The sequence below is a fragment of the Tiliqua scincoides genome, chromosome 10 (assembly GCF_035046505.1).
Source record: "Tiliqua scincoides isolate rTilSci1 chromosome 10, rTilSci1.hap2, whole genome shotgun sequence".
Lineage (NCBI taxonomy): Eukaryota > Metazoa > Chordata > Lepidosauria > Squamata > Scincidae > Tiliqua > Tiliqua scincoides.
Window position 1 is genome coordinate 25,298,445 of NC_089830.1, and position 101,801 is coordinate 25,400,245.

General features: G+C 47.5%; 3 protein-coding genes and 2 pseudogenes across 4 annotated transcripts; 3 read left to right on the top strand and 2 right to left on the bottom strand.

The window, feature by feature from the left end:
• The first annotated feature begins 39,738 nt into the window (after positions 1–39,738).
• Positions 39,739–49,154, top strand: CNFN (cornifelin). 2 transcript variants are annotated; one of them, XM_066639070.1, is made up of 4 exons: positions 39,739–39,895; positions 46,478–46,609; positions 48,221–48,357; positions 48,830–49,154. In XM_066639070.1, the coding sequence occupies exons 1-4, from the start codon at positions 39,835–39,837 to the stop codon at positions 48,917–48,919; spliced, it is 420 nt and encodes a 139-aa protein (XP_066495167.1). In that variant the 5' UTR covers positions 39,739–39,834; the 3' UTR covers positions 48,920–49,154. The 2 variants fall into 2 exon arrangements, with proteins under 2 accessions (XP_066495167.1, XP_066495168.1); XM_066639071.1 differs by lacking the exon at positions 39,739–39,895 and adding an exon at positions 42,407–42,601.
• Positions 49,155–54,881: 5,727 nt separating this feature from the next.
• Positions 54,882–64,286, top strand: RABAC1 (Rab acceptor 1). Its single transcript, XM_066638707.1, has 6 exons — positions 54,882–54,947; positions 58,916–59,033; positions 59,548–59,760; positions 60,201–60,298; positions 62,345–62,446; positions 63,835–64,286. Exons 2-6 carry the CDS (start codon positions 58,954–58,956, stop codon positions 63,921–63,923), a joined length of 582 nt encoding a protein of 193 aa, XP_066494804.1. The 5' UTR covers positions 54,882–54,947; positions 58,916–58,953; the 3' UTR covers positions 63,924–64,286.
• Positions 64,287–65,693: 1,407 nt separating this feature from the next.
• On the bottom strand, positions 65,694–65,813 carry LOC136662083 (5S ribosomal RNA; annotated as a pseudogene).
• Positions 65,814–69,570: 3,757 nt separating this feature from the next.
• ATP1A3 (ATPase Na+/K+ transporting subunit alpha 3) lies at positions 69,571–90,897 on the bottom strand. The gene is made up of 19 exons (XM_066638163.1): positions 90,868–90,897; positions 89,608–89,742; positions 89,002–89,119; positions 88,450–88,718; positions 87,116–87,314; positions 86,778–86,887; positions 86,460–86,594; positions 83,619–83,811; positions 83,173–83,348; positions 82,392–82,528; positions 80,648–80,798; positions 77,223–77,391; positions 76,252–76,406; positions 75,288–75,411; positions 73,759–73,904; positions 71,784–71,914; positions 71,256–71,357; positions 70,356–70,447; positions 69,571–69,599 (listed from the first exon to the last, which is right to left on the bottom strand). Exons 1-19 carry the CDS (start codon positions 90,895–90,897, stop codon positions 69,571–69,573), a joined length of 2,601 nt encoding a protein of 866 aa, XP_066494260.1.
• Positions 84,135–84,254, top strand: LOC136662067 (5S ribosomal RNA; annotated as a pseudogene).
• Positions 90,898–101,801: the final 10,904 nt, after the last annotated feature.

Genomic DNA, 101,801 nt, shown 5'->3' on the forward strand with positions numbered 1-101,801 from the left:
CTACCTGTTCCATGCGCAGGACCAGCTAGGCAGGCGGAGATCAGGGGTCTCAATGCATGGATGAGACAGTGGTGTAGCGAGGAGGGGTTTAAATTTGTTAGGCACTGGGGAACGTTTTGGGTCAAGCAGGGCCTGTATAAGAGGGACGGGCTTCACTTGAACCAGAATGGAACCAGACTGTTGGCAGAGACGTTTTTAAACTGATCCCTGGGGGAAAGCCGACAGGAGCCGAGGGGCATCTGGTTCGGGACTTCTCATCCCTATGGGACAAGGATGGGGGGGTTAGAGAACAACAAGGAAAGGCAGAGTAGGAGAAGAAATTGGGAATGGTAGAGTGATGGGATGTGACAGACGGTTTGGCACAATGAGAGGATTCGGGGATAAAGGAGCTAATAAGCAGCCCATCCTGGGGCATTCCATGTACAATGCCTGAAGTCTCTGAGCAAAGATGGGAGAACTGGAATGTCTGGTGACTAGGGAAAACATTGACATAGTGGGCATAACGGAAACCTGGTGGAAGGCAGAGAATCAGTGGGATACCGCAATCCCGGACTATAAACTCTACAGGAGGGACAGGGAGGGGCGGGTTGGAGGTGGGGTGGCCATTTATGTTAAGGAAGGGATAGAATCCAGCAAAGTAGAGATTGAAGGTGGGTCCGACTTCACAGAATCTCTATGGGTTAAATTACCAGGCCTCAGGAGTGATGTAATACTTGAGGTGTACTATCGTCACCGGAAGGGGACCTTGAAATGAGGAAACAGATCAGGGAGGTGACAAGGAGGGACAGGGTTGTAATCATGGGGGACTTCAATTATCCTCATATTGACTGGGATAATTTGTGTTCTGGTCACGAAAAGGAGACCGGATTCCTTGACGTGCTAAATGACTGTGCCTTAGAGCAGCTAGGCATGGAGCTCACCAGAGGACAGTGACTCTGGATTTAATATTGTGCGGTACTCAGGACCTCGTTAGAGATGTCAGTGTTACTGAGCCGTTGGGGAACAGTGATCATGCTGTTCAGGATTCATGCTGTTCCAGGATTGGAACCTGGTTGAAGACCAGGAAACAGAGAGTGGGTGTCAATGGGCAATTTTCACAATGGAGAGAGGTGAAAAGCAGTGTGCCCCAAGGTTCTGTCCTGGGACCGGTGCTCTTCAACCTCTTCATAAATGACCTGGAGACAGGGTTGAACAGTGAGGTGACTAAGTTTGCAGACGACACCAAACTTTCCCAAGTGGTGAAGGCCAGAAGTGTTTGTGAGGAGCTCCAGAAGGATCTCTCCAATCTGGGAGAATGGGCAGCAAAATGGCAGATGCGTTTCAATGCCAGTAAGTGTAAAGTCATGCACATTGGGGCAGAAAATCAAAACTTCACATATAGGCTGATGGGTTCTGAGCTGTCTGTGACAGATCAGGAGAGAGATCTTGGGGTGGTGGTGGACAGGTTGATGAAAGTGTCGACCCAATGTGCGGCGGCAGTGAAGAAGGCCAATTCTATGCTTGGGATAATTAGAAAAGGTATTGAGAACAAAACGGCTAATATTATAATGCTGTTGTACAAATCGATGGTAAGGCCACACCTGGAGTATTGTGTCCAGTTCTGGTCGCCGCATCTCAAAAAGGATATAGTGGAAATGGAAAAGGTGCAAAAGAGGGCAACTAAGATGATTGCTGGGCTGGGGCACCTTCTTTATGAGGAAAGGCTACAGCGTTTGGGCCTCTTCAGCCTAGAAAAGAGACGCCTGAGGGGGGACATGATTGAGACATACAAAATTATGCAGGGGAAGGATAAAGTGGATAGAGAGGTGCTCTTTACACTCTCACATGACACCAGAACCAGGGGACACCCACTAAAATTGAATGTTGGGAGGGTTAGGACAGACAAAAGAAAATATTTCTTTACTTGGCTGTGGTCGGTCTGTGGAACTCCTTGCCACGGGATGTGGTGACGGCATCTGGCCTGGATGCCTTTAAAAGGGGATTGGACAAGTTTCTGGAGGAAAAATCCATTACGGGGTACAAGCCATGATGTTTATGTGCAACCTCCTGATTTTAGAAACAGACTATGTCAGATGCAAGGGAGGCAGGTCTCTTGTTATCTGGTGTGCTCCCTGGGGCATTTGGTGGGCCGCTGTGAGATACAGGAAGCTGGACTAGATGGGCCCATGGCCTGATCCAGTGGGGCTGTTCTTATGTTCTTAAACTACAATTCCCAGGAGGCCTTGCAGGTCTCTTGTTATCTGGTGTGCTCCCTGGGGCATTTGGTGGGTTGCTGTGAGATACAGGAAGCTGGACTAGATGGGCCCATGGCCTGATCCAGTGGGGCTGTTCTTATGTTCTTATGATAGACATGTTAGTCTGTAGGAGCAACAAAAAGGCTCTTGGCATCCTACAGATGAACTGAGGGCCAATCCTATCCAATTTTGTAGCATCGATGCAGCCCTGAGTTAATGGAACAAATGTTCCCATACCTTGAGGAGGCCTCCATGACTGCTTCCCCCCCCCCAACAGGGTGCAGTGCACACTCTATTGGCACAGCTGCATCTGCACTGAAAAGTTGGATAGGTTTGGGCTCAAAGTTAGTCTGCTCATTGGGTTGCTCTTTTCTAAACTTTGATCCAGTGCTATGATATTCTGGTCTTATTGCAAAACAAAAAAAAAAAAGGGGAGGGAATATCAGAGAGTGTGAAAAGGGACAGAAAACAGAAACTCAACTTATGCAAGGACTGGTGCATCTTTCTTGCAAGGAAGGGCTGCAACAAGGAAGGGCTGCAACATTTGCAACTACACGAGAAGACCATGAGGGAGGCTTGTAAAATGGTGAGTTGTCGGGAGAGCTTACATAGTTAGAAAGTGTTGTCTCCAGTGAAGGGTCAGGAAAGTGAAAAGGGTGTTTTTCTTCGTAGAACTTGTTGTATGTTTATGGAATTCATTCTCACAACAGGTGGCTGGAACCACAAGCCTGAACATAAACCTCTGAGTAATGGATGCTGAGATGAACAACAGGGGTGTCTATCACCTTCACAGGCTGTTCGTGAGTTTCTGGTTGGCATTCTTGGGAACAGGATGCCGCACTATCTTTGGCCAGATCCAGCAAAGCCTGTCTTCCTAAATACACTGGAGACCCATGGCCAAAGATATGACTAGCTTTCTTAATTCTGTACATCAGTGGTTCCCAACTTTTTGGAATGGTGACCACTAGGTGACCCTTGACCCTTGGCCATTGGTCACAATGCCCCATTAGGGTTACAATGCTATACAATGTATATCAGGTTGGGTGTTTGTGGGGAATCCACAGCTCCCCTGGATTTCTGCAGCTCCCTGGGGGACCATGGCTCATAGTTTGGGACCCACAGCCATATGTGAAAAACAACTCTTTTCCCAACTGCTTTTTGTGCTCTGGATGGCTCCTTTACAATCCCTTAACTCCCCAACTGCATGTCTAACCACTTCCTTCTTGATAACAAACTTTCCTGTTCCTAGGTCCTGTAAGAGCTTCCAGAGGGATCTGGCTGTCAGTTGTTGGAAGTAAATGATCTTTAAGGTGGTGTTTATGTTCTTAGCAATCTTGACTATTTTACCATAAGCAAAGATTGCAGGTTATCATGGCAACACAAAATATGAGAAACTGGGATGAGCAACAATGGAATTCTGACCAGCAATCTATACCCTTCACAGATTCATCAAACAATGGCTCTCCCTTTGATCTAACTCTCTCTATGAGCAGAATCAGAGCTACCACCAGTCTTTTGCTCGCTGACGAATTGCTTGTAATAACTCAGGCTCAAAAGTGTACACTTGTCAATCTGTATTGTGAAAGCACTGTTGTCATGAGTATAGAAACTCAGATTTTTCAGCCTAGATGGGCATGTTCAACAATGCACTCAAGGACTTCTGCCAGCTTGTTCTCTTAATTTTGTGCAGAGGAATTTCCACAGAAAATATGGTTGGCACTTCTAACATGTTATAGTTCCACATTGCCTTGTTCAATATTATCAAATTCCTATCTTTTAAGCAAAGGCTCTGGAGGTTTTCCTAGCAAGAATGTGCAGTTTTGGTTGCGGTTGTCCTTCATCATGGTTTTTGTGGTTTTTGTGGGTAGACACTATAGACCCAATTACTTAATCCCTTAATGCATGTATCACCAGAGTGCTGTAACTGGACTACTGGACCAGGTTCAGAGGCCAAATGTCTCTGAGTACCAGTTGCTAAGAAGAACTAGTGGGAGAGGTTATATGGTTACGTCCTATTTATGGATTTCCCAGAAGCCTCTGGTTGGCCACCATGGGAAACAGAATTCTGGACTAGATGGGCCTTTGGCCTGATCTAGCAGGAAAGTTCTTAGGTACTTATAGCTACTACAGCACTGCAAGGTGGACTTTATTTATTTAAAAACTTTTTGTTGTCAACTTTCCAAAACTCCAGGCAGTTTCCATACATAAAACCAAATTTTAAAACATCAAAAAGAGAAGATGATGACGAGAGCCAAGAAAGAACTACCCAAATGGAAGGGTTGCAGTTTGCCCCCCATCCGGAATGCAGAGAAGTGCAGAGGGGAGAGTTGTACAACATTGCCTCAAGGCAAAAAAAAACTTAAGTGATTTGACCTTAAATTATGCCATAACATGTTTTAAAGAGTCTTTTGTACTCACAGTCAGGATGGTTATAGACTGGTTCAAAGAAGATATAATCACCCCCCATCCTAAATGCATGATATGAGCGCTGGGAATTGTCTTGCGCAATCCAAGTGGGGGGGGAGGGAGATGGTCAAGCTTGCATACAGTCATCATGTGAACCCTCTCTAGTAGTGCAGTTTAAACTTGCTTACTCAGAAGTAAAGCCCCTTGAGAATCTCATAGGATTTCAGCTTTACAGTGCAATCCTTGCATGCACCTGGCTGTTCCAGAAGCCTTTTGTAAACCTTGCAGGAGTTATCTTGCAACAATCCTTCCACTAACTGAGTTTGTTTCTATTTGGGGTGATTGTTTTGGTCCTTGTTTGTTGCTTTTTGCTGCTCTGGTCTCCTCCTTTTATTGTTTGGTAATTTGTTTAATTTTATGATGTTTTCTTTTGTATTGATTTATTACATTTTGTAAGCCTCCTTGGGCTCGCTGTTTGGGTTAGGAAAGGTAGGATAAAACATCTTTTAAAATAAATACTGTATGTGTTCCAGTGCTGTGTAGACCCATCAGCTCTTAGGCTGAACTTGCTTTATTCCTGTGGAGATATATTATTGTCATTAGATTTATAGCCTGCCCTTTTTCCAAGTGCTCAGAGTGGCATCCCATTCATGGTCCCCTTCTTTATGTTACAACAGACCTGTAAGGTAAATTAAACTGCAAGTGATTTACCCAGGGGTCACAGCAGTGAATTTCGGATGGGGTGGGGGGGGGGTGGAATTCAAACCCAGCTCCACATCTCACCAGTCCTCACCTATCTAACAGCTACCCCACAATGGCTCTCAATAGAGATGCCACAGTTAGGTTACAACTAAGCCAGGACCTACCAGGATTTAATCCTGGATTCTGTTTCAAATACCATGCCCAGAATATTTACTCGCTTACAAGATTTCTGCCCTGCTTTTCATGAGATGACCAAACTGGCTAGTGGCAATTAGAAATAGACAATAAAAATATGTTTTTCTATCTAGAAAGCAGAAATAATATTAGGAATTCTCCCCTCGCCCCTGCCTCTGTCCCCGCCCCGACAAGCAGGCGCAAAATGGCTTTTCTGAAAAATGGCTTCTCTTCATTGCTACAAACAAAACCAGCTGCCAATCATACCTCTGAGATACGAGAGGAAGGCCTTTCATATAATTTAAATCTTAGCACCTGAACAGAGGCTCAGAGGAGGTAGGAGCTGGGTTTGATTTATGCCGAGGGATGACTCTCAGTGCCAGTAATCATCAATGATATGCTCAAAAGCGGGTTTCTGAACATATGCGGAGTGCCTTTCCCTTATTACCAAATACAGCCAGCTTCTGTCCTCAGACAGGTAGCATCAGGGATCAAGGATCCTAGAGCAGAATTTTGTGATGGTTTTGAAACATGCATGAACATAGAGTTTTTCCTTATATATTACATGCTGCTCACACATTCCTTATACATTACATGCTACTCATACTCAGCATATGTAGGGATGTAGGGCCCAGTCCTATCTAATTTTCCAGCACCTGTGCAGTTGTGCCAATGGGGGGGGGGGGTCATAGAGGCCTCCTCAAGGTATGGGAACCCTTGTTCCCTTGCCCTGGGGCTGCATTGCTGCTGCACCGGCGCTGGAAAGTTGGATAGGATTGGGCCCAGACTCCTTGGTTATTTTTGAAAGAAAAAAAGTGCGCAGGGGTTCAAGAATTTCTGCAGCCCAAAAGAATCTCTGTGCAGGCAGCTGGTATGCAGTTATTGTCAGCCATTTTCAGCCACTGTGCCATGGCACACTGGTGTGCCGTGAATGGTCTGCAGGTGTGCTGTGGGAGTTCGAGGGGAGGGTCATTTATTAGTAGGGCTATTGCGGCGTCTGAGCCCCCCCCCCACCAACAGCATGGCGTGCCTTGTCCATTGTCAAGAACTGATGGTGTGCCTTGACACTTTGGGCGCTTCGCCAGTGTGCCGTGAGATGAAAAGGGTGTGTGCCTTGTCCATTGTCCAAAAACCGGTGGTGCGCCTTGGCCATTTCAGCACCGTGTCAGTGCGCTGCAAGGCGAAAAAGGTTGAAAACCGCTGAGCGAGTCAGCAATGAAGGCGAAGGCACTCTGCACATGCTCAGAGGTGCTGTTTCTTGTTGTTAACGGTCCGAACTTCCAGGCTGGAGGGCAACATTTCCACCTTGGGCAAGGAAAAGGAGAAAGCTTCAGCGGGAGGACAGGGGTGGGAACCCCGGGGTGGCGGCGGGGGTCTGCCCCGGCCCGTCTGCAGCCGTGGGAGCCCCCTGTGGGGCCGGGGCGGGGGGCAGAAGGGGTGGGTGGGGGGCGCGCCGTGCGCCCGGCTCAGGCAGCGAAGTGGAGCCGACTCTGGAGTTGATCAATATTCGATTTAGGTGCTAATTCGCCGCTTTTCTGCAGCTGTCAGCGGGTGATGTATGGGGGAGGCGGCGGGGGTCGCCGGCAACCAGAGCCTTCTCCGCAACTTAACAATAGACCCGCTTGAATATTATTTATGGGCTCGGACTTTGGGCGCGGGGGGGGGGGAGATCGGAGATCTGGGGAGGTGGGTGGGGGGCGAGGGCGCCACTGGAGAGGAATGAAGTGGAGGGTTGTCTATTTGTGATGTCTCTTTGCCCGTGAATGACAACAACCCGCTGGCTAATTTAACAAACACTGGAGGAGACACAAGAAGACGCGCGGCAGAAAGCGGGGAGGGGGCCTGATCTCGCCCCGGCCCCCTCCGCAGCCCCCCAGCCCCAACCACCCAACGCCAGCCCAGCCTGACAACTTAATCCCCTCTCCATCGCGCTCCAGAGGCACCCAGGCAAAAGAATTGGGGTGTGTGTGTGTGATGGGTTGGGGGGGAAGAAAGACTGAGTGGAGATCACTACAATAAAACTGGGGGGGGGGGGAGGGAAGAAAGAAAACAGGGCGCTGGGGACGGGGTTGGGATGTTTCTCCAGGCTCAGTTGGGCAGATAGTCAAGATCCCCACGGAGGCTTTGGGGGGGACGGGACAAAGAGGTGGACAAACTGGGTGGTCTCCAAAGAGGTGGTGGAATGTTGCAAGGAAAGGGGGGGCAGGAGGAAGAGGAGGAGGGTTGATGAAAGCAGGGCAGGGAGAGGTGTCATGAAAGGGTTAAGGGGACAGCAGCAAGCAAAGCTGCCCAAATAGCAAGCCAAAGGAGGTTAACCAGAAAGGGGGCAACCAGCAAGCAACACTGTAAGCATCTCCCCCCCCTCCACCCCACAACTGTTTGTTGCTCTTAGAGAGCTTCAGGGGGTATTCATGTGGATAAGTGGTGGGCCCCCTCCTGTGCCAACCTCTGGTTGAAGGTTTGAAGGTTTCCCCTGCCTTCCTGTGAACCAGGGGAGAACCTAAAAAAAATGGTGCATCTCAGCCATGCTCCCCTGTAGTTCACCAGGATGTTTCCAAAATGCCCACTCTCTAAGATACAAGGGTATCCCCACCCACCCACCCCACAATACAGGGTAAGCTTACTGCCCCATATTTGGACCTCACTTTGTAAATGTTACAACTGATCCCATATATTCCCTTCTGTGTTGATGAGTAAGAGTGAGAAGTTGTATGGATATAAATGTGTGAGGGTGTCTTTTCCTGAAATCTCCCCCTCCCCCCCCAAAAACCCTCTATTTCAATATGTTATTTGCACATTCTTTTCCCAAACAGAAATCATATACACACACACAATATGGGGGTGCCAGGACAGAGGGAGGAAAAAGAGGCCCCTCTTGTAATGGATTTGGGGGAAAATAGGGCCCTGGTGGTTGTCAAGCAGGCAGGGATGCCAAAGGGGAAGAGACAATTAGGAGAAAAGGATCTTCCCCCACAAATAAATCTCTCCCCATCCTTTAAAAATAAATAGACAGTTTCCAATCAGAGCCACTGAAGGGAAGCCGCTCTAAAGAACAAAAAGAGAAGTGTGTGTGTGTGGGAGGGGGAGATTTACATAGTAGCATATAATCTTGCCAGTAATTTGTTTTAATTACTATTAAAATCTGCTCTAATCATACAAGTGGGGTTTTATTAGCCTTCCTGCTAGACGAAAGCTAAGTGACTGACTCTTGGCAGCCAACTCACTAGAATAAAATGAATTCTCAGGGGGTTCAGCTGAACCGAAGCTGAGCACTGGAATTTTGAATGCCAAATCCCTGGCTGGAGAAGCCCAAAAGGATGAAGAAAAGAGTTCTGAGGAACATGTACAGAGCACAGATGTCATTGTCATGATTGGGGGAGGGTAGGATCAATATATTTTGCCTTTTTTTTTTTTTTTTTTTTTTTTTGCAAAATGACAGCAGACAATGGGCCAAATTTAGGACAGCCTGAGGCATAACCAGTCTTTAGGTTTTCTTATGGTGCCAGAGTGACTGGATACAAGGGTGGACATGTTGCTTATACTTTAACCATTGTATAGAACAGGGGTGTCCAAACATTTTGGCATGAGGGCCACATCATCTCTCTGACACTGTATAGCCCCCCCCGGGGAAAAAAAGAATGAATTTACATTTAAAATTTGAATAAATTTACATAAATGAATTTATTAGAGATGGAACTTATATGACTGAATGAAGGTCTTGCAGTAGCTCAAGGCTTATAAAAGGCTTTGCACAAAGCAAGGCCAGCCTTTCCTTGGCTGCCACTGCTGCATCACAGATGTGAAACAGCAAGTAGTGGAGGGAGCCCTTGTCCCACAGCTCAGGTGAGAGGCTGAACAGTCGTCCTCTTGCTAAGAGCAGTTGTTTGGGGCCAGCACAGGCTCCAGCCAGTCTCCAGAGGGTCAGAAGGTCATTGGAGACTGGGGGCTCCCCAAGGGCCAAATTGGGAGCCTCCAAGGGCCACAAGTGGCCCCCGGGTCGGGGTTTGGGCACCCCTGGTATAGAAGAAGAATAAGGGCAGGCACAGTTCTTTAAACCCTTCCATGTTGAGCTGCACCTGTCAGTATTCCCTCTTTTAAACAATGGTTAAAGGTACAGGCACCCTCTCCTCCATTGTATCTGGTCACCCTGTATGGTGCCCAATACCCTTCCCTAGTGAGTCAACCTCGAGGCAAAATCCGGAGCCGGAGTCCCTGAGGCAGTTCGTGGCTGTACACAGTCACGCTCTGGCAACTCCTGCGACGCCACTGGAACCAACTGTATTGGCTTCTGCCTTTCCATTGGACCATTCCAGTGACGTGGAGAGGGGGGATTTGCTGCATGGGTCTATCAGTCTAGCCTCCATATCTACTTTTCCCAGGCTTCGTGCACTGGAGAGGACACTCCAACTTCACCATACGGCATCGGACACTAGACGCTGTTCCAGAACCACCATTCAGAGCGCGATGCCATGGTCTTTCGAGACTGAAGGTTGCCAACAACAGTGAGAGAAGTGAGCAGGTAGAGTCTTAAGGTTTAGCTGTAGTGAAGCAACATGGCCATAAATCGGCAACTTTCAAACATTTGTCCACTGACCAGCCAGCTCAGTATGGCACAACCCATTCTATCATTTCTATTGTATTCAAATCTGCCTGGACGCATATCTTCTTCTTCCTCCTCCTCCTCCTCCTGCTGTGCCCAGACAGAAAAGTCTGATGTCATTTCTGGAAGCTGCACAGCAGTGAACCTCAAGTGAAATCATAGGTTGCCTTAGTGGCTCGTGTGCACAAAGGATGTTCATGCATGTGTGTTGAAAGTGTTAAGGCTAGGCATGGTTTTACTGGCTTGATCTCAAAAAGTGGGAGAGTGGACAACATCTTCTTCAAATGTTCAGCAAACACCCCCCTGGGGTGGGGGGACACTGTGGCAAAGCAACCCCTTCCGCACTTACACTGAGAGTACATCTGTACACACCTACCTTGTTTGAACGCATTGCACAGCTGGCAGCATTGAAAAGGCTGTTTCAATCTATCTCAGGGCTGGTTCACACGTGGTGCAGCCATTGCTGGTTGAATTAGCGTGGAAGGGTGACTTGCGGGCCAAATCAGCCAAAACAAGCACCACAGTCAGAGCAGAGGCCAACCTGATCATTTCCAGCTGAGATCAATCACACATTCAGATGAAAATGATCAAATGTGCACTAATCCAATGAGGACTAAGGTTGATGCAGGTTCCACAGTAAATATTGAGGTGGAATGTGGGGAGGATGGAGCTTAAGCTGCACTTACAGGAGAGTACATCCCATTAGAATCATTGAGATCTACTTCTGAGTAAACCTACATGGGAGTGGGCTGCCCAGGCTGTGGCTGCAGTATGATACACACCTATCTGAGAATAAGACCAATTGAATGAAATGGGACTTACTTCTGAGTAGACATGCTGTGTACACTAACAGACACACACACAGAGCAAATAGACATATATATGTGTGCGTGTTTTCACATATATATAAGAACATAAGAACAGCCCCACTGGATCAGGCCATAGGCCCATCTAGTCCAACTTCCTGTATCTCACAGCGGCCCACCAAATGCCCCAGGGAGCACACCAGATAACAAGAGACCTGCATCCTTGTGCCCTCCCTTGCATCTGACATAGCCCATTTCTAAAATCAGGAGGTTGCACATACACATCATGGTTTGTAACTCATAATGGATTTTTCCTCCAGAAAGGAGGAAAAGGCATCCAGGCCAGATGCCATCACCACATCCTGTGGCAAAGAGTTCCACAGACCGACCACACGCTGAGTAAAGAAATATTTTCTTTTGACTGTCCTAACCCTCCCAACACTCAATTTTAGTGGATGTCTCCTGGTTCTGGTGTTATGTGAGAGTGTAAAGAGCATCTCTCTATCCACTTTATCTTTCCCATGCATAATTTTGTATGTCTCAAACATGTCCCCCCTCAGGTGTTACGTGAAAAACCCCTTTTCCCTTCCAGGTTGTGATTTTATATCTGGTTATGTATTTTGGACTAAAATATTATGTAGGCAAGACCTCAACATACAGGCCACAGCCAAGTCAAGTCACAAGCGCATGGCTACAGATCACCTAGTTCTACAGGGACAAGCAAATGTCTCCTATAATGTCCCCTAAAAATGTGTATTGTTTTAACCTGATCACTGTGCCTCCTGATCCAATCACTGCATATGCAAACACCTTAAGGGAGGAAGACTTTAGCAGCAAAGTCTAAATACCTAGCCTCCACCTAAATCGTTGCTTAAGTATCTCCTATTGTTAACTAAATCACAGCCATTATGCTACATCCTGACTCCAAAGTCCAGTAGCAACAGGAAGCAAGCTACCCCCCCTCCCCCCAGGGTCAGCATGGCTGATACCTGACTTCCCATTCATCATGTCTTTCTTGCATTGTTCCACGTGTACCACTGTGTGTATAGTGAGCATGTGCATCAGCTCTAGAGACACATCCGGGTCATTCTAGGTCAGCCACAACCCTTTAAGAGAAGCTCCGGCCACATGGTCTCTCTCTCTTGCTGCCCTCCAAGGCACAGGTCCTCCATAGGATGCTTCCCCCCCCCAACTACTCCTCAGGACAGGTAACTATATCTTGTGTCTGGAACTCTCTCCCTTCTATCCTACCTATTTCTCCCCTTCTCTCCCCATCTTAGTTAGCAACTGGGTTATGCAGACCAGGGACCCCTAAAATCCTTCCCTACAACCTATCCTTTTCTGATTCCTTCTCAGATGCACCAAACACACGGCACATGCAACCACCATAAAGCTAGGTACACTAGACACAAGTACTAGAAACCTATACTTATCAATTCTCCATGTGCATTATGTTTACCTATGCGTTTTTGTAATAAAAATATAATCGCTGATTGAAAGTTATCTTTCTCCCAGTCTCCTCTTTAAGCTACAAGGGATTATTTCTTTGCATTACGCTGTCTTGTTATCCAGCCTGCGATCCTAAGGTTTCCAAAAGGGTAATATAATAATTCCCCTTAAAACATAACAGCCCTTTTTGGTAACACAGGCGCCTCTTTTCTAGGCTGAAGAGGCCCAAACGCCAAAGCCTTTCCTCATAAGGAAGGTGCCCCAGCCCCATAATCATCTCAGTTGCTCTCTTTTGCACCTTTTCCATTTCCACTATGTCTTTTTTGAGATGTGGCAACCAGAACTGGACACAATACTCCAGGTGTGGCCTTACTGTGTGTGTATATATGCTGCATATGGTGTGTGTATGAATGTATATATACACACATACGTGTTCATTGCTGGTTGACAGTAGCATCAAATGATGTGTGTGCAAATGAGGCATTATAGATTAATTATCAAAGACAGAGCTTTCATAATTCACAATATCAACTCAAGGACAATATTTTTTTCAGTGGACTCAAAAACTTTCAGTATAGTCATCAAGGGTTCATGATCAAGAGATGAGGGACCAAGGACCAGCTATGTCCAGGTGAATCAGATGCCAAAGGCTTCCATGGGTTTGTGTACTCATTTACACACCCCTCTGTCAGACAAAATGGCAAGATTATGGTGAGTTTGTGAAGCCACAATTCATGCTTCTTGTTCACAGGGAACTTACCCATCCATATGTCAACAAGAGATGTAGATAAAACACAATTCCATTCATCTACTTTTCAGTTCACCAGACTTTTCCTATATAGACAGAAAACGATTTCCAGAATAAAAAAAACCATCCCATCCTACATCGGAAAGACTGGCAGAAATAGGAAAGAAAAGGCACTTTTGATCTGTTTAGAGTGTGTCTACACAGGGGGCTTAACGCAGATTAACAAAACCACATTAAATTCACCCCTTCAATACAGGTTAATTAACCTCCTTACAAACCTCACATGCGCCAGCCTTGATCAATCGAACTGCACAAGGCTTCCACGTAGTCACTTTCCTTAGTTAAATTTAACTACCGGTTGGCTCACATGAGCCAACCACCAGGGTCACACCCAGTGACAAATATCTTTTTCACCAAGGAAATGTAGCAGCAGCCCCCCTCCCCTTTGTGTACATCAGTTGCACAGACCTGGGTTCTCAGGGGCTGCACAGGCATAGCAATGCATGTGTTTGTGTGAACACGTGCATGTAATGCACACTCCATAATACTTCATCAGAGCTTTTGTATTTTTAGGTTCCCCTTCAAAACCATGAGAACTAGAAACATTACCTGTTAATAAAAAAATTAGGTGAAGAATGCCTGGATTCAGCAGAAGTGACATCATACAGATTCCTAGATCCTCTAGTCCAGTAGTTCCCAAACTGTGAGTCCAGGCTCCCTGGGGAGTTGCAGAAACCAGCCAGGATCCCCATGAAAAGCCTACTGCCCTATACGATGTATAAATTGTAGCCCTAATGGGGAGCTGTGGCCAATGGCCCACTAGGCCAAGGGAGCTGCCAGTCAAAAAAGTTTGGGAACCACTGCTCTAGTCTATGTTAGGTGTCCATGGCTCTGCACCATGTTTAGCATATAATTCTTGTGGATGTAGAACATGTTTGGCCTATATAGGGTTCCTACAGTGAGTGAGGTGCATTTTTCCATGAATCATGGGATCTATCTCAGGTATATATTTTGTGTGTACCCTGTGGAGGCAGAAAGGACAGAATGTGAAAACATATTCTTTCCTCTTGGGTGTTGGAGGTTACCCAGGGCTGGCTCAAGACCTCCTGACTCCTGAGGTGGTATGCCTTGGGTGGTATGCCTTGGGTGCCCTTTGGGGAGAAAGGCGGAGTATAAATCAAATAAATAAATAAAATAAATAAAATATGTCAAATGCTGCTCCCCTTACCTGATGATGTGTCAGCTCAGGGCTGACCCATCCATAAGCCCAACTGTGGGCCAAATCCTACCCAACTTTCCAGTGCTAGTGCAGCCATGCCAATGGGGCAGGCTCTGCATCCTGCAGTGGAGGGCCAGTCACAAAGGCCTCCTCCAGGTAAAGGAATGTTTATTCCCTTTCCTCAGGGTTCCATCTGCAAGAGGGATCTGAAGGCCTTAGGAGTGGACCTCAACAGGTGGGAAACCCTGGCCTCTGAGCGGCCCGCTTGGAGGCAGGCTGTGCAGCATGGCCTTTCCCAGTTTGAAGAGACACTTGGCCAACAGTCTGAGGCTAAGAGGCAAAGAAGGAAGGCCCATAGCCAGGGAGACAGACCAGGGACAGACTGCACTTGCTCCCAGTGTGGAAGGGATTGTCATTCCCGAATCGGCCTTTTCAGCCACACTAGTTGCTGTTCCAGAACCACCATTCAGAGTGCGATACCAGAGTCTTTTAAGACTGAAGGTTGCCAACAACATAGATTCCTCAGGGTTGAATTGTGGCTGCACCAGCACTGAAAACTTGGATAGGATTGGGCCCTGAAGCAGTCACCTCAGGCAGCAAATTGGGGGGGGGGCGGGTGCCCTTCTCTGTTGTCCTCATTGCATCCACTGCCCCACCTTCTCTTTCCACTCCCTGGATTGGAAAAAGAAGGAAAAAGAAGAGAAGAGGAAGCAGAAATTTGGAGGGGGGAAGAGTGCTAAGCTATTGGAGAGAGAGGAGTAGAGGCCGGCACATCACTGGTTAAGGGGGGGGGGGTGTCAGCATTTGGCATGTCACCATAGACACCAGATGGTCTTGGGACAGCCCAGTGCCAGCTTATGCTCCTCCCATTCCCCCCCCCCCCCCCAGATTGGAAAAGGAAGAAAGAGATGGAGCAGAAGAGCAAGTATGGAGGAGAGAAGAGTGTTAGGCTCTGCTGTTCTTTCCCACCTCCTCCTCCTCCTCCTCCTCCTCCTCTTCTTCTTCTTCTTCTTCTTCTGTTCCATTCCCCTCTTTGTTTTCAAACCCAGGAACTGAGAGGAGGAGTGGTGGAGGCAGAGACTGGCAGCCACAAGGTCAAAGCTAAACAAATCAATCCATGGTTCCCTGTCCCCAAAGGGCTCACAATCTAAAAAAGAAGCAGAACAGACACCAGCAGTGGCCACTGGAAAAGATGCCATGCTGGGGCAAAGAGGGGCAGCTATTCTTCCTTAAGAACGTACATAAGAACAGAATAAGAACACCATTGAGTCAGGCCCAAGGCCCATCTAGCCCAATTTCCTGTATCCCACCAGATGCCTCTGGGGACATACAAGACAACAAGAGACCTGTTTCCAATCCCTCACATCTGGTATTCAGGGATAGGCTACCTCTAAAACCCGCAGGTTCCATATACCCATCATGGCTGTAATGGACTTTTCTTCTAGAACTATCTCCAAACCACTTTTAAAGGCACCTCAGCCCCCTGCTCAATATGACAACACTGTAAAAGTTGCCTCTGTGCCCAGTTGGTAAGAGTTAAATAAAGGGATTACAGAGCTTGTGTCCTGAGTACATTTCTGTACTGCAGCGAGTCACGGACTCTTCGCTCACAACAGGAGAGGAAACTGAACGCATTCCACATGCGCTGCCTCCGACGCATCCTCGGCATCACCTGGCAGGACAAAGTTCCAAACAACACAGTCCTGGAACGAGCTGGAATCCCTAGCACGTATGCACTGCTGAAACAGAGACGCCTGCGTTGGCTTGGTCATGTCGTGAGAATGGGCAATGGCTGGATCCCAAAGGATCTCCTCTATGGAGAACTCGTGCAAGGAAAGCACCCTACAGGTAGACCACAGCTGCGATACAAGGACATCTGCAAGAGGGATCTGAAGGCCTTAGGAGTGGACCTCAACAGGTGGGAAACCCTGGCCTCTGAGCGGCCCGCTTGGAGGCAGGCTGTGCAGCATGGCCTTTCCCAGTTTGAAGAGACACTTGGCTAACAGTCTGAGGCTAAGAGGCAAAGAAGGAAGGCCCATAGCCAGGGAGACAGACCAGGGACAGACTGCACTTGCTCCCAGTGTGGAAAGGATTGTCACTCCCGAATTGGCCTTTTCAGCCACACTAGACGCTGTGCCAGAACCACCATTCAGAGCGCGATACCAGAGTCTTCCGAGACTGAAGGTTGCCAACAGAACCAGTGCCAATACAATATGTGCTCTTTGGTGCCCTGTCCGGACTGAGTCCAGGATAAGGGCTCCATCACCCCACCCTAGTGAAACTGCTGCATTGCCCCAAAGTCCCTCCTGGAGGAGAAAATGTCTTACATCCAGACCCAGGCTGGTGACTGCGAAGGGAGCTCAGAGCTCCGGATCTCATTCCCCAACTGGTTTATTTCTCCCTCCCAACTCCACTCTTTTAATTAAGTATCTGTCTGTGTTAATTGATCATTTCTTCTATTAAATTCCCACCTCCTCTAGCTGAGGCATTAATTGTATCTGGGAGGAGTGCGCCCCTTTACCTCGGGGCTCCAAAGGTTTGGCCTTGCTTCCTCCATGCCATCCCTCGGCTTTGCTGCTGTGACAGAGCAGCCCACGGATATTTGAAGATCCTCATTTATCAGGATTTCCTCATTATCTGTACCCTCATGTCATCCCCTGACAAGTTAACAGCAAGTCCAGTGGCTTTCAATTCAGGAGCTGAAATTTCACATCAGGGCATGTGTGGCCAGCCGCAACCAAAATGGTTGGGTGCTAGTCTGAGCCCAGGGGGCCCAAGCTGTCATGTGTACTGCTTGCATCTTTTCCAGGTGGCCCCCTCACAACAAAAGATCACAGTGACATGCCCGAGTGGGCTCTGTTCAAAGGGAGAACATGCCCCAGAAGACTCTGAGGTGTACTTCATCCCCACTGAGCAAACCAACAAGTGATCCTGCTTTATTACCAAGTCAGATCATTGGTCCACCTGCTTATCTACATCTGTTATATTTTATCTTGTCCTTCTTCCTCTGGGAAGCTCAAAGCTGGGTATATAGTTGACTTCAGTTTTCACGACAGCCCTGTGAGGTAGATTAGCTAAGTCTTAATGCAATATTTCCATGTGTGTGGTCTTAGCTGCTAAGAGATAGCAGTTGGCTCAAAGTTGCCCAATGGGCTTCATGGCTGAGTAGATACTGAACCTGCGCCTCCCTGGTCCTAATCCAATACTCTAACCACTACATCTCTAGGTCAGTGCTGTCTACTGGCAGCACCTACCCCAAAAGCATCAGGCCAAACACTGATTACCCAGACCTGCTACCAGAGGGCCATTTAAATAGGGACACTGAGGACTCAACCCGGGACCTCCAGCCGCATCACAGGGCCTAATGGCACCCAAGGTGGGGCAACACAGCATCATCATGTGACCCCCATGCATCATCATGTCACCCCGTACCTGTGCACTACACCCCCCTGCTGGAAAGGCTCCATTTAGGAGCCAAATGGACCATAGGGAGGACAAGTGGGTCCAACTTCAAGCATCAAGCACACACACACTGCAGAGAGCCCAGGAAACAACTGGAGTGCTGCAAATGGGGGGGTTACACTACTGCTGCTGCTGCTTGCCACCATGGTAAGTCTACACCTGGCACCCCCCTCAACTGGCCTGCAGGGTATCTGTCCACCTGCCCTCTACCGCTCTTCTTTCTAAAAAGGAAAAGGAAGTGGGGAATGGAATGGAAGAGAAACTGTGGAGGAGAGAAGAGTACTGGGCTAGAGAGCATCTCACATTCTAGCCCACCGCTTTCTTCTCCCCACTTCCTGTTCTCCTCCATTCCTCATTTCCTTTTCAGATCTAAGAAGCAGCAGTAGCAGTGGCTACTGTGCCACCCATGGAAAGGAGAACACCTGGTGCCAGGAGGCTTTGGGCCAACCTAGTTAAGATGACAACATCTATTATTAGGCAATGCAGCAAAAAAAAACCCGTGTGCCAAAACACACTTGGAGAAAACAACTGCAAAGCAACAACTTGAGAAAGCTGATGCAGTCGAAGGGCTGGAGGCCAAAACGGAACCAAAGTCTGAAGATGTTTTCCTTGGAAATTGGCGGCTCTGGGCTGAGAAAGAAGAACTGAAAGTGGGAGTCCACCTGTGATTTTACACAGGCCTGGAGAAAAAGTGTCCCCCTCTACAACACTCATGTTTACCTCCCTTACTCGCTTGCTACTTTCTCCTGTCCTTTCATCTTCCTTCCTTTCCCTCTTCTACTCTTCTGATTTTAAGCATCCCTACAATGCCGGTAAAAATGCCTTTCTTCCCCTTGCCCTGCCTCCAGGCCTTCTTCTCTTTCCCCCACTCCCGGCTTCCCTCTCCCTCCATCTGCCTTTCTCCCCCGGCAGTTTCCCTCCATCTCTCCCACCCGGCCACCCACCCCCACCGCTCCTCGACAGGCGAAAGTCCCAATCAATCAATGAGCCAAGGATGTTATCAATAACCCCGAAGATGGATAAAGCCGCACGTCTTGATTACAATCCCTGTCTGCCGCACTTTAATTAACACTTTAGTTAATTAGTTCGGGACCATTTACGAGTAAAATGTTTTTATTAGGGAATTTGCATGATGGTGCCACTTGATGAATTGATGTGTTACCCAAACTATCCGACTGTTCTTAATAGATAATAAACAGGAATCAATCAGCCAGCACTGACTGCACCTCCCACGATGGCGGCGCAGCGTCTCTGCTCATTAAGACAAGGCGACGAAGAAAGTTTCCTTCCTACTCAGCCTGTGGCAAAGAGTCCTCAGATCCTCACCCAGCGAGGACAGCAGTGGTTCTAGGGAAGGTTGTTTTCCTCCAGGCCTGTTGTGCTTGATCAGCAGCAACTCAGTCCTATGGAGTCTCCAAAGGGCATCTCCAAAGAACTGCCAAAGACCCATCTGTGTTGGTACCTAGATGTAGGCGAATCAACTTTCTGTTACTGGCTGTCCATTTGGGCTATGGTCATGGAGAAACCGTTTCAGGATTAACCCACATTCGTGGTGGTTGTGATGTTGCACTGGTGGAACATGGGAATCCTTGGAGCTGATTAGTACTTCCATGCCCACTACATGCCCTATCTCTACCCAACAGTGTAGCTAGAGGCCACAGTGCCAAAGGCGGTGAGGACATCATTTCCGGGTTCAATCTCCCAAGGAGGTGCTGGTGGTGGCAGATGGAGGAAGGGGCAAGCAGAGGGGGACTCTCACCACCACTGCTCCAAGGAGGAGGAGACAACTTGGGACCCAAGGGGGAGCACGGCCCACAACCCCACATATGGTGGTGGCTGGGGGGGAAGAGGGAGAGACTCACTGGCTCAGTGGCATCCCATTCATATGGTACCCAGGGCACATGCCCTACCTGCCATACCCTAGATATGGCACTGTCTCTATCCTCATCTGATTAATACAATTAAATTAAAAATTAAGAAATCATTGGGTCCAGATGCATCCACACAAAAGTTCTTAAGGAACTCAAATGAGAAATGGCTGATTTTGTAACAAAAATATGTGTCTTGTCCTGGAAGGTAGCCAATGTAACCCTGAGATTTCAAAAGGGATACAGGGAAGATGCAGGAAATTCCAGACCAGTCAGCATAGTCTGTGTTAGGCAACCTGATGGAAAGCACAGGATAAAATTATGAAGCATACAGAAGAATGAGCTTGACTGAAGGAGAATCAATGTGGCTTCTGCAAGGTAAGCCCTGCCTCACTAGCCTTCTAGAATTCTTTGAGGGTATCAACAGGCCTGCAAAGAGGTGATCCAGTTGATACTCTATACTTGGACTTTCAGAAAGCTTTTGACAAAATCCCTCACCAAAGGCTCCTGAGTCAGCTTAGCAATCACGGGATAAGAGGAGAGGTCATTTTATAGACTGGTTGAAGAACAGAAAGCGGAGAGTAGGAATAAGTGGGCAATTTGCACAGTGGAGAGAAATAAGGAGTGGGGTCCCCCATGGACTTGCCTTGGGACCGGTGCTTTTAACTTGTTCAAAAATGATCTGGAGTGAGAGGTGATCAGTGAGGTGGTCAAGTGGGGTAGACACAGTTCAGGGTGGTAAAGCTCGCATTCCAAAAGGACCTCTCCAAAATGTGTGAATGGGCACCCAAATGGCAAATGGTTCAGTGTCAGTAAGTGTGAAGTGACACACTTTGAGACAAAAAAAAAAAATTTCAGCTTCACATATACACTGCTGTGGGTCTATGCTGACAAACCAGGAAAGAGGGATAACTCAATGAAAACATCTAGAATGAGAGGTGATCCGATGAAGGTGGCGGATAAAAAGAGATACTTTTAAGATGGATAAAAACAGACACTTCTTAATAACACAACCCATAATTACAGTCAGAGCTGTAACTAGAGCAGAGCCTGAGGGGTAACAGCCCTGGGTGCCATACCAAGTGGAGGTGCATGACTGCCCCAAGGCTCTGCCCTAGTTATGGAGGTGATAACAGCTTTCTGTGCTCCTGTGGAGGTTGGGAACCTTCACAGGAGAAAGAATGGGGCATGTGAAGCCGCCAGCACCCCCGCCTGCAGGGAGGACCCAGAAGTGGCACAAGGCAGTCACTTCCGGGTTCTCCTTGGAGGAGGGGGTGCTGGCGGCTTCACACACCCCATTCCTCCTGTGGAGGCTCCAGCATCCAGGCATCCAGCCCCCCTTCCTAGGCATTTCGCTGACCTGTTTCACCCAACACAGTGGTGGCGGATAGTACGACCCTCCTCCCCTTCTGCTGCTCTTGCCCCAGCAAACACCAGTTCTGGAGCAATTTCGTTCTATAACACTGACCCATCTTCACTGCCTGGCTGTTTCAGCAGTCAGGGCTAGAGCTGGAGCCTGGCTCCAGTGCTACCTTCCTGTTTGGCTGCACAGCTCTTCCACCTCTCTTGCAAACCAACGATCTCAGACCCACCAACTCCTGTGTTAGGAGGAATGGGGCATCTACCACTATATATGTGAAAAATGTGCTGCCACAGTGTGCTCACTTTGCTCTTTTCTCAGTTTCTTGTGGTCTTGTGTACTCCCTGAGGCATCTGGTGGGCCACTGTGAGATACAGGAAGCTGGAGTCGATGACCCCCTTGGCCTGATCCAGCAGGGCTCTTCTTATGTTCTTATGCCGTCCATTGTCCTTTGTTCACACCCCCATTTGATCAAAATAATTCTCAAACCTCAGTCTGACTCTTTATAAAGAAAGTCCCTTCAGTGGCATGACTTGGAGGACCTCTGGCACCTTGAATGTTTGCTTGTAAAGAGCCATTTGCTTTTGGTTGCCAACTTCTTAACCAAAGCCTACAGCTGCGCCTTTAACAGCAGCAGCATCTGCAGCAATTAACCCCTGCCAATTGGGTAAGAGGCACTTTTTCAAGTGGGTGCTCCTTTTTTTAGCAGGGGGAGGGTAACTGGCCCACCTCACCCCAGCACTGTCTGTTCTAGTGGCTGTCTGCTGGTATTCATTTGCATCTTTTTAGATTGTGAGCCCTTTTGGGACAGGGAGCCATTTAGTTATTTGATTTTTCTCTGTAAACCTCTTTGTGAACTTTTAGTTGAAAAGCGGTATATAAATACTGTTAATAATAATAATAATAATAATAATAATAATAATAATAATAATAATAATAATAATAATAATAATAATAATAATAATAAATAGTGATTAGCCTTGGTGAGCTCCATGCCCCATGCCCTGAAAAGATCCACTTACAGATTTCTGTAGATCAAACTTACATTAAAAGCACAGGAGCAAGTCAAGCTGGTGTTTTCTAGTTAGTTGGCAATGCTAAACCCACTTGGTTATCTGTGGCAATAAGAATCACAGCTACATGATCAAGCTGCATCCCCTGGGGTATGGGGATAAGAATAGGCCCTCAGTTTGGCTGTACTTGTCATAAGAGGCGACTAAACAGCCACCGGGTAGATGGGACTCGTCAGCCTGGGAAGGCAGCTCATCTGAGAGAAGGAAAACACTTATCCTAAACCTCCACTGCCTTGTCATGGAAAAGGCTTCAGGAGTCAACCTAGAGGCAAAATCCGGAGCCGGAGTCCTGAGGCAGTTCATGGCGGAACACAGTCACGTTCTGGCAACTCCTGCGATGCCACTGGAACCAACCGTATTGGCTTCTGCCTTTCCATTGGACCATTTCAGCAACGTGGAGAGGGGGGATTTGCTGCATGGGTAACAGTCTATCCCCCATATCTACTTTACCCAGGCTTCGCGCACCGGAGAGGACACTCTGTTCCAGAACACTATTCAGAGCGCAATACCATAGTCTTCCGAGACTGAAGGATGCCAACAAAAGATCAAGCTGGGGAGCCTGGATTGTTGTCCCCTTTTAGGCCCTAGATTACACATGTATAGGCATGTTGTGGGCTAACAGATTTGTGCGCTGGTAACTTTATGTGGGCTTATTTAAAAAGCTGCTTTAATGGCTAGTCAAGGGAAGTCTGGGCTATGTTTACAGTGAGGTGGCAGAATCCTGACGGAAGGAATTGAATTACTTCAGAATGCAGTATTTTTGAATGCCCCTCCCCATGTGGGAAAGCTCCCTACGATAAAGACAACTAGCTTCTCTAGGAGGAAAATTCCAACCCAGGCGTCCTGTTGTGCTAGTTTTCTGCACTTGCAGAAGAGATTTTTGTTTGGTTTTGATTATAGGAAGCTTTCAGCAATATGACATGCACACCTTGAAGTCTGGATCTAGACAATGCCTGACCAGGAAACCACTTGAGAATCTGTGTCCTCTTGACTTCTATAATGAAAGGTGCTAAACAGGTAAGTCAGCTAGCTGCTGTAGCGGTGCCTTTTAAAAAGGAGGCCCCCATTTCCATAGATGGTATCTGCAGTTTCATGTATCCTCAGATATAGGTGGCCCCTCCCTCCACAACTCCCTTCCTCTGGAGATGAGGGGAGCTGTGCTCCCCTCACCTCCGGCAGGGCTTCTGAGCCTTGGCAGGCCTCAGAATGGCCGTTTTCAGCCAAAGTGACATTTTAATGCCCATAAAAGGCATTAAGAGGGCTGGGGAAGCCCTTCAGGAACATCAATGGCCTTGGCAGGGCTCAGAAATTCCTCTGGAGGGGACTTGAGCTACCCTCGCCTCCGGATGGTCCAGGCCATGGGGATGGGCGTTTGCCCGTATCCACGGTTTCAGCTATCTGCGGGGGGGGGGGGGGTCCACAATGGAATTCCTGTACATAAGGGACACACCTGTATTGGGTTGCTGTGCAGATTTAGTACAGCAATACTTTGCACTTTTGCCTGGCTAAGGAACAAAGCATGAATGAAAGTCCATCCAAAAATGAATGGAAGTCAAAACAGCCTTCATTGAGCTTGCAAACTTATTTTGGCCATTGGAAAAATGTAAATAACCAACTATATAACACACGCAAAAGCCCTAGAAACCTAAATAAACAGAAATAAAAGAAAAATAAAGATCAGTGTCAACGAATGTCATGGAAGGTTGAATGAAATCAGACAAAAGAAGAAAGCACAGGGGCAAAATTTGAAATTTAGTTACAGTTGAAAATGGCTGAAAGAGCAAAGCAATGAAAGTCAAGTTTTTGCTGTATATGGTAATACCACCATGATGTTAAAAGCTTCACATGCCGATTGTGCACATTAAGTTACAGTTAAAGGCACAAGAGCAAGCTAGATCTGTTTGGGGGTCAGTTGGCAAACTGCATCAAGTTGTTCTATCAGAAATATATTGGTCTCTGAAGCTTTGTACTTTGGGTTGCCAATAGAGCAGAAGAAAATAGTCTCCTGCTCCTCTTCCTTTAACAGAGGCTTGATATGTGAAAACTAGCAGGTGAAATGCCTATAACCTGAAGCTGAAGATTATCCCCTAATTGCTGCTGGTAAACTTCTGTTTAAGTTACAGGAGCAGAGCTGGTCCAAAAGTTAGCAACCCAACTTGCAATAGAGGTAAAGAAATCTTGATTCATTGTACCAAGCCAACATTTCTGCAGGGACAGCAAAGGGCCTTGCATCCCCTCCAGATCCAGCACCCAAGAGTCTTGCTGGCTCTTCTGAAACTTCTCCATTGTTACTTGTGAGCTGAGCTCCACCACGTGGCGATTGGTGGTTATTGCAAAGGGGAGCAGAAACACTGCTTCATTCCTTCAGGTTTCCAGCTGAACCAGGAGCTCATTCATCCCCATGAATGCCCCTAGACTGCTTGACCTGGGGTTACTTATGGTTGCAAATCCCCCCTTTATTGGGGATCTGATCCTATGCCTTCCACAGAAACAACATTAAAAAATTAGCAAATGAACTCTCTCTGCCCCTTCCACCTGGGTATATCACCACACCAAGGAAGAAAAAGCTTCACTGGCTACCTTTTTATACTGCATCATGAACCGGTTCAAGGAAGAGTAGCAGTGTGTGTGTGTGTGTAAACTCTCATTTTAAACTGAAAGCCCAAAGGGGAGGGAATAGACTTCCCATGAATTACTAAACAGTACAGACCAAATTCATTTTTATTTAGAAGTTATAATAAGTTGGCTTTTCAATATACTTTTATTGGAAAACAAATGATACGAAACATGATATCAGAAAAGGAGAATGTTCTAAGCTTAACTGATAAGGTGGATCTAATTGCTTAGCAAAAATGAAACTTGTGGACTGTTGGAAGGGGGGTCATGTAAATTTAGGCATCCATTTATGAGGACTTTTTAGTCACAGTATCTGTGGGCATTTGTAAGTTCCAGTCAATGACATCACTCAGGAGGTGTGGACTGCACAAGGTGACACCATGGGGGGGGGGGGTGACACCAAAAACTCACCCACCACTCTGGAACCCTTGTCTGTCCAGAGCCAGGCAGACCTAACTGCAGCCAGAAAAGTCTCTGAAGCCCAGGTCACAAGGCAGAGCCTGGTTTTACATGCCTGGTACACCTGGCCTCCCATTTGGCCCAGTCTGTATTTCACTTGCTGCATGACCAGATCTACAGGGCAGGTAGACCTGGGCTCCATGTTGGGAAGCCCAATAGACCTGGGCTCTGGAGACTTTTCCAGCCACAGATGGTGCAGGAGGAGGCCTATGGGGATGACACCATGAGTTACTCTACTGGTTGATGCCACTGGTACCGGTAGTTTATAAATGGGGTTCAAGTTTCCTGACATTCCTCTAATGTTTTCTTGATTACTATTCCAATATTTGTTTTGTTCGCATCATTTTGATCATGAGTATTGCATACAAGGATCCTCTCAATTACGATTGTACTTCTGAGGCCTGAAGTACAATCTCTACATCCTAGTAACAGTTATCCTTGCTGCCAAGATGAGATTTACAACAAAGTATTTGACTTCTCTTTTTGACACAGGATTGCCTGAACCCCAGGAGGTATAGAAATGGAGTTGCTGGGCTAACTCTGCTCTTCTTCCATCCATTCTCCTCTTCCTTTTTTTCCAGGTAGAGAGTGGGTAGAGGAAGAGGAGTAATGAATGTGGGCACCTCCTTGTTTTTCCACATCTGCTGCCCAGATGACTGGTTCCTTTGGCTTCATGTGTGGGTGGGCCTTGAGTCTCCTGGTCCTACAAAGGACTCTGCCTCTCCTCCTGGGTTGCCACCTGGGCCTAGAACTATCTCCCATAGCATGCCACCTCTCTTGCTTCCTTCAAAACCCGCCTTTTCTGTGAAATCTTTGCCATAACTCCTTTGACCCCTGGTGTAGCTTCAGTTCCCACATCCAGGGAAGTTTGCGAAACACCATTTTTAACTCCTAGGGGCCAGTCTCTGCACAACACTGTTTGGAGAGGGAATGAAGTCATCATTATTAAGAGCCACAGAGAGTCTTGTGACAATGAAAGACTAATCCAGCGTTTCTCAACCAGTTGAATGCATGCCGCCTTTAGTACTTGAAGTGGTGTCTGGTGGTATGTGCAGGGATCCCAAACTCCCACTGCCTGATATCAGTGACGTAACACAACAAGCAGCAGTAGGAGGCTTGGCTCAGCGGGCAGAGCTCCAGCGTGTATTTTTCGCATGCTCAAAAAAAAAAACAAAAATGCCTGCAGTTGAAGCAGCCCAGCTATTCTCAGCCCAGCTTCAGGAAGAACCTGAAAAACAGGGTAGGATAGGAATGAATGGAAACATTGGCAATATAGAGGCTTCCTTTAAAATTCAGCAGCTGGTTCCTTGTGTGAACTTGGTCAGGTGCTTTCTTAATGCAGCACCTCTTGACACCTGAGAGAAACACGGAGTAACCCCCAGGGGTTATCCAGCCTAGTGGTGTACACAAAAAAATGACTCTTATAGGGCACTTGTTGGTCTTGTAGCCACTTCCCTTCCTCTAACCACATCCTCTTAGCATACCTGTCTAGGTACACCCTTTTTTTCCAACAAGAAGTATGAATGGATGTTGTCTAATGTACTTCTGAGCATGTACAGAGCACTTTCCCTCTCGGCACTGAGCAACTGCAGCCTTTCCTTCTCCCCAAAACTTACAAGTTTTTTTTTTTTTTCCTTAGATATAATCTTTAGGGGAGAAATAAAAACTGAGGGAGAGGAATCAGACTTCCCTTCTCTCTTTTAAAAGCAAAAATATCCTAACCAGGCTATTTTTTCCATGGTCGATTGGTATCTCTAGGAGAGCTCTTTTTCATGGTTTTCAGAAGTAACACTCATTCGGCCCCTCTCACTGCTGGGGGGCATCTGCTGTTCCTGTTTTTTTTTCCAAGTGCTTCATTACTGTATGTGTTTTTTCAGGGCTTTAGATAAAATGCATGATAGAGCTTGCTAGTAAAACCAGCTGGCCCTAAGGCTTTTCTTTTTAAACATGCTGACTTCTTCACCACTTCTCTCTTATTTCATCTTCTGAAAAATTGGCTTCCCTCTTTTTCTGCCCCTCCTGCTGACACCTCAGGGAGATGCATCCCTTAAAGTTATTTACTGCTATCCTGCTTGATTTTATCCCACGCTGAAGTTTTAAAGGAGCATTTTTGTGGAAGCGTGTAAAATTGTTTGTAGTTATGCGTGGGCTTCAGATTTGTGTTCCAACTCCATCCCAGTGGATAATGCCAAAAGGGACTGCCTCTGAGCATGTACAGAATTCCAGTTTCTCAGTTCTCTACTTAGCAGGTTGTCAAGGCTCCCAGGGTGGAAGGAGTGTGATGAAGGCTGTGAGCTTTAAAAAAAATTAGTGTCTAAAATTCAATTTCTCCTCTTGTTGCAGAATTCAGAAACTTCACAGGCATTGCCCTCACAAATCTTCACAACACCAAGGACTAGAAACTTGGTTTTTTAAAACAAAACCTTAGATTCCCCCCCCCCCCAAGGAACCTGTCTTGTGGCATAAACGCAATCGTGATGGGTTTGATTTTTCAAGGAGATTTGAGTCTCCTTTTTTCTTTCTTTTCAAAATTAAGTACTGAAAAACAGACTGGCCCAGCTCAGTGCTATACATTATGGACAGAACACCATTCCTCCCTCCCCCCCCCCAAAGTTATTCTCTAGCATGGAATGTGACATGAGATTCTGCACATGGGCATTCAGGCTGGCCAGATTCTTTTACAGGCACATGCACTGGAGTCCTTTTACATTAAACCCCTTGGTGCTACTCTCACTGATTGCTCTGAAGTCTGGGAACAGAGCCCCCCAGCCAAGCAACCTATTGTTTCTTGAGTAGCTTCTCTCTTTGGGTCAATCAACTCTCTGGATTGTTTCTTGCAAACACTTTGTGTGCCTGTTGTCCCACATCCAGACCTAAAACCCTCCCATGTTCCTCTGTGTGTGCATGCATGTGCACTCATGTGCATCTGATGGGGAAACAGTTGTCCTCCAGGCAGCTCTTCCTCTCCCCCATGACTGCCCAGTGCGTAGCAGGTGAAGCCAAACTACAACTCCCAAGGAATAATAGCCTAAACTTTTATGCATACAGTACTCCTGGTGTACCTGCACCCACCTTCATGAGCTGAGAAAGAGCTCTTGGGATAAATAACCAAGAATTTCCCAAGGAAGCTCATAAAAACTGAACTGATTCTGATTTGAGCCAAAGAGAGTTTGCCAGTGCCACTGGACACATGACCTCAACTCCCCTGGACTCCTGCAATCAACTTGCAGCTCTTGATGGGGAGTAGAGAATCATGGGTACCATGGTGCAAAAGACTTGCAGCCATCAGAATTCATTTCTGAGTGCCAAGAATGAGTCAGTGCCTAGTGGTTGAGGTGCAGTTCTTGGGTCCCATTCCCAAAGCTGCCACTATCACGCAATATAGAACCACTACAGTATTCATTCCTTTCCACGGAAAGGGGTCCAATTTTGTGCCACCCAATGAAAGTCCTGAAAGTCTATCCTATCTTCATCTCTGCTCCCTTTTCCTTCCAGGTTGTCACCTTTTTGCCACTGCACCTTCTCTCATTCCTTTTAAGCCTAGACACACATTTTAGCAGGGGATGCATTTCCTGGCATGGAGGCAATGAGATGGGCAAAGCTTCACCAGTACTTTCTTCAGTGCTGGGCTGCTGTTAAAGCCACAGGGGCAGAACAGCAGTGGAAAAGATGGCAATGCTTTCTCCCAGCTGCTATCAGGACAGTCTGTGGGGGAGAAATCGCTCTGTTCGGGGGGGGGGGGAGAATTTAGACTGACACCTGCAAGAAAAATGAACCGTTGTTCTTGGAGCAAGGAGGAGGAGAGGAATGATAGAGTAGGGAACAAGGGCCGGGGACATTTGGTACATTACGGGGTCTGCTTAAAGGCCCATCCGTTTCTCTGATCCTGAGTGGATTTGAGCGATGGATGGAGAATTGAAGGGGGAGCAAATAGCTAGCAATAAGCCATTGATCAGCTACAGGCGGATTGGAGACAGGTCCCAGAAGGAGGCGGGGAAGCAGGGAGAGACTGTCCAGGTAGAAGAGGGAGAGAAATCAAAAGAATTTGGAGGGAGGGAGGGAATGAATGAAAGCAATTAGGGAAAGCAGGTAGGCCCAGGTGTACAATCTCCTTTCAAAAGCCAACTCTTGGCCCTGAAATATGCCAGGTAATGAGCATGTGTACAGTGATGACCTGAGCATGTGCAGAGTGACCAAAACCAATCCCCATCTACATTTGATTAGGAACGAGACTTTTAGGTTATGAGAGCAACACTTCCAGGCAGGCTTGGGTCCTGGCACCTCTAATTACAGGGAAGTAGGATACAGAGAGAATACCTTGGGAACCGCAGCAAGAGGAAAGAAAGTGCATCCCTTTGCAGGCTGGTGCATCTGAACTGAGCTAAAGGTTATGCAGAATGAGATGATAGAATTCGAAACTGCACCACTTAAGACTGCGGTGGGGGAGCACATTTGGAAAGCTCCCCCCTCCCCATAAGATGTGGTGTCATAACTTCTTCAGTGATGAATATTCCCCATGAAGGAAGTGGACAACTAAGTCAGCATCTTGCTGGCAGAAGCTGCTGACAAGCCAGCAGTGCCCCCTGCTGGTCAATGGTATCACCAGCTTATTTGTGCATGCCAAGCTCGCCAACCCTGCCTCTGAAACTGGCATGCATTACTTACTGGTGAGGATGTAGGCCCCCCCCCCCGCTCAGTGGCAATGGCTAATTACCACTTACCATCTCAACATCGGGTGAAAAACTCCCTGCATGCAGAAAATCAGCACTTCAGGGAGTGTAGATCTTTATTTCCCAATGTGCTATTTTGCTCTATGCAGGGAAGTGGTGTGAAGTTTGTTTTAAATGTAGGAGAGTGTTCAGTCTGTGGAAGGAGCCAAATTGTGGAAGTGGTACTGCCCAGAAGTCAGCTGCTTCACTCTGTGGGATGCACGCAGCAGAATGAGGTGGTTGAAGGTATCGTATTTGAATGTGTCCCCCCCCCCCCCATGTAGAAAAAGAACAGACTTACCAAGAGATAACAAATTTGCACATACTGTCCTTTTCTGCTGCACGTGCAGGCCATGCCCACATAGATCAGCTGTGAAAGTGTGTCCTAGAATTCATGTGAATTGTCACAGGGAACTTCTGCCTGGTCTGGCTGTGTCAGATAGAATTCAATGAGAAGAAGATGGTAGAGTCCTTGAGATGCTGGAATGGACTCTACCACTTCAGACTGGAGTTGGAGGAGGATCACACTTTTGGAACTCACCTGCATTTTTGAACACACTCTCCTCAAACTTGCATATCGGGGAACGGCCTGGGCGAGACCCTTACTTCCTGAAGTACCAGCTGTTTTATCTGCAGCGGGTTTTTAAAAAAATGTAACAGAGCATTCAAAATGACCCACCCCAGTCGCACAGTCCACTTTACTACCTTGGGCTCTCCCACCACCTCAGTCTGTCTCATGTGTAGACCAGACCTCTGGGGGCACATTTTCACTTGATGTCTTGGGCATGCCCAGTGCTCATTGGGAGCAAACATGGCAGTGCCAGCTGTAGGCAAGCTGCTTAGCACATCCAGGTGCTGACAATGCCCAGCCCTGCCCGCCCTACAAGAGCTACGGGTGGGTTATGGGTGGGTTCATTCTCTCTGCCTCTTTCATTTTGAAAGGAAAGTGGGCTAGTCAGTCAATGGGACTGCGACATTCCCCACAGCTCTCAATAAGCTACGTGACGAAGGGGGGTTTCGAACCTGATGTCCAAAGACACCACATGCGCTGTTGCAGCAAGAAAAATCACCCCACTTGCCCCTTCCCTGCATGCAAAACCCAACCTCTGATTTAAATCCCTCTTCCCTTTGGGGCCTGGTCTGCTCAGCCCATCTCTTGTCCTTTAACTCCGGCCTTTCCCTTCTCCTCCTCTATTTTTAGCCACAGTCTTTTGTTTTTATTTATTTATTTTTTATTTCCCTCTCCCCTCTTCTTTCTAAACACTTCCTCCCTCCTTTTGGGAGCGCCACACTCCCCCGAGCGTTATGACTTCATCCCGGCGCGGGCTGCAGGCAAGGAGAAATAAATCTTCATAAAGGCTGGGTTGTGATTAATCCGTGGGCCAAGGCTCGAGAGCGGGACCTTTCCCATTAGTGGATAATGGGAAGATGGAAAGCGCCTGTCGAAGGCACTAGCTGCCCGTCATTTGTTCCACTTTGCAGTCCATTTGGCGGGGAGAGTACAAGGCACTCCATCAAAAATATTTTCAGAGTTAATTTCCGTCCCTTAATCTGCTTGATTCTTATTTTGTATCGAATGGCAGAATCGATTTTCGTGGCGACTAAATTAAATAAGGGCTCTTTTCATGCATGGGGGAGCCCGGGAGCTAAGGGGAGAAGGGGGGCAGAGAGAGAGAGAGAGAGAGAGAGCAAGGAAGAATTAGAAAATAGGAGAAAGGGGAAGGAGGAAAAAAATGTGCAGACACGCAGATGGATAAATAGATAGGGCCCAAGGAGGGGGGAAGCCAGATTTCAAACCCATAAACCACTTTTTCCCCATCTGTCAACATCCACACACAAAGGTGGGCCCAGACAAATGCATTCACACAACCATCCTGGCTCTTAACCTTAACACACTGTGTTCTGTCACTCCTCCTGATGGCTTGACTATTGATTTTTTAAAAAAATTTAACAATGGGGGGGAGGGAAAGAAAGCAACTGCTTCCATCTTTTAAGAAATGATCCTCTGTTGTGTTATAAACTGCATTTAAAAAAAAACAAAAAACCCTTTTTAGTCACAAGGTGATCAACTGTTTCTACAGGTCCCGCTCCTCCTGCGGAGAATGAGCAATGAAGATTTCTGGAACCTGCCTTTTCCAGAGTCAGACTTGTGCTCCATCTTGGTCAGTATTGTCTACCCTGCAGGTTTTCAGCTGGAGAGATCTTTCTCCACCTTATCTGGAGGCGCCAAAGATGGAACCAGGGACCTTCTGCATTCAAGACAAGGAGGTTTGCCACTGAGGTACAGTCTCCATGGTCGTCTTTCCATGCTGCTGTGAGAAGCATGGGAGACGGGTCGATATAAAAGGGGACAACGACCCAACTTGGAGGAGAGCAGACACGTGTGCCCGCGTTCACTGGGAAACTCCCAGGTAAACTATGGGGAATTTGGCCAGAGCCTTTCTCTGTAGAGTATGTCTCATCCTGATTAATCCAGGCTGAACAGATGGAGAGTAAAATACATCCCAGCATGAATAGCCGCCCTGGGTCCCTTTGGGGAGAAGGGCGGGATAAAAATAAAGTTTATTATTATTATTATTATTATTATTATTATTATTATTATTATTATTATTATTATTATTATTATTATTATTATTATCCCAGCATGAATACAGAGAGAGAGGGAAGCCTTGGTCAAATAAAAAATATGGAAACAACCCAGGGAGGGGGGAGCACTTGATAAATACAAAATAGACATAAACACACACATCACACATACACAAAACTGCTGCCCTCTCTGTAAGCATCTGATTCAAGGGACATCAAGCATTCCTCTCCATCAGAGCCTTCTGTGTTCATTTCATCTGCCATTCTTCTTCTTCCCTTGTCAGATATGCTTGGACCCCCCCTCCCTCTGCCCACTCTGTGGACCGATGGGGGGCTGGGGGGATTGTTGCTCTTTCTCTTTGGATCACATAACCCTTTTGCCCACCAGAAGGGGAGAGTTCATTTTATTCACGCTAGAGCCCAGCAATCCATTTATCTCTTTTTGTATCTCTGACAGTTTGACGTGCCTTTGGTTCCCACCCACCCCCCAGCCCCACGCATCCTGCAAGCCTCTTTATCAGCTGTCCCATCCAACAAATGAGGACATCTAACAGGGGTCTCTGCAGAGCAGCAGTGACCCCAGACGGCAACACCCTTGCCTCCTTTTTGAAGGAACGGTTTTCTGCTGATTCTCCGGATGGCTCTACCTGTCCAAACTTTCCATCTCCTGGTGGCAACAGTCCATGTAAACAGTCCAGTAAAACATTCCAGTCCATGGCATCTTGAACATTAACCAGTACATTGTAGCTTAAGCATTTGTGGTTCTGAACATAAGAACATAAGAACAGCCCCACTGGATCAGGCCATAGGCCCATCTAGTCCAGCTTCCTGTATCTCACAGCGGCCCACCAAATGCCCCAGGGAGCACACCAGATAACAAGAGACCTCATCCTGGTGCCCTCCCTTGCATCTGGCATTCTGACATAACCCATTTCTAAAATCAGGAGGTTGCACATGCACATCATGGCTTGTACCCCGTAATGGATTTTTCCTCCAGAAACTTGTCCAATCCCCTTTTAAAGGCGTCTAGGCTAGACACCAGCACACATCCTGTGGCAAGGAGTTCCACAGACTGACCACACGCTGAGTAAAGAAATATTTTCTTTTGTCTGTCCTAACCCGCCCAACACTCAATTTTAGTGGATGTCCCCTAGTTCTGGTGTTATGTGAGAGTGTAAAGAGCATCTCCCTATCCACTCTGTCCATCCCCTGCATAATTTTGTATGTCTCAATCATGTCCCCCCTCAGGCGTCTCTTTTCTAGGCTGAAGAGGCCCAAACGCCGTAGCCTTTCCTCATAAGGAAGGTGCCCCAGCCCCGTAATCATTTTAGTCGCTCTCTTTTGCACCTTTTCCATTTCCACTATGTCTTTTTTGAGATGCGGCAACCAGAACTGAACACAATACTCCAGGTGTGGCCTTACCATAGATTCTGAGCCCACTTCCTCAGATGTACGCAGTGTTTTCCTAAGTTTGTGGATTGCAGAAGGGGGGGGGGAGTTTTACAAAGCAAAGCCAAAAGGCAGGCCACTCAAGAGATAACTGTAACAGGGTTGCCAACTGACCTGGACTGTTCCTGTGCCTCGAAGAGTAGCTCAGATCAGCACGTGAAGTTCCACACGGTATGATATCGTCTGCCATTGTCCATAGATCAAGGTTCTGTGAAAGGCACAGAAAGAGGGACCAGGAAGAAAGTTGGCAATTCTAATGAGGGAGGGATGCTTGAAGGATGGGGAAGTTAAAAAAGCTTAATCCAAGATATCTGAAATTCAGATTAGTATACCCAAACTTGTCTACAGATATACATACAGCAGCTTAGGTAGAGGGGGGCAAAGCGCTGTTTTGCAGGTGCCTGAATGTGCTGTGCAAGCAGCCCCTCCCCTTCTGAGCCATGCCAGGCAGTAGGAGCAAATGGGCGAATGTTGCTTGCACGGCACATTCAACCACCTGCAAAACTGAGTGCTTTGCACCCTCTCTAGCTACACCACTGTATACATATCCCATGGTAAAACATGATTTCAGTCTGACATTATGTTGAAGTATATCAGCAGCTCCCTAAACATACACCACTTTATAGAGTAAATGCTGCAAATATGCCCCCCCCCAACTACATTCCATCTCCAGAAGGATGTTCCATGTGCATTTTTTGGATCGGCTCTAACTTGGTATCCATCAACACAGGGACAAAATGATGTCAAAAAGGTTTACCCTTCATATCTACTCCCGAGAATTCAGTGAACTTTTAGGATTATGAAGATGCAAGAAAACCTCTCAGTAGTTGTAGAGGACTACAGTTCCCAAGATTCTTTCCAGGAGAAGCCATGACAGTTTAATGGATGATTTAAGTGTGTAACCCAGCCATGCTCTCAGACAAAATAGCTTTTCTTGACCTCCGCTTGGGAGCACTGACAGGCAGATCAATATGAAAGGGGAGGGAGAAGAGAGCCTCCTGACCTTGCCGCCCATGATTTAATGCATAGGGGAGCTGACTTTGGGTGACGCTCCACCAGTTGAATTCTTGACTGCCACCCAACTCTTAAAAGCACGTAAGATCTGCCAGAAATAAAGGCATGCAAAAGCCCTAAACCCATTCCTCTCTCAGTAGTAGGAACAGGTGTGATGATTCCCTCTTCCCAATAAATGAATTTGGGGAAAGGGGTATTGATTACTTGCATAGACTCCTCCACTTGCAATGGTTGTTAGTGTACCCGAAACCCCCAAGCCAGAAAACCAAAGGCTATTAGCCTTAGCTTAAATGAATCCTGAAAGAGGCCCTGTAGCTAAAGCTCAAGTTCAACAAAAGGTTGAAAATCACTGATCTAGGTCTAAAAATAGGCAGAAGTGGGCCCCAAGGAAATCCAAGGGTGACGTAACCAATGCCTGTTATCTAAATATGCAGAACAAGCTTCAAGTAAATCCCCCCCCATAGGACAAGCTGTTCGCAGACAATCTGAGGAAGTAGGGACTGCTGACCACAACATTTGGAATGTGCTTGTTTTCTATAGATAATGTTGCAACTGTCCCTCTCACCCCCTCCCCTATTGAAACTGGTCTATAAAGATGTAACTGATTCTAATGATCTTTGCTCACTTGCCCAGTGGTGAGCACACGTGCATGTGAATAAAGCTTTGTCTGAAGTCCTCAGCTTCTCCTGTGTATGTTGGCTCTCCAAGAACCCAGGGGTATCCTGTCCCTTTGGGAACATTAGGAACAGCCAAAATGACATTAGGTCTTGAGCAGCTAACTTGCAGGTTACAGGGAATCCTTAATTTAACTGATTAATGGGGAGGTATCTGTTAATGACGAAAGTCTGCTAAATGTGAATGCATTAAAATCAATTGAGACAGGCATGTCCGAAAGTACATGGCTAGTTTTTAATGAAGCAGAGAACATTAGTTTTTTCTGAGGTCTATTAAATCAAAGTCCATTAAATTGAGGGTTCCCTGTAATCAGAAGTATACATCAGGCTGGATGGTGAGAAAATCAGAAAGAGGTGGGAGGATGGTTTAGGGCCCCTATCACAAAGCTCAGTTCCCGCTCCCTTTTTCTCACCTTCCAGTTTGATGGAGTTCCAAAAAACTGGGGAGTTAGATGCTCAACTTTTAGGATTGTCTGCCTTTAAAAGAGATTACTGGAATGCAGTCTTAAGCTGTATATGGAACACCTTCTGAAACTTGCCACATCATTGACTTCCCTGTCATGTTGGACCTCTCTTCCTCTGGATACTCAACAAAGGCCAAGTTTGCAACTTTTCTAGAAGGAACCTGAGACCTTTTTGTTCCAATTAGATTTTGGTGGCCCAGGACAGGACAAGACTGGGAAGAAAGAAAGATTTTAGGGATAAAGTGCGGGAGCCGACACTAATGTGAAAGTTAGCCTCTCAGATAGTGGACTCTAAGGGCCCAATCCTATCCAACTTTCCAGCACTAGTGCAGTAGCCCGGAGATAAGGGAACAAATGTTCCCTTACCTTGAGGAGGCTTCTGTGACTGCCTCCCCACCAAAGGATGGAGCTCACATCCCACTGACACTATCCCTGGAAAATTGGATAGGATTCGGCCCTAAGATGTTAAGTGCCCAGACCTCAATAAACTCCAGAAATGTTGGTGTCTTTCTTTAAATGAATGATATGCCCAGTAAATTGTAAGATCCCTGTATAGAGTGGAATTTTATTTCTTTCTGATTCTTAATAGTCTCTTCATAGATAGGTTTCAGGTCTCTGTATGGGTGGTTGGCTCCCATTTTTGATACATTTGTTTATGAGCTATACAGGTTATTGATTTTCCCCCCGTTTTATTTTTGAGTCCTACTATGTGTTTGGAAGTGGATTTTTCTGCACGTATGAAAATCTGAATGAAAATATTGTTTAAAAGCAAGGAAATAGGCCCACCTGCTTCTCACAAACTTGCCCCCCGCTCTGTAAACGGTGTTTTCACAAGTGGTGCTCATAATCCCATCTGGTCTCCTTGCAATCACCTCTAAATGGTGATCAGAAAACATAAGGCAACATTTCTTCAATTAAATGTAAATTCTGATGTTTATGTTTATGGCTTCTTTGTTTATGTGTGCATCCAGTAGAAGTAAAAAAAAAATTTTTTTTTGTACCATTTGGGTAAATAGCCTATGCCCAATCCAGTCTCCCTGGCAATTTATTAGTTCAAAGTCCAAGATGGAAAAAAGACATGTCAAATATTTACCTCTCCAAGAGAACACAGGACTAGTGTGTTCTCATGCTCGTAAATCCATAGCATAGAAGCTAATGGTTCATAGTTGTGGCACAAGCTGTGTTGATGCAAACTTGCCCCCATGGCATGCTTTGCCTGCCCCTAATGGCACCATTAGCTACCACTGCCACTGGTACTGAGGGTTCAGAGGTTGGACTGGTCAGGGGCGGGGGAGAGTCTGACTATGGTGCAACCTGGTCGATTCCAGATAGCATTTCCAGGCATCCTTTGACTGGCACAGAGCACATGGATGGAAGGACAAACTTCTATGGAAGTCTAGAGGTAGGGGCTTTCCTCCTCCGGCTTTCCTTAAGCCAGTGACAATGCCCTGATCAAGTTGTGCACACAGCAGCAAGCTACATGCCCACGACTGCATACAAGGATTTTTTCCATGTGTGACTGAAATAGATGGTTGGCACTGGACTGGGCTGAGGTGCTCCAAAGGGAGCTTAGAAATAAGTTTAGAAAGGCGACCTAAGCTCAAAAGTGAGATATAAAGAGACAATTGGTGGCCCAGGCTGAATTAGACTTCCCACCTGGCCCCAGGTATTGTTGACATCCTTCAGTCTCAGAAGACTATGGTGTCACGCTCTGAATGGTGGTTCTGGAACAGAGTGTCCTCTCCAGTGCGCAAAGCCTGGGTAAAGTAGGTATGGAGGATAGGCTGTTACCCATGCAGCAAATCCCCCCTCTCCACGTCGCTGAAATGGTCCAATGGAAAGGCAGAGGCCAATACGGCTGGTTCCAGCGGCGTCGCAGGAGTTGCCAGAACGTGACTGTGTTCAGCCATGAACTGTCTCAGGGACTCCGGCTCCGGATTTTTCCTCGAGGTTGACTCCTGAAGCCTTTTCCATAACTGGATGTAGCCACAAGGCAGTGGAGGTTTGGGATCAGAGTTTTCCTTCTCTCAGATGAGCTGCCTTCCCAGGCTAACGAGTCCCATCTACCCGGTGGCTGTTTAGTCACCTCTTACGACAAGTACAGCCAAACTGAGGGCCTATTCTTATCCCCAGCCCCCAGGGGAAGGCCCCAGGTATATCCCCCAAACTTAAGGGTCCTTTCCCTTATTATGTGTCTCAGCTTGCCACTGTATGAGATAGTCAAGGGGGGATCTTTTAACTACCTCCCCCTGCAAAGTCTTCTATGAACAGCTTTCCCTTTTTAAAAAGCACGTCCCCAAATTGCACTCACCCCTTCTTTGATTCCATTTTCCTCTCAGGATGACTCATGACAAGTCTTCTCTTCCAACACCCTGTCCCCACCCAGTCTACTCCCTCATATCCACTCCCTCCCCAGAGATAGCCACTATTTCCCTGGCCTTCCCTGTGTGTGTATATAAGAGGCACAACCTCAGCCTCACCCATCCACTTTCTTTACCAAAAGGCATTTGGTCAACAGAGAACCTGAAGTTCCAGGGGAAAAAAACCAGGTAAGAGACAAGCACTTGCATAAGAATATTAGAAAACTCTCCTGTCACACCTGTTGGGGTGGGAGTGGCATGGGGGGGTTTATGACTTAAGTAGCAAAGGCTTTTTGGGAGGCCGACCCTTATGCTGCTCTCTGCAACTGTGTTTATACCCATGGCAAGTGCACCTTGATGCTGCTTCAAGATGTCTCGGTTGGTGGTCCTGCTAGTTCAGCACTGCAATCCACTGAGCTGTCATGCCTCTGCAGGGTTTCAGACTCTGCAGGGTCTTTCCTGCAGGGTCTTCCTGCAGAGTTCTTTCCCTGCAGGGTCTGCAGGGTACCATGCCTCTGCAGGGTCTTTCCCAGCCCTATTTGTAGATGCAGCCCGTGATGGAACCCTGAACCTTCTGCATGCAAGGAATATGCCACACTGCCGCCCCGCATTTTCTGTAGCCGCCGCACTGCCGCCCCGCATTTTCTGTAGCCCTGCTGGTTTCAGATTTTCTGCTTACGGGGAATTTTCTGCTTACGGGGAATCTGTTTCAAGTTGACCTGAAGAACTTTAATGTAGCTGCCACTGAATGTTTGCGCACTGCAGAGGACTCTGGGGACTAGTTTAGGTGACATATATAGTTCACTCAAAGTCAAACACATGAGATCAGGGTGGTTCCAAAAGGTAAACTGGGCACTGGCCAAAGAGTCACACCCATCAGAAAGCCCACCTGGGTAGGCTGACCCCCTGAAGCCCTCAATACTGGTGGCCCAGTGCACCACCAGAAGGCGAAGGGCGTCATGGGGGACCAGTGCATAATTTTGTCTGGGGATCCCCACCAACATGGCCCTGACAACGTCTAGAGTGAATAACAATCTGGCTGTCTTGTGGTGTGTACCGTATCTCTACTTTTCTGCAATCTCATGTGCGATGTGTGTTTTCTCTGTGCGCCCCAATCATGCCGTCGCTTGTCTTCACCAAGATTACGCATCCCAGAACATCTCTGTATGCATTTCAAAAGTCTTTGTGGTTAACTGTAAATTTAGCTGGTAGCCGATCACTCGATCTCATGATTGGAAAGTCGGGAGGGAACCAGATACTGAAGGCAGTGTGACCGGAACACATCTGGTGAAAGCAGAAGGGGGAAAAAGATTTGCAGGGTTTAAAAAAAGGAAACAGAAAGAAACATAGCTAGAAAAACAAGCATACGCGGTCCCCTCTGCTGCTGGCTGGGCACGTCGACATGGCACGGATGTCCTGGACCACACCCAGTGTTCCACTGTTGCTGCCCCACGCAAGGCAAGGTATGTGAGTAACCTGCCTTTAAGTTGTCTGCCATGACTGAAGGCCCAATGCAATGCTTCCAAGGTCTTCCTGGATACTGGAACATGGTCTGGAGCTGGTCTGCTTGCCCACAAGGCCCCACGTCTGCTGTGTTCAGGGACTTTCCTTTTTGTTTTCTTTTCCCTTTCCAGGTTGGGAAAAGTAATTCAACTGTGTGTAGTTGCTAAGTAGTCAGAGCCAACCACTCTTCCCAGACCCCAAATGCCAGAGCCAGGGGGGTGAAGAAGACAAGGGGGAATGCATTTGTGTGTGTGTGTGGGTGGGTGGGTGGGTGCGTGTGCTCCAGGGAAAATGTTTCTGTTGATTTATCAGACATTTGCCGCATCAGGTTGAGGTTTAGCCTGCGTGAGGGCCAGGATAGCATAGCGGTTTGGGACTCTGACTTAGACCTGGAAGATCCAGGTTCGTATCTCCACTCAGCCATGAAGCTTCCTGAGTGACCTTAGGCCAGCCACTACCTCTCAGCCTCACCTACCTCACAGGGTCGTTGTGAGGATAAATGGAGATGGCGAAAGGAGGTGTTTAGTGTGTGCACAGCTAAAGGTAGCTTGGAGGTAGGGAGTTATAAAAATGTGAAAAATGATATACGGGGACCCTGGCTATGCTATGGTTTTAGCGGCAAGGCTTGGTTTGGCTAGTAGGGGGCTGTGAAGCGGGTTTGAAATGCATTGGATGTACGGAGATAGCAGACATGTTGGGGGAAAGGAAAATAACAAGGTTATCCTGAACTGAAGTATAGGCTGTCCTGGTTCTTCCTCTGTGTCCTGATTTGCAGCATGACATGCAAACTAAACAAGTGAGGCTTTTCCTTGCATGTTGGGGGAAAGTTCTGCTGGCTTAATTTATTTGCCTCCAGCCACCAGTCACATCAGAGAAGTAGGTTGAAGGACAAAAGGTCACCTTTAACCTATGAATCACTGACTGTGTGCCTTGCACAAATCACACTCCAAACTCCATTCAGGGTGTTTGTCATATGGACAAACTCCCTTGAAGGTAAATTTTAAAGGTGCGTGAAGCTGCCTTATATGGCATCAGACCATTGGTCCAGTGGCATAGCTAGAGGGGGTGCAAAGCACTAAGTTTGCAGAGAGACTTATCATGGCATGCAAGCAGCCCCTCCTCTTTGGAGCCATTCCAGGCCATAAGAGCAAAACAGAAGCATATACTAGAGGGGTTGCAAAGCACTAAGTTTTGCAGAGAGCCTTATCTTGGCCATATCCTCTTTGGAGCCATTCAGGCCACAAGAGCAAAACAGAGGCATTTGCCTCAGTTTTGCTTTAGGGGCCCAGAATGCCTCCGAAGGAGAGGGGCTGCTTGCACGCCATGGTGAGGCTCCCTGCAAAACTTAGTGTTTTGCAACCCCTCTAGCTACCCCACTGCATTGGTCCATCAAATAGGCTCTCCTGGGCTTTGGGCATGAGTCTTTTCCCATTTCTCTCTGGTGACAGGGATTTAAGTTGGGACCTACTGGATGCAGCAAGCTGTGTGCTCTGAGCTATGAGCTATGATTCCCAAAACATATATCTCCACATCCATCTGCACCACCAAGGAAGTGCAGGGTGCACGGCAGAGAACTCAGAAGAGCGTTCAAAGCCAAGAGTCTAAGCACACACACATGTGGAAATAAGTGGTGCTGAAATCAATCGGATTTACTTTTAAATAAGTGTTTTTAGGATTGGACTTTTAAGCTCATTGATTTCAGTGGAACCTGAGCACAGTTAAGTGTTTAATTCCCATTGATTTCAGGAGGGCTTGCATTCACCATCTCTGGATTGCTCCAATAAGATTCGGTGGCACCTTGCAAGCTAACTTACCCCTTGCTGCCTGAGATTTTTCTTTCCTTAAGGAGACATATTTTCATGGATCCACAAAAATGAGGATGTGGGTGGGTAGAGGGTGGGTAGGAAATAGCTGTGTCTGTCTGACCCTCGGACAGAGATTTGATATGCAGAAATTAGTCAGTGAAACTTTTTGTGAGCTAGCAAGAAACATTGCCACCGACATGCAGCTGCAAATGAAGCATCAGTCAAAGGCACAGCTACAGTGTTCAGGTAAAAAGTTGGCAACCCTATTTAAACAGAATAGAATATCCTACAAAAGAAGTACGGTGATGCCTGTGGGTGTGTGTAGTTGTGTGTAATTTGACAATTCTTGGAATAAGTCAGTGATGTAGCAAGATAGTGTCATGTAGCATGGGTCAAGATTTGACCTTGCCAAAAATGTACTCTAGGCCCAAGGCTCCTTTGACAGCCTCCTTTATCTCTAGCCCTCACATGGTTTTCGTGTTCTGGGCCCAGCCCTAAATGTAGTCAACTTGAACAGCGGTTTCATTTGCTTATCAGCTCTGTGTGGACGAAACCCGATAAGGACTGTACCATATGCACTAACTATGTGTTCTGCCCAACTCCTCAGCCTGCCTTTGGGTTCCCTCTACTGCTCCTGAAGATTTCGGTCCAGGTGCCTCCACAGAATCCACCAGTAGCTGTCCCGCTCCCTGGTGGGACATTGGAATATTGATGGATGGATCAAGCAGGGCCCATCTTAGGTTTCCTTCAGAATCTTTAGAAACTAGGGGCCCAATCCTATCCAACTTTCCAGCGCTGATGCAGCCATGTCGGCGTGCACTGTATCCTGCCACAGGGGTGCAGTCGCTGGGCCTCCTCAAGGTAAGAGAACTTTTGTTCCCTTACCTCAGAGCTGCATTGTGATTGTATTAATGGTGGAAAGTTGGATAGGATTGGGCCCTGAGTCTCAGAAAGGGACTATGCACATGTCTTGTATCTAAGACATTTACATATCAATGCAAATGCACAAGGGCACAAACTCCCCTGTCACACAGTGGCAATGCTCTTTATTGATTTTATTTTGTGGCTACATTTTTGTTGAAAAACAGTATATAAATATTCTTAATAATAACCCCCCCACCCCAAAAAAAAATAAAAGTTGGTTTCAGAGTAGAACATTCAACTGTATGTAAGCAGGTTGGAGATCCTTAAGCAGTGGTTTTGGATCTAAAAAACTGGGGTATTACGCTTATTTATTATTAATCATATTAATACCAAATATTGGTATTTTCCCTGGCTGAAGTGGTGGAAGGAAAGCATGTGGTATGATCGCTACCCCCACCTCCAAGCTATGGCAGCTCATTCTTTTCACAGGAAACTATTTCCTCTTTTCTGCCTCCTTGCCTTCATAAATTTCAGCAGAAATATGTCTTCTCTGGACAGATTTATTTGCTAGGAGGAGGGCATGTGCTCGTCTTGCGCCAAGGCACTGTGTGCTCTTAAGGCGTTTCCCCTTCACGTACATCTTGCAGATTCAACCCTGCCTTGTTCAAAGAAGGGATTCCCTTTTGGTTTCTCATCCTGATATTCACACGAACTGAGAGCCGAAAGAATTCCATGCGGTCCTCGAAGAGGAGAACCCAGGAGCCTGTTCAGGTGAACTCCCCAACTTGGTCAAGCTGAAACGACTGTGTGAATGTGTCTGAATGGGGAGTCTGTGCCATAGCACAGCAGTCGTTGGAACATGGTCCTGTTGCCATGCCAACAGTGCAGGCCTACACCTTCCCTCCCATACCAAGAGGCTTTGAGCATTTGGGCTGCCCTTAAGCGTGGCCGAGTCAGAGACACATTGGAGGCGGACACACTATCCACCGAGAGGGTCTTCTGCACAAACCCTGCTAAATGAACAGGAGAAGCACAGGGTCAAATTCAGGAGCTCCTTCCCACCTACAGACAAGCAGTCCAACCCCCAGGACACCTGTGGCACCAAGAAGGCGAAATGGCACCTTTCCTTACCCTCTTTCCTTACCCCTTTGTCCCTGCTCCGCTGCTCTGCCCATTTCTTGCCTTCCAATTGGCCAGAACAGAGAGGAAGAGTTGGAGTGATGCACTGGCAGCCAACGGAAGACCAAAGGGCACAGCTACATGGCGGCGGCAGCAGCCCAGTGGCCCCCCAGGAAAACACCACCAGCGCTGCCAAAAGCTGGGGTGGCAGCCAGCAACAAATGGAACCGCAGCCGCACACCCAGCCCACCTGTGGTTGCCCGCCGAAGCAGTGACAACAGCAGTAGGAGGAGCAGTAGTGGTAGCCATATGCCACCTCCAATGGTCATCCGTACGGGCCAGGGGGGCAGTGGCAAGCCCCCCATCACAACTTCCCCCTCACGTGCCCTCTACCCACCAAAGGTCATCAGGGAAAGCGCCAGTGGCGGCTGGAATGGTGTGCTCGTGACTGCCCACCACCCGCGACGGTTTTGGGGTGGGCTGAATCAACAGAGTGAGTCTATGTGAGTTGAGGGCACTGTAGCCATAGATGGTTTCAGTAGTGCCACTCTACTGCCCCTTCACTGACCTTCCATACAGGTATTTGTCTCGTACCTGCTAGCTTCACCATGCCAGCCACCTAGCAAGTGGTTGGGTTGAACCGAAGCAGTGAGAACGTTTAAGGTTTAATTAAGCTAAGGTTTAATTAGCTTGACTCAAACATGGAGGTGAGACTTCAGACAAAACGGTTTTACCCAGCATGTAATTACCCAGTGTGTAATTTCTTTAGTGTTAATTAGTCTGTGGAACTCCATGCCACAGGATGTGGTGATGGCATCTGGCCTAGATGCTTTTAAAAGGGGATTGGACAGATTTATGGAGGAAAAGTCCATCATAGGTTACAAGCCATGATGGGTATGGGTATCCTGGTTTTAGAAATAGGTTATCTCAGAATGCTGGGTGCAAGGGAGGGCACCAGGATGCAGGTCTCTTGTTGCCTTGTGTGCTCCCTGAGGCAACTGGTGGGCCAATGTGAGATGCAGGAAGCTGGACTAGATGGGCCTTTTGCCTGATCAGAGCAGGGCTCTCTTATGTTCTTATATTCTTTTAGGCTGTTATGGCACTGAGGCTAATTGGAATACAAACCATAGATGTTTGTCCTATTAGTTGTTTCCCCCCCCCCCCAAGCTACAGTTAAACTGCCTCTGTTGGTTTTATTTTTTATGAGCAAAACTCTGAACTACTTCAAGGCCAGAGATTTCCGGCTTCAGCAGGAAACAAGTGAAAATTTTGATAGGACTGAGGCTGCTAGTGCTGCAGGCATCTTATCAAAACGTGCACACATGAACCCTGGCCACTTCAAACACTGGCAAGGTTCCTTTTGAACAGCTGCTAGCATACTGTAGGACCATTATGTGCCCCTCCCCACCTGCCCCAATCATATATTTAGCCAAAAGAGCAAGCAACCTCAAATTTCAAAGCTATGTGGGACCTTGCAGAGTAAGCAAATACGATAGGTGGACCTTAAGAACAGCCCCATGGGATCAGGCCATAGGCCCATCTAGTCCAGCTTCCTGTATCTCACAGCGGCCCACCAAATGCCCCAGGGAGCACACCAGATCACAAGAAACCTGCAAGGCTTCCTGGGAATTGTAGTTAAGAACATAAGAACAGCCCCGCTGGATCAGGCTATAGGCCCATCTAGTCCAGCTTCCTGTCTCTCACAGCGGCCCCACCAAATGCCCCAGGGAGCACACCAGATAACAAGAGACCTCATCCTGGTGCCCTCCCCTGCATCTGGCATTCTGACATAGCCCATTTCTAAAATCAGGAGGTTGCGTATACACATCATGGCTTGTACCCCGTAATGGATTTTTCCTCCAGAAACCTGTCCAATCCCCTTTTAAAGGCATCCAAGCCAGATGCCGTCACCACATCCTGTGGCAATGAGTTCCACAGACCGACCACACGCTGAGTAAAGAAATACTTTCTTTTGTCTGTCCTAACTCTCCCAACACTCAATTTTAGTGGGTGTCCCCTGGTTCTGGTGTTATGTGAGAGTGTAAAGAGCATCTCTCTATCCACTTTGTCCATCCCCTGCATAATTTTGTATGTCTCAGTCATGTCCCCCCTCAGGCGCCTCTTTTCTAGGCTGAAGAGGCCCAAACACCATAGCCTTTCCTCATAAGGAAGGTGCCCCAGCCCAGTAATCATCTTAGTCGCTCTCTGGAAGACCAGAGCCTTCCACAAATAATGCAGGTGGGGAGAGGGAAGCTCAGGCAATGATCCTTTGGTTGCTCTCCTTTCTGCCACCCTTTCTCTTCTGCTCTGCCCCCCCCCCCACTTTTTCCAATCCAGGGAGCAGGAGCAGTGGAAGTGGGCAGATCAGCTGACCTGAGGCAACAGCCTCAGCCAGCCACATAGATGATCCAGCCCTGAATTTAGTAATCAAGAAGAAAATGCAGCAGCAATGCTAGGATTATCACTAACATAATGAGCTATGATGTTTGCAATAGTTTTGCAGCAGTATAGTGAGCGGTAACAATGAACAAAGAGCTCTTGAATCTCAGCAAATGGGATGTTGCCAACCTGAAAGCTCTAAATTGCACCCCATTTTTTTTTAGTGGAAGAGGGTTCTGTTCAGATTTTCCACCACAGGTAGTACTAGGGTGGCCAGCTGACCAGAATTAAGTGGCCCGAACTGCTCTTGTGCCTTTACTGGATGTGAAGGTGGGAATAACTGGCATCCTTCATTCTCTCTTCTCTCCTTTCCAGACAATAACATGGCCTATCAAACAGAGGTGGTCATAGACTCCCAGCCACAAGGTGTAAGCACCAGCTACACTTTTAGCAACCAGGGGACCTGGAATTCAGACCTATGTGACTGCTGTGCTGATATGGGCATTTGTGAGTAACTGGGTATATGAATGGGAGAAGCATTGCGAATAAAACAACAATATTTTGACAAGCAACTGGTGCCATCTTCTGAAAAATCAATAAATTCAAGATTTTACCCTTGATCTTCCAGATTCTTCCAGGCATCACTCATTACCTGCCAGGTTCCACCAGATTTTATCCAGGCTCTGCTTAAGAATGTGAGGATAGCAAGACATAGCAGATCTTGTCCAGTAACTCAAAACTCGTTATTGCACACAACTCACTAGGAAAGTCCAGTGCATTCACTTACATTGCTTTTATTTTAAAGGCACAACTTATCTGCAGATGGCACAGTCTCTAGTTTCTAACCCAACTTGGTTTTCCAGATATGGAGCAGCAGATCCTACATGAGAGCCCAGTCCTGTCCAGTTTTCAAGGGCTGATGCAGTGGTGCCAACACGGAGTGTGTGGCATCCTTCTGTGGGGCTGTATTGGCACCAGAAAGTTGGATAGGATTAGGTCCCCAGTCCCTCACATGGCCTTGGGGGCCTTGCCTCTTGAAAAGACAGTTTACACCTGTCCAGGCTCCATTGGGTTTACAGGCTCTATCCCTGACTTAATTTTTCCTGTCTCACCCAGAAAGGAGATCAGAAGCTGGAGATTTTGGAGATCAGAAGCTGAAGGGAGGAGGACCTTTGTTCAGCAGCAAGAGTTTATAATAATAATAATAATAATAATAATAATAATAATAATAATAATAATACAGGTATTTATATACCGCTTTTCTTGGTCTTTATTCAAGACTTTATTCAAGGCGGTTTACATAGGCAGGCTATTTAAATCCCCATAGGGATTTTTACAATTGAAAGAAGGTTCTATCTTTCAAGAACCACAACAGTCCAGATGTTTCACTCTGATCTGGTTTCACATTCTGGCCTCCATCCTCCCACGCTCAGAGCAGATGGAATAACTCGGTTCAGCTTGTCAGCTGCTTCAAGGTCGCACGGTGCCGGTGGCCTCAAACTGGCGACCTGTGGCTGTTATCTTCAGGCAAATGGAGGCTCTACCCTCTAGACCAGACCTCCTGCCCTTTATTGTTTGTAGCTGTTATTAATAAGGCATTAAAATTGCTAGGCGCCATATAAAAATTAGAAAGAACACAGGCATAGCTTACAGTGCACAGGGAAAGGTATTAGGAAAGAAAGGGAAGGACCCAGGGCTGGAACCAGCTTACAACAGGCCCTTTGGCAAGGCAAGGTGTGTGTGCCCCTCCCCGCATGATGTGGCTTCACTCCTCAGCTTACCTGGCTGGCAGGCAAGGGCAGTTCCTCCCCTTCCCTTCCTTGGTGGGTGGAAAAGTAGGAGTTATTACCATCTTGGCTTGCTTTCATCTGTCCCCCCCCCCCCCCCCGTGATCTCACAGGGGTTACCATCAGGGAGCAAGCCCAGTTGGCCAGTGAGGAGAAAGATGTGCCCAAATGAGAGCTCACAACTGAGAGGTTTGGTAGGGAGTATGTAGACCAGGGAGTGGCTACTTGGAAGTGTAGAAGGGATGGGACCACAAGTTCTTTCTCTGGGGAGGCCAATTGCTTCTCAAGAGATTTGACTGCATGCAACGCTGTTTTTGTCCCCAACCCACAGGTCTCTGTGCCACTTTCGTTCCCTGCATCCTCGCCTGCCGGGTGTCAGAACAGGCAGGAGAGTGCTGCTGCCTCCCATACCTGCCTGGCACCCTCATCGCCTTGCGCACTGGTGTGCGGGAGAGATACCATATTGAGGTGAAACAAGGGAACACTCGGGGAAACCAAATGAAGATGGGATGTGGGGTCAGAGGGATCGTTACACATTGCTATACTGGTCCAAAAGTGAGGCCCAGTCTCTGTGGGTGGTTCTTAATTGACTTAGAATAGATTGGTGGTCTTCATGTGAAATGCACAGGAATGCACTGAACCAGTAGTGCTTTTCCCGGCATGGAGAAAATAGCAAGTGTTGCATTGCCGTCTCTTAGGCGTTTGTTAAAGGCACATGAAAACTACAGGGAGAAAAAAAAAATAGACAGGTATGTTGGACACACTTTACCCAGGACTGGGTGGTGGGCTCTATAATGACCTGGCTTAGCCAAGGAATGTCAAGAAGGTGTCTAATTGAATGGGTTGTAAGTCCATTGTCTTGTAGCCAAAACTGACGCGAAATTGTAGCTCAGATTTGACCTCCTATTCTAGGCATTTACTTGCCCTTTTTGCTATCTAGGGCTCCATCTGTGAGGACTGGATGGTGATGGCTTGCTGTCCGCTCTGTGGTCTCTGTCAACTTTCACGAGAACTGAATCACAGGACCTGAAGTAGAGGGAAAGGAAGAGATCCTTCACTCCTGCAAAAGAAGTAAACAAGCTGGATAAAGGGTGAAAGAGAAGATCAGTTTCTGAGCTACGCAAGCACATAATTGCTGTATACAAGACCTATCATCCTTGCAGGAGGAAACATGAAAGAGATGGGACCCCTCTCTTGAATCCCTGTGATTATTCCGCCTTGAAAACCATGTCCTAATAAAATAATGTACTAAGGCTCATTTAAAACTGTTTGTGTGTTTTGGGGTTCTTCTTGGAGGAAAAGGGGGACAAACAAGAAACCATGTGATCTATTGGACACATTATTAGGGCATATCCATGCATCCTGGAAAGGATCATGGGTGTTGTCGGCTTGTGAGGAATTTGAAACCAGTTTTAAATGTAGATGTACCCTTAGATTTGCATGAAGACGCTTGGCTTAAAAGACAAACAAAAATCATAGAATGAAAAAATTCCTCCTACGGGCTTTAAGACCACTTTCATCAAATTTAGCTCTTCCTCCTAATGTTTCACCCTTAACTTTGTTAGTGCATTGTCAAAGGACTAAAGTAGGGGTGTCCAAAGTTTTTGGCATAATCTCTCTGATTATGCCGCATAATCTCTCTGACACTGTGTCGGGGGCCAGGGGAAAAAAAGAATTAATTTACATTTAAAATTTGAATAAATTTACATAAGTTTACATAAATGAATATATTAAAGTCAAACTTATATGAATGAATGAAGGTCTTGCAATAGCTCAAGGCCTATAAAAGGCCTTGCATAAAGCAAGGCTGGCCTTTCCTTTGCTGTGAAACAGCAAGCAGTGGAGGGAACCCTCATCCCACAGTTCATGTGAGAGTTCAAACAGTCGCCCTCACATTGAGAGCAGTTGTGTCAGGCCAGTGCAGGCTCCAACAAATCTCTGGAGGGCCAGAGGCTCATTGGAGACTGGGGGTTTCCTGAGGGCCACATTGAGAGGCCTTGAGGGCCTCGAGTGGCCCCAGGGCCAGGGTTTGGGCACCCCTGGACTAAAGTATCACCTAAGATACTGAAATCACTAGGAATAAAGATAAAAAACTCCACTAAAATGCAGACAAAAGAGACTGAAACACAAATTTTCCCTTTTGTCTCTTTTGTCTGTAGTTGATTATCTGAGCATTGCAAAACTCTGAAAGAGCAAAGGATCTCTTCAAAGAGTAGTCAACCATCCTAAAACTACAATTCCTGTGATTGGGGAGGGGCCTGTACAATACTATAATTTACAAAATAACAACAAATTTTTGTTGGCTGTTTCCAAAGAAAGTTAGTTGCGACTAAAGACCTCTAAAATCAATCAGCCAAATTAGTGGTGAGTAACCTAAGTCCCATTAATTTCAATAGGACTCAGTCATGGCTGGGGGTGCTTGAAAATGGTTTTATTTTTTTGCAGATTATGTGATTTGAAAAAATGAAAAAGCAGAAAGCTGTGTTACGTGTTTTTATTCTCTCATTCTAAGTTCTCATTTTTATTAATTTTAAATGCTTTAAAAGTGGAGCATTTAAAACCTACTAGGTAGGTGATACAGGTGATATAGTGCCAGCAGATGCAGCCACAGTGTTATTTCTAACTGGAAAAGTAGTCTATTTTAATTTCTGGAAAATATCTTAAACACCAAAATACGGTGTTTTTATTTGGATATCTTAAACACCAAAATGCAATGTTTTGTGTTTTTATGTGTTTTTAACAAAAACAGACACCTCTAGTCATGGCCAATTTTCTTAGGTCTAAATTATTAAACCTTAATACCATCACTGCAGGACACCACCGAGATGAAGGTTTGTGATAGTTTTCTGAAAGTCACATTATAGAGTTAATGTCAATGCATTGCAATTAAATATCTGTATGCCTATGAAATACCTGCAGTTGTGGGGAAGCAGGAGACTTCCAGAAGCAATTATCCTAGAGCTGGTGGGTAGCAGAAGGCAATTTATCAACCACCACCTTATTTTTTATAATACAGGTTGGGAATTCCTTATCCAGAATTCTAAAATATGAGGTCATACAAAATACGGCACTTTTTTGAGCACCAACATGACTTTTTTAAAAATATTTTTTTGTCGAAAGAAATAGAATCACAAACTGAGTTTCATGCACAAACCTTGCTTCGTGCACAAAATTATTAAAAATATTGTATAAAATTCAGGCTATGTGTGTAAGGGGTATGTGAAACATAAATGAATTTTGTGTTGATACTTGGGCCTCAATCCCATGATCTTTCTTTTTAAAAATTTTATTTTATTAAAAACAAATTAAAAAATTAAAGATAATGATATTTCATTATACATATGCAAGTATTCTGAAATATGGGGGGGGGGGGAAACCAGTATCCGAAAAGCTTCTGGTTCCAAGAACTTTGGATAAGGGATGCCCATCCTGTACTGTATACTTGTTACTGAAAAACCTGCATAGACAATATGTTGTGCTTTTGTTTTCTACAAAAGGAGGTAACTAGGGGCCCAATCCTATCCTATTTTCCAGTGCCAGAGCAACTGTGCCAATGGGGCATGCACTGCTTCCTGTGGTGTGGAGGCAGTCACAGAGGCTTCCTCAAGGTATGGGAACATTTGTTCCGTTACCTTGGGGTTGCATTGTGGCTGCACCGGTGATGGAAAGTTGGATAGGATTGGGCCCTAGGAAGAGCTGGTATAATGCATCAGTATTAGACAGAAACTCACACAACACATACACGTATATCACTGGTTCCCAAACTTATTAGCACCAGGACCCACTTTTTGAAATGACACTCTGTCAGGACCCACCTAGGTTTACCAGACTTTAAAAAAAGGAGATATAGAAATAAATATTTATTTATTGAAAGTGACAAAAACCAGAAAAAGACCCTCAAAACACTTATCTCCCTATATTTACAAAAGCTTGCAAACTGCAGGGGCTGAGCTCTTTGCAGGGCAATTAGCTGCTACCTTGCAAACTGCAGGAGCTGAGCTCTGCAGGGCAATTAGCAGCTACCTTGCAAACTGCAGGGGCTGAGCTCTTTGCAGGGCAAATAGCCGCTATGATGCAAGGTGAGCCTGGTAGTTATAGTATAGGATGCTTACCTGAAATGTAAGCAGCATGGTTTTTGATCTCTCTCTCTGAATGTTCAACTTGGGTACAAAAAAATGGGTACGGTTTTCCTACAAGTCAAGCGGTGGCTGGATTTGGCAGCGTGCCACAGTGTTCTCATTACAGCACAACAACGTTGATACATTTGAATGAAGTCTTTGTTTTCAGAGCACAGAAAAAACAAATATACTCCAGCAGTTTAAAATTTGACTTGAAGTTTTAATATTGCTTTAAGTTCAGAAACGTCCAGTTTGAAGACTTTCGGAGCACTAGGCTGTGCACACAAATGCTAGAAAGCAAATCTTCACACCAGCTTTCATAGAAGGATACTGGTCAGCTTAGTTTCCTTATACACTGCTCAAAACAATAAAGGGAACACTTAAACAACACATCCGAGATCTGAATGAACGAAATATGCCTATTAAATTGTTCCTGATATAGTTGAATGTGCTGACAACAAAATCACACAACAATCATCAATGGAAATCACATTTATCAACCCATGGAGGTCTGGGTTTGGTGTCATACTCAAAATTGAAGTGGAAAAACACACTACAGGCTGATCCAACTTCGATGTAATGTCCATAAAGCAAGTCAAAATGAGGCTCAGTAGTGTGTGTGGCCTCCACGTGCCTGTATGACCTCCCTACAATGCCTGGGCATGCTCCTGATGAGGTGGCGGATAGTCTCCTGAGGGATCGCCTCCCAGACCTGGACTAAAGTATCTGCCAACTCCTGGACAGTCTGTGGTGCAACGTGGCGCTGGTGGATGGAGCGAGACATGATGTCCCAGATGTGCTCCATTGGATTCAGGTCTGGGGAATGGGCGGGCCAGTCCTTAGCATCAATGCCTTCATCTTGCAGGAACTGCTGACACACTCCAGCCACATGAGGTCTAGCATTGTCCTGCATTAGGAGGAACCCAGGGCCAACCGCGCCAGCATATGGTCTCACAAGGGGTCTGAGGATCTCATCTTGGTACCTAATGGCAGTCAGGCTACCTCTGGCGAGCACATGGAGGGCTGTGCGGCCCCCCAAAGAAATGCCACCCCACACCATTACTGACCCACTGCCAAACCGGTCATGCTGGAGGATGTTGCAGGCAGCAGAATGTTCTCCCTGCCGTCTCCAGACTCTGTCACGTCTGTCACATGTGCTCAGTGTGAACCTGCTTTCATCTGTGAAGAGCACAGGGCACCAGTGGCGAGGTTGCAAATCTTGGTGTTCTCTGGCAAATGCCAAACGTCCTGCACGGTGTCGGGCTGTCAGCACAACCCCCACCTGTGGACGTCGGGCCCTCATACCACCCTCATGGAGTCTGTTTCTGACCGTTTGAGCAGACACATGCACATTTGTGGCCTGCTGGAGGTCATTTTGCAGGGCTCTGGCAGTGCTCCTCCTGTTCCTCCTGGCACAAAGGCAGAGATAGCGGTCCTGATGCTGGGTTGTTGCCCTCCTACGGCCTCCTCCACGTCTCCTGGTGTACTGGCCTGTCTCCTGGTAGCGCCTCCAGGCTCTGGACACTACACTGGCAGACACAGCAAACCTTCTTGCCACAGCTCGCATTGATGTGCCATCCTGGATGAGCTGCACTACCTGAGCCACTTGTGTGGTTTGCAGACTCTGCCTCATGCTGCCACTAGATTGACAGCACCGACAGCATTCAAAGGTCACCCAAACATCAGCCAGAAAGCACAGGGACTGCGAAGTGGTCTGTGGTCACCACCTGCAGAACCACTCCTTTATTGGGGCTGTCTTGTTACTTGCCTATGATTTCTACCTGTTGTCTACTCCTTTTGTGCAACAGCATGTGAACTTGATTGTCAATCGGTGTGGCTTCCTAGGTGGACAGTTTGATTTCACAGAAGTGTGATTGACTTGGAGTGACATTGTGTTGTTTAAGTGTTCCCTTTATTGTTTTGAGCAGTGTATTTCTTGTTTTTCATTTTAAAACCAGTTTGGTGCATTAACACATGTAACTAACCATAGCCTAAATGAGTTATAGTAATCTAACAGCAATAAAAGGTTTAAAACAGAACACACCAAAATCATCCCCAGATTCACAGCAAGAGGTCAACTTCCCAGAGAAAATCATTTCGCAGCAGTTTTTAGATGAACACACACACCATGACGTCAATGGCAAAGTAAGTTGCATTTCGAAGACCAGAAAATCATACGACCGTTATGGATGAGGTCAGATTTGTGTGCAGTACCATTTGCTGACTGTTAGGGGTATATTGTATATGATGGATGTATAAGATAGCCTATTATAGAACAACAGATGTTTTGAACCCACCAATGAATTGTCTCCATGAATGTGTTTCAAGGAGGGAACCCCAGATTGTAATGAAAGTCAGCTGAAGGAGGCATTACACGCTTCTCTTCTCCCCACTTCTGGTGCAAGCAGTCTCCTTTGGGGTTTCTCTTCTCCCCATTTCTGATGCATGCAGTCTCCTTTGGAGACGTGGATGGATTTACCACCTTTTGCTGATGGATTTACAATAAAGGCCTGGATTTGATTACCTTTGCCTTCTGAGTTTGCTTTGGAACCTGGGATTACCGTGCAACATCTGGGATCTCTTGTAACATCTTGGTTTTTGCACCTTGCAACAGCTACAGTGTCTGATTTTTGAACAGCCTTTGGGCTTGTAGCAATGAGTTATCTGATCTTTCCATCCCCCTTTGGCGACCTACCCAAAAATCAGGTTGCGACCCACCAGTGGGTCCCCACCCACAGTACTGTATGATTGGAATAATTGTCCAGGCAAGGGACAGTGAACTGAGCTACACGGGTTACTGCACGAGGAACACAGCTAAGGACTACATTTCCCAGCAGCCACCGCGCCTACCAGAGTAAACATCCGTGATCCTCCCCCCTCCCTTGCCACGCAGTCACAGGGGTTCCGGTGAGGAGCTGGACCGGGTTCTGCAGGGAGCAGGTGAGTGAGATTCTGTTGCCAGGGCAACCTGGAGTGCAGGGCAGAGGGAGGCTGGTCTGCAGCATCCTCTGGGTGGCCTCTGCCCAGGGGCCAGGAGGCTCCCCTTCAGGCTCCTTCCTCCCTGCCCAAGTGAACCAGGAACTGATGGATATGGGAGGTGCCCCCATTGCTGGCTGAGCTTTGGTAGGAAAGGCCCCCCCCTGCAAGCAGTGCTGGGGATGGGGGGCGTCCCTATGGGCTGTGTGGTGGCACCCAGAACCAGGGGCCACTAAAACTGGGTGTTGGGAGAGCTGGGACAGACAAAAGAAAATATTTCTTTACTCAGCCTGTCATTAAACTGTGGAACTCCTTGCCACAGGATGTGGCGATGGCATCTGGTCTAGATGCGTTTAAAAGGGGGATTGGACTGATTTCTGGAAGAAAGGTCCATCACAAGCTGTGATAGGTGTGTGCAACCTCCTGGTTTTAGGTGTAGGCTACCCCAGAATGCCAGATGCAAGGGAGGGCACCAAGGTGCAGGTTTAGTGTGGTCTTGTGTACTCCCTGAGGCATCTGGTGGCCACTGGGAGATTCAGGAAGCTGTTTTTGGCCTGATCCAGCAGGGCTCTTCTTATGTTCTTATGTTCACAGCATGGCTCCAGGATCTAGCATCCTGTTTCCAACAGTCAGGGTTGGCCCATCCATGTGGCCAACTGAGGAAATTGCCTCAGGTAGCACCTGGGTGGGAGGGGTGCTCTCCTCCATCCACCCACTTGCCTGGATTGGAAAAGGAAGAGGGGGTGGTCTGATGCTCCAACCCACTGTTTCTCAACCAGTGGTACAGGTACCACCAGTGGTACTTGAGGTGTTGTCTGGTGGTACTCGCTGAGCCCCTGGAAAGCTGTCGCCTGGCAGTGAGATCAGGAGTGTGACACAACAAACAGCGGTAGGCGGCTCGGTGGGTTAGAGCTCCAATGTTTGCTCTTCCACACTAGAAAAAGCCTTCTTGTCCACTCTGAGCCTCTTACTGGTGTTGGTAGTTTTCATCTGGCCTCCCAACCCAGAAGTAATTGGTGATGATGGTACTTATGGCGGTACTTTGAAAAGGCGCATCATGTGAAGTGGTACAGTGGAGGACAAACCTTGAGAAACACTGTCCTAGCCCAGTGGTCAACCTTTTTCATGCCATGACCCCAATAACAAATAAAGTTTGAGACTGGGGATCCACCACTAATCCTGTCACTACTCCTGGGACCAATTTGCCCATCCCCTGCCCCCATCAGCCCCATTTCCCCCTACCTTTTGTGTCTTCGTAACAACCGTATGAGGCGGCCTGAGCAAGGCCAGCGTTAGAAGCTGCAAGGCAATACAGCAAGAAGAGGCTGTGCAGGATTGTATCAAGAACTCAGTGTTGATAAGGTAGTACCATGATTGGACTGGATCCAAGCCCTCTCTCGCACAGGCTTGGAAAGATTGACCTCTCAAATGAGTCTTTGTGACCCCACTGGGGTCGCAACCCACTGGTTGAAGAACACTGCTGTAGCCCTCCACTCTCCTCTCCTCTTCATTATTTGCTCCATCCCCCCTTTTCCTTTTCCAGTTCAGGGAGTGGGAGAGGCTGACATGTCATCAGGTAAGGGGGGGGCAGCATTCATATTTTGCTCCTCTTATCTTTAGCAAGGGGAGAGTAACTGTCTATCTTCACTCCAGCTCAGCACAGTATTTTCTAGTCTGTTTGCTGGTGTTTCTTTTGCATTTTTTGTAGATTGTGAGCCCTTTTTCAACAGGGAGCCATTATCTGATTTTGTCTGTCAACCACTTTGTGAATTTTTGTGTTGAAAAGCAGTACTGTATATAAGTATTCTTAATAATAATTTGACATGCCACCTTGACCATCAGGAGGTCTTGGAGTGCCTTCACAACAACGCTGGGAGAGAACTTGGGTTAAGAATTAAGGCACATGCCTGAAGCCACTTTGTGAACTGCCTGCGCAAGCTGGCGTTTGCACCCAGATCCCCCCAGCACCTCCCGGTATGTAGTAGAGGCCTTTAGGCAGTTCATGCCTTAAAAATCATAATTAACATAAGCAAATAATGTTGCTGTAAGATTATAGCCACCATGCTGTTGTGTCATGAGCCTATTCTGAACAAACCGGAGACTGGTAACACCAGGAACTCGCCCAGTTCCTCTTGGCACTTGTTTGTGACATTTGGTCTAGATTAGAATGTATGTGTTTCCAGAGCTTTGGGTGGAAATATTTCTGCCAGGAATTTTATAAGTCAGTTGCAAGCTAGGACTCTCTAGACATCTCTCCTATAAAATGAAATATGTGGGATTTTTCTATTGAATAAATTTATTGAGATTTTCACTGGGTGGAAAGTACAATGGTGCCTCACATAACGAAATTAATCCGTTCCGCGAGTCCTTTCGTTATGCGAATTTTTCATTTTGCGAAGCGCGTTTTCCCATAGGAATGCATTGAAATTTAATTAATGCGTTCCTATGGGCAAGAAAAGTCAGAACAAAGTCAAATTTGGTTTACAAAGTGTTTATTAAGTGCTCTTTAAAGGCATACATACTGTACAGAGGATTTCAAAAACGGGGGGGGGGAAATGCTGAGTGTAATCCTGTGCACACTTTCCTGGGAGTAAGCACAATGGGACTTACTTCTGAGGAGACACGCACAGGATTGTGCTGTAAGCTGGGGAGGACAGAGCAGCTGCACTCAATTGCTTGCTTTTGCCGTGATCATGGGGGGAAACGTGAAGGAAATGGGGCAGTGAGAGGGTGAATGAGCGAGGGGGGGGGATGCTGAGTGGGGAGTTTGAAGGCTGTAATCCTGTGCACACTTTCCTGGGAGCAAGCACAATGGGACTTACTTACATAAAGATCCTCCCCTTACTAGGGTGAACGGGATCATAAACTGACATGAAGATCCTCCCCTTACTAGGGTGAACGGGATCATAAACTGACATGAAGATCCTCCCCTTACTAGGGTGAACGGGATCATAAACTGGCATGAAGATCCCCCCCTTAAGTCAAACCAAAACAAAACAAAACAAAAAATTCGTCTTGCGAAGCACGGGTCATAAAAATTTGTTGTGCGAGTTACCAAACTTCGCAAAATGCTTTCGTTCTGCGAGTTTTTCGCTGTGCGGGGCATTCGTTATGCGAGGTACCACTGTATCTCTTTTTCTGTGCTACTGTGAGATTCCCATATACATAAGGCATGTTATGGTAGCAATTTTACACGTTACATTTTCAGTGTATTCTGCACCTGCATTGGTGCAGCCATGCCATATGGCCTGGTTAGGAAGAATCTGCAGGTCTACAGTGCAGGTTAGGAAGCGGCTGGAGATCTACTCAGGGTAAGGGGATATTTTTCTCCTTATGCCAGGTAAAGCCCCAGCCTGCCTTGTGGGGCTTCTCAGATCAGTGCCACCTACTTAGTTGGTGCAAATCTGAGAAGCCTGTTTTAATACTGCAAGGCTCAGGAAGGGAGTTAAGATGCAGCAGAAGCCTGCCCCAATGATCTCACCCCCCTCCCAGACCTGATCCACCCCCATTCCTCCAGCCCCCACCCCAAAAAACCATCTCCCTGCCATCCTCCCGCTGCCCCTGTGCCAGTTGGCACTATACTTGCCTTTGCTGATGGCTTGCAGTGCTGGCAGGGTGGCACAGATTTCCCCGCTGGCATGGCCTACTTGTGCAGTGCCATGGTGTTAATATTTTGCAATAGGTGGATCATACCAATGCTGCATGGTTGGTCATGATTGGCTGCATGTGTCTGTTGGGTGCGCAGGTTTGCTTCTGATTAGGTATGAAATAGTCCTTTGGTTCTGTTTTCCAAGTCGAGGAAGTGTTGTTGGCATATTTCTGGGCCTTTTTGCATTTCCAGTGGCAAAAACCGCCCAATATTGTGCCTAACTGTTTTGACAACTACCCAGAATTGTGCCTAACTATTCCACCTTTCTTCCTCTTCGGTGTAGCCCCTCTGTCTTATCTGAAATTGGCTAGTACAAGTACAATGGCTAGTAAAAGCGGGCCAGAGCATCTTTTCAACCCAGCTGATGAAATGGAAACAGCAGACACGGTTTTGGGGACCAAGTAAGTAGCATGGGATTGAGGCTGGGAGTGCCATGACGAGGGCTTTGGGAGGTGGGTTGGGGCCTCTGTAAGGGATTAGTGAGGTTTGAAAAGTGTGGTGCTTTTGGGAAGGGCTACCATTGGCACACCAATCAATCAACAACTCAACTGACAGGTCAATTGACTTTCTGTTGTTTTGACAGTGATCAAATATTGTCAAATATTCTGTGAAGAATGCCACTGCAGGAGCATCCAGGCGCGAATTCTGGTCAAACAGAAGTCACTTCTGGTTTTTGGATGCAATTTCCAGTTTGAACAGAAGTTGGTTCTGGATGCTTCTGCAGCCCATTCTGAGGCCTGCAGAGGCCAATAAAGTGGATCATCAACCCAGCAAGACCCCGAAGAAGCCTCCTGGACCTCCCAGTGCTTCTGGAATTGCTCTGATTTTGGTCACAACCCGCACTTTGGGGAAACCCAGTCTTATTCCATTTCTAATGCATTCTCTGTGTGTCCCTCCTTCTCCACCCTCTTCCAGGATCAACATACCAGCTCTCTTGCCTCAAGGCCCTGCTAAGGAGTGGTTGGAGCAGCGCCGTGCCACCATCCGGCCCTGGGCCAATTTTCTGGACCAGCGGCGCTTTGGGAAGCCTCGAAACTTTGGGGAACTGTGTAAGAGACTTGTGCGCAACGTGGAATACTTCCAGAGCAACTACGTCTTTGTCTTTCTGGGTCTTATTGTCTATTGCCTGTGAGTGTGGATTTGGGGGAGAGAGGGAGGGCTGAGGTTGGGCAGCATCTTCCTACTCTGCATGGAGGAAGTTGATCACTGAGTATTCACAGTGATCTTTGGCACATGTCTGTTTCAAGAGTAGAGGAGCAATCAGACACTGAATCCCTCCACCAGCATTATGAAATTGTACAGATGTAACTGTTGGGGCTACTGCTCGTCTCTTTTAGCTTTTGAATATTTTGCTGTGAAAGAGCCACTGAAGAAAACCTCTTGAATAAGACATGGTCAGCAAATGACTGAGTGATTTCAAGTATATCTTAAACGTGCAATACGTCAGTGGTTATATATTTTGCAGTGTCCCGGGACCCACTGCCTTTCTGTCTTGCCTGGAAATCTGTGAGTTATGAGTTGAATTGGATTGACATTCCCCACTCTTTCTTTTTGTTCTGTTCTGGTAGCATCACATCCCCTCTCCTCTTGATTGCGCTCGCTGTCTTCTTTGGGGCCTGTTACATCATCTACCTAAAGACCCAGCACTCTCAGCTTGTTGTGTTTGGTAAGCGATGGTGGAGGCAGGTATGGGGGCATAGGGGCAATTGATGCCAATAGATCATCTGAATGTTGATTTTATAATGGCACAACCACTGACACAATAATAATTTCCTCAAATAATGTACTGGGGTGGTCACATGCGTATCAGGTTGGAAGTGAAGTGGGGCCAGATAAGGTTGCAGTTTCTGCATACTCGTAAGTTACTTTGTAAGTTACATACTTGCATACTGCATACTTTGTAAGTTAAAAGGCAACTTTTAAAAAGAAAATCTCCCATATGACCCAGCAGAAATGTTGAGGGCAGTTGAGCTATGAAAGGTTGAGGATGTCAGTTTTGAGGGTAAACCTAAGTAAAAACCATGTCAAAATGAGCAAGCTGGTAATGTGGAAGATGGCGCATAGCTTATCATAGGAAAGGAATGAGAAAACTGCCTGATTCTGGAGAGTGGGCCAAGTTGACATCTTGTAACCTAGAGAAGACATGGAGTTTTCGATGCAATCTAAACGAGGGTTGTAACTTTCAACCATGTGATCTGGGTGCCTCCTGGATGAGGTGGTGTCTATATCAGTCCTTTCCATGGATTTTTTTTGTCATTTATTTATTTATTTAACTATAATAAACATAAAATAGAAAAACAAATACATGAGCGAAGCCAAAACCTTCCCATACTTATAATCCAAATACATACAGTCCAAACATTAACAAATGTTAATCTATACCACTAATACTTCAAAATCAATCTTCAAATCCAAAATACCTCAAATCCCCATCCTCTCTCTGATTCAAAAAATCAATAACTGGACTCCAATTCTTCAAAAAGGTTTCTGTTGAATTCTCCCTAAGCAAAATTGTTAATTTATCCATCTCCGCATAATCCATAAGTCTTATCCACCATTCCTCCACCGAAGGTATATTCATAGTCTTCCAATTTTGAGCATAAAGTATTCTGGCAGCGCTTATCATATACAAAAATAAAACTTCATTTTTTCTTTCCACATACTCATCTGTCATACCTAATAAAAATACTTCTGGCTTCAATTGTATATTTGTTTTTAAGATCAACTGTATCTGTGCATGAATTTGTGACCAATATTTTTAAACTTTTGAACACGTCCACCACATGTGATAAAATGTTCCCTCTTGTTTCTTACATTTCCAACAACTATTGGACATAGTTTCATACATTTTAGCTAATTTACTTGGTGTCACATACCAACGACAGATCATCTTATATATATTTTCCTTAATGCTAACATTCAAAGTAAATTTTGTCTGTTTTATCCATAATTTCTCCCATCTGTCCATTGAAAGTTCATAGCCCACATTTTTTACCCACTGGATCATGCATTCTTTAACCTGTTCATCTTCTGTTTCAAACTTCAAAAGCAATTTATATATTTTAGATATTACCTGCTCATCTGATCTTAATTGTTTCTCCAATATTGTCTCTCCCTCTTCAAAACCATATAATGGATTTTGGACAACACCCCATAATAAATCTTCCTTGCACCAATGAAGCTGTATTTGGCGGTTGCAATTGCCAGAGAGGCCACCAGATGGTGGTGTACCAACAGGAACTGCTCAGTTCATTGCCCACGTCAAGCTAGGCCCCAAGTCTGACGTGACAATTTCTAGGCCAGCCATTTTCAACCACTGTGCCGTGGCACACTTGTGTGCCACGAATATTCCCCAGGTGTGTCGCGGCAGTTTGGTGGAGGGTCATTTATTTATTATTTATTTGGTGGAGGGACCATTGGGGATATGAGCCCCCCACCAATGGCAAGGTGTGCCTTGTCAATTGTCCAAAAACTGATGGTGTGCCTTGACAATTTTAGTACCTTGTCAGTGTGCCATGAGACGAGAAATGCTGAAAATCACTGGCTATAGAAAGCTGAATTTCTCATGCTTATTTGAACAAATTGGGTAAAACTTGGCCTCAAGTCTGTGGTCTCCTTAGCAAGGCATACGAGACTCTTAACATTGCCTCAAGGGAGAAAATAGATCCTTGTGCAGATCTCCTGTTTTCTCACTCAATCTTGTTTTCTTTAGGACGGGAGCTTAGTACAGCCCATCAATATGGCCTAGCTGGAGGAGTCTCTTTTCCCTTCTTCTGGCTGGCAGGAGCTGGCTCAGCTGTCTTCTGGGTGCTGGGTGAGTAATTAGCAGGTAAACCTCTCTCCAGCTGTAAGGCACAAACTTTCAGGGAGAGGCTGCAGCTCAGTGAAAGATCATCTGTCCTGCATGCAGAATGTCCAGATTTCAACAGCATCATCTGTAGGTAGATCTGAGAAGAATTCTCATCTGAAGCCTTGCAGAGCTGCTGACACTGGCACTGTTGACAACACTCCTAGAAAAACCAGTGGTCTTCCTCTGAATGAGGAGCTGGCTTCCTGTGTTCCTTCTTCTTCCTTCACATCTGGATAAGAGCAACCTGTTTTTTTTTCCCCTTGGGGCTGCAGTTCTTTAGGTGTATTCGCACAGAGCAAAGCTTTTAAGTGTTTCTGTAGGAGAGCTATTTAGGAGACGTGTTCTTTCTGCTTGGCTCATATTTTCATGTGTGTTCACATGTGTGCTTGCCGATTTCTTCAGTCTTTGTGGTACTTGCATTTCCCCCAGTACAAGTCAGATAGAACCCTCTGCTAAAAATATAAACTAAATCTAAATTCTAAATTCTGCACTGACAAAATCAAAATTCTGTAACCTGCATACAATATGCCAATTGTGTCACTTTGCATAGTGTATATAACGTCTGTGTATGCTGTATACTGTTTATAGTGTCTTCTGTACTCCTCATGGAGAGGGCAAAGATACTGTGAAGGGCAAAAGACTCTGCTCTTTAAGCCATTTCTGCCCAATGTTGTACATGCACAAAAGGGACCAAGTGTGTACACCTGTGGGCTGGGCAGAAATGGGTTAATTCAAAGATTCAGCACCTCCTGACTTCTGAGATTGTGTAAGGGCTGGAAACGTGCATTTCAAAGAAGCAGTTGTGCCATTGTGGAATCTCCAAAGTCTTGATGATTAGTTATCATTGTCCTGTTGTCTGTTCAGGTTTACTGAGCCTGGTGCTCCCTATGCCTGTTTTTATGTCCAGGTTTTTCAAAAATGGATAGCTGGTTCTACTGGTGCTTACTGCCGTCACTCGCCACTCTAGTGGCTGTTCAGCTGTTCCACCAGCACTGGTCAAAGAGCCTTAGCATGCAGTCCAGATTCCTTTTTGCATTGCACAGCAAGACATATGATGGGGTTAAAAGACAAACAGGGCCTACACTTCTCTTTGGGTCCTCCACCTCACCTGACTTCTGCCTGCCTGGGAAACTGAACCAAAGTTAAAGCAGCTCATGGTCTTTGTCCCACTGTATGAACCTGCCCTTTGCTACTGTGGCTCCATCTCTTCCCCGTGAACGTCCCTAATATCTGTAGAAAGAATGGTTTGGGTCATAGAGAGAGGGTGGTGGGACAACACTGCCATTACTGGGGAAGGACCTTCCATGGAGAGCCATGCTCGTTTAATGCGTTCCCTGTGTTGCCCCCTACAGGTGCCACTTTGGTGGTAATTGGTTCACACGCAGCTTTGCACGAGCTGGAACCCGTGAACACTGATGAGCTGCAGATGGAACCTGTGTGAGGGACCAGCAAGAATCATCTGGCCTCTGCATTCCCGGAGGGCTGTCATTTTTTCTGTGTCCTAGTGTCCCTGCTGCACAGGCCTCTGTATATACTGCTGCCATTTCATTCGAGCTACCATTTTCCTCCACTGGGTTCCCCCAGAGCCTTGTTTTGGGGGGCCATACAGGTCATTGCTTTCCTGTCCTTTCAAGATGATTTTCAGCTTCCATGTTCCTAGTTCCCTGTGACCTTCCTGTTTAGGGCCTTCTCCATGAAGTTATTTAAACGCCAATGCTCTTCACACATCAACCAAACTTACAAACACCTGAGCTCAGCCTCCCTTTTTCTCTTGTCAGTAACATTAAAGAAACAGAAGTGTTAACTGGGATGTGCCTTGAGTGTTTAATATGTGCTGCCTGAGAGGTCACACACGGTTATGCCAGCCCTAACCACTAGAGCAGGGCTTTTCAAACTGGGGCGTTTTCAAAATGGGCCCTGGCCCCTGCCCCCTTAAGGGGCAGGGGCAACCTGGAGGCAGGGAGGAGGCAGTGGCGAGATCCCCAGGATCGCGCCGCTCAAGGGGGCTGCAGGGGCTTGGGTATACTTACCCAAGTCCCTGCAGTCTCCAGGGGGTGCGGGAACCCCAGCGCGACCTGCAGCAGGGCTCCCCACAGCAGTCAGTGGGTCCCAAACTATAGGTCATGATGCAATTTTTGCTGGTTTGTGAAACTGACAGGGTAGATTAGGCTGTGTGCATCAAGGGTTAAACAAACTGCTACTTGTGGGGGGGGGGGAAAGAGCACTTCTGCCCAATCACCATTATAGCTAACCCCTTGGTATTTATAAATCAGGTAACAGCCTCTAGGGCAGTGGTTCCCAATGTTTACTCAAAGGTTGGGAAGATTGTAGGCAACCCTCAGTCTCGAAAGACTATGGTATAAAAGTATGGTATAAAGGTTGGGAAACCACTACATCTTTGTGGAGCTGTTACAGGGGGTGGCAACTCGGCAGCGACGGCACTTCTGGGTTCACGCCACCAGAGTTTAAAAAATAGGGTCTTTTGGACTTATCTGGTGGCAGCAGGAACCTGTGTCTTGCAGCATCTCCAGCCACTGCCACCAGGTAAAGCTAACCTCCTTTTTTTTTTTACTTCAATGGCAGCAGCTCAAACCTAGAAGTGTCATCTCCGTACTGCTGTCATCACTGGTTGCCACTTCCCTTCAGGGGAATTTGTTCAGTGTTGCCGGTTGCCCTGGGAGGTCACAACCCCCAGGTTGGGCCACATTGCTTTAAGGCCTCTAAAAAGTTTGAGAACCACTAGTTTAGCAGAAATAAAAAATTACCAAACTCTTGTGAGCAAATAAGCTACTGTTAAGTATGTATATTTGCCTCAAGCAGAACAGATCATCTCATTTGTGGATGTTTTGTTGGATCTAGTCAGGCAGTCAAGATAATTGGATTTCTTTCACTGTGGACAGAGCTGTCCTGTCAGTGCCAGAGACAGAAAATCCAATAATAAATGAAGCTGAGTCAGACCAGCGGTCTATCCATATCAGTATGATGTATTCTGACTGGTGTGGCTCTCCACGGTCTAGGATAGAGAGAAGTTTTCTCTATCTTTTCCTGCTAGATCCTTTCTTTGAGAGCCAGTGTGGTAGACAGTGTGGACAACACACTTTTTGGCCAAAGGATCTCAATGAAATCTGGACATTTATAATTCATATTTGTTATCATTGCCATCATAGCTTTGATTGGTTGGCAACCTTCAGTCTCAAAAGACTATGGTATAAGCCTACAGCACCCGGTATTCCCAGGCGGTCTCCCATCCAATTACTAACCAGGCCTGACCCTGCTTAGCTTCCAAGATCAGACAAGATCAGGCATGTGCAGGGTAGCTTTGATTGTAGCTCTGTAAAAACAGCTGCATTGTGTTTTTTTTTCTAACACATTCCCCCCTCCCTTTTTATAGCACTTGTTTTTGAACTGGGTAAGTTTTGGGGAGAAAAGTAGGATACATTTTCCAGTCTTGCTGTTCATCTTGTTTACAGCCACTTCTTTTAGACCTGGTGTACGCAGACAGAACACATGAATGTTCATGCTAAGTTCAGCATGGTTGGTCATTTGCCATTCATGTGGGGGCCATCCTAGATCAAAGCTCTGTATTATGTTTCCCCCTCCCCCACACACACACACCCAAACCTGTGTGTGGAAGTGAAGTAGCATCCATATGCGCTCATGGGCAGCAGAAAGGCTGAGGGCCAGATTGTCTGCATTGGACAAGGAGCAACCAAGGGGCTGGATTGGAGGCTCTTCTGGACCCCACTTAGCCCTGAAGCTCACTGGGGCCAGTTGCTGCTGACCTGAAAATCCACCTAACCTGTTCATTGTGAAAATAAAAGTGGAAACTCGGATGGGGGGGGGGGAAGAACAATGTATGTTACTCTGAATTGCTTGGAAGAAGGGTGGGCTTGGAATGTAACATCTTATAATTCAGAAAAAACAAGGTCGTGTGCATGATGCACACATGGACCACTCATCCAATCAGGTGGTAGTGGGAGAAGCAGGAATGCCAGTTTTTGCCCACACTTCTCCTGTGCCTTTAACAGCACACACTTGTGTGCCAAACTCATGCAGGGGTGAAGTGTCTCTGCTGCTTTATTTTCCTGGCAGGAAAAGCTTCACTTGCTAAGTTTCTCCCTGCTGGGCTCCTGTTAAAAGTACAGGAGCAGAGGGCAGTGAGAAAGTTGGAAACACAAAAATGTGGAGCAACCCAAAAGTCCCTACTTGATGTGGAGCCTAAGTAGGAAAGCAAGTGCCATGTGGCCCTCCTTGTGGTTCTCTAGGAGACAATTGGCTTCCCCACCCTTCAGCCGTCAGCAACTTCAACTGCTTTGTCACCATGGCAATATCCTCCTCTCTCCATCCTTTAGTTGCCATGGCAATGACCTCCTCCTCCTCCTCTTCTCCCTCCCACCCCATGGGAGCCAGATGGAAAAAGCAATCGGATTAAATTAGCTGCAGCAAGCGGCATCTTTTGAGGTAGAGGACAGTGCCAGACTGGGAGGGGATGGGAAAGAAAGTCAGAGCTCTAGTAAGGAACATGGGAAGAGTGGCTGGTGTGCAGGGGCATCCTAGGTCAACGCTCTGTGTCACCCCTCCTCCTCTTCCTCCTCCCCCCCCACCCACCAGCCTCAGCTTGCCTGCCGCAGTGCTAGGCGAGGTTGTTTGGCTCCCTCTTGTGGCCAACACAGACCAACAAATCCATTCTGTCTTGCACTAAGTTCTAAATTCTGCTCCGCTGGTCGCTACTCCATTGCCAACACAACTACTGTTGGTGCTTCTGCTATTGGATGATGTGTACATTTAATTGAGAGAGAGAGCACATATCACTGATCATTGCTCATTGCATATGTAGATAAATTTTAAAAACAAGCTGAATTTTGTTTTTTTGCCAATAGCTTATTGTCAATGCTTAACCCCAGTGGGGGGGAGGCAGATCCATCCCTCCTTAATCTGCTGCATACAAGATTCATTTTTCCTCTATGCAAAGTCATTTTTGTACCGGGGGGGGGTGTGTGAGCAGAAGGTATATTGCAAAATTATTTGCAGTAGATTGGCTATTTGAAAATTGCAACAAAAAGCAACACCCTCCCCCCGCACCCCTGAAGATCCAGGTTCAAATCCCCATTCAGCTATGAAGCTTCTTGGGTGACCTTGGACCAGTCACTTTCTCTGCGCCTCCCGTACCTCCCAGGTAGTTGCTGTGAACACAAAAGGAGGGCAGGACTGCGTACACTGCCCTGAGCTTCTTAGAAGGGCGGAATAAAAATGAGAAAAACAAATCGGGCTGTTAGACCAGGTGTAGGTGGGACTTGTGGGGATATAGTAGGTAATTGGCTCTGCCTCCTGAGTCACCATTTTACAACACCTCTCTTAACTACTATTTTGGAGTCCAGTTCTAAACCTTTCTCCCTCTCTGATGTACTGAATTAATTTTAGGAAGGAGTTTTTGTTAATGAGGAGAAGCACTAAAAAATAAGATGCATGCAGATACCTGTCCACATGCAATCTGAATTCAGACAAACCAAAACTTTACCACCTCAGTCTTCTGCCCTGTTCTGTGGACTAGGTAGATGGCATCTTATGCCTTTCTAACAACACAAGATATACAACAGATGGACACAGATGCATGTAATGAGACGGCCACATCTCTCATATTAAATATTCCACTTCTGGTTTTTATTTGTTAAATTTTTTTTCTCCTTGTTTTGGTTGGTTCACACGACAACACGATCCCGAAGTGGGAAGAGGAAATGGGACAGGACAGGATACACCTCTCCCATTGTGGGCTTCTCCTGTCCCCCTTCCGCTCCCCCAAACACACAAAAAAATAAAGGGTTATGTGGGGGGAAACACGGAGGTGAAGCCATCTCACCCAATCAAGAGACAGTGAGCCCCCTCTCCTCCCTTCCCAGAACTGATGAGGAAGGACAAATGCTGCCTTAGGCAGGGGGTTATGGCTGAGGTCTCTGCTCTACACTGGGTGATCAACTAGGAGCACAGAAAATGGCTGGCCGAGGGGAGGGGGTGGCATGAAGCACCAGTAGGAACACAGCCAGGAACATCCCCCTCCCCCTCAGTAGGTTCTGTTGGGTCGGGACCTCGACCTACATCCCCTCCCATATGCACACACAGTTAGAGGGGGTGGGGTGGGAATAAGCTGCAGTCTTGGTCCTATAATAGCAATTCTGTACATGCACAAGAGAAAAACTCAGGTCTCCTAGATTTCATTTACACATCTAGCTGGAATCAGAGTAAGGGGGGAGGGAAGCTGTGGGGAAGGAGGAGGCCCCCAAATCCTGGTGCTTATTATTCTTGCTGGGTTCTTTCCCCTGTGTTCTCAAGCACTCCCCAACATACACACACCACATACACACACAACCCACCAGAAAATTGTGAGTAGGAGGCAGGCCAGGGACATTTAGCTGGGCAGAGGGGTGAACCCATAGCAGGTCTGTCTTCCCCTCTCTCACACATGCGCACACACACTTGCACACGTTCCCAGGCAGGGAGGAAGAGCTAGGAGGGGAGCAGAGGGGCCCCATCACCTCCCCAATCAAGGTTGAAAACTTACTGCTGCTAGTCAGATAACAGTAACCCTCCCTCCCTCCCCCCAACCCTGTCCCCGTTTGGCTCACATTTCCGAGGCATTATTGTTCTGGGATGCTGCTGGTCCCCGGGTTCAATCCCAGCTATGAAAGAGAATTTGAAGTATGGGGAGGGTTTAGAGGGAAGGAGGTTTTGCAGAGGTAAATAAATATTGCCCCGTCTCCCCTATTGTCTTTTGCACACATGCCCCCCTCCCTCAGGCTGCTCCGAAAAACAAAAACAAAAGAAATGGCAGCGAGCAGAGGTTGGGGGGAGACCCTCCCCCACCTCCAGCCTGGGACATGGATGCAGAATGGGACGGGACAGGCTTCCCATCTTAGCTGTCCAGGTTGGGGAAATGGGGTGGGGTGGGGAGCTCGGTTTGTTGCTTCTATGTCCGAGGATATGATCCTGGCGTCACCGTCTCTCTCATAATCATGTAGGGTAGGCAGGATTCTGGAAGGGGGAAGCGCCCCCCCTTGCAGGGGAGACAACCAGCAATGGACAAGAGATGAGACTCAATAGTAGGTTTCCTTCTCCACCCAACCTGCAAGAGAAATTGAACAGGGTGGGGGCAGAGCATTAGTGCAAAGTAACAGCCTTTTCGCTCCCCCCCCAATGTATTACACCAACTCCTTCCTTCTTTCTCTATATTCCCACCCAATGTTACAATGCACCAAAATCCAACAAGGGCAAAGATAATGGAAGGAAAAGAGATGGCAAGGAGGCTAAACAAGGGGCAAGTATGCATCAAACACATTTTCCATTTTGTTTCATTAGGTTAAGCGAACTACAGATCCGATCCCCTCATCCTTAAGCTACACAAAGCTTCATGGAAAAGTGATTGCCTGTATGATCTCCCTGTTCTCTCAAGAAGACCTCCTTCCAATTTCATATACAGGCTCCACAGTCTTCCATGAAGTATTTGTTTTGGTCCAGAAAGTTTGATGTACCTGAGAGTGTCCCTCAGTCACCTTTATGGCTGAAAGCACCACTTCTCTCTCCCCTTTCAAATCTCTCACCAGTATACATCTTTCCCATGGAGGCTAGGACTGAACCCCTGATCTTCTCAATCTTCATTTGTAGCTGAAATAACTTCCTCTAATAAGCCTTCCTGACATGCACCTGTTTAATTTACATGGACAACTCGGCGAGGTAAAGACATGTACTGCTTATGTTATTCTGTAAAGTGTTAGATATACATAAATGTTTGGAAACAGAGAGCCCATATCCCTTATCTTAGAGTTCAGGGCCTGAGGGTTATATTGCACCATCATCTCCCAGTTCTCCTTGCTCCACTCACCTCCTGGATTACGACGCAATATGAGTTTACGGATTTCATCATACACAAAAATGAGGAAACTGTATGGAAAAGCACAGAACCACCAGCTGGGCCTGAGGAGAAAAGAAGAGGGTCAGTGCTACAACAAGGGAACTATTGGGGGGGCAGGGCTCCCTAAGACAGAGGCAGACAACTGGGGTATGATCACGCTGAACCTTCTAAAACAGGGATGTCAAACGCGTTTCATACAGAGGGCTGAAGTTAGTGTTCACGGTGCCTGCTGAGGACCAGAAGTGACATCATTAAGTAAAGGATTGCCTGAAAACTTTGTTCTCACATAGAAACTCATTAGCTGCAAATGACAGAAGAGAAAAGCAAATCTTGTTCATATTTTCAAGGTATGAGAGAGCCCAATTATAACGGGGGCTGGATAAATTGCCTCTGGGGGCTGCATTCCCATGGGCCTTATAACAAATATAACGCCCATGGGCCTTATATTTGAAACCCTTGCTCTAGAACAGGGGTCTCCAAACTTTTTGGACAGAGGGCCGCAACAAATATCTGGTGTGGTGTGAAGGGCCGGAAAAAAATTTAAATATAAAATTTAAATAAGTAAATTAGAGCTGGAACTTGGATGAGTGAATAAATGAACGAATGGGCTCATTCATTCAACCTCTCTGGCCCTCAGAACACCCTCCAGACGCAACCAGAGCACAGTTCTGGTCATGTTCAGTCGAGTGGGCCAGAGGCTTTCAGGGGACAAGAGGTTGGCCGTGGGCTGGAAAGAGGCTTGCTGTGGGCTGCATCTGGCCCCCGGGCCGGGGTTTGGAGACCCCTGCTCTAAAAAAAATGATTTTCAATAGAAAAGGAAAGAAACAAGACAACTGAGGCTTTCCATGGCTGGCTGCTATCAATACTTACTTCAGGGGATACATTCTCAGTGCCACATCCATGCCAGGGCAGTAGGAGAGGAAGGCAGCCAAGGCAGTCTCCTCAAAGAGACCAAAAACGAGGATCTTGTTTCTGAGGGAAAAAAGAGAGAACGTGGATTTAAAAAATCTCACAATAAATCTCCTTAGTGCCTCACTCTTCCTCCAAGGGCAAACATCACTCAACTTCACAGAGCCCATGTGACCCTCCATTTTTGGTTGCCAGCCTCAATTTTCTGCTGTTCTGACACCCACGTGTTGTAGTACAAGGTGCAAAAGGAAGACTTAAACCTGTAGCGGGCACACAGCCAAAAACGGGTTCTTGGCAGGGTTCCTTCAATATTCTTGAGGGACAGGCATCACCCCGTGACACTCTCTTAGTAAATCATAGTGAAAATCTGGCATACTGACACTTAAACAACTTCCTCTCACCTAACCCACTTTCTGGTTCCAAAACTGGTTGGGCCCCCCCCCCCCCCCGAAAAGAACCAAACAGAAAATCAAGTCGCACAGGACTTACTTCATGCCCTGCTGGAAGACTGAATTCCTCCTGGTTTTACAGATGATCAAGTCAGCCCACTGCACCACCACAATACTGACAAAGAAGGCTGTGTGGCAAGTGAATTCCACCACTTTGCGCTGCTCATAGGTCTGGGAGGGCAGAGAAAGATGGAGTCAAGACCACCAGCTGAAACAAAAACACCTTGCCTTCCTTCCTCCCCCCCCCCCCAGAAATGAACCCTGCTCTACCTTGGTCTAAAGGCAGTGGTATTCAAACTGGGGCATCGCGACACCCCAGCCTGTGGGTGCTGGCCTCTGCCCCCTTAAGGGACGGGGGCAGCCAGGAGACTTGCCCAAGCCTCCTGCAGCCTCCCAGGGGTGCGAGGAGCCCTGCGCAACCTTCGGCAGGGCTCCCCAGGTCAGGAAAAGTGAAAACGGAGCGATCGTGCCCCGCTCCGCAAAACCAGAAGTGGAGCACGATTGCTCCGCTTTCCCTTCTGATGGGGCTGCAGGGACTGGGGTGCACCCTCCAGCAGCCACCCCTGTGTGCGGGGAGCCCTGTGCGAGTGCCTGCAGGGTTCCCCAGGTCAGGGAAAGGGAGAGTGGGGCGATGGCGCTCCAGTTTTGCGGAGGCAGAGCAGATCGCCCCACTCTCCCTTTCCCTGACCTGGGGCGCCCTTGCAGGTGCTCGCGGAGGGCTCCCTGCACACAAGGATGGCTGCTGCAGGGACTGGTGAGTGCATCCCAGTCCCTGCAGCCCCCTGAGCGACACAATCCTGGGGATCGTGGCGCTGCCTTCCCCCTGCCCCTGCCACCTCCTCCCCCCGCCCCGCAAAGACTTACTGCAAGTTTCAAACTCCCAGAGAGTTTGAAAACCACAGGTCTAAAGGTATTGTATTACAAGGGTGGGGGGAAGGGGAAGAAAAGGGATCCGGTTGGGGTTGTACCCAGATGTATCTGAAACCTAGGAAGGAAGAGGCTGGTGCTAAGGTGAGGTCAGCCCACCCATCAAGTAGATTCAGACAGCAGGTCAGGGGAGGTGGTGAACAGGTGAGAGTGCCCTGCACCTGCTTGCCCAGTTTGAAGCTAAGCTCCCTTCACCCAGTAGTATGGCTATGGTGGGGTGCAGTAAGTGTTGCAGATGCTGCAACGTGCTGTGTAAGCCACGTGTCCCACTGTTGAAGCCATTCTGGGCAGTCACAGGACAGTGTGTCATGTAAGCATCTCCTCCCATTGCTGTTGCTGCCTAGAATAGCTCCAATGGTGAATGGGAGAGGAAACTAACCGGGCACGTTGTGGCACCAGCAATACTTACTGCACAGCCCCCTGTAGCTACACTACTGCCTCTGCTCTTCCCAATCTCTCCAGGTTCTGAAGAGTGATTGGAAAGGGGACTGAGGAGCTGGTGGTTGAAGCTCCTGCCCACCTGAGATCCTTTCTGGATCCCTCTGTGGCCTGGACAGCAACCCAGAAGGGATGGAAGTGGTGGATGAAGTTCCATGCAAGCAATGTAGACATGGTTGCAGCAATGCATGTACTAATTATTTGCACTAATTAGTGGATCTTGGAACATCAAATGTTGCACAAAGATAAAATGGACCGTATCCCAAGGCTTCCTTCCTCCTGTGGAAGGAGCATTCACTTATGGAAAGACTCCTGCAGAAGGACACTTCAGCGTACAACCCAACGTCACAAAAAAAGAAAACCAAATTCACAAATTCTACTTCTACTGCATTTTAATTATTCCAGGATATCTTTCATTTGGACTAATTATAGCTAAAATTCTGAATCACAGCAGCACATTTCATTTCTACCCCACCAGCCTGGAGTTAATCTTCCCCGCTCCCCTCCATTACATACCACACTTAATTCAAACACACCTGCCAATATTCCTGATATTTTCAATTTCTAATAAATTGATTTTGTTGCCATTTCAATCAGTGGTCAAACTTTAGGCTGCTACATCTACGTAATACCGACTGCTCTCCACTCACCCACTGCTGTCCGTATGAATCCTCCAGGTCGTTGATTGCTCGATTATCCCAGTGAAGCCGGATGCCAACCAGTACAGAAGGGAGGAAGCCATTTTCAGCCAGGATCACAAAGTAGGAGAAGAAACCACCCAGGGCCTGAATCATTCCTACAGAAGAACACAGCAAACAACCCTAATACTGAGTCCAACCATATCGGTCCATCTAGAGCAGGGGTCTCCAAACCCCGGCCCAGGGGCCAGATGCGACCCGCAGCAAGCCTCTTTCTGGCCCACGGCCAACCTCTTGTCCCCTGAAAGCCTCTGGCCCACTCAAATGAACATGACCAGAACTGTGCTCTGACTGTGTCTGGAGGGTGTTCTGAGGGCCAGAGAGGTTGAATGAATGAGCCCATTCATTCATTGATTCACTCATCTAAGTTCCATCTCTAATTTAATTTATTTAAATTTTATATTTAAATTTTTTTTTTCCGGCCCTCCATACCACGCCAGATATTTGATGCGGCCCTCTGGCCAAAAAGTTTGGAGACCCCTGATCTAAAGTAGTAGTGTGTGGCTGCCACCATCCCATAGTTACTCCCACACCTCTCCCAGCAGTGTTCCCCCCCCCCCATTTATAGCTTGCAGAACTTGCCTGATCACCCACTCTAACTTGGGTTAATGGAACTTCTCCCACTGGGACCACTCCCCAGGGCCCAAATAGTTGCATGTTGACCCTGCTTCCAGTACTGTCACCACTACTCTCAGGGCTGAACCAAGATGCAGCCCATCTGCCCACCAAATGCACCTGCACGGATGCCTCTTCCCCCTGCTACTGGAATCTGAAAAGGAAGATGACAATGGAGCAAAGAGGAAGTGTGGAAGAGAAGAGTCATGGGCTAGAGAGTTAGAGACACTCTAGCCCACTACTCTCCTCACCTTCACACTTCTTTTTCTGCTCCATTCCCCTTTTCCTTTTTGAATCCAGTGAGCAGGAAGAGAAGGAACATTAGAGGCAGAGGACATAGGCAGACATCCTCCCAGTCTGCAGCCTGAGGCGTCTTCCTCAGTAAGCCTCATGAATTCCCTCACCACCTTAGTACTGAGTAGTAATTAGACCATCTGAAGCCTGGGAGAGGATATATATGACAGGCACCAGCAGTGACTGGATGTGGAAGCTTCAGCCAATGATGGACTCTTTATCCTGATTGCCTGTTGTATTGAGTTTTACACCTATTGTAACCTGCCTTAGGAAATGCGATTTGCAGCTGGGATAGAAATAAAAAAAAAAAAATGAGCAAACCTACTGCTTTGCCCCGGTGGCGTAGCTGGAGGGGGGGCGGAATACTCAGCCTGGCAGGGAGGTGGGCGAGCGGCCCCTCCCTTCGGAGCCATTCCCAGTGGGCGGGGGCAAAATGGAGCCGTATGGCTCCATTTTGCCCCCCCCACTGGGAATGGCTCCGAAGGGAGGGGCCGCTCGCCCACCTCCCTGCCAGGCTGAGTGGTCAGCCCCCCCCTCCAGCTACGCCACCGTTTTGCACGCTCCTCACTCACCAATCTGACCATAGGCCATGCTGATCAGCCGTTCGTTCACCAACTTGTCGGTCCTGGGATTTCGGGGCTGTCGCTTCATGATGTCACTCTCAGCAGCTTCATAGGCTAAGGAAATGGCTGGCACCTGAAGGCAGAGAACAGAGAGGTGGTGGGATTTAAAGCTATCCTGGGGGGAAGGTGGTTTCTTTGCGGACTCTGGACAATCTCCATCATGTCATTTCTTCCTGAATTTAGGGAGATATCCTGAATGTTTAAGGTGTATAAAGAAAAGGAATTATTCAGTGACTGAACTCTTTAGAAGCTCTACAATGATTTTCTGCATATCCATGTCCATGAACTTGCCCCCTCTACTGCTCTTGGGTTCCCTGGTCCAGAAGAAGGTGATGGGGGCAAAGTAGAAGAGGGAGCATAGATTGACAGAATGGTGCAGTGGTGGCAGATGTGGTTGGCACACCCCTGGGTAAGTGGGGGCTGGCATTAGGCATACCACCTCAGCAGCAGCAGTGCCAGGTATTTGGGGGGCCTCAGGCATAAGCCCTTCACCTTGCAAGGCATGTAGATGCTTGCCATCCCCATCCTCAGAGAATTGTCTGCAGCATGAAGGAAAACTCTGCTGATCTATTGGGGTTGCTGCTTCCATCTTCCCCTCATCTGCTATGGGGACATTTGTTGGCTGATGGCATGAGGGAAAACAGCAGTTCTGACGGTCTGTAGCAGGGGCACTGAAAACTCTCCTCCATCTATGGTCCAGAAATGCCTTTGTGGGCATGGGGGCTTCAGAAGTCAGCTGAATAGGCCAGTGCACAACCCGGCCAACCTCTGACACTGGGCCGACCCTGAAGTGAGTCAAAGACTCCAACATACAATTCCATGCGCAGAATGACTCGCAACAGGGCAAGGGAGAGGGTTTGGGGGAATAGTCAGGCACTGGGCTTGGAGGAAGAAGGGGTGGGAGGAGACTCACCATGTCAGTGCCCAGGTCAATGCAGAGGATAGTGATGGTACCCAGGGGCAGTGGGATGTTGGCCATGATGAACAGCAGGAAGGGAGTGATCTCAGGGATGTTGCTGGTCAAGGTGTAGGCAATGGATTTCTTCAGGTTGTCGAAAATCAGACGTCCTGGTGGGAGGGAGACACGTGAACATAAGGGGGGGAGACGGAGGGCACAACTGGGGAGCAGAGAAAGCAGGAGTCCCAAAAGTCAGAGCTGGTCAAATCTCTGCATGCAGTGGCAGGTTCTCTGGAGTGCCCTCCCAATGCTAGATTCTCTCCCGCCTGCTCCCTCTTCCTTCCGCCTGGAAGCCATATAGTAACAGAACAGATAGCTTTAAAATGGGCATCATAAATATTCCCTTGTACTTCTGTGACAAGGGGATCTCCAACACAATCCACAGCCCCATCCACAAACTACGACTGTCAGGATTCTGTGGAAGAAGCCACAACAACCAAAGTGGCACAAAACCGATACGGTTTGTAGTAGAGATATCCCTTTGAAACCTCTTCCTTACCAAGAAAATGTTGGACAGTCAGGCAGTGGTAACATAGACCCTGAATAACGCAAGGATGTTGCCTAACAGGCCCTTCTCGGTCCTGTGTTTCTATGGTCTTCCCCCAAGAAGCAAAATGGTGCAGTGCTGGCCCATAATAAGGTCAACTGAGGCGGCTGCCTCAGGCAACAGTTTGGCACGGGGTTACTGCTTCCGCCCACCCTCCATTCCTCCTCCTCCACATCTAGCCCAACACTCTCTTCAGTTCCCTCCTCCCATACATTCCCTCTTCCTCTTCAAATCCAGGGAATGATGGTAGAGCTGCCATTGGCCTGCAGCCCCAGCACCAGGAGGCCTCTGGTTACCACACAGAGTGCTGCCCTCCTCTCTTATAGTAGTTACTGTCCTAGATCCATCCTGCCCACCAAGGATGAACCCCGTTGCTTACCCTCTTCAACTCCAGTGACAATAGAGGCAAAGTTGTCATCTAGGAGGATCATATCAGCAGCCTGTTTGGAGACATCTGAGCCAGCGATACCCATGGCTACCCCAATGTCTGCCTTTTTCAAGGCAGGGGAGTCATTCACTCCATCGCCTGTTACTGCCACAATTGCACCCTGCGTGCGGAGAACAAATACACACACTCAGAACCAGGAGGAGGGCCCTGTCACAGAAACTGTTGTCGGTTTTTGCCTTTGTATAGGGTTGATTGTAAGAACATAAGAACATAAGAACATAAGAACAGCCCCACTGGATCAGGCCATAGGCCCATCTAGTCCAGCTTCCTGTATCTCACAGCGGCCCACCAAATGCCCCAGGGAGCACACCAGATAACAAGAGACCTCATCCTGGTGCTCTCCCCTACATCTGGCATTCTGACTTAACCCATTCCTAAAATCAGGAGGTTGCGCATACACATCATGGCTTGTACCCCATAATGGAATTTTCCTCCAGAAACTCGTCCAATCCCCTTTTAAAGGCGTCTAGGCTAGACGCCATCACCACATCCTGTGGCAAGGAGTTCCACAGACCGACCACACGCTGAGTAAAGAAATATTTTCTTTTGTCTGTCCTAACCCGCCCAACACTCAATTTTAGTGGATGTCCCCTGGTTCTGGTATTATGTGAGAGTGTAAAGAGCATCTCCCTATCCACTCTGTCCATCCCCTGCATAATTTTGTATGTCTCAATCATGTCCCCCCTCAAGCGTCTCTTTTCTAGGCTGAAGAGGCCCAAACGCCGTAGCCTTTCCTCATAAGGAAGGTGCCCCAGCCCCGTAATCATCTTAGTCGCTCTCTTTTGCACCTTTTCCATTTCCACTATGTCTTTTTTGAGATGCGGCGACCAGAACTGGACACAATACTCCAGGTGTGGCCTTACCATCGATTTGTACAACGGCATTATAATACTAACCGTTTTGTTCTCAATACCCTTCCTAATGATCCCAAGCATAGAATTGGCCTTCTTCACTGCTGCCGCACATTGGGTCGACACTTTCATCGACCTGTCCACCACCACCCCAGGATCTCTCTCCTGATCTGTCACAGACAGCTCAGAACCCATCAGCCTATATCTAAAGTTTTGATTTTTTGCCCCAATGTGCATGACTTTACACTTACTGACATTGAAGCGCATCTGCCATTTTGCTGCCCATTCTGCCAGTCTGGAGAGATCCTTCTGGAGCTCCTCACAATCACTTCTGGTCTTCACCACTCGGAAAAGTTTGGTGTCATCTGCAAACTTAGCCACTTCACTGCTCAACCCTGTCTCCAGGTCATTTATGAAGAGGTTGAAAAGCACCGGTCCCAGGACAGATCCTTGGGACACACCGCTTTTCACCTCTCTCCATTGTGAAAATTGCCCATTGACACCCACTCTCTGCTTCCTGGCCTCCAACCAGTTCTCAATCCATGAGAGGACCTGTCCTCTAATTCCCTGACTGTGGAGTTTTTTCAGTAGCCTTTGGTGAGGGACCGTGTCAAACGCCTTCTGAAAGTCCAGATATATAATGTCCACGGGTTCTCCCGCATCCACATGCCTGTTGACCTTTTCAAAGAATTCTATAAGGTTTGTGAGGCAAGACTTACCCTTACAGAAGCCATGCTGACTCTCCCTCAGCAAGGCCTGTTCGTCTATGTGTTTTGAGATCCTATCTTTGATGAGGCATTCCACCATCTTACCCGGTATAGATGTTAGGCTGACCGGCCTATAGTTTCCCGGGTCCCCCCTCTTTCCCTTTTTAAAAATAGGCGTGACATTTGCTATCCTCCAATCTTCTGGTACCGTGGCCGTTTTGAGGGACAAGTTGCATACCTTAGTCAAGAGATCTGCAACTTCATTCTTCAATTCCTTAATAAAACCTTGGGTGTATGCCATCAGGGCCCGGTGACTTATTGATCTTTAATTTATCAATGAGGTCTGAAACATCTTCTCTTTTAACCTCTATCTGACTTAACTCCTCGGTTAGGAGGGGCCGTTCGGGCAGCGGTATCTGCCCGAGGTCTTCTGCCGTGAAGACAGATGCAAAGAACTCATTTAATTTCTCTGCCATCTCTAAGTCTCCTTTTATCTCCCCTTTCCCTCCCTCACCATCCAGAGGGCCAACCGCTTCTCTAGCGGGTTTCCTGCTTCTAACATATTTGAAGAAGCTTTTATTATTCCCCTTAATGTTTCCGGCCATGCGTTCCTCATAGTCTCGCTTGGCCTCCCCTATCACCTTCTTACATTTCTTTTGCCACAGTTTATGTTCCTTTTTATTCTCTTCATTAGGGCAAGACTTCCATTTACGGAAGGAAGCTTCCTTGCCCTTCACAGCCTCTCTAACTTGGCTGGTTAGCCATGCGGGCACCCTCCTGGATTTAGTGGAACCCTTCTTTCTTTGCGGTATACACCTCTGCTGGGCCTCTATTACTGTTGTTTTAAGCAGTAATAGATTGTAGAGGAGTAATAAATTGTAGAGTAGATTGTAGAGGAGTAATAGATTGTAGAGGAGTATACAGTAGTTTGTAGAGGAGTAATAGATTGTAGAGGAGTAATAAATTGTAGAGGAGATGACAGTGGTGTGGACTATGAGCTTGAGTGGGGTTAAGGCCTACTTCACACTGGGTTGCCAACATTTCACCAGCCACGTTTCTATGCCGTTAACAGCAGCATGATCGGCAGATATTAGCAAGTAGTAACTCTTTTCTCCATGTAACAACATGAAATTTCACCTGCTGATTTCTGCAGATCAAGCTGCTGTTAAAAAGCACAGGAGAAAGTCAGACCAGATTTTTTTTATCAGTTGGCAACTCTCGCACAAATGCCAATGAGGTCACTTTCACAAGGTTACTGTGGGATTTTGCTGAAAGTGTGGTTTAGTAGCTGCTTGTAGGATACTGAGATTTAGAGGATGTAACCGGGCATGCTTTGCACACAGGCTGGCCCCAATCCTCCACGTGTGCTTGCTCCTGCATCCCTTATCAATTTGTAAATATAAATTGATTTTGTACAACTGTTCTGTAAGTCTTGATTGCTACTTTCCCCATCAAAAATTAGTGAGCCCTCAGCGTCATCTGTGGAGGATCCATTCCAGAACTCCCAGCAGATGCCAAATTCTGTGGATAGTGAAATCCACAGTGGGGGGTGAGCCGGCAAACTGCAAGTGCCTTTCAGAAGCCTCCAGGAGGTCTTCTGATGCATGGGGAGGCCATGCCCAACTTGCACACACTCAGAGGACCTCCCAGATGCGACTGCAAGACACTTCTGGTCACGTCCAAGGAGCCAAGCCTGCGGATAAGGCCCTAGGGCCCACTGCACGAGGTTTGCCACTAAAAAGGTGTGGGCTGAATGAACTGTACAGGTCCAGTTGTGGGGGGCAGAAAAGATTCCTACCTGTCTCTGGCAGCCTTCCACAATGATCAGCTTCTGTTGAGGGGAGGTACGAGCAAAGACAATCTCAGTGTGGTTCTGCAGGATCTCATCAATCTGATCTGTGGACATGTCCTTCAGGTCTGTGCCATGGATCACACAAGCTTTGGCATCCCTGGAAAGGTGAGAGATAGTGTCATGGTGGAGACAAAGATATGGAGGAGGACCTATCTCACCCTTCTTAAGAACATAAGAACAGCCCCACTGGATCAGGCCATAGGCCCATCTAGTCCAGCTTCCTGTATCTCACAGCGGCCCACCAAACACCCCAGGGAGCACACCAGATAACAAGAGACCTGAAAGGCCTCCTGGGAATTGTAGTTTAAGAACATAAGAACAGCCCCACTGGATTAGGCCACAGGCCCATCTAGTCCAGCTTCCTGTATCTCACAGCGGCCCACCAAATGCCCCAGGGAGCACACCAGATAACAAGAGACCTCATCCTGGTGCCCTCCCTTGCATCTGGCATTCTGACATAGCCCATTTCTAAAATCAGGAGGTTGCGCATACACATCATGGCTTGTACCCCGTAATGGATTTTTCCTCCAGAAACTTGTCCAATCCCCTTTTAAAGGCATCCAGGCCAGATGCCATCACCACATCCTGTGGCAAGGAGTTCCACAGACCAACCACACGCTGAGTAAAGAAATATGGGCTGACCCTATTACAGGGAAACCCAAGACTAGGATAGACTTTTGGGAAGAGTGACGCCTTAGCCGCTGCCCCAGAAAGAAACCCTGTTCTTCCTCAGCAATGCCTTTGTGACCCCACTTCTTGTAGAGAAATCTGAATATTCTATAGGACTTCAACAAACCAGGCAGGACATATGAAGCAGAAAGGTGGCAGCCTATAGTGGCTTGTCAGGGATCAGACACTGGGAGCAACTCCTCAATGCTTTCCACATCTTTGTTACCCTTGCTTTCTCCCCAAGTTTGACTCCTTTCTCCTCCACCCCTAGTAGTGTCACAGTAATTTTAAAGTGCAGAAACTCATCATGATAACCCCCCCCCCCATATTCATGGCCTCATATCACATCCCATAGAGGCTATAAAAAATGTCAACTTTAAATTTCTTGTTAAAGGGTTTTGTCAAACATTACTACTTTGCAACTCTTTCTGTCAGATGCAATCATTTTAAAAAAGAAAAAAAGAATGCAAAATTGTGATTAAAAGATCCCAGAAAAATACAAGGTAGCCTAACCTACACTGTCTTACTGTGTTCAATATGCCTTACTCAAAGGGAAATTTGGATAGGATTGTAGCCTTAATGCAATATGAGCTACATAAGATTATAAAGGGTTGCCCTAGGCCAGTGATTTTCAACCAGTGTGCCATGGCACAGTGGTGTGCCACAAATGGTCCACAGGTGTGCCACGGGAATTTGGGGAAGGGTCACTTATAAGTAGGGCCATTGGAGATGTGAGCCCCCAGCAGCATAGTGTGCTTGCCAGTTGTCAAAAAACCGATGGTGTGTCTTGGCAATTTCAGCACCTTGTCAGTGTGCCATGAGATAAAAAGATTTAAAAATGCTGCCCTAGGCAAATGCTTCAGTTTGCCTCCTCCTGAGCCTGATGGTTCTTCTAGGCTAAGGGATTCTGAAAAAATGCAGCACCTGAACCCTCCTGCTGGTGACTTCACCACTCATGTCGCAGGAGAAGGCCTGGAGTTCCTGCTCCCCTGAATATCCCTCAGTGTTAATTACCCCTCACCTTGGGTTGACCTGGGTGACAGGGATGTTCAGTCGGGCAGCAATGTCTTCCACCGTCTCATTGCCCTCAGAGATAATACCCACACCTTTGGCGATGGCCTTGGCTGTGATGGGATGGTCGCCTGTTACCATGATCACCTGGTGAGGTAGAGCAACTGTTAATGAAGAAATACCAACAAGGGAAAAGGAGATTTAAATAAATCAAATCCAGTTCAGCCTTCAATCCCAAGTGATGCAACTGACCATTTGGGCAACTGTTGCTAGCGAGGCCCGGGTGGTTGCCAGGGAAGATGCAAGATGCTTCTGTAATTACTTTCTCCATGGGCACTTCAGTTCAAGGTGTCAGCCTCTCTGACTACCATTGGCTTAGCTGCTTTGATGTCATTGAAGGCCTGATGGGCTAGAGAGCCAATGGCATTGGGGCAAAGTCAGAACTATGGATTCCAAGTTCTGATATCCATGGACAAATGTGAGATTAACCAGAGAGTTTTGTGATGTTTGTATGGCCCAAGCTTTTGAACAGCTTCAGAGCCTCTGATTAAACCTAGACAGAAAACAGCTGCTGCTTATAAAACCAAATTGTCCCTCCACAGAGCCAACTGCACCTGAGTACTGAGCAAGTTATCTCCAAACAGCTGCTTCTCCCCAGAGACAACTGCATCTCAGCATTAAGAAAAACATGTTTTTATAAAGCACTGACTCACTCACTTAGGGGTCAACTGAATGTTAGGAACAAGCATTTGCACCTAAATTTTTTCTAGGGGAAGGGCATTATGCCTTACCTTGATGCCAGCACTTCGGCATTTCCCCACAGCATCGGGCACAGCAGCCCGGGGAGGGTCAATCATGGACATGAGCCCAACGAAGCAGAGGTTATCAGTGGAGAAGTTGACATCATCACAGTCAAAGGCAAAACCTTTGGGGTACTGCTCTTCCGGCAGGAAATATTGGCAGAAACCTAAAGGGAGACAATATGGTTAAAAATTTAGAACCTGCCCTGTCGGTCTTGGCTAAACTAGAGACTTTGCCTGCCTCTTTAACAGTTTAGAAGCCCCACATCGAAGAGGCAGGTGTCCAGCCCTCCCTGGAACATGGGCCTGGAGACTGACATCTGGGTTGCTGCAAAGCTCAGATTGCAAGTGTCCTTGTCCTGTCTAGCTTCAGCCCCATTCCGCCTTCCCCCGGGTCCCCCATATCCCAGCCACCTCCCCCCGCCAGCAATCCATACCCAGCACCCTCTCGCCAAGTCCTCCCAGCTCCAGATAGGCGTTTTGAAATGCTTCTTTCATCTCCTCATCAAGGGGCTGTTCTTTGCCTTGGAATAAAATAGTGGAGCATCGGTCCAGGATGCGCTCAGGGGCACCCTTCATCACCAGCAGGTAGCGGTTATCATTGGGGTCCTCTGTCTCGTGGATTGAGAGCTGAGGAAGGCAGGAAAAAATGTCTCAGGAGACCAAGTGTCATTTTCACACATACAGAGTGCTATTTGAAAACCTCCCCCAAGGAACAGAGACTGGGATTATCAGGAAGGTCCTGAATTTTCTCCACCAAAGCCTGACTGAAAACCAAATTTTCACACATCACCTCATCAATTCAAGGAATTCGTCATCATGGGATGTATTGCCAGCCACCATCTTAGATAGCTTTAAAAAGGGGATTAGACAAGTTCATGGAGACTATTACCCATGATGGCAATGTGGAACTTCCATGTAAAGAGGCAGTCTACCTGTGAGGCCAGTGCTACTAGAGCAGCAACTGTTACCCTGCACATGCCCGATCTCATCTGATCTCAGAAGCTAAGCAGGTTCAGGCCTGGTTAGTACTTGGATGGGAGACCGCCTGGGAATACCGGGTGCTGTAGGCTTATACCATGATCTCGGAAGCTAAGCAGGGTCAGGCCTGGTCAGTACTTGGATGGGAGACCGCCTGGGAATACCAGGTGCTGTAGGCTTATACCATAGTCTTTCGAGACTGAAGGTTGCCAACCAGTTGCTGCCAGAAGGGGAGAAACAGTTGGAGAAGGCCGTTGTCTTCATGCCCTACTTATGGTTTCTTAAACCTGGCTGGTCACTGTGCAAAACAGGATCCTGGACTCGGGACCAGCCCCAAAACTCCTGTCAATTGCTCCCCTCCCCACTTCTCCTTAGGAAGAAGGTAACACTAAACCTTTCCTCCACTGTGTACTATTTTTCTACAGGTCGCAAATGTATAGTTTTGGTTTTTTTAATGTACTTTAAAAAATGCAATCCCCCAGAACTATAGTACAGTCCAGAATTCTGTTAGCCTTACATGGTTCTTGTAAGGCCAACAAGAAGATAATACACTGAGCAACTCCTCCCAGCACCCCCAACCACTGCTGAGCACTCTTAACATAAGAACATAAGAACAGCCCCACTGGATCAGGCCATAGGCCCATCTAGTCCAGCTTCCTGTATCTCACAGCGGCCTACCAAATGCCCCAGGGAGCACACCAGATAACAAGAGACCTCATCCTGGCACCCTCCCTTGCATCTGGTATTCTGACATAGCCCGTTTCTAAAATCAGGAGGTTGCACATACGCATCATGGCTTGTAACCCATAATGGAATTTTCCTCCAGAAACTTGTCCAATCCCCTTTTAAAGGCGTCCAGGCCAGATGCCATCACCACATCCTGTGGCAAGGAGTTCCACAGACCAACCACACGCTGAGTAAAGAAATATTTTCTTTGGTCTGTTCTAACTCTCCCAACACTCAATTTTAGTGGCTGTCCCCTGGTTCTTCCAGTTGGCTGTTCTTATTTTAAGACTATTCTGCCTACTTTAAGACTATTCTATTTTGAAACATTTCATTGCAGAAAAAAGAAGCTGGAAGGGGAGATGCCCTCTCAGTCGGATGATGTAAATGTGGTTGACGGACATCCTTCTCTTTTTTGAATTTGGGGTGGTCTGTTATAAAGGTGCTTTGACTTTAATAAGTGGTTTATATTAGGCTGCCAGTTTAAGGATGAGCCAATAAAAGGGACTGAACTGGCAAGGCAGGGCTTAGATTAGGGTTGACGTTACAGTGGAGATAAGGCACTGAGGACAGAGCGTAAGGCTGCACAGCACACAACAGGCATCCTTTGGGCCTGAGCAAAGTGAGAAACACAGACCTCAACGTAGCACAGGGGCACCGCCCCTTCTGGCCCGGGGGGGGGGGGGGGGAGGCTTGTTCATCAAGGATCATTCCAGGCTGCTGCCTGTGGGGAATTCTGGCTAATCCTCTCCAGCTGTCAGCAAAGGAGACAGGATTAAGGCTGATGGGCCTGAGAATGGGGAACTGTATTGGGATCATTGACTCACGTCCTCCTCTCCCTGGGAACCTCAGGAGACTTAGTGTCGAGGAGGCAGAGCCAAACCCAGGCTGGGATCCCCCCTTCATAGGTGCCAGATTTCTAGGAGGGTCATTCCAGCACTCTCATGTTGTGGGAGGGCAAGTCCCTGAGTTTCAGAGAACTCAAGGGAAGAGGCACAGGAGTGAACAATGGCTGCCACTATTTTTAAAATACGGGGCACTTTGGAACTACGGGTTGCAGAATAAGGAGCAACGGAGGCATTCTCAGGTGTTATTGTTGATGCCCTTGTTCATCAGCTGTAATGCGGGCAGAACACTTGACCACACATGGCCATCGCCATGGCCGCCAGAGGGGAGAAAGTTCTAGAACATGAGGCTGAGGCCTAGACAGACCTTAAAGAGGGTGCCATTTTTGGAACATTTTAAAAACAGAAAGGAGAAGTGTAATAAACAAAATCAGGGAGATAAAATAAGGTGAAACATGATATGAAAACAAGGTTCTGAAAGACAGGGTGGTGAGGAGATGAATCTATAGGGCGTGTGTAATTGCACTGGTAGGTCAAAGCTAAGAGAATATCACAGCGTGTTGGACAGAAGGTTCTGAGGAACATGAATAAACCCTAAAGCACAGCTGCAAGGAAGCTTACTAAGGCTAATTCTGGAACAAGGAGACATTCCATTTGTGTGGAATGTCATCCTGCCCTGCTCCTCTTATAAAACTGATGCCACTTTGAGGGCACAGGGTGCCAGCATACCTGGTATTTGTTGGTGGAGTTGAAGGGGATTTCAGCCACTTTCTTGTTTTTCTCTCTCATGAGTTTGACAGATCCTGAAGAGAGCTCGATGCATTTCAACAAGGCTGACTCAGAAGCATCCCCCGCCACGTCACGCTGTTGGGGAAATGGCAGGCGTTTCAACAGGTGAAGCCTTCGGGCCCCTCGCGTCGTCTCTGCCACCAACCACAACCCTTGGCTACGATGTAAGATGGGGTAATCTTTCACAGCCTCTCTTTCCACCCTCTCCCAGACTTTCTCACAGACTTTCTCTCCCAGACTTTCTCACAATGCTCTCACCTTGAGGATGGGCACGTTATCCTGACCTCCCTTGAAGACTGCTCGGTTGCAAAGCCCCGCAATGTGGGAGAGTGCCACCCAGGTCAGAGAGCTCTTATCAAAGGCCGTGCCTGTCAGGAAGTGAGAGATGAAGGAATCATAACATGACGTTTTGGCCTGAGAGAGGTGGAAGAGGCTGGACCAGAAGAGAACAGGGTGAAGAGATAGAAGTTCCAAGGTGAGGCAGAAACTCCTTTGTCTCACCTCACCCCACCCAAGTTGAGACAGTATGTCAGTTCCTACTATGCTTTCCACCCCAAGACATGAGATGGATCTTTGGTCCCAGTCATCATTCTCACCAGACTGGTCCTCGGTGGTGTCAGCCTCATGGATCTGGTTGTCAAACCACATGTGGGCAACCGTCATGCGGTTCTGAGTCAGGGTCCCCGTCTTGTCTGAGCAGATGGTGGAGGTGGAGCCCAGGGTTTCCACAGCCTCCAAGTTCTTCACCAAGCAGTTTTTCCGAGCCATGCGCTTGGCCGTCAATGTCAGACATACCTAGTGGGAGGATCGAATCGGGGGTGGGCTACAGGAAAGGGCTCCGATGATGATTCCCAGTTTTTACTAAGATTTATAACTTGAAAAGTTCAGAAACTCTCCATGACTCATGCATTTCTATGCTTTACTTATAGGTGTCCCCTGATACCCATGAAGCCACGATCCATGAACCTGTTATAGTTCCCCATGCCCCCAACGCTTACTACCTTTATTTGTGTTAATTACAATCACGTGAAATCAAATGTCACTTGCTTTAACCAAACATGCAGGCGCTTAGCTTTGTGCAATTACTGCAAGTCTCTTGCTTTAATAAACAAACAAGCAGGCACACTAGAAGGGAAAGTGAATATTAACTTTCTGCTTCCTGTTAACGTTCACTCTCCCTTCCAGCCTACTTGCTTGCTTGCCTGTTAAAGCAAGAGACATACAGTAATTGCAAGAGGTTAAGTACCGGGTACCGGGTAGATGGGACTCATCAGCCTGGGAAGGCAGCTCATCTGAGAGAAGGAAAACTTGGATCCCAAACCTCCACTGCCTTGTGGCTACATCCAGTTATGGAAAAGGCTTCAGGAGTCAACCTCGAGGCAAAATCCGGAGCCGGAGTCCCTGAGGCAGTTCATGGCTGAACACAGTCACGTTCTGGCAACTCCTGCGACGCTGCTGGAACCAACCGTATTGGCCTCTGCCTTTCCATTGGACCATTTCAGCGATGTGGAGAGGGCGGATTTGCTGCATGGGTAACAGCCTATCCTCCATACCTACTTTACCCAGGCTTCACGCACTGGAGAGGACACTCTGTTCCAGAACCACCATTCAGAGCATGACACCATAGTCTTCCGAGACTGAAGGATGCCAACAACAAAGTGCCTGCTTGTTTGGTTAAAACAAGAGACATTTCACATGACTATAATGAACATAAACAAAGGTAATGAGCACAGGTGGCCTACAGATGGTGGTGGAGATAGGGTTCCCCCTTATCTGTGGTTTCCTGTATCCACGAAGGGGGGGGGACAGGAACATATCCCCTGCGGATACCAGGCGACACCTGTATTTACCTCAATGCCAATAAACATATGGAATGTGCTGTTTCTGAATTTAAGGACACCTATAGCTATGACCACTGTGAGATACTTACAGTGACTGTAGCCAGAAGTCCCTCAGGGACGTTGGCCACAATGATACCAATGAGGAAGATGACGGCTTCCAGCCATGAGTAGCCCAAAATCAGGGAGAGGACGAAGAAGGAGACTCCGAGAAAGACGGCCACGCCGGTGATCAACTGGATGAAATGTTCAATCTCTACAGCAATGGGGGTCTTGCCGACTTCCAGGCCTGAGGCTAGTGTGGCAATTCGGCCCATCACGGTGCGGTCACCAGTGGCGATGACGACTCCACGTGCTGTGCCTGGTGGAGTGAGAGAAAGATTGGCTACAGATGTATCCACACTTACAAATGGATGTTGGTTTTAAGCCAATTCAGCTATCATAACTAGTCCATCGAATCCCGACAGTTATATCTATAATCATAGAATGCAGGTCATTGCAGGTGAAATGCCTAATGGTCCAGTTTAAGTCTGTGGTGTCCAGAGACCCTGCGCATGCCCCTCTTTCTTAATAAACTCCCTTCTTAGTATGCTACTGGACTCCCCCACAGGCCCCATCAACGCACATTCCTGCTTTGGCTGTACCTTCTACACAGTTAGTGGAGAAAAAGGTGATATTCCTGGTCTCCAGGGGGTTGTCATGAGTGCAATCAGGAGATCGGGTCTGCGGTTCTGATTCACCAGTCAAGGAGGAATTATCCACCTGGAAAACAAAGGTCACATAATTAAGCCCTCTTCAGATATTATGCCACTTATAGAGAGCAATATATGGGGGGAACTGGAGCACGTCGGCTAGCCATCACCCTCTACATTGACACAGTTGCTGAGATTCCACACACACGGAGGAACCTTCCCTGTGTTCAGCATTGCCTTCTCTAGCATCAAATCCGTAGAGGCCCAACGCATAGCCAACAAGCACCTCAGCTGGTGCACCCCGATTTGCCTCCCCACACATTGGCAACACCTAAAGCCCCACACTTTAGATGACAATTAAAAAAGCAATTCTAGATATGAAGCACAAAGCTCTTTTGCACTAAATATTCCTGGGGAATTGCATTTAACTCCTCTTTCCTAATAAGGAAGGAAGGCAAGTCTCTATTGATTGGACACAGTTCATGATGCACCAGGCCTCAAAGTAGACTGCTTGAAGAAACACAAGCTCCAGGTTGCAGATGTGACGGGGGATCTCACCTTGCAGCCATGTGCTGAGATGATCCTTAGGTCAGCTGGGACTCTGTCACCTCCTTTCACCTCTACTAGGTCCCCAACCACCACATCTTCTGCATTAAGCTGCATCTTCTCACCTTCCCGGATCACCAGGGCTTGCTAATGGATGAAAGAGACAGGTTCAGGCACACTGGGAGACATCCTGGGTTCTCAGATATTGCCACCTGCAACTTGCAAAGGCCCCAACTACAAGTGCACAAACCTGCAGTCCTTAATTTATATTCTCTCAACAACCTTGGTCATTCTTTCTGTTCCCAATTCACAGGTGGGGGTACTGAGATTGAGAGACAGGGGCTCACTTCAGCCCACCAAATCAATTCATGGATGAACCAGAATTTGAATCCAGATCTAAACCTAGAATTTTCATCCAGACCTAAAGACAAATCTTTGACCATTCGGACGCTTTAACATTTATTGGGTTTGCTTCTTTGCAAACCTCCATTATTTTCTTATGTCCATATGAAAGGCTATTTGACAGATTTCTGAAATAAAACTTACAGTACAACATTATTCGGAATTAAGTCCCATTGTGTTCCATGGGCATGTTTGTTCCCAGGAAGGCATGTAAAGAATTGTAGACTCAATTCCTTCTACCGTGGAACTGCACTAGGCCTAAGTAAGACAATACTTTTACCATGCAAACATCTACTCCTGCTGCTTGCTTTTAATATAGACACAGGAGTTCTGGGGAGGGCTAATCCTGAATGGGACTGTGGCACAAAAGAGGAGGGCTTTAGCCACTTGCATCCACCATGGTATTTCCTAGCACCGATTCCTAGCCTTACCAAATTAGAAAGACTTAATAGCTTAAATTACATTAGTATTGTAAGCAAAAAAAAAAAAAAAGTGGACAGATCCTGGCAGTGAATAACAAACCAAGTTGGACTAAATCTGAAGTTTTGATGACTATTCATCAAAATAGTTTGATGTCTATTCATCAGAATATTCATCTAAAATTTCTATTTTAGAAATGGGCTATGTCAGAATGCCAGATGCAAGGGAGGGCACCAGGATGAGGTCCCTTGTTAACTGGTGTGCTCCCTGGGGCATTTGGTGGGCCACTGTGAGATACAGGAAGCTGGGCTAAATGGGCCTATGGCCTGATCCTGTGGGGCTGTTCTTATGTTCTTATTCAGACCCTACCCTTGGTTATGTGGTTTATCGGACCAGCACCATGCAGGCTGGACCACTCTTATTCAGATACTCCATGCTCATTACTCATACCTGAGGCACCATGTTCTTGAAAGACTCCATGATCTTAGAGCTCTTGGCTTCTTGGTAGTAGGAGAAACAACCCGTGATTATGACAACAGCAGCCAAGACGATCCCAAGGTACAACTGTAAGAGGATGGGGCCAAAAAGAGGAAGATGAGACATCAGGGATGAAGAGAATTGCCGTGCTCCCCCCACTGCCCTCTCCACAGGCATCCCTCAACACCCACAGAAATGCACACTCCAGTACTCACGTTGTCCCCTGCTGGGGCTTCCTCGGTCCCTGCCTGGATGCCGTAGGCCAGGAAGCAGAGGATGGCGCCAATCCACAAGAGGATGGAGAAACCCCCAAAGAGTTGGCGGCAGAACTTCACCCATTCGGGGGTGGTGGGTGGTGGGGTGAGCGCATTGGGGCCATCGCGGGCCAGGATTTCTTGGGCTTTGCTGTGGGTCAGACCCTGGTGGAGAGACAAAGAAACAGGTGCATCAGTGCCCCCAAGTAGAACCAACAAAGTTGCGCCTCCTGCTCCCAGTCCATCTTCCTGCCACCCCCTTGTCTGCATAGCCTAACCCTTATGCCTTCCTACCCCAGTTCCTCTCTGCCTCCCAATAACCCATCAGAGGTCCCACAACAACGAACTGCTTACAATGCAATTCTCAGCATGTTTACTCTTAAGAAACACCAAGCTCATTGAGGTTTGCATCCTGCTAAGAGCATTTCTGATTGCAGCCATTGACTAGAAGGGTCCAGGAGGCCTAGAGTGGCTGCAGCTTCACAGAGCTTTGTAATGTGTGGGTAAAACCTAAATCACCCAAAATGCTCACTGACATAACAAAAGGGTCTCCATAGCATCCTCTTCTGTAATCACAGGTAGTACACAAAAGAGAGAGGGAGATCCAAAGGCACTTTAAGCCCCTGTACGAAAATGCACTGAGCTGTCTCCAAGTCTTCAGCTATTGTCACATCCAGTGTGGAAATTCAAAACCTAACCCAGACTCCCATTTTCTCAGAGTTCCCATCTTCTCTCCCCAGGTAGTCTGCTGTGGGAGACGGCCTATCACCTTCATGTCCTCACTGCTTTCCAGATCCACGTGTCTTCAGCCAGGTTCATGGTGCTGACAAGGAAGGCTAGGCAGCTGCAAGTATCCCCTATCCAGCCCTACTCCTCAAAGACAGCAAGCCTAGCACCTTAGCACCAAAACCCTTTCTTCCTAAGCTTCTTCACCTGCACACAGTCTGTGTTGTATTTCCGGCACACCTCCTCGATGGACATTTTGTGCTCTGTCTGGAAAAGACAAAAGAGAGGAAAAGAATCAGGCCTCTCTCCACCACCTCCTTCTGCCCCTCTGCCTTCTTCCAGCATCTACTCTGGCAAGACTGAATGGCATGGAAGCACCAGCAGGAGCCATGTCTCCATTTCCCTCCACGCCATCGTCACTCACCATCGCCACTTCCTTCTTAAGATCATCGAGGTCTCGGACCTTCTGTGCTTTGCTCTTCTTGGGCGAGCCCTTCTCGTCATTTTTGTCTTGCGTGGTTGCCACGCGGTAGCTATCTGAGCGGCCATACTGCAAAGGAAGAGAGAAACAGGTGTTAGACAGGGCTGGGCAGTCACTTCCCTGTGCCAGAATTTCAGCACTTCTCAAGACACTTTCATTATCAGTGCCATAATCTTATATAGAACTGGTTGGATAAAACAGATCTGTGATAACCATAATAGGGAGCACATGACTTGTTGGGTTAGCGGTCTGTTGTTGCGTTAGTTGACAGGCCTATCTGTCTGAGGATCACACCTGCTGGAGATACTCTAGGTGGATTTCCTGCTACAGGCAGGGGGTTGGATTAGATGACCTTGTAGGCACCTTCCAACTCTATGATTCTATTAAATGCAAGAGTCTTTAAGGTCCCACAAGAGTCCTTGCCATTTATCCTTGCTTGTGTTCCACCAAAGTGATGAAGATCAATCAAGAATCTCTTCTCAATTATGTGTGGAAACCTTATGACAGGGACAAAAAGAAGAGCATTTTTATTTATTTACAAATTTTTGGTAGATGCCTCAAAACTCCCATTCTCTAAAGACACCAACCAAAGCCTGAACGTTTTCTACAAGTGCTGCAAGACTTCCCTATTCACACAGGTCCCAAAGATTCGTTGATGGAATGTGGAACCAGAACATGTTCCACTACTTTAGATGGTATTTAAAAGAAGTTCACCAAATTCATGGAGAAGGAAATGGCTCTTAGTAATGATAGCTAAATAAAACCTCCATGGTCAGTCACAGTATATCTCTGAGTTCCAGACACAAGGGGCAACCAACATGGGAAAGCCATCACCTCCATGGCTCATGCCTGAGCTTCCAGAGGCATTTGGTTGGGAAAAGAATGCAGGATTTGACCCAGACTGCTGGTTCTTCTATCCCTATGAGCTTAAACAGGCGTTATTTAATTAGACTAAAATAATAATGCAACTTTTTTAGTGTTTCATTTGGATTATATTGGTTGTGGGTTTTGTGCTATTGCCTCCTGGGAGGTTCCAATTTACCAGATGGTAGAAGAGACAACAGGATACTCTTAAATGCTTTGATGGTCACAGTGTCCCCATCAGAAAGAGGTGGAAGAAATTCTGCTAGATCCAGATGATCTCATTCAGTGGAAGGTGTCATATACTGATAAGACCATCATTGCATCAGCAACGAACACGAACCCTCATTCTACTCAAAAAATCTGTTTGACTCTGTACTACAGTGGGACAGAAAAAAAAAATGAATGCATGTACCATGAGCGTCACATTCAAGTATCCAGAAACAAACATCTATGCATAGCCTTACACAATCTTCCTTCTCTTGGTGCCTGGCTAGGATAGAACTAAACAGGGTCTAGGTACAGAAGACTAATCTGAATGAGGGAGGGGGATCTGTTGCAGTTCTGCCTCTGAAGTAAATTGGATCTGGACCCAACCATTACCCAGAAGGGAGGAAGGATGGAATACAACTGTAATAATTACATTCGCCACTGAGGCCCAAGGAGCCTGTTCCATGACTTTGACTGACCTTGAAATGCCCTTCCCAGCCCCACTTCACCAGAGGGCCAGGATGAAACTCTCAGGCCCAAATTTATGTCAGAAAGCTGGACTCTCCTTTCTGTGGGTCACTGTAGGGGTGAGCAGCAATGGGAAACCTATTATAGCTGCCCCCACTCACAAATCCCATGGCAAGGCCTACTGCAACGTAGGTACTTGCCAACCACCTGAGATATCTGGAAACAGTGGTACATAATCCAAGAGCAAAGTGTAGCAAATCCACACCTCAAAACTTGCAAAGACAGCATTGCATATTCACAGGCTCTTACTGGGGCCATGTTTATCGAAAATCATACCCTGAAAACACACACACGCACCAAGGCCCTGGAGTCACATGTTGAGACATGCATGCAATGTACTTAGATGCTCACCCACTCACAGTCACACCATTGCACATGCATCTGTGCATACAATAGCCACAGAGAGACAGGATGCATCTTACATATAATTCCAAATTCCCTAAGTATTTCCAATGCACAGATATGTATGCATATCCCTACCCTGTACACAGCGATATGTGCCATTCCAGATACAAACACATTTATATCCACATTAGTTGTGCAAATAACTACTGCACACTTCAAAGTTCACTCCCCACATTATTCCATGGAGGAGAAAAACCACAAAATAGCAAAGATTTTTCTTCCCCTAGGAAAGAGGGTGGAATCTGGGGCCTTGGGGTCTGTGAGTGAGTGAGTGAGTGAGTGAGTGAGTGAGTGAGAACATCCTTCAAATAAATTAAGCACCCCCAGCTTCTTGGCATGCACCCCATAGCTTTATGGTGGAGGTGGGCCAGATGCTCGGTTCTGAACCAATCAATATTACATATCCCGTTGCCCCTGTAGGTTTTTAAGAGAAGGATTTACTGCAGTGCAGACAAAGAAAACTACCATGACCTAGAAAAGGGGATTCCCCCTTCCTGCTGAGATCTGAACTGCCGAGGCAGATGGCAGCTGGTTACTTGGGGTCAAAGAGACAGGACTGCTGTGGAAGGGTGTGCTCAGTTCAAGAGATCTCTGGGGCACTGCATCCCTCACCGGGCACTTGCTAGGCCTCCCCGGCTCTGTCATAATTGACCGCCACCCCCATATTCTGCAGCGATGCGACGGAAGGAAGGGAGAGAACCCTGGCATTGTGCCAGCGCTGCAGCAAGGCTCACCAGCCGCAGAGCCCCATGCCAAACAGAGGAAGGGCAAAGAATAAGCCTCCCCCCCACACACACACACACCTGCCTGCCTTTGGCAAGGCTCTAATTGGAATTCCATGAGAGAGGAGACAGGGTGACCTGGCTAAGATGAGGCTGATGGGTCCAAGGCCAGCCTGGGGAGCAGAGGCAGATGAGGGTGACTTTCTCGCTTTGAACTCAGAAACCAAAGGTGGAACATCTTTTGAGTGGGGAGACCTGAGGATGTGCTACTCCCAGCAAGAGAGAGTGTAGCATTGCAAGGGGGAGGGGAAGTGGCTCTAGGGAGTTGTGGGAAGGAGATTTCTTTTGATTTTAAAACCAGGTTAGACAAGGCCCCAAGTCCATCCTCCTCCCCCCCATTGCCCCTCTCTTTCTCCCACCTCTCTCTCCCAGCCCATCTTTTTCTCCTCCCCCTCCCCCTCCACTGCAGAATGCTGCTGGCACAGAGATTGTCTCTCCTGATCTGCAGACACCAAATATAGGAGTGAGAAAAGGGGTGGGGGGGAGGAATCTAATGTGGGAGGCAATGGAAGGGGGAGGTTGGAATGTCATCAGTCCCTCCCCCTCACTGTCTCTCCTCAATAATGGGGGGGGGGGCTCGTTCCTCCTGCTTCCCACTGAGAATCTAGACCCCTCCAAGGCTGTGCACTTGACTCTCGCCACCCACACCCAGTTTGGCCCAGTCTCTCCTTCCTGTTCTTAGCAAGGTTACAGCTGCTGCAATGATGGTTCCCTTCGCTTGGAGGAGCCAGAAAGAAAGGCGGATTAGCTGCTCTCTGGCCATATGTCCCGTCCCCCCCCAAGCGCGCACACACAAGACTTGCCTTTGAAGAATCTCTCCCCCTTCCTTCCCCTGCCTCTTCCAGCAATTTTCTCCCCTCCCCATATCAAGAAAAGGGCATCATCCGTGTTGATTCTACAAACCTTCTGGGGGTACCCAGGAGTTTCTTGGTGGGGGGGGGGCTGTCACCCTACCATCAAGGTTTTCCAGCCCCCCCCCCTTCCCAGCTCCCATCCTTTGCAATCAAGGAATGGAGACCACCAGAAATAAAACAGGTGCCAGCTGGCATTCACCCCCCCCCCATTCCAAACCTCCTCCTTCTGGGGAGGGGGGTGCTCACTGAGGGGGAAAGATGACCTTGCTTGCCACCCTTTCACCTGCTGCTGTGCTGCCCCTGGACTGTTTTGCTCAGAGAGGAGCGATGCTGCCTTGAGCTGCCGCAGCTCCCCCCCCCGCGTCCCCCCCTCCAGAGGAAAAGACAGCCCCTGAATATCAATGAGGGGGGAAGAGCGCCCCCTGTGCCTGAGCACCGCCTCTCCACCCCGAGCCTCCTCTCTTGCCTGCCTGCTGGCCCCTCTTCCTGCAGTTTTGCTCGGATCCCCACCATCCCTCTCTGAGCATCTCACATCCTCCCTGCCTTTCTGTTCCTTCTTTCTCCTCCATCGCAGTGACTCATCCTTTCCCCTCCATCCATCCATCCCTGGCTGACATTTTGTCACCTATGGGGAAGGAAGGGAAATTCCCCCCCCCTCTTTCCCTGACAGCTCTTTCCTTCTGTGCCACATTTTACCCCTTCCAAAAAGGTGCCCAATTTCTTAAAAACCCCACCTTTTCAAGGCAACCCAAATTCCAGAAATTCAGACCCAGCAAAAGAAAAAAAGAAAAAAGGAAAAAAAGACAGCCAGGGAGGAGAGCCCACTCCCCACCAAAAAGGTACCCCCCACACAACAATTGTCATAGTTCCCTGAACTGAAGAATGTATCAGTGCACAGCTAAAATTATTCCTTGAGGCATTAGCAAAAGCCCCCCCCCCCCCCACTTCCAGTCTGAGATGGAAAGGGAAAGAGGAGATTCTCTAAGGGGCAAATCCAGTGGTCCAGGTACATCCCCCCCAGCCTCCCAGAGAAAGGAATAGGATTGCATTGAGGGAGCCTGTGAAACAGGCAGAGGGGAAAGGAAGGTGACTGAAGGGGAGGGGAGGGTGTCACATACGGGCACCAGCTCCTCGGTTGCAGAGGGACGCGCTCACCCCCATGCGCAGACACTGGGAGATGCACACTGCACGCCTCAGACACACAGGATTTTTTTCCCCAATGTCAAAAGACACAGGCACTGACATGCAGGAGGAGGAGGAGGTTCACACGTGCAACCCTGCTGCAGATGGGAACAAGGGTCATAGATGGGTCTCTGCGGGCACAGAACCTTGTTCCCTGTGGCCACACAGCGCAAGGAGGGGGGAGAGAGAGAGAGAGAGAGAGAGAGAGAGAGAGAGAGAGAGAGCTCTATCCATTGAGACACACTCTCCTGTCCATGCAATTGTAAGCATGCCTCCACTGTGGACACGGATGCCTGGCTATCAGTGCATGGGCAAGGCAAGGGCAAGGGATATGAAAGCAGCATGAGCACATTGATAGGCACATGTGCAATGTACAGATGCTCAAGGAGCCACTGCTCTGGGTAACCTGTGACGCAGGCACCCACACACACCACCCTCCACACAGACCCCATAGGTACCTACCCCCATCTTGGTGGCTTTGGCGTCTCAGCCTGGATGCTCCAGACTCTCCTGGGGGGATCTGGCCGGCAGGCAGATGGGCAGACGGATGATGGAGAGAGTGAGATGGAGCAGGCGAGAGCGAGACAGACAGACAGACAGAGGGGAGAGGAGGGAGCTGCCTGCGCCCCCAGCCAGGGATGCTGTGCCCACGGCTGCCAGGCGCGGAAGGACGCACCCGGCACACTTCTGCCGCTGCTGTCTGAACCAGGCAAGGCACTGCAGCCAATCAGCCACAGCTCCCCTCCCCTGCACACCAACCCACCAGCAAGCTCCACCTCTTTTACTGCAGAATTCACCTTCCCCCAAGGTGGGGGAGAAAGGGCAAGGGGTTCCCCCAGCCTCAGCCATACAGCTGGCCCAGAAGCCCCCTCCAAGAGGCACCACCCCAACCCAAACCACCCCACATCCTCATGAGACTGCCAAGCACCACGCAGTGGCAGCCCCCAAGGAAACCCGGAGGCAAAACCAAGGGTCAGGCTGCACTGATCACCACAGGCCTTGTCAGAGTCCAGGCACCCAGAAGGCTCAAAGCATCACCCCGTACCCCAAAACCTCAAGGCAAGATTTTGTCTGCACAGATCACAGAGTTTCCCCCCCCCCCATGGTGAACAAGCCAAGCAGCCCCCTTACATCCTAGCCTCAAAGTCAAATCAGATCCCCCAAACTTTGTCAGACAGACAAAGACTGGAAGTCCTTTATACATGTTCCATCCTACATTCAGCCATGCCTCCCACACACACACACAGTTCGCTAGAAAACCACAATGATCAGAGGGAGAAGTGAAAGAGCCTCCCTTTGAGATCTTGGAGAGTTGCTACTAATCAGAGGAGATACGAGTACGTGAGGTGGATCAATGGTCAGAATCTGTATAAGGAGTATACAGATGTATACAGATGTTAACTTTGTAGGAGTGAACTGTCATATAGGTAAGCCTTGCAAACAGCAGGTGAGCTATTGGAAGGCCCTGGGCCAAATCTAGGCAACCTAGAAGCGAAAAGAGAGGTGTGGAAGGGGCAGGTGTCCATTATAACAGACTATCTTGAAGGACAGGGATTGGGACCCTGGCCCTCCTCCTTTCACTGCACTCTCCAAGTGACCATCTAAGTAGGAAAACTAGCAGCTAGCCAAGGAACTTCAAGAGTGTGCACGGTGTCTGACTTTTAAGCATAGATTCCCATCCCCAGTACACACAATATGCATCAGGTTCTCATGAAATATATACCAGAAGAATCTTTTTTTGTGATGTACCAAAGTCTTGGAACACTCTCCCTAGAGATAGGACTGTCTCCCTCACTGTCCATTTTTAAGTGCCTGCTGAAAAAGTGTCCTGTTCTGCAAGGTTTTTTAGATCTCCACTGTTTTAATCATTTGTGTTGATGCTGCAGTTTTTATAATGATTCTAGAGTTGGTGCAATCCATTATTTTAGTTGGTGCAATTCAATTCATTATTTTATCCCATTATTTTAAACAAATCCATTTGTTTATTTTATTGTTTGCTATCCCAGGCTTGCAGGATATAATTTTCTACATGGCAATAAATTTATAAATGTACTGCGCTCTCTTGCAAACATTTTATTTATTTTATTTTCACATGCTGCCCATCCTCCAAGGAGCTCAGGGCAGTGTATATGGCTCCTTCTTTTATCCTCACAACAACCCTATAAGGTAGGTTAGGCACTGAGAGATGACTGACCCAAAGCCACCAGTAAGTTTCAAACAGATGTGATCAAACATATAAAAAACCTATCAGACCACAAATGCCACAATGCTTATCTACAGCAGGGGTACCCAAACCCCAGCCCTGGGGCCACTTGAGGCCCTCAAGGACTCCCAATCTGGCCCTCAGGGAGCCCCTAGTCTCCAATGAGCCTCTGGCCCTCAGGAGATTTGCTGGAGCCCTGTGCTGGCCTGATGCAACTGCTCTCAGTGTGACGGCCAACTGTTCAACCTCGCACATGAGCTTCAGCTTCATGTGTGAACCTCGCACAGGGCTCCCTCCACTGCTTGCTGTTTCACATCTGTGATGCAGCAGTGGCAGCAAAAGAAAGGCTGGCCTTGCTTTGTGCAAGGCCTTGAGCTATTGCAAGACCTTCATTCATTCATTCATATAAATTCCGTCTCTAATATCATTTATGTATATTTATTCAAATTTGAAATGTAAATTAATTCCTTTTTTCCTGGCCCCTGACACATTGTCAGAGAGATGATGTGGCCCTCCTGCCAAAAAGTTTGGACACCCCTGATCTAGAGCATAAGCCTCTCCGGACAGAGACCTGTCCTCTGGTTCTCATAAAGTGCAATAATGCACTTATATGGATGGTGGAATAATGATGACAGACGTTAAGTTTAAGGTTTGCAAACCAGAATGTACAAATCCCTATTCGTAGTTTGTGAATTTCATATCACTGCTCTCTTAAGGAGAATATGTGCTTTCCTCGACTGCTATGGACAGTTGGAAGACTCTATTATACAGGAAGTGAAACTTCCCTGGTTGACTTCCTCCCAGAAGAGCTGCAACCGTTTTTATGATTGTGTGCTTTGTAATTATCTGGTTGCTACGGGTTTTGCTGTAAAAGTTTATCAAGGATTTTACAGTTGTTCATTGAAAATTTTACATGAGCTGCTTTGAGAGGCCTGAATCAACCAGTTTGGATGTGCATTTTAGAATGAATGAATGAATGACTGTTCTATCCATATCTTCCTCTGAGGAGCTTGCACTCTAATATAGAACTGCACCCCAGTTTAGCTTCACTATCATCCATTCCCAGACCATTCAATTGGACCCCGTGACTTGTTGGGGTTACAAAAGAATTCTCAAAGCATCTTGGAAAGACATGTGACCATCCTGCTTTCTGTGGTGAAGCTCAACTGTAGTGAATCAGTTCAGAAGTCCACCCCCACCAATGGAGTCAGCCATGAACAATCTCTGCAGAGGAACTGCAAAGAAGCAACAGTATTATCTCATGGTAACATCCTCATCTTCCTTTCAGCTTGTGTATGGCCAGGTTCTGTTTTCTAGGGGTTAATGCCAGCTCCATATTCATAGCTCCTCTGGGTCTCAGAAAGAGCTACGCCTGGAAGGATGTAGGCCCAGCATCACTTTTCAGCCTCCATCATCCCTCATCTGGTCTCCATGGCAACTGGGCAAGGGGGAAGGCCATGTGACCCAGAGTCACTGTGGCAACAGAAAGAAGGGGGTTTCCACGGCAGCAAGGGAAAGAGGATCACTGGGCAAGAGATGGAGCAGCCCAGCCTAGCAGCACCGCATGGGCCCAGCCTGGTCTGATAAGGGGAGGGGAGAGATTATCCCTTCCATCTGCAGAATACTTGAGAAGGGGGTCTGTGTGTGTGCATTGGGAGGGAGATATCCGAGTTCTACCCTATGCAATCGCTCCCCATCTAGTCCACAGTGTGGGGCAGGATTTGTAATCCAACAAGAGGATGAAATGGCAGGGGGGGATGACGACTCAAACTGATAAGTGCCTGGAAGGAGCAGCCATTCCCTGCACCAGGGCCCCCAAACTATGGCCCATGGGCCACATCCTGCCACCCCAACTCGTTTTGACCAGTCTGCTAAACACACTGGCATTATAATTACATGTGCCCCCTTCTTCCTCCACCTCCACCTGCCACCACACACCTTTCTCTGAATGATGTAATTGCTAGACTGAGTTCCTGCCCCTGAGAGCCCAGCTGAGAGAGAGGGGGAGAGGGAGAGGAAGAGGGAGAGAAGCAGCAAACAGCCCCACTGTTGCAAATATTTGTCCTATTGTGAAAATCCTTGGAGTTATAAATGAAATGTGCTGTATATTATTTTCTATAATTGACCTGCTCTGGCCCAATGTAAGAGTAAGGAAGAACGATGTGGGCCTGGTAGCTGAAAGTCTGAGCACTCCTGCCCTATGCCAACCGCACTGACTCTACATGGTCCTATTGTGTCTGAGTGCATTTGTTCACCCTCATATTTTTTTACCTTGCCCTGCCCCCTCCTGTATACACCATTGAGCTTTAAGATTGTAAGCTCCTTGGGACAAGGATCTACCATTCTCATTTCAGCAGCATACCAGGGCCATTAACAGAGATGCATAAAGAATAATTTTTTTTTTGTTACTTGCAAGTAGAA

Coding starts and splice junctions, on each gene's coding strand:
- CNFN (XM_066639070.1), top strand. CDS start 39,835: ATGGCACGGATGTCCTGGACCACACCCAGTGTTCCACTGTTGCTGCCC. Junction 46,610..48,220: donor CTGTGCTGATATGGGCATTT/GTGAGTAACTGG, acceptor CCCAACCCACAG/GTCTCTGTGCCACTTTCGTT. Junction 48,358..48,829: donor GGGAGAGATACCATATTGAG/GTGAAACAAGGG, acceptor TTTGCTATCTAG/GGCTCCATCTGTGAGGACTG.
- ATP1A3 (XM_066638163.1), bottom strand. CDS start 90,897: ATGGAGTCTTTCAAGAACATGGTGCCTCAG. Junction 89,120..89,607: donor TCTCAGCACATGGCTGCAAG/GTGAGATCCCCC, acceptor TTTGTTTTCCAG/GTGGATAATTCCTCCTTGAC. Junction 71,358..71,783: donor GTCTTCCAGCAGGGCATGAA/GTAAGTCCTGTG, acceptor TTTTTCCCTCAG/AAACAAGATCCTCGTTTTTG.
- RABAC1 (XM_066638707.1), top strand. CDS start 58,954: ATGGCTAGTAAAAGCGGGCCAGAGCATCTTTTCAACCCAGCTGATGAA. Junction 59,761..60,200: donor GGTCTTATTGTCTATTGCCT/GTGAGTGTGGAT, acceptor CTGTTCTGGTAG/CATCACATCCCCTCTCCTCT. Junction 60,299..62,344: donor CTCTCAGCTTGTTGTGTTTG/GTAAGCGATGGT, acceptor TGTTTTCTTTAG/GACGGGAGCTTAGTACAGCC.